This window comes from Contarinia nasturtii, unplaced genomic scaffold (assembly GCF_009176525.2).
Source record: "Contarinia nasturtii isolate CC-2019 unplaced genomic scaffold, AAFC_CNas_1.1 Cnas_scaffold_1371, whole genome shotgun sequence".
In the NCBI taxonomy this organism is placed as follows: domain Eukaryota; kingdom Metazoa; phylum Arthropoda; class Insecta; order Diptera; family Cecidomyiidae; genus Contarinia; species Contarinia nasturtii.
In genome coordinates this window covers 2,890,529-3,003,587 of record NW_022198708.1, presented here as the reverse complement: position 1 = coordinate 3,003,587, position 113,059 = coordinate 2,890,529, and the positions used below count along the sequence as shown (strand labels likewise).

The 113,059-nt window shown below is 32.0% G+C and overlaps 7 protein-coding genes across 27 annotated transcripts in view; 2 read left to right on the top strand and 5 right to left on the bottom strand.

Annotated features, from left to right (window-relative positions):
• Positions 1-8,666: 8,666 nt before the first annotated feature.
• Positions 8,667-39,484, bottom strand: LOC116345699 (cubilin). Of its 4 annotated transcripts, none has more exons than XM_031775308.1 (20): positions 39,259-39,483; positions 36,764-36,862; positions 35,089-36,690; positions 14,180-14,357; positions 13,992-14,018; positions 13,657-13,868; positions 13,254-13,461; positions 12,942-13,159; positions 12,726-12,852; positions 12,497-12,607; positions 12,218-12,395; positions 11,984-12,122; positions 11,775-11,886; positions 11,445-11,659; positions 11,284-11,346; positions 11,068-11,190; positions 10,826-10,998; positions 10,568-10,757; positions 9,963-10,145; positions 8,667-9,816 (listed from the first exon to the last, which is right to left on the bottom strand). In XM_031775308.1, the coding sequence occupies exons 3-20, from the start codon at positions 36,164-36,166 to the stop codon at positions 9,521-9,523; spliced, it is 3,831 nt and encodes a 1,276-aa protein (XP_031631168.1). In that variant the 5' UTR covers positions 36,167-36,690; positions 36,764-36,862; positions 39,259-39,483; the 3' UTR covers positions 8,667-9,520. The 4 variants fall into 4 exon arrangements, with proteins under 4 accessions (XP_031631168.1, XP_031631169.1, XP_031631170.1 ...); XM_031775309.1 differs by having other exon boundaries at positions 8,668-9,798; positions 39,259-39,481; XM_031775310.1 differs by having other exon boundaries at positions 9,682-9,798; positions 10,561-10,757.
• Positions 16,489-32,919, bottom strand: LOC116345700. Its single transcript, XM_031775313.1, has 2 exons — positions 32,502-32,919; positions 16,489-20,763 (listed from the first exon to the last, which is right to left on the bottom strand). Exon 2 carries the CDS (start codon positions 20,152-20,154, stop codon positions 20,044-20,046), a length of 111 nt encoding a protein of 36 aa, XP_031631173.1. The 5' UTR covers positions 20,155-20,763; positions 32,502-32,919; the 3' UTR covers positions 16,489-20,043.
• Positions 39,485-39,950: 466 nt separating the features above from the next.
• Positions 39,951-49,156, bottom strand: LOC116345684. Of its 2 annotated transcripts, none has more exons than XM_031775285.1 (10): positions 49,033-49,156; positions 46,780-47,477; positions 46,541-46,666; positions 44,280-46,311; positions 44,009-44,201; positions 42,700-43,933; positions 41,897-42,619; positions 40,874-41,832; positions 40,626-40,787; positions 39,951-40,542 (listed from the first exon to the last, which is right to left on the bottom strand). In XM_031775285.1, exons 2-10 carry the CDS (start codon positions 47,426-47,428, stop codon positions 40,402-40,404), a joined length of 6,219 nt encoding a protein of 2,072 aa, XP_031631145.1. In that variant the 5' UTR covers positions 47,429-47,477; positions 49,033-49,156; the 3' UTR covers positions 39,951-40,401. The 2 variants fall into 2 exon arrangements, with proteins under 2 accessions (XP_031631145.1, XP_031631144.1); XM_031775284.1 differs by lacking the exon at positions 49,033-49,156 and adding an exon at positions 47,809-47,983.
• An 11,780-nt stretch (positions 49,157-60,936) lies between these two features.
• On the bottom strand, positions 60,937-97,132 carry LOC116345680 (heterogeneous nuclear ribonucleoprotein R). Of its 12 annotated transcripts, XM_031775266.1 has the most exons (14): positions 96,654-97,132; positions 95,161-96,527; positions 82,367-82,491; positions 81,890-82,211; positions 81,536-81,777; positions 78,340-78,475; positions 74,177-74,310; positions 73,826-74,095; positions 73,633-73,739; positions 73,442-73,506; positions 73,281-73,340; positions 69,361-69,527; positions 66,314-66,497; positions 60,937-61,554 (listed from the first exon to the last, which is right to left on the bottom strand). In XM_031775266.1, the coding sequence occupies exons 3-14, from the start codon at positions 82,487-82,489 to the stop codon at positions 61,373-61,375; spliced, it is 1,992 nt and encodes a 663-aa protein (XP_031631126.1). In that variant the 5' UTR covers positions 82,490-82,491; positions 95,161-96,527; positions 96,654-97,132; the 3' UTR covers positions 60,937-61,372. The 12 variants fall into 12 exon arrangements, with proteins under 12 accessions (XP_031631126.1, XP_031631135.1, XP_031631127.1 ...); XM_031775275.1 differs by lacking the exons at positions 78,340-78,475; positions 96,654-97,132 and adding an exon at positions 76,548-76,683 and having other exon boundaries at positions 95,161-96,639; XM_031775267.1 differs by lacking the exons at positions 95,161-96,527; positions 96,654-97,132 and adding an exon at positions 88,784-89,124.
• A 9,775-nt stretch (positions 97,133-106,907) lies between these two features.
• Positions 106,908-110,713, top strand: LOC116345838. The gene is made up of 5 exons (XM_031775547.1): positions 106,908-108,132; positions 108,291-108,586; positions 108,662-109,490; positions 109,573-109,690; positions 109,765-110,713. Exons 1-5 carry the CDS (start codon positions 107,219-107,221, stop codon positions 110,041-110,043), a joined length of 2,436 nt encoding a protein of 811 aa, XP_031631407.1. The 5' UTR covers positions 106,908-107,218; the 3' UTR covers positions 110,044-110,713.
• Positions 110,714-110,947: 234 nt separating this feature from the next.
• On the bottom strand, positions 110,948-111,813 carry LOC116345705 (mitochondrial pyruvate carrier 1). Its single transcript, XM_031775323.1, has 3 exons — positions 111,533-111,813; positions 111,327-111,427; positions 110,948-111,225 (listed from the first exon to the last, which is right to left on the bottom strand). Exons 1-3 carry the CDS (start codon positions 111,622-111,624, stop codon positions 111,059-111,061), a joined length of 360 nt encoding a protein of 119 aa, XP_031631183.1. The 5' UTR covers positions 111,625-111,813; the 3' UTR covers positions 110,948-111,058.
• Positions 111,814-112,623: 810 nt separating this feature from the next.
• Positions 112,624-113,059, top strand: part of LOC116345703 (putative thiamine transporter SLC35F3) — a 14,209-nt gene continuing 13,773 nt past the window's right edge. For 2 of the 6 annotated variants that reach the window (XM_031775319.1, XM_031775320.1), the window contains exon 1: positions 112,842-113,059. This exon is cut by the window's right edge and continues 1,123 nt beyond it. The gene's annotated coding sequence lies outside the window, so the exon portion shown is untranslated. Of the gene's footprint in view, positions 112,754-112,841 lie in introns of those variants that run through there. The other 4 variants (XM_031775321.1, XM_031775322.1, XM_031775317.1 and 1 more) reach the window with 3 other exon arrangements.

The window sequence follows — 113,059 nt, the reverse complement described above, 5'->3', positions numbered from 1 at the left end:
ATGTGTGTGTGTATATGTGAGTGCGCGCTTTTTTTCATTCTTCATGTTCGCTCATCGTCTCGCTACTTTATTTATTGTGTGCGCTGCATGGTACTGCCATGGTACAGTGTTAGCATTGACATTTTTACTCCGTCTCTTTGTTTTGTCTGTCTCGCATTCCCTTGCCTAAGTGAGAATATTCAATGCAGCAAAAGCACCATATTTTGAATACAGTTTTGATATAAAACTTATGGGTTATTTCACAATTTCCATGTATAATTTTTCCGTGCCTCGTTTCTTTTATTTATTCGCATTTTATTTCTATTTTCTTTTTCGTTTGCGTTTTTGTTCGGCAACACATCAGATGCAAATTAAATCTTTAGCAAATTTTCATGCATTCACATAAAGGGCTGATTCACGTTACGATTACTTTGAATAAAACATATAAGGAAATGTGTTCGCATTACAAACCAAATGAAATCGGATGTACAGATACCCTCATTGCATTTTGGTTCATTTTTTTTCTTCTTTAGATTTGTATTGCGCGGTCATATTTTACATATGGCGCATGAGGGCTAGGCTTATTTGCCCTTTTTTTAAATGCAATATCACGTCAATTCATATGGTCTCTTTTGTACAAATATACCTATAGAAATTGTCAGCAAATGCATTTAGTGTGCTACATGTTTAACTGGCCAAAACTAGACGAAATAATTTACCATACTTTCAATTGTGTTTCTATGGCGTGCAATAAAATGACGATGAATCCGTTTGCAATCCGGAAGAAGAAAAAATTCACTTTTATTCATGTGCTCCATTGTATGACCGTAATTGATTTTTTTTTTATCTTAATCGATAAAAATCTATTACAGTTTGAAGTGGAAAAAATTGTTGAACAACTCGACCTGGATGTGTTTCTTTTTTGTTGCTTTCAAATTTAAAAAAGAGGATATTAGTAGAAGCAAAATGAAATAAAAATTATAATAGTACAGAACCAATTCAATCATAGTAACTTATTGATTTGATTGATATCTATGTTTTACGCCGTGGCAATTCATTTTACCACAGAAAATAAACGTTCATTTTTTCAACTATGCGTGTGAATGCATTCAATGGAATCGTCATGATTTTCTTAAGGATCTTTGCAAAATATTTCGAATGTTTTCTTTGCTTAAACGGAAAAAATCATCATTTTCATGCAACTCAAGCGGGATGTGAAATTAGTAGAGATATAACAACATAAGCTGTGACTATTATTCTGTGTGTAATAGTCACTGTATACAGCATTAGCACAAGCACAAACTATAAATCATAATAAATTTGAGTTACCATTCCTATAACGTAATCAGGTAAGGTGAGAGCGTGATAGTGTTCGACATTTCTTTCTTATTTTGAGTGTGCATGCTTCATTGCATTCTCGATACACTTTAAGAAGCAACTAAGAAATGTGTCAGTTTTTTGAATTGTGACGAACACGCTTGTACACGTTCATTTTCTTTTCGAAAAACACTCATATGTGATTCGTTGACATTTTATTTTATTGAATTCGATGAAAAAAAAAAAACATATAAGCAGTAAATTTTCCATTCTTTCTATTATCCACGGTTTTCTCTCTCGCTTTCTATGTGTTCATTTATTCACCATTAACTTTTTTTTTTCAACATGTTTCTGCGTCGTTGTTAAGAAAATCGCATGGGACATTTGTCGATTAGAAATTGAATTTTCTTGTTTTGATATTGTGTGTTCTTTGTTTCCCCCCCCGCTCCTCCTCCAACTGTCCGTATGCTGTAGAACAGCACATTCATTTCAACCAATTCACAAAGTTATGTGTAGAAAATTCAATTTTATTTTCATTAATAGTTGCATTCATGTCCCAATGGAATGAAGTGGTGAAAAGGTGATGAAAAATATGATAATTCCATCATGGCATAAGCCTTGAAATCAAGGGGGAAAGTACTAAATACGTCTAATACCAGTAATACGATCTAGTACAATAAAAATACCGAAAAATACCAAGTAATACGATTTTGTAATGAGGAATTTTTAAAGCACTGACAAAGAGAAACGAGACACATGCAAACCGAAATAATTAAAATTCAATGCACACATTTTTGTTGATTTTGTTACATATTTTTTACATTTTTGAGAAGTGTTCTAAGAAGCTGACACAATTTCATATTTAATCAAAATCTCTACACAAATCAGAAGATGAAAAAATATTTTGGACCGTAGTTAGGTTAGATTTTTACATGTCAAAACTAACAAATTTTGTGTGTTGAAGAAATACATATAAAATCTTGTGCGTTGGCATATTTTTATGACATTGATTCAGTTATTTTGTTCAATTAATATTTTGTAATATTTAAATTGTAAGCAAGAGTGATACAAAAAATATTGTTTTCAAATTATTTTTCTTTCACACAGATGAATATCAGATCGCTTGTGAATGCTCTAAAAAATGGTATTTTTATTGTACTAGATCGTATTACTGGTATTTGATGTATTTACTTTTCCCCTTGCTTGAAATATTTCGATAGCATCATTCAACAGAAGTACACTCTAATTGGATTACAAACGATTTAATGAAATGATAAACAAATGCAATTGACAATGTGTTTTTTCGCGACTTCAGCCTGTAGGTATTTTGATTGCCATCATATGTATTTAGAAGTTATGTTATTCAACACTTGACACATATTGCCATTTTTGCACACCATAAACCCAATTTCAATAAGTCCTGTGGCTCTCGCTCTCCTTTTTTCTAGTTATCTTTTGTTCTCCAAACATTAGTTGTCGTTGGGCGTAACATAGCATAATATTTCCGACATCTATCGTTTGCGCTCGCTCTTGTCAATGACAACGAGTGTGAAAAAGTAAGCAAAACGATACAACATAAAGTAAATGTTATGCGCTCATGTGTGATGTCTATTTGTGTGACGATGTGCGTGTTGGGAACATTTTTTTTTTGTCATTTAATCATTTTAGTATCGTCATTTTTCTATTTTATATCTCTCAAATGAAAGCGTCCAAAAGGAGACAAAAATTAAATGAGCAAGTATGTTATGCAGCATCAACGGCGACACACATATTATGCTGGGGCGGATATAATACACAAAAAATTTTGTATGTAGGGCAAATACACGCAAACACTTACACATATACTTGATGAGTTCATCGGTGTGTATTAATATCAAAATTGAAAATAAAAATAAAGCACATCACACACATATAAATAATCGTTCATGGATTGTTTCGAATTTTATGATGAAAGCAATGTAAACTCATACATAATTTAGGCGATAAGATTTAACATTTCGAATATTTTTCCGCATTTATTTCACTTTTCCGAAACCCGTTATGCTTCGTTCGTTACCCCATTCAACATACTTGTTCAACAGCAATTACAGCAGCGGTATCAGTGGCAACAACAACTTTATTTCATTATACCATTATAATCAATCGTTGTGAACTATAGCCGTTTCAAAGCAATTAACATCTAACATCTATTAGATTTGTAAAATTCAACCCTTTTTTTCAAATGACGTCTCTATGTATAGCTTTTGCACAAATTGTATGTTATTTCACATTTTCATCTCTATTAAAATGCCATTAATAATGGCGCACATTTTTTTAGTTTGGAATAAATGGTTTATGGAATCGAATATGATTCATCGAAAATCTCAATGTGCGTATAGACTATAGAACAATATGAATGAACTTTAGTGCCATGTATAAAGTCGCGATTCTGAGAACACTGTACTCAGAACAATGGTGGTGCACCAAGGCGAGAAGCGATTAGAATTACAGAAAACATTTGGTCTAACTGTATAAAAATGATAATTTTATTTCCTTTAATCTTTATTGACTTCAACACATTAAGTTATGAGCCTAGTACAACTAGAAAGATGATGAAAATTAAAACGAAATAAGGCCAAAAAAGGAAAACAAAAAATCCAAAATTTCGTTTTTTAGAGGATGTATAGTTGGCGTAGAGGTGTCAACGGACACGGACGGACAATAAAAAATCTTATCTTTTCTAGTTTGTGTCTACCCTAGTAATCGATTTTAGATTTTTATGGAAACATTTTTCATTCACATATTGACCTATATATGAGCAATTTTATTTTTGGTATTTGAGACTTACCTTGCACCGACTCACCACTTTTAGTCACCAAACAATAAGAATATGTTAAGTAAGAGAAACTTGAACTGCTCTTCTTTAATGATTTCGGTGCGCACGGCACTTGCGATGCCTTTCATGTGTTGGCATTGGACTCTGTTGACTTTGGTTTCATCAAACTCTTTCAAATTAACGGAGTTTTTATCTGTAATAAAAATAATTCACTTTGGTAATCTCAGTTTGAACAACTTTAGTACTCGTTTGAACAAGTTCTTATAATCGTTGTCCCACTATATTTAAAATATTGGTCAAAATGACTGGATGACTCATCGATAGCTCGCAACTGTGTACATGTAAAAAATGACAAAAAATTACTCATATATTTCTATTTATTTCTATGGTATTCATTTTTATAATTTTTATTGTTTCTTGTTTTATAAACTCACATTCTCTGTTTTTTTTTTTTTTTGTTAACAAACAATCATCTAATGCTACGATTTATATGTAATATGTGTATTATTTATACCACATACATTGTTTATTTTAACTACATCATGTGTAATGTTTTTCATTTGATGTTTTTTTTTGTGTTTGTGTTGGTTTCCTATGAATTTTCCATGCGCTTAGGGTTTGTTACATTTTCGAAATGTACTGAAACTAAAATATGGTCATCCCATTCGTCGTTCTCTCGTGTACAGAAATAAATATCTTGATACATTCCTTATTTGTTGTTAAATTGTATCTGTACCGTCTCTCATTCGTTATTATCAAAAGAAAAAGATGCCGAGTAAATTCTAATCCTTATTAATATTATTATATTGAGTATATGTTTCTCTTTTGAGTCTGCAGTATGAGAACTCAGACGATATTCGTTTGTGTGTATTTGTGTATGCGTGTGGATTTGTGGAGTTTGTGTAATTAATCCTTTTTACGATGTGTACTCATCCGAAGTAATGATGACATTTTCAATTATATGGATTTCATTTCATATTCCATCCCATTTGTCATATGTATGTGTTGGGGTGTTTGTCGCTTTGTTTATCATTAATAATTTTACGTTTATAAATATTTGAAGATTTTCTCTTAATAACGTTAAATGTCAAGTATCCGTTGTCTCGTTTTATTTGTTGTTGTTGTTGTTATTCTTTAAATTAACACGAATATTGCAAATTCATTACTGACAATGTCAGCCTGACATAGATGATATTTTTTGAAATTCAATCTTGTCAATTTACTATTGTTTAAACTGAATGATTTACATATAATTCTTCTTTTTTCAAAGTAATTTTTTGATGTCTTCAATGTTCTAGTTTTTGTTCGTCATAGTTCTATGGGTCTGTGAGAGTTTTGATAAAAATTAAATGTCATTTTGAATACGGTTTATTTTTCTTCGTTACGCTTTTGTTCAAAACTTATAAAGTGCATGTTTCGATAGGCATATTGTATATATGTATATAATCTATAATGTTGTAATTAAATTTTGTTTCATTCAGTTTTATGTTCAAACGACAAACACAATTGAATTCGATTTATTTATTTTTAACTGCTTTACTTCGTTTATCTGCTTTAATCAAAATGCAATTTTATAAATTGTCTCTTTTTATTTTGTTTTTTTAATAAAAAAATAGTCTGTGAATTGGATATTTATGATATTTTGATACATTTTTGTTGTTTGCTATTGTTTTTGGTGTTTTTTCTATCTGTTTTATTCGTTTTTATATGTATTAAATTAAACATATTGCATTTATTGGCGTTTTCTTAATCGAAAGTGGGATTGAGAGATAGATAGTTAGAGAGAGAGAGCGAGAGAGTTTGAAAACACGAGAATTGATATCATTTCAATATTTTATCATATCGTAATTTGAAAATTTGATTTTTCGTGTATAAAATACATATGAGTGGTTTTGTTTCTGGTTTCATTAAAAAGACGAGCCGCGAGGGATATACACAAATTCGGTGGCACGATTGGGCACAAAAAGGAAGATCGATTTAGATGGAGCTTTTTGCATCGCTATAAAATCATACTCTATTTGTATTCTAAGAAAATTTTACATATGTGTGAAAAGAGCAACGGAATTTAAAATGCATTTTGCATAAAGCCGTGGACAAATGAAAAGTCAACGCGTCAACTGTACTTTTAAAATCTACATGTATATTTATATCGAATTTCGAAATACAAAGCAAACAAAAAATTAGACTGAGTGTAGCACATACATAATATTTTTGTGTTTTGTTTTTCTAATTGTAAGTTTTCATTTGGTAAAAATTGACCATATTAGCAACTACGTAATGAAGAAATTCTAAATTCATTTCTCGTGTATTTATAAAAATATCTGATCAAATAGACTGTGGTTTTTTTCTTATTAAAATGGGTATGGATTTTTTGTTGTTGCAGAAACGGTGCTCTCATTCGTTTTCTTCATTAAAACAGAATGTTTTAAAATGTAAATTCTATCGTTTTTTTTTTGTTGTTTGTGCACTGCATACCAAATTAATGCCTGTTCATAAATGAGAGATAATTATTCGAGGGACAGGGGAGTGAGAAATTGATTTACAATAGTAGTTGATCCTCCTGAATTTGTTTTCAACGTTTGCCCTGTTTTGTTTTTCATCACGATGTGCGCAATTCCACGTTAAAACACCAAATGATCGAAATAGTCTTAGTTGAAATCTAATTTGGCCTAGTCACAAGAACCACCAGGTTTTTGCTTATAAACTGTGTTGTTGGTATAGTTTCATTCTTATTCGTTTGAAAATAGCTTATAAACAAATAATCTTTAAGAGACATCTAATCTTAGTACGGGGGGAAGGGGTTCTAATTTTTTTTTTGTAATTTTCATTGTTTATTGACAAGTACATAATTAGATTCAGTTGTGAATAAAAACAACTTTTATTATGTAGTTGTGTATGTTGATGAAATCGAGTGATCAAATGAGTGTAATTTTCAAACGCTTTGTTGCAGATGATGAATATCTTCGAAATAAATTCCATTTAATTTTTTAAAGTTTCCGATTTTCTAGAAGTAGAATGATATAGTCGAGCGCTTCATATATGATTTGAAAAAAAAAGTTAGCTTTTGTATGTGTGAACCGTTGTTTTATTATTGCAAAGAGTGTCGAAAATACCATCCAATTTTGATTTGCTTTTCCCATGAGAAATTGGCGGAAAGACTCTCTAGAGTATATGATACGGTTACCTATGAGTCTAATAGTGAATTTTCACTTCCAGAACTCTTTGGGTCTGGTAAAATTAACCTATTGAACAAGATTCGCACTCGGAAAGACGATGTTAGTTGTGTCAAACGATGTCAAACATTACAAAAATAATATTCAGATTAAACATGATTATCGTCTATTTACGCACAAAATGAACACGTTTACTCGATTGTATAATTATCTGTTTAGTGAATAAACGTATGCGGATCGGAGTGGTGTACAAATCTCGGTGCATGAAAATATCCATTAATTTATTGATGCACAAATGTCAAAGTAAATATATGTAATGGAAGTTCATTTTTTTCTAGCATTTGCTATCATTCATTTCTGTTTGTTAACGGGTTTGTTTAGGTTTTTCAGTTTGTCCTTAGTTTCTGTTCCAATATATCTGTTATAAGTCAATCCTATATTACTTTATACGCGTAATTACTTTAACAACTATATTTATTCACTTTTTTTTGTTCGATATTTAAAAAAAATTCATCGCTATTTATTTAAATTTTCTTTTTCTTCGCTTTGTTATAATGCCAACTAATTTAATAATCAACAACAAAAATTGGTACGTAACTTTAATAACGTTAAAAGGGATTTCTTCTTTTATTTATTTTTTTTTTTCACTTTTTTTCTCTATACATATATATTAAATCTCGGTTTTAGTGGAAAAAAGGGAAACAAACTGGGCTTTTTTCATTTTCTAACACCGATCCATTACTGGTTCTCTTTTCATTGTTCACAATATCACTACTTTACTTTAAACTAAAGGTTGTTTTCAGCATTTCAATTACCTCATTATCTACGTAGTAAAATGCAATTTATAGGAATTTTATCCTCATTACACTGATGACGTTCATTCTGGGTGTTTTGTGAATTTCTTGTTTTAATTCTTTCTCTATATTTATCTATTCATATTTTTTTTGATGTGTATTCGAAGGTTGTTTTCATTCTCTTCGTTTTAATTTTCTGCACTGCAATGTTTATAGAAAACATGTTCTAATAAACGCAGTCGGTTATAGCATAGAAAACCATTTGATGGAATTAGCTTAATATCAGAACACTATTCCCATATTATAATAAATATTTTTTTATACAGAAATTCTATGTCAAATATCTATCTGTCTTTCATTTTTTTTATTTTAAATTTTCCTATAAATATCTTGCTACGATACTCATTACGATAAAATGCACTCTTATGATATATGTTTTTTTTTATTTATTTAAATTGTTAACTTTTTTCAATAATCCCATTCAACAGTGGCTTTTTGTTAAATTTTTCTTACAGAATCAAAATCAACACACGAAAAATTTAATTTATTTACAAATTATATGGAAGAGAAAGAAAAAAAAAGACGATTTAAAACCAAAATGCCAACTATTTAGAATGGGAAATTATTCTAAGCATAAATTATCAAGCGTATCAAGTTTAATTGTTTTTTCAAATGTCTGTTTTCAAACTGAGGATAATAATTCGTATTTTTGCAATACAAATCAATGTAGTATGGATTTTCATTTAAAAAATATGTTTGTTTTATTTTTCTGTGTTCAACATCGACCGAACATTACGAAGATTTGAAGGAGCTCCGATTCTGTTTCGGTGATTCGTCATTCTCAGTTTGAATATATTTTTTTCGAATAAAAATCTAATTATGAGCGGTAAAATCATCATGTAAAAACGTCGTTCATTATATTACATGGTATTTTTTGTGTGCAAATATAATAACTGGTTCCACTTCACTCCATCTCCATGTATGTTTTGAGTCAAAATTTATTAATTTCTTTTTCCATTTGTTTTCTTCTTTTTCGTCCGAATCATGAACAATCATTTAATAAATGCGTCAATTTTGCGATTTCAAAATGTTTTTGGTGCGCACAATATTTTGATTTTTATAAATTTGAAATGTATTCTATTTAAAAAAAAATGCGCAATTCTTTGTCGCCAAATAAAAATGGTATTCGTTCAAACAGCCAGATCATTGTTTATAATTAAGTAATTTATATTTAGTATTTGATTTGACGAAAATGGGTAAAGAAACGCATACATTCGTTTGTTTAACTTATTGTATTTGATTTCATTCACTATATTCGTGTCTGTGTGTCTACATGAGACTGCTTCAATTTTGACTGATAAATTCTATGCAAAAAATTCCGAACCAGACTGTTCAATAATTTTTACTGTATCAGCTAAATTAAATTTGGGATTGGTTTCGTCTCAAAGAACCGCATGATGTTGATGATGATGTTGATGTATTGTTGTTTGTTGTTCGCTGTCCAAATCAATTTCTTCTTCATCATCGTCGTCGTCAGCATCTTGATCGATATCATCTTCGGTACAATTAATTATCAAATGATTTAAATGTGGTGGTATTGAACTGGGCGGTAATGGTGGTTGGGGAATGGGAAGAATGTCATCGTCACTATTAATACCATAATGCAAACTACCAGATAAACTGTTGCCACTTTGTAAATGACGTCGGCTCGAACCTAAACCTGAAAATGAATTTAGTACTATTTGCGATATTGTCTTACTTTTTTGCGTAAATAATTGGCCAATTGGTATGTGAGTTTAACTTAAAAATTATTATTTGAATTTTGATTATCGATTTTTGACGATCGATTTAATAGAAAAAAAATTCAATCGTTGATAAACTAACCTGTGGCACTAGTTGTTGAATCATAATGGCCACCACTTCTATGCAAACCGAGCTGACGATGATGATGCTTGCGTCTTTTTCTCCGATGGTAAATCGTACATACGAGACAAATTAGGAAGGAGCACGCGGCCAGGCTTGATATTATAAGGATTTCGGACTCGTCCTTTGTCACGTCCGCTGAACCTACACCAAATAATATTTACATTCGGTCATCGTTTGTATTTAATAACTATTTATTCAATTCTCATGCTAGTCATATAGTGTTTGAAGGTAAAGATTTCGAGATTTATCGAACAGTTTAATCCATATATTGGAGGAAATGATTTCAAAAAAAAAAAAAAGATGTGCCAGAAAATATCACAATTATCAAAGTAAAAAAAAAAAAAAAAAAAAATAAAAACAACAATACGGTATATCAACTCTCTGACCGAGAAATGTGTGAAAAAAGGCTGCATATAGAAAAATTAAAAAGCAAAGTAAGCCATTAAAAATTATATAAAGTATAAAACAGATATAACAAAAGAAATTGAATTAAATAAGAAAAAAAATAAGTAAATTAAATAAATAAAAATTGAACTAAACCGTTCGACTCACTCACGACTCACAGTTCATTTCATCCGAATCGTCGCCGGGTCCACAGTTTTTGAGGCCATCACAATGTAGTTTATTTGAAATGCAGTAGCCCGATACAGTACAATGGAAAAGATAGGTTGGTTCACAGTGATGTAAAATGCTTGTTGTAGGCCCACTTATTTTTGCGCTATCCTGAACTTCGGTCCAAACAATTCGGAAGCCCTAATGAAAATTTTGACAATTACGCGATATTCATTTATTGAATTTTTTCACCGAAATGTTTACTATACCTGGGCACCAATTGTTTTGTCCGTTGTTATAAAGCTTATGCGTGCATTTTGACCGTTTGAAATATAATGCCATATATCACCCGTGGTTTTTTCACCGCACAATTCAATGGGTGCCAATTCGGGTTGGTCCGGTGTTAACCAAATTCGCAATGCAGCTGCTGGGCAACCTCGAGCTTTTCGATGGAAAAATGAAAAGTTTTCAGTAGAAATTCAATGGTTATTTATAGCTCGAGTGATCTTACTTGGTGGATCTCCTTCAACCGAGAAAAATTCAATTCTCATCAATACACGGAAGCCATATCTGGCGGTTATATACCAGTTACATGCTCTTGAAGCCAAACCTTTACCCGGCCCATCGTATTTCGCTACAGATAATAAAATTTACCATCAAATGTATTAGTACCCGACCGAAAAAAAAGGTCGACATAACGAATATCATCGTTTAAAGAAATGAATACCTGGATAATTTGGTGATGTAATAATATCGTAATCTTGATTGGTGAAATTTCCACCACAATCACCTTCAAAATGAAATGTGTTAATGAAAAACAGTTACATTAATGAATTTCTCATTTTTTTTTTGTTTCAAAGTTTACAGTGTTTATGGTTGGATACAAACCCGTTACAGATTTGGCTACTTCAAATACATAACGACCCTTGAAACCACTTGACACATTTTCGGCGTCGGTGTGAAGAAGCAAACGAATCCCAGTTGCACCTCTTGGACTTTCCATTGGTCCGGGCGATGTGTTGCCACAATATCGACCGATGAATCGTTCTTGGCCATCGCGAAATAATACATAAATTTCCAACCAATCCTCTATACATGCAGCACTAAAATGTGACAATAATAATTTAAAAAATAAAACGAAATTGAACATCGTTGAATTCTTGAAATAAATTTAATTTATATTTAAATGATATGCATGACGTGAAAAATGTAACTCACCCATAACCGCCGCCAGTAATATTGGAATTGACTGCTTTAATTTTGAAATGATCGAATAAGATGGTGACTTGTTCGTTTGGTGTTGCCAAGAACTTGTATGAACAGTTTGAATCTAAAATTCACGAAATATATCGCGTGTTAAATGATTTCATAAATAAAATTAAAATTACCGTATTGATAGAATATTTATGAAAATAATATAAACAAACCTGATATATATTTTGAAGGAAACCTTGGGCTGTTAAAATCGCCTTTCTTGCGTGATGTACTTCTGTATACGAATGAACAAGATCCATCCGGTGCGGCCGTGCCTGGTACTTTATATTCCGTTTCAAACGAATACTTGGCCTAAAAATGGTTATTGGTGATGATTTGTTTTTGTTTTCATCAATTTATGTTCCGGATTTTTTTCATATTATTTATGTTAAAATGTTAATATTTACCTTAAAACCTCTGGCCTGTAGTTCACCTGAACTGAATACCATCACAACTCTTGGCCCATCACTCATAACTAAATGAGGAATATCATGACCACAAAATTCATAATCAAATTTATCGTAGGCATCTTGTGTTTCTTGACCCTTCAAAAATATCTTTAAGTAGCCTTCTGTACAATTCGATCTGTGAAAACGAAAACAAAACAACACGATAATAAAACATATTGCATAATTTATCAATTGAAAATGGTAAGTTGGTTGCATTGACGTATACAATATACATACTCTTTATCTTTATCCTTATCCTTATGTTCTTTATGTTGAATTTCAAACATTTGAAATTCTAAGCGTACTCGTTCCAAGTTTTGTGCATCTTGTAGACCGTAAATAAAATACCTACAATTCAACAAAGCATTTTTTTTAAAATATTGTTTTCAAATAATTGCTATCCGGCAATCGAACATAGAGCAAAATCATTTTGCCCAATGACCGTTATAATGGTTATGTTGCGTACCTGCAAACCGTTTTTGGTAAATATGGAAATGGATAGTTTGGCGAATAAACAAATCCCGTTGATTCTCTTTTTGATAAAATTTTTTGATCGCATTCGGAACCACGAATATGAACACCATTACTTAAACCTAAATGAGAGAAAGAGAAATTCACCAAGAAAAGAAACAAACATGACACTGCCATTCGTTTAAATATCAATTGATGTTCAGACACTTACGTATAAAGTCTAATTTAACGAAACTTTCACTAAATTCATAAATTCCTTTAAAACCGCGATTTTGTGTAGACGCAGTTCGGCGTAATGTAAAAAATTGCACTAGCAAACTTGACTCGCTCGAGTATAATACTAAATTTCTTTGTTGGCCACAGTATGTACCAATTAATTCTGACGAATTATCAGGACCATCGTACACTTTTACGTAATCGAATGGGCAACTATTTTGAAATGAATCAAATAAAAAGCGATAAATTAAACGTTTCTTCTAAAGTCTTCACATAAAAAAAAATTGCATTTTTGTCATATACTTACTGAGGTCCTCCAAAGAACAAATCAAAGTCCCGAAATTCAAGACGAACACGTTGATTCGATTCGCCGATAAAGTGATACGTGCAAGATAAATCTTTTGGATAAGATCCTGGATACGTTGGTGAAATAAACGTATCGGATTTATTTTTTTGCGGAGTGATTGTATACGAACATGGTGACCCAGTTATTGGCGTTCCGATTTCAAAAATTGCTGTTACACAGAGAAAAAAAAAGGAGAACCAATGATAGAAAAAGTGATGTCAATGAACATTGACATGCAAAATGTGTCGATATTCGCACAAAATGTCATGATATCAATTTGAAAGAAATCAAAATAAAAACAAAAATCAGCAGAGAAATTTACTTTGAAATAAAAATGAATGGAAATATTACGAATGGCACTTACAAGCATTTATAAATGAATATCGACCGGTGAACAATTGGGCGGTTGTCGCATTTTTGCCAGTGAAAAACGATAAAGCGATAGCTCGATATAATGATATGCGCCGTCGTGGTAGATTTGGACCGCAATATCGTCCGCCAAATGGTGAATTGATCAAATCAGCTGGATCTGAAGATTGCACTTCTGAGTAAATGTCCATATATTCAGATCCGCATCTAATAACGAAAACATAATAAATCAATAAAATTGGTTGATGTTAACACCAGCACCGAACGACAATCAACAAACATTATGCATAAGTACACAAATATCTAATGATAATTTAATTAAATACTCACGATGGTATTTCACCGACAGCCGCTCCACTACAGTAATCAAGTGAATTGAAATCAATTCGAACGATGATATTAATGTAAGCGTAACCGAACAAGAAAAAAAAAACAAATGCATTAAAATCAAATTATTATAAGTGAAAGAGGAGTTTGGGTGTTCAAATGAAATTAATAAGAATAAAGGTGTCACATACTCTGGTGGTGATCCTCGTAAATTAAATGATGTAAAAACGATTTCGACTCGTTGGCCAGGTCCGGCCAAAAATATGTACAAACATTGTCGAGAATGATTCGACACATTGTTAATTACAGGAGCAGCAAATGTGCCATTCTGTGGGCCACCGGGACGAGACACAAAGGTTTGGTCACACTCTGTCATTTGGAAAATTAAAAAAAAAGAGAGAGAGAAAACAATAACAATCACATTTAGAATGAATGGAAAATTGATTAGATGTGTGAGAAATCGAACAAAAATAATGTGGTAATAAACAGTATTCTACATAGAGTTCCTGGAAATCAGTTCAGTTTACCTCATAGTATTATTTGTGTCATTGGTTTTAACATTCTTTCGATTATGGTATGAGTCGCCTCTCGTCTCCACACATGTTGTATGAAAACAAGGTTTTTGGCACCAAAATTTTAGTATGTGCAGTTTTTGAGAGAAAAAGAGACGTAAGCTATCGATTCTTCATCAGCATAAAGATGGTAATCTCGGCCATAATTGACATTTGACCGGAATTTGGCAATCAGAGGCAGTGGCTCTGTTTCAACCACTTGTATTATTTCCATTAAATATTGTCTGCGAACGCAGCAACTATCCAAAAGATGTTTTCAAACTTGTGGATAATACCATCGAAAAAAATCAAATAACAACGGAAACAATTAATTAGCAAATGGGTTTTTGATATTTACGCCATTTAGTCCATCGTCATTGATTACTGTTGAAGTGACGCGCGCGCTTTTCTCTCTTGCTCTCACTCTTTTTCTCTCTTGCTTTCGATCTCTTTCTTTCTCAAAACGTTTTCTTCGTACCAAAATTTTTTTGGCCCGTTCCATCGTATTTCCCTTTTTTTCGCCTCTGTTTTTGTTTCTTGTTCAGCCATTCATATCAGTATTTATACACACAAATCTCCGCAGTAAAAACAGAACAGAGTAAAATGCAAACAAAAACTTTTATTTTCTGCTTTCGATTCAGATAGAAAATGCCACTATTGATACGAGTATAACATACACATAAAACTTTGATTTCACGAATTTCGCGATTTTATAGACAAACACTATTTCACTTAATTTCAAATTCTCAGTTGTGATATACGTATATATAAAATATGATTCTCATACGTCGCCATTCGCGTAAAATCTGTACTATTTTGTTTCTACAACTATATAAACGATTTTTTTGTTGTTGTTGTTGGCTTACAGCTTTTTATCATGCATCGTTTGTTTGTTGTTTTTTCGTGGTGGATTTTTTTTAAAAGTGGTTTTAATAAAATTTGTCGATTACGTCATTTGTGTTAGCCTTTTTGCTTATTTTTCGTTTGTTTTCAAAAAAAAATAAACATTTGTAGAGAACGTTAACTTGTATTTATGTGTGTTTCTTTTGTTTTATTACATAACGCATTTAATTCGCGATACCCTTAAATTAAACTGATTTTTGAAGTTTAAATTCATCATTTAAATGAAAGGACGTTTAGCTACTTGATGTATAAAAACACGTTTTTTTAATCTAAATCTAAGACTTCCCCCCTCACTTAAGTTTTATATGCACCTTTTTTTTTTAAATATTGAAATGATTTTCATTATGAAATCATCATACATAAATTTTATATATTTATTTGTGTGTGAGTTACATTTTGTTTAAACATCTTTTATGTAATGTATGCTATTTTCTCTTTTGTCAATTGAATATAAAAAAGTTCAGTCTATGTTTTTTGCAATTGTATGTGCTTGCCCTTTTGTCTTCAATATAGAGCTAGTATTTTACAACATTTACTAATTAATATTCAACATTAAAAACTTAACAATTTTTGGTTTACCTTGTGTGTGTTAGTATTTGTGTAACACAAATTGTGTTCGTGTCCCGTATTGATTTTTGTGGTTTATTTTTTTGAATTTTGTTGTTTTGAACTTAGAAAATATTCTCTACATGAAATTTGGCTATTTCATTACATGATGCATGCGTGAATTACTGTTTATTTTGTGTGTGAGTTTTTTAGTTTGTTTTTTTTTTTTCTCGTTATAGACCTCCATTTTCTTGATTTTTGTCTCTACTTAGTTTATATATATATTTATATTATAATTAAGTATATGCATTTTATGTAAAACACTCTTTTTTTAACACGGTTTTGTAAATATGAACAATGAACATCACTAACAGCCAACAGTTATAATTTATAGGTGATTCATTTATAAGGGATATAAGTATAAATACCATCAAAATACACACATTTATTTAATTTTTTTTTTGTATTTTTTTTCTGTTAAATGTAACTTTTTTGGCGTTTTTTTAATATCCCGGATTTTATTTGTTTTGTTTTATTGTTTGGAGATTGCTTTGAGAGTAATGTTAAGGATAACATTTATATATAAGCTAATTACATTCTGTTTTGTTGTTTTGCTGGCGTTTTGTACGTTTATTGGTTATTGGACATTCATTAATCGTAGTTCATTTAAGAGTTTGTTTATTTGTTTCTCTCCATAATTCCATTCTCTCTTTCTCTCTTCATTTCTTTCTGTCCGTTTTTATGAATACCGCCGTTTTATGTTGAATTATATTTGAGCTTTTGCGTAAGCAATGTATGCGTGATGATTTCAAATGTAAATTTTATGGTGATTATGTTCGCAGCTTGATTTTTTGGGCAATTTTTCTGTTATTCACGTCGTTGGACAACATCACTTTCGCTTCTTCCATCACTATCTCTGTCACCCTCCATTTTCTTTCTCTTTTCTCTTCTCTGCTTGATTATCATTCTGTAAACGATTCAGCATTCGTATAAATCATGATGGTTTTTATTAGTCCCGTGTCTTTTACACACACACACACACACATTTTCGTGTCATATGTATTGATTTTTCTCGAATTGCCTCGACGTTTTCGTTTCATTAGTCGAAAGCTGTCGTTTTATATCAGCCTCCACTTTCAGTTTCTCTCTGTCACGTCATTACGTCCGATTTTCTGCTCATCGTTGATTCCGTTTATATTTTTTTTTTTAGTATTTGCACGCATTTGGCATTTATCTCAATTTTCCATTTTCTATGTCAGGCATTTTTTGTGTATTTGCATCTCTCTCATTTTATCTCCCTTTTGTATCAGTATTTTTGCAAATATTTTCACCTTTGTGTGTTGAGTCATTTGTTTGAATGTATTTGAATATGGTTGAAAACGTTTCGGATTGAATGCATACAGGTGAATTGTAAATAAACTAAGATCGAAAATGCCAGTTTGCTTTCGTTTACTTCATTCGTTTGTGTGATTTTTGTTTATCTACTCGCGTTTGGTATTTTTCGTTTGCAGGTTTCAATAGCAGCAGCAACAACAACACAAATCTCTGTACACAGAGAATATCATCATCTTGGTGTAAATAATGTCTATCCGTTTAGTTCACGTGTTGCCAATAATAAATACGTTGAACAAGAAGCCCAAAATATTTCCAATCTCAGATAGAAAGAGAGATGGAGTGATTGAGTAAGAAGAAATACAATCCATATTTTGAGGCTATAATAATGGTTGTTTATTCGTTATTCAAAATGATGAACAATTTGTGTCAGATTTTATACAGGTATATCCATTTCTACTTTCCGTTCGCTTAACACGTCCGCAGGCACCATTTTTCTGTTTACCACATGCTTGACAGTCTGCTGGTATATCAATCAAAACAAATACATCGTACATCGTTCAGCGTAATGATTGTATACATGTACTATTTTGTGTGCATCACCCACATTTATGTGTGTGATCCTTTTGTTTTCTGTTTCTTCATATTCGTCGTCTTCGCTATTATTGTCTATCCTCTTCGCAAGAAAAAAAAACTATTTTGGCTGAACTTTCATTCAAATTGGTTGATGTATCTTTTCCTAGCATCATCAAATCTCATATAGAATGTCATGCTTTTCCGTTTCCATCATGCTATACATTAACTTCGTGTATAAAGCACGATTTTATTTCCGATTCGCTTTGATTTTAGTTCAAATTACCATTATTAAATTTCATTTTTCTGTATTTTACTTTACTGATTCGTTTGGATGTACGCAAGTGTAGCCGTGGACGGGATGAGAGAATACGATGTTCTATTTCCGATTTTTCTACAATTCAGAGAGAGAGAGAGAGAGTTTCAGTCTTCAGTTCGACCATTTGTCATTCTTTGATTTTCATCGTAGTTGTATGAATTAATCTGGAAATTACGAGCCAAATGCGATGTTTGCTAGTTACCAAGCGGAAAGAACCGAGAACAATCAATCCTTATTTCACATTCATGATATTTACTCATGTGTATGTATGACAAATGAAAACTCTATTATGTTGATATTTAGCAATGAAATGCATGTTGCGATTAGATGTTCAATTGTAAATGCTTCCATTGAGAGTAAAACTTTGCTTAAGAATGAAATCTCCATCGATTTTAACCCCATATACCAATGTATACGTATTTATAGCACATTATTTTGTGAGAAAGATGAATAGTTTATCAGAGTTGTGTTCGGATGCGATGCGCAGCAATTATTCTTAACTATGTTTGTATGCATCAATTCGAACATTCCTCAAACCCGACTGATATAGACGTTAAATAATGTTTCATTGTTTTTGTAGATGATGTGTTGCATCTTTTTTTTTCTCCTCTTCATTGTTACTCTGTTGTTATTGTTGTCCGTCAAAACTTACAACACTTCAAAGATTGACGCATCAAAGTAACATATTCGAAAATGAGTCAAACTTTTTCCTTTGTTTGTTTGTTGTTCGTTATATTTATGTTCTATCCATGATCGAAAAACTTCATGCGAATATTTTCCCGATGTGTGTGTGTGTGTGTAGGTATCATTTGTAAAATGTGTCATAAGTTGGATGGTTGGCTGTTGTCGAATATGGTTCCTATTGATTTGTGGCCCATTTTTGACGCCTTCTTTGCTATTATTATGATGTATGAGCACGAGTTGGTTATTGTTGATTGTATTTTTTGGCTTGATGACTATTGTAAGAACCGTGATGTTAAAGCGATCACCGAAGACAAATGTGGCACTTGGATATGGGCATTATAATTCGAAAAATGTTGTTGTTGTTGTTTTATTGTGGCTGTTCCATATATAATATCGACAATATAAATGTAAACAAATATGAATCGAATAACAATTTGAATAATGTATGTGCTGGTACTGTATCTGTGAGGCTCAACATTAATCATTTGCATATTGATTATTTTGTGCATATTTTATTACATCATCGGTACACATATTTTGTGTTTTGCGTCGCTGAATGAGAAAGACACACAGAGAGAAAGAGAAAGAATGGAGCACAATTTTATTGTCATCGAATCACTTTTTGGCATTTGTTCAACGTTTGCAAACTAATTGAGATCGATTAAATGCGTACACCTTTTGATGAATACATTTCGTGGAAAATGTTAAACAAAACATTCGATCCGTAGATTTCATCGCATTTCATGCGCATTTCACAAGGCTTTCATGTGAAAAATGACAAAATAAGACCCAAATAATTCTATGATGCTGTGCTAATCGCATCCAGTATGTTGAGCGATTTGATGAACGGATTCCAAAAATCCAACCGTCACACAAATGTGATGATGGAATGTAAATTTCAATTTGGATGCGTGTACGGAAGCCATCATCATCTTTATCACTACCATCATCTACCTTTTCTTCATCACCATTAAAATACGTTTGATAAATTTTCCTCTTCTTTTTCTTCTTCTTCTTCGTCTTGATTTTCTTTTTAAAAAAACGCATGTTATCACGTTTGACACACGTAAACGGTGCATTAGCAACGTTTTGGAGGCCGGTGTTATCCATCGGTTGGATAATATCCGGGCCCCAGCTGAAGCTTATCTCACTTGGGCTCTTCAATCGTTTGTCCAACCACTATGATTATGATGATGAACACGGCCAATAAAACCAGTATACAACAAATAGCCACGGCAACCATTGCACTATTACTCATATATGTGACTTGATGTGATGACAACGTTGTGGATTATCGTATTTATGTTGATGTTCAACGAATTGGCGCGTTTCTTTTGTAATCACTTTTATTTGCAATCTTTTTTTTACTTTGTGGCTCTCGCTTTATCGCAAATTAACCGAATTATTTTGGTTTAGTTCGTGTTTTTTTTTCACTCTATATCGCAATTTAATCACTTTTTATTTTATTTTATCTGATGTTTTATTCTATACGTATTACTGTAATTTTTGGATTAGTACAGGCCTTTCATTCCCTATGATTTCGTTAAATAGTATGATTTATCTATCTTAAGCTTAAAATTCAGGGCAATAATACAAGCTCTTCGATTTTTCAAGTATTTTTTATTGTTGTTGTTCTTGTTTAGTTTTAAATGCTTCAAAAAGTCAACAAAACAATGCACTAAAATTATTAATCACTTTGATTGTTCCGTTTATTATTGTGTATGTGTTGTTTTTTCCTAGTTAAAATTTACTCGGTTTAAATACGCCACAAAAACCAATTTTCTATCTCTTTTTAAAAAAAATACTTTTTGTTTGTTTGTATTTTGGTTCTTAAAATTCAGAAATTGTTTTTGATTTTCCGTATGAACTGTAAATTAAAGGGAGAATTAAATATAATCAGTCATTGTGTGCGTGTGAAATTAAATTTTTCGGCATTTCATGGATTCAAACATATCAAAGTTGGTTTTGGCAATCAGTCGAGCGTACGCATCCCAACATTTATGTGATACCACATAAATTTGAAATGTTCGCTTTTATACCCGTTAAATTACAATAAAATCCAACACACAAAAGTGGGTAGGTGTGTATATATCTATAAACTGTGATGGGTTGCATATATATAAACGAAAGGATTTATTATGAATTACATACATTAGAAGTGAATGGAAGCTGTTGCGAGGATTTAATTTGTAGCGTCTGCTTTTGGTTTCGGTGAGCTTTCACATGCCATTCGCTGTTGTCAATGGTGTGTTCGTGTGAGCGTATGTAAAAAGACATTTTCAAATTGTATACTACAATGCATATCACATTTATATGGTACATGGAAATTTCAACTGATTTGAATGGCACTTTTTTTCCAACGAAATTGACATCACGGTTGGTTGAAATTTAACAGAGGAAAATATCGTTAAAGTAAATTTGTCACTCCCTGTCCCAAATCCCTTTCTCTCTCTCTCTCTCTCTTCCGTTTCCTTCTTACGCGTATTCTCTCATTTTTCGATTAATTGTAATCGTTGCAGAAGGAGAAAAAATTTGGTATTAAATATTCAAATAAGAGAGTATGTGCAGCTTAAATTCAAATATAATACACATCTGGAGAGCGATGCTCACACATAACATACAATTCTCTTCCACTTTTGTGATTCTTTACATACGTCAAGTGAAATAAACGGATCAACGAGAGAATGATAATTCTAAATTGAATTGACTGGCTACACTAGAAAACTATTATACATTTTTGACTTTCATGTTCCATTGGATGCAGCATGAATTGAAAAAAAAAACGAGAAAGGGATAAAGAAATGGATTTATTGTAAACGTGTGTTCTGATTTTTCTCTCTGTACTTTAAACCTATCGAGATTCAAGAAACGTACAAAACATAACGGTACACATAGTATATCATGGTCATTTTGTATTGAACGATTGTTTGTTCATTTTTTTTTGTTAGTTTCTTGTTGATATTATTCCTCTTATTCTTATTTATAAGAGTAAAACATATAGAACATTGGAAATGAATCGATTATGATCCTGATTATGATGCTCTAAATATGTATTTATATAATAAATAAAAGTAAAACCGATATGTTCATCATTTCGATGTAGGGCAGTAAAAATATTCAGTCTGGTCTCGATGGGAGTGGTAAAGTTTTAAATATTCAAGTTAAAACTGTGTCACTGTGATATAAAATATAAACTGTGAAATTACACATCATATTTTTCAAATGATGTCAAAGCCAGAAAAACACAAGTACATTTAATTTAAAGAGCAAATACACAACGCCCTCATCAATTTCGTTAAAAGTTCTTTTTTTGCGTACTAAATAAGTGTAGTCGTAAAGGATCCGTTTGGAAAAATATGAATATTCGCACCTGTCATCGTATAATTTAATTCATTCTGTGAAACCGTGACAGATAGAGCACAATTATCTCGCATTTGCTCACTATTCTCCACATAAAAATGATGACTGTATCATGAATAAAAATAAATCGAACAAACATTTGTATATAATATATATTTAATATCGATTTAAATTCGTCCATTCAATGAAATCCATTCTTGATTGGCTTAGTATCGATTTGTTTCCAAAAATTAAGCTCTTTTTCTTTCTTTCGTTTAAACATTACGTAAAAATGCAAAGAAAATGCAACTATTTTGTTGGATTTGTTCAAAGTATCTCTCAATTGCGAAGAAGAATATGCATTTATATCAATCGGAATAGTTGTGAAAGTAGCATTCAATCAATCAAATCGTCTTATTCAGAACATTTATATAGAGCAATATTTAGATTGCCAACGACATACAAGAAATGACGACAGAGAAGAGAAGGAAAAAATGAAAATGATCTCATCTCTTGTTGTAACATTAATACACACACATATATGTATAGATATAGATATAGAAGATGAAAACAATGAGAATACAAAGGGGACGAAAACAGATATTCAATCCAAACATGAAACATTATGTTGAATCTTTTCCTTTTTCGTGTCTTATTCGACGATAACAAATTTTATTTAATTCGATATTCAATCGGGATAATGCAATGAAATTCCTTTTTCACCCTCATGTGTGCTACATTTGAGCAAGCATTCACACTGTAATCGTAACAAGTTGTGGCCAACATCATTCAACTAATTTCAAAGCTTTTACACAACATTTTGAGTGTGCGTTGTAGAAAATATGCGCCTATTTTGAAAAGCACACACACACACAATGGCATCATTTATGCCTGACAAAACGCATGATGGTTTGCTGTTAGCTTGCAATTTTCAAATGGCCGTAACACATAGGCAAAAGCTACCAAATTTATTTCGTTTGAATGGGCTAGTCGGAATGGCCCAATTCTCGGATATACTGAGATATATATATATATGGAGAACGTTTGCTATCTCGAATATTTTGTTGCATTGTTTCGTGATTCCCTTTTTCGTCACTGGAAAAGTAAAAATTGAAGTCAACGGATGTTAGAATACAAATTGGTCAAAGTAATAGATTTATTTCAATTGCTGTGAGTAGCCAAAACTCTAAGCGCTTTATAATCTTGCCACAATGGGGGTGAGTTTCATTGATGACCGTACGCACGTTATTCAATTTCTCAATCGCTTCGACGATTTCCATTCACTCCGTATTTTGGATCATAATCGGTTAGTTAACTTTTATTTTTCTTTTGTGCTTTTCATCGTGGTAGGTCATCAAGCAGTACGTTTTTTCCTCACACATTGTGCGGCCAAAACAAAATTACCCGAATAAAAATATATTGTCGCGATCGATAAACGTAATCGATGTGAATTATACCCAAAAAATTAAGAAACAAAAGCTTTCCATACATATTGATCGGGTAAAGGCATGAAAATGAAGGCAGGATGAAGAGAAACAGAGAAAAGTAAGAATAAAAAATTCGTATGGGGTTGAACTTTTGATATTAACTTTACTGGAACGGTTACGCCGATAATATTCTTGGAATTGAAATTATTTTTTTTTACTATCAAACTGACTAATGCTCAATATATTTCATATGCTTATTTTCGTGCGTGCGTGCGTGTGTATATTCACACGCCTATAGTTGGTCCCACACTCAAAATGGCATTTTGACATGCGAATGGTATGGATTAGTTATTGAGATGTATGAAACGAGCACAAACAAAAATTTGGCTATAAAGTTTTTTTTTTCGACTGGCAACGGTAAGTGGTTGCGTGCCAAAGAAAAAGAAAACAGATATGATTCATTAATAATTATGTGAATATTTCAGAGAAAAACAATTCATTCACTGGGCTCGTGTTTTTTATACATCGTGATTTTTCTTTTCATCCTCCCCGTATATATTCCGTCGAAATGTGTTTGTGTCGGAATATGCATGTCGATGTTTGTGTAAAAAAAGCATTAAGGAGTGTGGGTGTTTCGATTTTTTTTTGGCTTAATAACATTTAAGAAGAAAAAACAACTTGTGACTAAGAGGATCAAGAAGAGGAACGGAATGTCGCAAAACTGGAAAAACGCGACAACCTCAACGAAAACTTGAAAATGAATAATATTATTGATCGACACTTTTTTGTTAGTTCCACCCCTCCATTCTGAGTATAGCGTAAATGTTCGATGTGATTTTGTTGTTGTTGTTGCTTCTCTCGTCACGGTATATTAACTTATGAGGGCTTTGGGCATTCCATTTGGAATAACAATGATTGCTCTTGTAAAATCCGTATATTTGAATGATTCAAATGTTTTGTGCTCATTTCAGAAATTACAAGAGTGCGCACACAATTTCATTCTTTCCACAAATGTTGCTCTTATATACGGCTTCAAAATGCTATATTATCGTTTAATGTTTCGTATTAACGAACTCTTATGACTTTCATTTTTTTTTTCTACCTTGACGCTTCCTGAACTGAACGATTACATACATTTCTTATTTAGATATCATGGCATTTATAACAATGAAAAATAAAGAGCAAGCGAGCGAAAATCGCTTGTACATCGTTAGGAGAGTGACATAATGACCAGCATAATACAATAAAATGTCTCTTCATGGCTTACAAAGATGTTGTACAAAATTCGGTAAAGGTTTGGAAAGCGGAAAGTTGCGAACTGATTTTCTTTGAGCCGTTGATAAATTATTTTACAAAATGAAACATCTTTTGACTGATGAATTTAGATTTTGGCGAAAATCTACACAAAATCAGAAGCCGAGAGTTTCGTTTAAGGAAATTGCTTCTGAAATGCGGAAAATGTAAACACATTATATTTGGGTAACATTTCAATGCAAATATAAAATTTTTTGTGTGGTAAATTCACAAAATTATTTCGGTAAACCCCATACATATTGAATATTCTACATCGCTAACCTACTTTACATCATTTATATCTTGATGTATTGTTATCTGTTTGAGGAAAAACGTACCTCTCCGTTTCATATGAATAACATATACAGTATTTATTTACACTAGCATTACGACACCTTTCCGTATGATTTTTTTCTCGTACTGTTCAAGTTAGATTCTGAAAATAGACCCGAAGCTTTTCACATTTGGTTACATTTCATTTAATGCATCATTTTAAATATTTCGATCAAATGTCATTGGTATCATTGTGATGACAGGTGCAAAAGAGACATATCCATGTGTATTACTTACACGAGGCGAAAAGATACTTCAACATTCAAATACGGGGAAAAAAACTCGTTTAGATCGAAAGCTTATAGAATTTCAACGTATGTTAGTACACACAAAAAAAAATGAAATCTGTTAGCATTTTACAACGACGCGACATTTCATTTGAGGTATTGAAGGTGCCAAAAAAGGAGCTCATGTGCACGTCATTCTATAAATCTGATTTCTTGAATTCATAAATCTATTTTCACCGAATTCCCATCCATTTGCAGCAATTTGATTTTGTGACGTTTTTGGCATGGAGATTTACTTTTTTTTACCATTTTGACAAATGAATTTTTCATGAGAAATTGTGTACAATTTATGAAATAAAATATTTTTTATGCGTACCTTTAACACAAATTTGACAATATTTTTAGTTTTTACTCTTCTCACCATTTTGTGCGGTAAACACAATTCAATTTTGTACGTAGACATCAATAACGAAGTAAAACGAAAATCACAACATGCAACGTGCGATTTCAATACTTAATTGTAATCGCATCAAGAAACGTCTAACGAAGTTGCATCATACTTCTTTAATAATGTATCACGTTTAAATTTCATTAATGCATTGGTCGAATTCACACTTAACTTAAGTTCTCTGTCGTCGACCGTATTTTTTGCTAATGGTTATTATATCAGAGCGTTTGTTCTTTCTCTCTCACACTCACACACGCACACACATTTTCTCGGCTCTGCCATTTTCCCAGTCCGCTTTCTCTGTTTCAGTCTTCTTCAATTGCATTGCACAAACCGTATTGTCAATTTAAACTTTATGAGTTGAGATCGGAGAGTCAAAACTTTGTGCTGTCAAAACTTCTAATTTTTCAATTAAATTGTTAGATATGTTCGGTGTGTGTGCAAGCGAACTATGCACATAATTGTCTTATATTGTTCATTATGTGTGTGCATTAAGCAGATTGCTTCGCTCTTCGAATAACAATAGCTCGATGAATATTTTCAACGAAATAATAAAAAAGGCAAACAATCACGAGAGAATATAAATAAGACACGATTTTGCCACAACGAGAAAGAGAAAAATTGTACAGAGAGAGAGAGAGAGAGAGAGAGAGAGAGAAAAGAAAAGACACCCATTATATTTTATATTCATTTACCTGAGCAATACACAATGCACATTAATGAGGACCATTGTATGAAAGTTTGCAAAGTCCTTCGCGCAACTGAAAACTATACGATGCATAAAAGTGCAAGCACATGGTAGTTATCCTCAAGCAAAATCACGATAAAATGTCGGTATACATACACTTCGAATAGAATACAAGACAAGATTTTCTTGGCGAGATAAAGGGCAATGATAAAATACAAATGCAAGTTGTAATAATATCAGTCTAACCCAATTCAAGTACTCCACTTGTATGTTTTTATTTTCTAGCTCACTGTCTTTCTCTTTATCTGTTGCTATTTGGTTCCAATTTAAACATTTACTTCGCCAAACCAAATGCAATCATTTATTTAGCAATCAAATCTTGGTGTAACAAAATGGCACAGCTTAAACTTTAACCAGTGATGCGCCTCAAGCATATTCTGATTACGAGAGAGAGAAAGAGAGAGAAGAATAAAGACCAAGGTATAAATTGGCCTTACAATTGTAAAGGCGAAACGAATTCTTTGGTGAATTTAAAAAGTTTTGCACTTACGGCTACATTTTTTCTTCGTCGTTTGTTTGTGTTGTCTTGTTTTAGAGTAAAAATAGTTGGAACATTTGAGTTTAATGCTCAAATTAAAATCGATATAACTTTTATGAATGAATCAATAGACATTTATTTACGAAAACGATTTCGACTTATTTTATGATCTGTGATTATGCCTGTTGCACAACCGGCGCTATGCACATTTTAGCTACAAACAGTCAAACGATGTATTTATTGTGTGGCTTTTTTGTGCATTTAACGTTTCAATCGATCTTGTGTGAATCTTGAGTGCCTTTCCACTCTCTCTCTCTCTCTCTCTCTCTCTCTCTCTCTCTCTCTCTCTCTCTAGCGCAATGAAATCCTTATCAATCGAGAGAATGTTTGCATAAAAAATGTATGGTAGTAAAATGCAATTCTTGCAAAAGAGCATTGAAATGGATATTTTACAGTTTTCAACATGAGAGATCATGAAGTATGGATATGGCATTCGTGATTGAATCAACACAATCTAGATTAGAATGTATGTCGTATATACAAATTCAAATGAGCTCTTTACATGCTGACAGTTAAATTGTATTATTTTGGTAATACACTTCAAATTAACCCCTTTTTCTTGATGTTGCTCTCTTTTTGTTTAACTGTAAATTCCGGTGCATTACCATTTACCATGAGTGAGAACAAAAAATAAACAGACACACATACACACGAATTGAATGAAAAAGATTGTCCCTTGCAAATAAGTTCACAAAATCAAATGAGAACTAAATGTCTTGAACTTCATTTTGTTTATATTTTCTACTTCACCTTCAACGGTTGCGGTGTGTGACATTCATACAGTTTTATTTATGTGGCAAAGGTGTAATAGCAATATTTTCATAATACCAATGTTAAACATTTGAAAAATGGCTTCATTTGTCATGTGCTGCTGCATTGTTTCAATAATAGCAATTTCATGCAATCCTTCAATTTGTCACTCGAAATGTAGAAGTGTCATAACGAAAGCAAAAAAAAACATACACACACATACAAAATAAAGAACATAGTAAATTCTATTCCTTTGCCATAACACAGAGAAGAGAAAAAAGATGATAGAGAATGTCACATAAATCTGTGGCAATGAAATATAAGTGAGAATTAGTTCACGATCGTTCAATTTCTTTGTACAATGCCAATTCAATATAAATGAATCTCTTCTGTCTCTTTCTATATTTTTTCCCGTCTTGTGATGGGCACTCAAAAGAAAATTGAAGTTGAGCTGAAATTGCTCTTATCATCTCATGCATTGCAGTACTCTAATTTTTTTCGCCGTCGTCGTCTTCTTCTGCTGTACTGCCTCTGCAACGTTTTGTGACAGATGTTTGTTCTGTATCACTGTATACAGCAGGAAAAATCACGAAGTAACTGCAAACAAAACCATAGCATCTACCACCAACAACAGTTGCAGTAGTTAAAATTCAAAATACAATAAAGGCAAAGAGTGAACAACTTTTTTTTTCTATCTCAATCTACATAACCGTTTTGAAAATATTGAAAGCCCAAACATTATATCGAGATATTTTTCAGCTCAGGAAACTAACGTCGGGCGCTGAAATGAAGCAACAACAATTGAAGTGATTGTTACAGTTATCGTGGTTACAATCACGGATGTATAGTCGAATGTCCGTACATGTGAAAGTCGAAACTTGGGACTAGGTTTAAATAATTGTACCAAAAATGTACTTAATTGTACCGCAATTTATTTTTAATTGTACCTTAGTCGTTTGGATAATATCCGATCGTCTTGAAAATTTCAGAAAGTTATTTTCTATCGGAAAAAATAAGGCATATCAAATTTCAAGACATTCCGACTATAACTAAAAATTATTTTACTCCAGATATTGGAACTTTTGTATGGGAGTTATACATATTTTCTATCCCATCGTCTTGAACCTTTCAGGAAGTAAGGTACATTTTAGGTACAATTATTAACAGCCATAAAAATTTGAAAAATATTTTTGAATTTTCTTTTCGTCATTCTATCACAATATTGAGTTAGCCGGAAATGTGAGCTCCAAATATTATCCAAACGAGTAAGGTACAATTAAAAATAAATTGCGGTACAATTAAGTACATTTTTGGTACAATTATTTAAATCTAGTCCCAAGTTTCGACTTTCACATGTGCGGACATTCGACTACACATCCACAATCACATCCATTGTTTTCACTCCCTTTGAGCGCCTGGCGTTACTGCACGAGCTGATTCAGTTGGCTGAAAATATCTCAATATAATGTCAGTGAAAGCCACCAGCGTCTAAACTGCTGAGCGAAGAAGAGGCACTACCCATCCGATCTACTAATACAAGAAAACGAAAGGCAGTTCAACAAGACAAGCGATTGAGAAAAAGAGAGAGAGAGAGAGAGAGAGAGAGAGAGAGAGAGAGAGGGTGACAAGAGAAAGGTTACGTTGTGAAAAGTATTTTGTATTACAACCAAACAGTCCGCTGCTACTGTTGCCGTTATTCACCTATTTATAGAAACATCAATGTCATGAAAACAACAAAAACATAAATACTGCAACTTTTAGAGGAAATGTGCCTTTTTCAGCTCGATATGTGATATCGAGATAGAAAGCGAGGGCAAGAGTTAGTGAGAATGCGAATAAAAATGGTGGAAGAAATGATATCAAGTTTTTTTTTAAATATAAATATATATGCCTAGTGCACGTATCGTACACGTGTGTATGGGTGTACTTGTGCGCTTTTCGCTCTCGGCTTTGTAGCCATCAAGTCTGAGCTAGAGCAATGCTGCTCAATAAGTTAAAACAGCTAACGTTCATGTTACGCCCTAGTGCTAGCGATTGTATTTATCATATTCAAATTACACTACACTCAAAATTTGAGCGCATTTTTCTCGCATCATTATCTCATTTTGACGTTTTATTAACCTACGTGACACGGATAATGGAGTTTCATCTCTTTCACAGCATTTTTTTTTTTGTGTTTTAGATTTTGTGGTAAATGGGCTTAAGCCTTGGCAAATTTTCCAAGTAAATCACATGTTTATCGCAATTACTTTTTTTTCTATATATACACGAAATGTGTACGTACGTCTTTTGTTGAGATGGAAAAGAGTGTCGGTTTTAAAGAAGTTCTTCTATACAACACGCGACAAACGATATATGGTGCATGTATAATGGTTCGTTGAATTTTGCAAAGAAACAGCCAGGCAGCCATACAATATGTACACGATAATATATCAATCTTAGCTGATGATGCGAAGAAATATATAAACGTTAGTTTTCAGGCGTACTTATAAAATTGTGTGCACTGCGTTTATCATTTTAAAAACAGCAAACCATACATTTACATACAATCCGTTTTTATCTATCCGATAGACATTTGAGACCAGAAACATCATAGGTGGCTGTATTTGATTACGTTTACATTACAATTTATGATTGGATTTCATCTACAAAAATGATGTGGGAGCATGATAGAAAATTACAGCTGAATAGTCTGTGTTTTTTTGGCAAAATGGAAAAAATACAATTTTCTCAATTTAATTAAATTCTTGGAAATTTAAATGAGGTATTCTTCAACAATTAAAAATGCTTTTTATTACATTATCGAATTATAATGATTCAGTTTTTTTATGTTTGCTTTTCTTTCCAATTAATGGTTTTAAATTTTCTGGTTTTTTTTTTGTACGCGATTGAGATGAACAAAAAGCTTTGGCTATATTTGAAGAAAAGAATAAATAAAAAATGTTTGCTGAAAATGAGCTCGATTTCCACGAAGCCATTATAATTTTCAAGTTGAACGCTTCAACTCAAAATGAATGGGGAATGGTTTTTTTTTGCTATTGAACAATATTCCATTGTTTGTTTCATCTGAATTGAAAATTAGAATGGAAAAAAATCTTGAAATTTTTCATTATTTTCATAACACCCGCTGTCAAGTCAACGAGTGTTGTCATTGGAAATGTGTGGTAAATATAAATTAATTGTGTTTTCAATAAAGATTGGATAGGTATTCTCAGGTTCAGTTCAACACACATCATAATTTGATTGATGATTCATCTGAATCTGTACACCAAAATGCATATTCAATGTGTGCAAGTGTATTGAAAAAAAAAGCGTTGACCAAACTCACACAGTAACATCAATGTAATTTAGATTAATTCTTTTTTCACGTGTTTACAATGACACAAATATCCAAATTGGGAATTGTACGTACCCCAATACACATGAGCAGAACAAAATTATCTTTCATAACTTGCTATCAATTTTGTGGAATAAGCCAGATAAGACATTTTATTGTCACAGTCAATCCTTCGAAATTTACTCATGTAGAAAAGTCACAATTTTGTTGTCACAGTCCAATCCCCAAGCATGCCAACAAACTCGCACCCAAGAATACACATATTTCTACCTTTTCATTGTGTTTTTGCGTATTGCCAAACAAAATGGCCAATTCACGTGGTTTTCACGATGCTTAACGTGTCTATGAATAAAGTTGTTTTTATTTTGGGAAAAGAGAGTTAGAGGAAGAAGGAGAGAGAGAGAGAGAGAGAGAGAGAGAGAGAGAGAGAGAGAGAAACAAATGGAGAAGGGGAAGAATGACGAGAGTTACAGGTTAGAGATCATTTGTGGATGATGTGTTTATGTTATAAATTAATACGCTCTTGTGTGTTTGTGTGTGTTGTTTCCAGAGCATTTCACATGATGCGACCAAGGCAAAATTAATATAGATTGTTATATTTCATAAATTCAATGCGTTGTGTATTAAATGAACATACACATCCTTTTGTGCAATTCCAATGGATCTGATATACTGTTCTCGATCTATGGTAAATACATAGATTTGACCTGAAAGCACAGGTATTGACAGGTACGTACATATATCATTGAGCACATATTCCACTCTGTCTCTCTTTTCCCTCATTTAAATGCGACGAGTTTTTTTTTTGCTTCTCTACATAGATATGGCGGATATTAAAATATCATATTCAGTTTGGCGGTGTGAAGAAGAAAAAAAGAACTATCAGATCTATTATATTTTAGCACATCAATTTGTGATGCTATATCCTCTGGCTGCATTTGATAGATATGTAGGTGAAATTTTTTTAGCTTCATTTTTTATATATTCAATTCATCGTTGGTATATTGATATTTGTTTTTCTGTTGTTTTCTTATACCAATCAAACCATTGAAATGCCGAAAATTTTAATAATTCAATAAATAAATGTTGTGTTGAAATATTTTTGCTCGTCTCATCACAAATTAAATGTTTTCTCGTTCGTAGACTGTATGTCACATTAAATTACACTGTTCAGATGTTATGATGCTCAATTTCAACTATCATCGTTCAATTGATAGTTTATTCGAATAATTTATGATCCGGACGATGCTTTTATTGTTACACTCACTCTAACACATTCACTGTACGATGCTGTCAGGACTCAATAATACGTGGATTATATTCACATCAAATTGACCGATAATAGACGTAATATTTATTTCATAATCTACACGAAAGAGAGGAAAAAAACGTGTGTATCATCCCGTTTATCAAAAGTGCTCTTAAACTTTTATCGCTTTTCAATTTGATTCTCAAGCGAGCGCGTTGTCAATTAATTTCAATTATAGTTGTATACAAAATGGCTATTTCATTTAAACTGAATTCGAAAGGAAAATAATTTAGCCACAGTGATTCACGAAGCAAACAATGTGTTTTCAGCACGGCCGATGATAATCGACTGAATATTTCTAGTATGCCATTGTGTTTTTCCCGAGAAAATCCGTGAGAGTGGATCGTGTGCTGGATATATATACATAAATATATGGGAAGGAAGGAAAAAAACGGTTCTTCGTAGCTCTAATGTGTGTATACATCTCGCACAGTCGGAGATGGAAAATGTTGAGTCAAGGTTTGAAAATGCGAAAATGCGATAGCGCGCGCGAGTAAAAAGGCACACATACTTGTATGCATATATGTGACTGGAGGAAAGGGAGCTATATACATAGACAATCATAAAATGTGTCTACACTGTTATACGTAAATACATTCAGCCACTATATTTTCGGGTTGATACGTTTTGTAACAGGGTGATAAGTTAAGAGAGTTATGAATGTGATGCAAATTGCAAGCGACAAAAGTTAATGCGAACATGTGCTTAATTAGAACAATACATATATGTGTATAATGCGTCTTTTTTCCTTGCTTGAACATTTTCGGTGAAAAAAATACTTTAGATTTTCGAATTCATCGAAAGCGTTGGAAAATTGGAAAAAGTTTGATCGCCCTGTATAAGATACAGACGCACGCATCCGTAAAGATATTCTTTTTTGGGCACAAATACATACGCAACACAAAACAACCCAGCAATCACAGACCAAAAACAACAACAATGTGGCATATAAACAAGAGACAGAGAAGCACACAACAACTAATTGGAACTTGTGTGTTGAAAACTCGTATATTAAATGTCTTTTGTGAAAGTAAAGGAAGGAATAAAGTCAATTGCTTGGTCTCTTTTACGCATTATACACATATAAGCATGGTAGGATTTTTATATCATCATCCAGATGGATGCTCAACAGCAAAATTAAAAGAATGCGTGTTCGTACTGGGAAATTTATGACAAAGAATATTTTCGAATATTCATCGAATTAATGATTTATACTCTATAACATATTGTCATATATACTTCAGGCGTACTCGAGCTTTTTTCATTACTTTTTGGTTACAGAAAAACCAAAGCGTAAAAACCACCAACGTTAAGCACAAATTATCGAGATTTTAAATGTCAAATTTGGTGAGAGTGAAATGAAAAGGGCACGGAGAAAATGAGAAAAATATGAAGAAGGCACCACAAATTCGTTCATCAATTTATTAATTTTAAATTTTGTCTGTGATGGCGCAAACGTTTTACACATTCCATAAATGTAAAAACCACTATAATGCAATTTCCGAAAATGTAACATTTTTTTTATTTGATAACATTATTGTATTAATATCAAAATTTCTGTTTTTTTATGTTTGGAATGAACGAAAAGGTGAGGAAATCTATGGGCTTTTATTTAAAACTCAATTTCAGGCTTTTATTTGGTTTCTATAAGTTCATGTTCCAGTCTCTACTCAACAACACACTTCAAATGGTCCAACAATGTTTCGACTGGAAGTGTGCATTACAATGTAAAAATAGTCACAATTTAATGAATTTCTATGGCATAAACATCACAATTTCTTTCTGATATATATGCAATTTTTTTTAAATGGAAAACAGAACAATTTCAATGCCTTTTCTTGAGTATATCTTTGCTTCACTATCATGTCAAGTCTTTAAAAAATAAACAGTATTGCGAGTGAGGGAAAGAGAAAATCTAGAAAAAGAGCATATTTTGTACATATAAATTGCTTTTGGCACAAATTCGATGTATCGTTGTCGTTTTTTTTCATCGTCTTTACATTTATAAAATTGAAGTGAGAGAAACATCACTTTACAAAGATTGTGTTTTGAAATTAGATATGGGAATTTAAATGATTGTTGATAGACTTTTGGCAAGAGTCATGAAGTTTTTTTTATCACCTTTTCTAGTAACTACATCAATTTATTTTACACTAATCACAAACGACTATGAGTCTAAACTACATAGATCGACATAGATGAGCGATTGTGGTCGTTTCAAAGTTGTCTTCTTTTTATCAGATCACTAATGACCATACAAATTTGAAATAACAACACAAAATATCCATCTTTCTTTCATTTTCAAAAACCAAACAAAAAATTTATTTGGACACTTATAATTTTGCGATAACTGATTTCGTGAACTCCATTTGAATACTATAGAATTGAATTGGTTAAAACAAACAAACAAAAAATTGAAAATGTAAATGGTGTATTTACTCACCGGCACAGGACATTGGCAGCATTTTGAAAAGTAGTATTAATGGAAGCAGAAAAGTGATAAACATCTTTCTTAAATCGATGGATAGCAAAGTTGGAGATGCGAAACCTGTTTTCGACTGGAAACGTTGTCGCGCAAAATGTTTGCGTACGTTATTTGATGCGGTGCGCTTTTCCAAATCGTCATCTCGTTTAACGTTTAGATTGTTGTTTATTTTATTGTTATTATTATAATAATTAGTAATTTTTGTTTGATTCATAACGGATTGTTTCGATGAGTGTTGTGTTACTACGGAATCGCATGAACATAAAGACAACGGCGACATAGACGATTCGATTGGTTGTGAAGTTGGATTTTGTGTTGGTGGCAGTGGTAATTGTCGTTTCATATGTTGAGCAAATGTCGTTTGAGTTTTTATTTCTTTAATATAAGTTGCACATCCACTTTCAATTTGACACATCAATTGAGGTTGTTGTTTCGAATGCAAGTATGTTTCTACATTTATTTGGCCACTGCGTACACAATCCTTAATTTGTTTATTATTATTTAACGGGGCGTATTTGTTGCGCAAAATCATTTTATTGTTGCATCTTATAATGATGACGCTTCTGTTGTTGTAGATGCTTATATTTAATCGAGACATTGAATCCGATGAGAGTGACGTATCAATGTCGTTCAAAACACAGGCAATATTGAGATTTGTTTTCAGCACGTTATAAATTACTTGATTTGATAATGAAAACAGCAATGGTGATGACAACAATACATTCTGAATGTCAACCGATGTTATTTTCGTTGAATTTGTTTGCAAACAACAGTCGAATGGTGTTTGCAAAAAAAATTCCTTTCTTCTGGTATAATAAAAATACAGTAGCCAAATTTGAAACCGCTTGCACCTCCCAACGTTTTTCCAATTTTCATTTAATACAATATTCACGATGTGGCTGGAAGTATTCTTTGTTATAATAGTTGTAGAAGTAGTAGTAATAGTAGTAGTAGTAGTTGTTGTAGTCGATTGAAATTTCTCGTGATCATAGTCGTCGACATCGATCAATATGATGGGCGATTTGCTTGAATGCATTGCGTTTTATCAATAACAAAACAACGATAATTAGCATTCAATTCATTATTGCAAAAGCCCATACACACGCACACACCACTCTCTGTTTTACGCATATACACACATCTAGTTCCGTACGATGTCAGTACATGTTGATTGAATTAAACGAATGAACAACGGCATATTAATAATACGATAATGCAGCTATTTGAATGGCAGTGTTTGAGCTATGACTGTTGTAAGGAGACAGCTAACGTGTGCTTTCGGACCAAATAATCGTGATAATTTTTGTTGTTGTTTCTTTCTTTCTTTTTTATTTGCTTAGATGTGATTATTAAAAAGCAACAACGATGATTTTCTTGATCGATTCAGCGTTGGTGGTTTCGATTAGGCACCCATATTCCTTGAGATACACAACGAATTTAAAATGGATAATACGTGTTTCTGCGTTGCCAATCTACGTTGCTTGTTTCGATGCTTATTACAACACAAAATTTTATCGGATTTTTCTTCAGTTAATTTACGGGATGCATACATAGTCCTTGCTGTAATTCAGAAAGAAATTGTGAGTGAGCATTTTTATGAGACTTTTGTGAAGGTAAATGTACGAAAAATTACCATACTATCCGCTTCATCTGATTTTATTATTATCGCTAATATTTCGATTTATGCGCAGATAAGTTACAACCTATTCGATGAAGCGTTTTGTACGTATACCTGTAAATAAATAATTTGAAATCGTCAATTCTTTTTCACATCGGCTTTTTATTCACAATTTGCAGTGACATGAAATTGTATTTTTCTTTTGGAGAGGGACGTTTTCACTACCTATTGGCAATAAAGCAAAATAAAAAATTCAAGAACATGTTATTGTTATCTAGATTCTTATTGATTTCATTTAATCACAGACATGACTTTCAGTTCAATTAATAAAAGCTCAGTCAGATGGTTTAATGGGCAGCGGTGTTTGCATATGAAGCAAAATCATTTCTCTGATCGATGTCAACCATTGTTTAAATTAGATAAATGGCTCACATTATGTATAATTGACCCATTAAACTAAATTCAATAAAACGGCTATTCCGTTCGTATTTTTGTTTGTTTCTTTGCTTATTTCACTCACACTCCCAATATCTTTCTCTCTCTCTCTCTCTCCATACAACTCAACAAATGTCCATGTCATCTAATTCGAATCATATCAATTTTTCAATTTCCTATTTAAGCAACTAAAAAATACTCATCCATCACACATCATATGATTTTCAAATGGCCGCATCAAATCACGCGCGATATAAATGACGCACGCAAGAAATGTGCCAATTATTTGGTGCACTTGGTCACACACGAAAAAAACAGCAACTATATGTAAACCGCAGTTGTACCATGTATGTCGGACCTCATAACCATTTGTTTACTGGTCTTCGGTGTGCACATACACGAAAAAAAAAACAAATGAAGAAGCTTCAATCGGCGGCCAGTGACATGCGGTGATACATTAACCAGCAACAAATTGCTAGTGATGAGTATGCGAAAAGAGAATCTAAATACACATAATTTCCATTATGTAATCGACAAATGAAATCAATTTTATATGTATTTGTATAGCCATCTATACAACACTCTATTGCTGCAACTTTTCAAATTGCAAGCATATAAAATATAGAATGGTTCAATGTGGAACTATAAAGCATTGACTGTCTATATACAAGATTTGGCAAAATTGAATGCAGTTAAAATGTCGATGAGAGTGTTTGGTGTGTTGATATAAAACTTAAATCAATTTCTTTATTCTATAGGTATCATTGTGTCTTTTCTATGTGCTTGAACTTTTGTTTTTCGGTCATTCACTCAACTGGAAAGATTTTATTGGCAATAGAGTGTCAGGAAATAGGACGTTTTTCCAATGTAAATGGCATTCCAATTCGATGCACACTTCTAATATAGGAACACTACTAATATTTGGTTATTTATGAAAAAAGACTCATTTTCTCAATATTGGCCACGATAATGTTGGGCACATTGACTCTGGTCGGCCACAGGTCACACAGGCTATCGACAAATAAACACAATCAGCCGTTGAAAGCGTAAAAATAGCCAATATTAATAATCAACTCCATGGAACAACTCTGTGGGCTGCAGTCTTCTTTGTATGAATTTTGGGGGAAAAACGGCAATAGTGTATAAGCGTCTATCATGCCACTCCGTCTTTGTTCTCTTTATTAGGTTAACTGAACAGACGCGTTCATTCAACCAAAAACATGTCGAACACTGAATGTCAACAATGTAGAACTTACTTAGCTCTTCACCAATTTTTCTTCAATGTATAGTTATTCAAACTAATAAAATGCAACATCTCGTAATAAAAAGAATAGATTTTTTATTACATTTTGTTCTCATTTTACTTTCATCACAGGTATTTTTAGTAGAGGTCTCGGGTGTCTTAGTTCTGTTTTCCCTCTGGCATTCTTCTTTGTTAAGACTAACGCCCAAGTTGAATTCACGCCAAACAACTTGTTTTCAACACACATCACATTGTTATAAAGAGTTTACGCCAAAAAATGTTATCCTCATTTTTAAATTACAAATTAATTTGTTTTGTTTTGTTTAATCAGAATGGGTCATGAGAAAAAAAACATAAATTCAGTGTAACGCTATTATGATGCGAATCTCTGATGTAAGCATCCTTTTTTCATCTCTTTTTTTCAAATTATGACCGTCAATATTGGTATATCTACGAAGCACTCAAGATAAAAAGCTTCGAAATTTTTCTTTCATTCGATTTCACATTGTATTAATTTCCTTTGCTATTTTTTAACTTTAATATCAAATATGCTGTACATTTTTGATTATATTTTTTCTTCACACATAAAATTGGTATTTAAAAAAGACGAAAATTGCTTTTTTTTTGGTTTTCGTCGTTCTCCTTTTTCCTTCTATTGATATACAATTTTTCGATTCCAACACGCACAAACACACGCTTCTCATACATGCGAAAGAAAGAGAGGACGAAATAGAAGTCAACAAGAATCCAGTTGGACTATCGACTATGTGAGACTAAAATAAAACAATAACTTGCTCTTTCGCGATTATTCAGACAAATATTGAATACAAACTCAGTGAAATGTTCATGGTATTAATTTGGTTGTATGTTTATTTGTGGTATTCTTTTTCGTCACTTAAATCACTATTTCAATTTGACAAACAAATAAAAAAACGTTTAAAACGGGGTGAAAACGCAAAAAACGTATCGTAAGACGAAAAATGAGTCAGTTTTTTCTAAGTTTTTAATATTTTATGCCGTGAAACGTCACATGAATCGAGAGCACGTTAAATGAAAAAATTATAGGGAGCGGCTCTAAAGCGCACACTTTCTCCAATGAAATTGTGTACATAGTGATGTGTATCTGTATATCATTTAGCTCCCTTATTCCACTCTCTTTCGTTCTCTCGCTTTCATATCAACCACATAAATTGCATATTTTGGCAATGTAAAATGGTACATAGCCAGCATTTGGAGAGAAGCTTTTTCATGTGCAAGGATGGCGAGCGTACGTGTGCTTGTATGTGCGCCTGTGTGTGTACATTGAAACATTTGGTTTCGGATATATATGTTTGTTTGCGTTAGCGCAAAAGCTGACACAATTCTTTGTGTTCATGGTTGAAATCAAAGTGGCGCGCAGGTCGCCATCTGCAGGCACACATTTGTGCTACAATCGAAATTGCGCTAAAACCTGAAAAGACAACATGGGCACATAAATTATGCCAATAAAAACACAATATTTATAATATATTTGCAATGCTTTTTTTATTATTCATAACTAAGGGTACATGATGGCTGAGTTTTAGTAAAATCGTGATACAGTTATTTCAAATTTAAGAGAAAAAAACCACTAAATCTGTATTCATTGAAAAAATTTGATTTTCTCTAACTTATTGCTAATCTTTTTGCCAGTATTTAACGTACCAAAACAAGACAAATAATACAATTTTTTTTTTAATATTTCAAAACAAATCTACCATACCGTAAAAATTCACAAACTTTTATCTTCATACAAGCAAGATATTTAATACATGCATTCATATCGACTGATTATAACACTCGCCAATCGAGTGAATTTCTTTTTAAACATCATCATACCATGATAAGTTGCCTGCGATTATAAAACCTAAACATATTTTCATTAATTTTACTTTTCAAATCCGCAATTTGTTGATATAATGAACACTGTTAAGTATATATTTGTATGTGCCCATTTTTAAGCTGTACCACTTTGTGGTTGTTTATCAACTTGTTTAGTAAAAATGGTAGTGAAACGGTCAACTGTTTTTTTGTAATGGGCTTGATATTTTTTCAATTTAATTTGTTGTTCATCTAATTGAGCATCGATGAGTTGACTCTAAAATATTGGCACAAACAGAAATTATTATTATTTTTTAATCATATGATGAGTGAATGAAAATAATGAATTGTTTAACTTACCCGTTTAATGATGTCTGTGATTTTCATTGTTTTAACTTCATCTTGTTTGAATAATTGACTAGCTAAATAGTAAATGTCTAATACATATTTGTCCTTTGTTGATAACTTTGGATCGTCCCGATAATTTGAATTGATTTCAACGATTTTGTCTTTAAACACAACCTGTTTGGTAAAAATAATTGGAAAAAAGGCATTAATTAAACGGAGAATAGCACAAAAATATTTGTTCATTGAAAAAATGTTCGTACCGAAAATGCTTCAGTTTGATTTAAATCACATAGGGGACTTGTACATTGTTCGTCATCATTTAATTTGATGAAGATCCATTCTAGACGTAAATGTGCTGGATAAACTGCATAAAAACGGTCACGAATATACGTACTCATGTAATTTGAAACGGTGGCCAAATTCTCTTGGTACGTCTCCGTTTCAATGCAATCAATTTCAATTGGATCGGTCAAATGTAATTTAATGCGACCTGGTGCTGTCCATTCAATATTCACTTTTCCCAAATGATTATTCGTCATACAGTACATGTAGCCTTTAAGAAGACCAAATTCATTCGGTGATATCGCTTTGGTAGGAATCGAATTCATGTCTTTTTCCAGACGGTTAATCATATCGGATGGCTGCTCATCGTCGCTGATATCAATGGATTCGGGTTTGGATCCACATTCGCTTGGTACTTTTTCTAGAAGGTCATCATCTAAATTCTCCAAATCATCTTGTTTTGCCAATGATTTAACGGAACTAATTTTTGGTTGCATATTTAAGTCATCAATGTCGGAGAATCCATTTGTCATCAGTGTAACCTCTTCACCAGACGCAACCGATGAAATTTTCAATTGTAACGGTTCTTGTTTCGAATTATTTTCCAAACGCGTTGAAGTCAATTCCACAACTTTCGTTGGAACAAACACCTTCGATGATACTCGAGTGGCCACTATCGTGTCACTTGTACTGGCTGGAACCACTTTTACACCATTGGACGTTGTCGCCAATGTGAAATATCCACTACGAACTGATTGATTACTACTAGTTGATGCATTTTCATCATCATCATTTCGTTTCGAATCGGAAATTAGTTCAGGTGGCATGTCATTCTTTGAAAATACTTGATCAATTTTCAAGTGACTTTTCTTCGAATAATCATACTTTTTTGGCACTACATTTCCATTTTCGTGGGTTGTCGGATAGATCCATGATGCTAAACAGAACATATAAAATAGATGAGAAAAATGACATTTCCTTGAATTATATTGGATACCAACCTTTTGTTTTCTTTGTGTAGTTTTCGGGGTAACGTTTATAGTAATTTTCATGAAGCACCATATGATTTTCATGCTTTATAAATAGTGCAACATTTTGTCGATCGTTGTGCTCGTACGGTCCAATGAAAATGCGACTTTCATGCGTATTCACAACAAAAACTCTCGGTAAATTCTTCTTTGACGATAGTTCAATTGGTATCTTTAATCGTTTCGATTCTTGTAAACAATGTTGAATTTTTTTCATGCTTAAGAAGTCATGCCAATTATGAAACCAAAGATGTGTAAAATCATCACCAAGATTTATCATTAACAATCGTTGCGTTAATCGGCATGGCAATGGCAGTGTCAAACCCATTGATGTATTTTCGAAATATCGTTTGACCTTACTTCTGGGCGTTTCTAACGATTCAGTTTGTTCACCGGCAACATTTTGCGGTTCACTACTCGATAATGGACTCGATGTACTATCACATTGATTTGACGACTCTTGTAAATCAATCGATTCATTTGAAGAATTTCCGACCACTTTATCATCAGTTAATGGTCGAGCATTTTGAATTTCACGAGTTGTTAGCAGCCGATAAAGGTTGTTAATCTTTTGGCTTAGTTTTGGATTTTGATCAGGTGTTGGTTTCGATCGAATTTCATCATCCATATACTTAAGATCGCTATGCAGAACGCCACATATTCGCCAAAAATGTGTTAGCCGTAACAGAAGCATTGCTGTTTTAATAGAAAATACAATGTTATTTAAACGTAACATTAAGTGGGAAAGTGCACAAATTCGAAGTTAAAGCACTTACATAAATATTTGGTTCTATCCGATTGGTATTCATTCCTCAGCATTTTGGCAACCATTGGCAAACTATTCACATCTTCAGTGTAACTAATATTGGTGACACGAATCAGTTTTTCATCTTTTGGTGTAACATGTGTGGTGGTCAATGCCAATAAACGTAGATTATTCTTCAGTTCAATGTCCCAAATGAAGATTTGATGCGATTTGAATGCTAATAATATTTGATTCCATGGAACTATCGACAGTTTATTTGGATTGTGATTCAATGACAAACGATTACGTTCTTGTAATGAAGTTAAACGATGCATTGTTTCTGTGATTACTTGATTCATATGCTGAAGTGATTTATTTGTTGTTGTTGAATGTCCGTTTGTTAATTTAGCTGCTAATCGTCCATGCTCCATTGATTTTGCAAGCATATTTTGAGCTTGATTATATTTTCGGCACCTCATTATCCTTTGATGCAATAAACTGACGACATCTGTATTTTCGGCAAAATTACATTCATTTCGTAGTTTAATCAGTTCTTGTTGCGTTCTTCGTGGACGTTTTCTCCAATCGAACACCCGTGTTCGAGCAGCTAATGGTATCGTTGAAATGACGGGTTGAGATTCTGGTGTGATAATCTTCGGAACAACATCTGGTGTAACAATTTTTGAAATCTTTTGCAATGGTTCATCGCCACTGCCAACACCATTTTCACGTTCAAATGTGTATTGTCTTTTGCGTGGCGTTATCATTTCCCAACCGCCTGGACCAATCAAATCGTTCTTTTTATTTGCAAAATTAAATATACGACCTTTTTGTGCTCGTCCTTTGCAATGACACTTATAAAGGCAATGCACTAAGCACCATGGTTCCACCCCAAGTTCGGGCAATGATTTTAATTCGACACGCACATGTTGAAGCGATTTTATTAAATTGTAACGATGTTTATTTGGTGTTGGACGGGGTTCAATTACTGTTACTTTCTCCTCTGGTCGTCGTCGTTTTGATTTGAAAATCGTTTCGGTTTCAGTGTCTTCGAGATAGGTTTCATCATTTGTGAAACGTTTTGGTTTTTTCGAGCTACGTTTTGTGGCGGTCGAAGTGTTTGGCAACACAAACATATCGTTTTCCGAAACAATAATCGTTGATTTAAACTCTTTTTCCTCTTTGGCTAGGCAAGCATTTGCTCGCGCTTGCAATGCATCAAAACTGTTGTTCAAATAAAATGGATTGCCCTCCTTAAATGGTGACTGTCAAGAAAGAAAGAAAGAAATAAGTATGGTAAATTCATTTGAAATGAATATGCATTGAATTAAATCACTTACATTGACACAAACACATTCAAACATGCATTCTGGCCGTTGACAATGTATTTGAATGTATTTGGCCGTATCAATGCTTCCGCAAACGCATCCCAATTTACAGAATGATTTCTGACACAGTTCATCGGTCTTTTTACTCGTTGACATTTCGTTGGCCGTATCAATGACGGTGACATTCAATCGCCTCAGTTCCTTTCTGTAATGAGAAAACAAATCATTACACAATATGTAGAATGTAGATAACTACAGAAATCAGAAATGATTTCAATCTTACATCAGTTTATTTTTCGATGTTTTTTCCGATTTAGTATTTTTGTCTTTTTCTGTTTTAAAAGTAGTTTTGGTAGATTCTTTTGACGCACAAACCGGTTCAACTCTGCCAACATAATCAATATCCGGATCTTGTTTTATAAAATTCGTATCATTTACTGCTATCGCAATCGAATCAATCATGTTTGTTAAAATGTCGGCGCATTCAACGGAAAGTTTATCATTCGGATCGACATGTTTTTTAAACGATAAATAATCGTCGTCATCATTTTCCCGATAGAATGATTCGATATGCTCGTTAACTGTATCATTTTTATTAAACACAATTGACGATCGCCTTCGTCGTCTAATCAATATCTTTCTTTCATTATTTTCATATGGAATATTAAAAACAATTGATTCGGGAGGTTCGGTGTCTGGTTTTTTGTACTTTCGTCGATGTTTTTTTTGCTTTGGTGGTTCCCTGACAACTGATGCGGCAAATTTGGCCCATTCCGGTGTGATAACATTCGAATTTGTTGGAATTGTTTTAAGAAGAGGTTTGATATGATCAGAAAGTGATAAACCAACTTGCGGCCAAACTTCTAATTGAACCATCGGCAATTGAACTAATTCCAATGGTCCATACTCCAAATCAAATGAAGTCTTTCGATTTGATTTACATTTGACTTTCTTACATTTCGGCCCGGGTGTCAAATATTCACGTGAAAACATGCACAGTCTTGATTTTTTTAATAATGCCAATTTTTCTTTTGTCTGTGATGCATCTTCTGTATTTCCATTGGCATTTTCTTTATCATTAACAATGACTTCGATGTTATTGATTTTAATATCATCGATGGCCGGACATTTCTTTGGACATTCATTCCAAATGTATGATAATCGTCGATTTGTAGACGACAACTCATTCGGTTTTATGTCAATTGCGAGTTTATTTGGATTATCACCTCGGCTACCGGCCAATTTGATTTCTTCACCATCGAACAATACTGTACGATAGAAAAAGCGATTGTTTGACGTTGATATCCAGCAAGCTGCTCGCCAACAATCACGCGTAAATGGTATACTTGTATTTTGAATGCTACGTATCATAGTACTATCATATGAAGGACCCTGTCTGACACGTTTCTTTAGCTCATGATACACCGTCGATTCATTTTCAATGATTAAAATACTAATGTCATTCTGTTGTTGTAAAATCATTCGTTTTTCGGCCAATGTACGCGGACGCTGCATATCATTCGGCCGTTCTGGTACTGATAAACTCGGTGGTTGTGCATCAAATGTCATGAGCGCTTCATCGCGACTACATCTTATCGGTGCAAATGGTAATTGATCGTTGCTTTTTTCCAATAAATTCTCTTTCATAAACGTGTCCAATGATTCACTGAAAAAAGCCGCCGAATGATTATTCGATGAGGATGGTACCTTTGGTGTGGGCAAAAGTGCAGAAACGTCAACGTTTTTATTCGAAATATCAAATCCAAGAAATTCCATCGACATCGATGTTTCCGATTGATTTGAATCATCTAAATTTGAATCAAGTGATGCATATAAAAGACTCTCAACAGTGTCGTCGCGTTTCATTCGTTTAGCTGGTACGGCTGAACTCATTGTTGGCGATTGTGTTGATCTCAATTTCGACGAACGTTTCGGCAATATCGATTGAAATTTATTAAATAATGAATCTATCATACCACCAATTGCTTTTGGTGACTTGTTCGCCTCATTGTTCTCTTCATGGCTTGTGCTTTTGGCATTTTTATTAGTATCATCATCAGCAGCTGATTTCGGACTGCACTCCAATGAATTATTGGTCGATTTTGACGTACCAACATCATTAACGCTTCTTCTTGAATTTGTGTTTGTATTTGTGCCAGATTCAATCGATAAATTCGAATTGGAACGTCGAAATGATGAATTTTTACTTCGTATATTTAAAGGACGACTCTCTTTTGGTGCGAATAAAGAATTATCACTTTTGCCCATTTTTAAGAGTTTTAGCTGCTGTCGCAGTTTCTCATTGATGTCACCACCTATGCCATAAATTGATTTTTTTTTTTAAATAACATTGTTTCCCATTTGTTTCATCATATTATGTGATTGATTTGTAAAATAATAAATTCATAAAATAATTATGTCATACGCAAATTAAGCATACTCTTATATATTTTTTAAAACAACATAACAATAAATCTTCAACAAATATGGACCGTAATCTCTTCTTCTGTATTACGAGACTAATTAAGCTACATTGTGTATCACCTGAAGATTTTGATGATTGTCCTTGTGATTCTTCATCAACACAATTAATTTGCTCGCTATCATGAACAATTTTATCAACTGTACTCTGTTTAACTTCATTCGGTTCATCTTCATTGTCGTTTGTACCTAATAAAAGAAATTACAGCAAAAAAAAATTGAGATAAGAGGATGATTATTTTTCAAGTTCATTATTGGACAAAATTAAATTTGATTGCATCGCGTTTCTAAAATGCACTTACTTTCAATAATTTCATTTTCGTCCGTAAAATGATTGGAAATTTTCTGAAGGCCCAAACCCCAGATTTTGGTTGCATCGCTTGAGTTTGTTGTTGCTTTTGTTTTATCATTGGAATCGTTTTCGGTTATCGTGCAATTTGTTTGTGCTTTTGGTGGCGTTGAGATAATTTCAATCACATCGCTGTCATTACTATCATTATCCTCATCACTTTTATTTGTTTGATTAGAATTGGTGCCGGTACTTTCGCCGCCATTTGCATGCATTTCGGTTGATCGAACATTTTTTGATGTGGTTTTTTTCTTTTGACGTCGAACCTTTTTTCGTTTCTTTTTCAGCTCTTTGTGTTGTTCTTTTCGGCCATATTTCGTTAATAGAGTATTACCATAAAATCGCCATGTGTGCGGATGACGTTTTTTTGCAAATCCACCTTTTTGCACATATGCATTGAACAACACAGTTAAAATATAATTGTATTTGCTATTTTTATACGCTGGCAAATGGTGTACGATTGAAAATCGACGTTTGGTAAAGTATTTTGTATAATATTTTATTAAATTTTGTAAGCCGGGTCCCAAGTAGTTAGACGTTATTTTGAGTGGTTTCACAGCCGAATTGATTATAGCACGTTGTTTATTCGAAATTCGCATCATTTCGATTCCGTTCTATATGCAGTCACAAAATGGAATTGATCGACACAACCTTTTCGAGATTTTGTTGAAACCATGAAATAGAGAAAAAGAAAAATTACAAATAGAAACACAAACTGTCATATGGCATAATTAAACAGGTTAGAATGTGAAAAAAGCATAGAGAAGATAAAAAAAATAAATCCTAAATGAAACGCACAATCATGAAAAATAAACGTTATACACACATTAAAATGGCTTTGAATTCTTGCTGCGTTTCATTTCACACATTTTAATTCGTCTTTTCTCATTCGCTTCTATTATAATCAAGCATGTACACACACGCAAATGATAATAGCCAAACTGTTTTTATTATAAAACAATTTCTCAATAAAAATACTCACATTAACATTACCGAACATTTATTGAATTCATTTTATTAAAAAACAATCGAAATTTGTTTCGTTTTACTTTCTAATTTTAATTTCACTTAAATATGATTCAATAATAATTTCTTAAACAATACGATGTGATGAATGAAAACATCACTTGAACCTTTTCCTATATTCAACTCTACAGTATGTATACAATATAGACTTATAGTGTATGACAGTTCAACGCGCAAAACCAATGTGAACGCCATATTGAAAAAACAAAGATGGCAATAATAATGTCACGGAACTTGACAGTTTCGATCAGTTTTCGGTATTATCGCTCTCTTTCTCTTTTTCGCCATTTTACTTTTAATGAATGAATGACTCAATACGAATACTCGATTTGAACATGAGACATCACAGGATTTCAAAAAAAAACAATGAAATTTTTTTTATACGTAATTTGATACAAATAAATGAATGTTAGCCATAACACATTGAGAAATTTGAGAACGCATTCAATTGTTTTATGCTTACTTTTTAATTAGAAATATAATATTTTGTGCGATTATTTTGGATTTTTTTAACAAATATTTCTTGAGTTGATAGGGCAGGGCTATTTAATCAAACTGATAATTTTTTTTCTGTAAATCCGACTTTTTTTTAATGTATATGAAAATCGAGTTAAAATAGACTTTGGATTCGATTGGTTACGAAAGACTCACGGTTTTAATGTCTATTTTGATAAAACAAATACTTTTTCAAAACAAATATTCCATTTTTGAAATGATTTTTGTTCACGATCTCGAATCGATGAAACGTGATTCTTTGCTTACAAAGTGATTCTTTACCATGGAAAGTCCTAGTTCCAAAGTGAAATTTAATCTGAAATAAAATATAGGTTCCGGTATAACTCCACAAATCTGGGAATTTTGAAGAAAAATTATACATCCTAGAAGAGGTTGTCATGAATTCTAATCGAATAGCACATGCGGAAGTGTTCCAAATTTTTGAAAGAAAGAAAAAATTCTTTTTGTTTTTGCTCGATAAAGAATATTTTTCTAAAAAACCTTGAGAAAATCTGAAATGCGTTTTCGTTTTAGATTCAGATTATTATGCTAAAAATGGAAATTCTTAAAAAAAATCTCCATTTCCAAAATGTCGTGCTTGGGGCTAACATAAGATGGCGACCAAAAATAGGTACTGAAACAAAATGAACATATAATAAATTTTAAGATTTAACTAAATACTTACTTTTCACCAATTCGCCGTTAATTAAACTTTATGATCACTTTCTACAATAAACTGGCCAATTTGAAAAAAGAAGATCGAATTCAAGCAATATTGTTTCTTCGCATTAAAATTTTGTAGAATTTTAACTTGTGTGCCAACTCATGAATAGACCTTATAACAATATGAAATTTAAATGACCTCACCAATCCGACGGCATCCTATTTAAGTTCCGTAAGTGCGCATAAGCATATACAATAATTTAAGCGACTATAGCGTTGGTAACACTGTTGATTTCGTGTATTATATTAATGTCTGACATTTTGTTTTGTGTGAGCTCTTTTATATTTGCATATGTGCAGCACATGTGCGCATTATATTCACGATACCCATACACATATTTGATATTATTTCTTTTTCGAAAACGTATTTCGTAAAGAAACTGATCTGAAAACGGATTTATCATCAGTAATAGTGATGTCATATCAAATTTCGATTAACACACACACGCTTCCTTTTTGTGTGTTAGACAAACGATTAGATCAAGCTTTGAACTATCAATATGATGACACAAAATATTTCTGTACCGATTCGTCATTGTTTTCGGAGATATATTTTGTATTTTTTTCCCAATGCCTTTTCATAAGACACTCTTAACAAAATCAATTTTTCTTTAAAAATGCCGATATTTTTTGTGGAATTGTTGATTAGAATCGCAAATGTATTATTTCAAATAGAAGTTTAAACTCGGAATTGGTTTTGGAATACAAATTTCATAAGAGATTAAAATGAAAAAGAAACTGCCAAATCATTTGATTCTAACTACAAAATGACAAAATTTAAGTATGTTACTTACTTACACAGGGTAATGACACTCATATGATTTTTACAATTTTACAATCAACAGGTAGCGGTTGAGCTCAAGGTGAAGAAATAAACATTTTTGTTGGCTCGAAAATCGGTTGAGTTGCTTTTGTTTCGTGAAATATATAATTTACTGAACACAATCAACATCCAAATTCGAGGAAGTATTCAAGAATGTTTTGAAGCCGCTCAATCTATTGCATCGAATTTTACAGAGGAAGAAATTGAATTATAAATCATAAGTATGAAAATGTACTTTTTAGAAAATGTGTACCCCATGTAATTCGAAGCCATTTCTACAGTTAAATCGAAAGTGTCTTCGAATACCAACGGACAAACTTGTACTTCGTGTACTTTTTTCGGTTTCTCACCGAAAGGCAATAACAGTGCCAACGAAAATGAATGATGTTTTCTTTTTTTTTCACCTTTTTCGCTTATAATTTAAATTTTATTATGAGATATATGCATATACTGCAAAAATGGCGCCATTTAGGTAGTCTTGATTACAAATATATTAGCTCTATCAATATTTCACGCGGTAGAGAATCGAATATTTGAAACAACGTTTCGAACATTTGTTCATGGAGAGATTGAGTTAAATGAGCTCTACTTACCAAGCTATTTGACGAACAAATGCTGTGTTCTATGGATTGTAAAAGGTCGAACTTCATATGGAAAATCGTTGCATTTTAAACAGACAATATATTTAGCTGTCACCATCTGGATATTACAGCTCATCTGGATATCGTCAGCAGATGATACGAAGTGAAAACAATAGAAGTGATTGTTATAGGTATATAAGCTTGTTATATACTGGTATTACTATAACAATCACTTCTATTGTTTTCACTTCGCATCATCTGCTGACGGCATCCAGATGAGCTGAAATATCCAGATGACGGCAGCTAAATATATTGTCTGGTTGATTTTCTTCATAACCAAAATTGAAGGCTGCGTACTCATATTTATGCTACAATTTTTTTTTTTCAAAATTATTTGTTTTCATTGAGTTTAGGTAAGTTTACAGCATTTTGTTTTAAGCCTACAAAAAAATTTCAAAAATGGACCCCTTTTTTGGCTATACTTATAATCTTGCCTGACTCCGAGATTTAGTAAATCCAACATTTTATGTAACGTATCTTGGCATGAGGCAAATCACGCTAGTGAATACTAGAAAAACTGATAAATCTAGTGCGAAGAATGACGTCACAAACGAAGCCAACTTCACACCAAAGGCCATATAATTTATATGAAAAACTACTGAGAGGCTCTCAGTGAGAGCCAACTTCACGCACTAGCACTAGAATTTTCTAGTTTTCTAGTGAAATCTTATCAAAAACTAGATGCACTAGAATTTCGTGATTGACCCCATGTATCTTGGTCTTAAAAAAGTGTACATTAAGTGTAGGTTACAATTTCGTCTGCTATGAAATTGATTGATTCGGCCATACTAGTCTTATTACCGAAAAATTCTAAATCAAACGTAGGATCATTTTTTCATCATTACTTCCATTGCTCCACAATTCCTGATTCATTTTCCGATTTTCCATTCTGTTCCATTACTTATTGATTAATTTTCATTTTTTCCATTGTTCTGATCAACGTAGGGTTGTTTAAGTGAGATGTATTAAAACAAAACGAATAAATTTATTCCGATCAGTTAAATACTTCGAGATGAGATGAATTATTTTGATTAGCAGCATTCAACTAATCATTCAAATTATCATTCATTAAAAAAATCACATAAACCACATTCCGTGTGCATGAACGTCTATCAAAAAAATTTTCACTTCAAAGATTTAAAACCAGACTGAACCAATAAGTGCTTATCAGGGGTAAAAGAGCTCAATTTATATTAGAGGTGTTGGTTCGAGTTCATTTGGTTGAGCATACTAACCGATTTCTGAATCTAAAGTAATAATGTTAAAATCACGTTGGAGACTATTATCTAGATGGTATTGCTATAACTGAAAATAATCTCGAGTTTTGACATAGTAAATAAAACATAAACTTTCTAAGTGCAAAGAAGTCGTTTCGAAGTATCTACTAAGTTAAATTCTCGAGTATATAAAGCGTTTTTGAACTAAAAACGATGTTGACGTGATACTAACCATATCTTTCAACTGGATCCGGACATATTTCTGGTGAAATAAAAATTTACACAAATGAAAACGCATAAATTGTGTTCATTTTATTTTTATTACAATTTTCTTATTACTTTATTTAAAAATTAAAAAAAAATCAATAATAAATGATTGGTTAATGCATAGTGAGATTTATTAATAAGAATGTCGATCTTTTTTACTTCTTTTTATATATGAATTTGTTTTCCATCTGTCTTCTCTATCGAATGCGAATGCATATGGAAAACAAAATAAATAAATCAGCTTGGTTTTTTTTGTTTTAAATATTAGATGATGCTATAACAGAACAGAGAAATATTGTCTCGCAAACAGAACTAAACTAAATGCTCGGTTCATCATAATGCTTTTCTAATTTGCATATTATGTTGTTTATGTGTGTCTCTTGTGTCTTGGCTATGTGCATGATGTTTGATGGATTTTAGTGCCGTCTTTTTTTTCTTCTCTAATTTCAGTTGCATTGTTTGTTTCAATATTATAGGTTTGGTTTTTCACTTTAAATTTCATCATTCATGTATGAGTTTCGAGCAGGATGTTAAATGGTTTCATATTTTTTGTCTTTGTCGTCAACACAGTCTTCTTACAATTTAAGCGATTTAATTAATTATTTATATGTGTTGTTATGAAATTGTTTTCATAAGAAATCCATTGAAATAAATTTGTGAAAACAAAAAAACAAAACAAAATTAAACCTTGTCTTGTTCGCCATCGTTAGTTGATCTGATTAATTTATACATACGAACTTGTTCATTTTCTTTTATCGTCATATGGTTTGTTTTTTTTTTATTTTGTTTTTTTTTTTGTCAAATGAAATTCTCTCGTTTTGATATAATTGAGCTATACAAAACAAGAAAAACAAAAATCGACCGTCAGTTTAAATTGTTTGTTTCATACGAAATGAAATCGCCATTGCGCATACATTCATTGACATGTGCTACCAGAACAGATATAAAATATATGTATAAATATAAATACATTTGCATGGTAGATTGTGATATCGTTTTGTATTTTCAAACAAACAAACAAAAACACACCGTTTTTGTTTAAAAGTTAACAAAACGTTCTCTATGGATCACGCATTTGTGCAATTTGTCAATATATTCGAATATCATCATGAAATAATGTGAATAATGTTGGGCTTAATCAATTCATCATCACATATGCAAAATGCTCTTTTTGGTTTCTTATTTTCATTAAATCTGTCTAGCGTCTACTCGTCGGCTTATATCCTCCATATACCGCTATACTTACTCCGCACAACAAACAAAAAAAAATCTATCAATTTTATCACTCACTTCTACGCATCTACTAATGTTACTTAAACGCTATTCCCATTCGTAAATCTAATTATTTCAATTTTATTTAGGTTTTTTGCTTTTTTCATCATTCAATTTCTGAATCCGTTGCGGTTTTCTGAAATGTATTTAACATGTCTACATGCACAATTGTATTTGAAAAATAATTCAAATATTATTATTACAATCGTTCGAATTAGTCGTAGTCGAAATTCAATGTAATTTCATCTTCTTGATAGCATTTAAAATATGTCAACTTGCATTTTATATAGTTTTATGGATTTTTGTTTTCTGTATAAAAGAGTTTCTTGGCTAATTTACACATCTCCAACAAGTTTTTGTCTTCGTCATTTTCTTCGCGTTCTTTTTTTTTTTGTCACGGAAAACCTTCGAAATAAGTGAATAGATTTTGGTGATGCAAACAAAATGCATGTACTTTGTCGTTCGTGTCCATATTCATCAACCAAAAACAGTTTGGCTTGCACCACAAAAATGCATGCACATCATTCGAAGCAACCATCATCAGCAATGAGATGTAAATTAGTATGTTTTGTTAGAATACGTTTAGTTGAATTGTTCTTCTTTTTTTTGTTATATAGTTTTTCACGTCAGTTTAATTATTAAATGTATATGGATCGCTTAAAAATTCAAAACTACGTTATTTAAAACTACGAAAATTATTTTTATGTACACATTTTGAAGTCGATGTGACAGTATTCAGTATTAAAAAGGAAAACTAACAAATAACGTTGTGTGAGCATGTTTTGTTGGACATTTTTGGACTGTTTTAAATCTAAATTTCTTAAAATTCCACTTTTTAGTCTTGTCTTCGTTTTTAATTCGATTGCCAATTTTCCCTATCGTTGCCGGTTTCAATGTACTGCATCATAAATGAAAGAACATTTTAAATGAAATGATGCATCGCCACAAATTGTGATTCAAACAGTTCAAATGTTTTACATTCATCCTCAAAAGTTCATATTTCATATTTCTTTTTTCATCGATCAATCGTTCAATTTATGCCAATATATGAAGTTCATTACTCTTATGCACTTTGACTTTTCGCATAGCACACATTAATTTAAGATAGAGCGCACGCTATAAAGCGCATGCATTTCGATGATTATTTTGCACATTTATACAACGAAAAAAAAAAAACAAACAAACAAATAAACAAAAGAAACTGTTTGAAATCACATATTATTTTGTGGTATAAATATCGTTTACACATAATATGTCAACGCAAAATTAATTCCCGGCTTCAGAAACTTATTTATTTTTTCCGTTAGAACCGTATTCATTTGATTAAGTTGAACTTAAATCTTTCTGTGCGTTAAATGACCTGTTCATTTTTCCAATATATTTTTCATCCCACTGAATTTTAGTAACACTTGTATGCTTTTTCAAACAATAAAACCGCAGCCGGAAAAAGTGAAATTTACAACCGGCCTCTTTTACTTTAATTGTCGCGAATCACTCACTTCAAAGCAATGCACAATCTTTTTGTTTTTAAATGAAAATGAAAAGACGAAGAATGTTCTTTTTACGGTTGAATTTTATGACAAAAAAAGAAGAAAAAATATTTCAAAAAATGAAACTGGTATAAACCTAATCAAATCATTTCAATATATCATAAATATTTATATAAAAAAATCTCAACCAGAATATTGTTGATAGTAACAGTTATTGAATGATCCTTAGAAGTTAAACAAAGTAAGTGAAAAAAATAATAATAATAAAGAGAGTTTTGCTTGCAGTAAGCAACGAAAAAAAAAATGTGTTTGAAATGAAAGCGCCTCGTTTTTCGTTCTAGTCTATGCGAACAGTTAAATTAAATGTACATTTTACATATAAAATCCTCATAATATAGTTAGTCTTATGAACATAGGCCCTGGCAAGAATCGTGTCTTATTTTCTCTCATTCTCATTGTGGCTCCCTTTCGACAACATTTTCAATCAAACAGAGTGTCACATACGATTTATTACCTCTGCCACCATTGTTTGAGTGGTTTTGTTTTGTGTTGGACTGTTTCTTTTTTTGGTTTTTCACCTTTGGGTCAACGAGTTCCGACAAACAAAATTCAAACTTAATGAACTTCACATGGTTCGTTCTGATATATGTACATAAAAGCGATCATAGTATAGGAGCAGTTGACAAAAATGTGACAATATAATACTATAAAATCGGGATCCGCGTTATGTTCGTTCGACCCCATTTTGTGTAACTTATACGTTGACTGATTCGACACTATTAGCAGTTGAAAAATTACAAACGAACATCTAAGCCTAAAAATAAATGTTTAATGCATCGTGCATTTGATCGCCACTTGCAGCGACTAATATATTACATTTGATTCTTCAATATTCTAATCATCATTTTTGAAAGAAAGTGTATAACATTCAAATGCCAAATTTGACAATTAGTGCAGATAAGAAACAAAAGTTTTGGAAAATGTTTAATTGAAACGAAAAGAGGAAAGAAAATTTAGAATTGATGCACACATTTGGATCATCAAACCCATTGAGTTGGAATCGAATGAAATTATTTTTGCTCGTTTTAATTGAAGACATTCTAATAAATTGAATGTTTAAAGGGGTGAATGTGAAATGACATGACAAATTTTTCAACAAAATTCTGCGCTCAAGTGTGCGAATACTTTTTTATACGTTGTATATATAGATAAATGTTAAATAATTACTCTTATAGTTACATTTAATATTTTTTGTTTTGTTTTGTCAGTCTTTTCTCCCACTTGCTTTTATAAGGCAGCTTTTTATGGGCACCATTAAACCAATATGTTTGATGGAACGGGGGATTTGCGTGTGTAATTTGTGTATGAATTGTGTGGGTGTCTATATTTGCGTGTGTCTGATACCATTTGATTGTGTTGTTCAAGGGATTTTCATTCAATAATATTTTTTGTTGTTGTCTATCAGATATTTGGGACCATCTTGAGGCCCACTGCAATTCTGATCGTATGCTTTTTTTGTTAAATGTCTAGGATTCGGTTTTTTCTTTTGTTTCTATCTCATTGCATATGTGTATTGATGTCGATGTGAATGTAAAAGTGTTGTAAGAAATAAGTGGTCTTTTTTAAGCTTAATTCTCGTTTTTTTTTCGGCGCTTTGTGTGCAAATTTCGGTTTGGGGCTTAATAAAAAGTTTGCCTTTTTTTAAATGGTAAATTCGAACAAATAGATAGAAAAATGATGAATTTTTTTTTCTCCTGGTTTTTTATTGGATATGCGCTATCAAGTGGCTGAGAGGCTAAAGCAGCACCAATAAAATAATTTTACATTACACATTTGAATATATGTGTTCGTTTAATTTTCATATTTTTAGTTCATCTTTCTTAAGATTTGCATCGTCGCATTCGAAGTCAGATTGTGTTTTTCGTAAAAATTGGATTTTTGACATTGATTTCATTTCTTGGTTTTTTTTTTTGCGCAAATATATGCTCATCACCTGCCTATGAATAATACAATAGAAAACTCAAAAAAGAGTAGAAAAAAAGTAACGATAAAAAATGTTTTGAAAACCGGTTTGATTTTTATTACTTCTTAGAATTAAAACATCTCCTTGAATTATTTTGTAATAAAAAGTTAAACGTTTTATTGCTCACATTAAACATTTTTTGTTTGTTTGTTTGTTTAAAAAAAACATAAGCTTTTGCACGAACATATCTATTTTGAAAATTCATCAGCGTTCTCGCATTTTACTTTCTATCAATGAACAAGTGTGTGTATGTGTATCGAAATGTTTGATTTTTACTTTTTTTATTCATATAGAACAAAAAATTATTTTTGAATGACTGAAATTTTATGCGCATAAAATTTTCATTTTGTGAAGCAACTTAGATAATCTGATTTGAAATTAATGCATATTATTATGTTAATTTACTTGATTTTTTTTTCTTGTCTTTGTTCAAATGTTTTCTTATTATTCCGCATCGATTTATTTTCATATTTTTAATCGACCTAAACATACGCTCATACAAATATCGTAAGCCATCAACTGAGATATGTGCAATGTGCATAATCAATCTTATGTCATAAATAATTAATCGAAAAATTGTACGAAAATTCGTTTATCAATTTTCCAGTCGTTTTTTTTTATAAAGAAATAATACACGTTGCGTATGTGCTCGTGAATGTATGCTTTTTTTTGTTTCAAAGTAAATTTGCTGATGTTTTTTTTTTCTTAATTCATTTCATTTAAGTAGGCTTCTTCGAAGTCGTGTACACATTTCATTTTGGGAATCTTATTCGTTCGTTTCTTTTTTTTATTTCTTAATCATTCGATTGAAATCGATTTGTTTTCTATACGCATTTAGAACTAAAATTGGTTTTATATCTCGATGCTAGGGGTTTTGTATGTCTCTTTCTCTCTCTAGTCATAGTTAAATTCTAACTAGTCAAAAACCTAAAATTTAAGCATGAGCGTCACACATAGCGGGTTGTGAGTGTGTATGTGTGTGTGTGTATGGGTTGAGTGTGTAGCGCACGATCGTTTACTGTTTCATTTTGTGTATTGTTTACTAACATAACTGGTTGATTTGACACCATTGTGGATCTTTGAAAGCGACGCTACTATAATATTCATTTAATTTTTTTTAATTTTTATTTTGTTCTTCTTCAATATCATCATTTCCATCTCTTTTTATTCGTTATCCTCCCTTTGCTCAACGTGTACAATATTGCTTACACAAAAAAACTGTTCATCTAGTGATTTTGTAAGACTAAAATTTTCTTTGTTTCATAATATGATTTGTGTGTGAGTGAGTGTTAAATTAATTCATTTTTGGAAAAACTTGAAACTGAACGAAAACAAAACAATGATATTGTAGAAAAGTGAGTGTGACGATATAACATTTAAATGTGATTCCAAATAGAGCAAATCGGACAATTGTTTGACAAGAAAATGAATGGAAAAATTGAAAAAAAACAACAAAATGATCCACGTGAAAAAATTGATTAAATTAGTGCGCAGTAAAAGTTGTGATTTTTTTGTATCTTTTTATTGTAAATGCGGGGAGAGGGGCGAAAAATCTAAATGTAGGCTTAATTTTCAAACTAATTCATTCCATATTTTTTTTTCTTTCGCTTTTTAACTGTTTCTGAATCTCTAAAAATCTTTACCGTAATTAATATGTTTATTATTACTCTTATTAGTTCTTTCCTGTTGGATGTATCGATTATACGAGTGTATTTATGCTGAAAGGACCCAGAAATGCATGCATAATACATATGTGGGTTTGACGTGCTTGTGTGAATTATAATGATCGCGTTTCTATGCGATCATTATCAAATGAATGCGTTTCCGAGTCCCTGTTTCGTTTTTTCCGTTTTTCGATCGCTTTTTTTCTCTCTCAAAAAAATTGTAATGTTTCAAATGTATGTTTCAAATTTTCTTTCATTTCGAAATTGTTTGTTTTATTTTTATGTTTTTTTTTTTTTTCATAGAATAGTTCATCTCGAATAAATTTTAAATACAATCTAAAGAAATCCTAGAAAAATATGTGTTTATCTGCTTTAAATTTTTTGTCATTTTTTATTATCTTTTATTTGCGACAAAAAAAAAAAAACGATACAAATCTTAGAAATTAAGAATGATATAAATTCGAATATTATGTAATATGTATAGAAATATTCACTTGTTTTGTTTTTTTATTCACTAAGACTTAATGAACACTGAGCGCCAATGATAGAGAAAAAAATTATTGTGCGATGCATTCGGATCGCACAAATTACTAGCGAATCAAAGTTTCGATGCGGATTCTCTTTCACAATTTGCTGTTTATTTTCCAGAAAATGTGTTGTATGTTTTTTTTGTTTTATTTTCTTAATTTTTTTTAGTAAACGCCTATGTATATAGTTTTTTTTTTTGATACTACTATCGAATTAATTTCGTTTTGGAAAAGAGCTTTTTCCAAATGTTTACATAATTTCTATAAAAAAAAGAGTTGGACTACAATGAGTCGTGCTCCGATGGATTTGAAAATGTCTCCTTCGATTGATTCGTGTTTCGTAAGTTTATTTAAACGTGCTTTTTTTCATTTCCGTTTTAACTCATTTTTTCTGCCATTATATCGGGGTTTCGAACGCACTTTCTATTTCTAAACAATTTATTGATTACATCAGTAGTATTTGTTTCATTTTGCATAAAAACATATATTGTCCTTATATCATATCATTTTTCTTCCTATAAAGAAACAATAAAATCATTGGATTCAAACACGAACGTAACATAATAACAAACATTTCTCTCTTTCTCTCTCTCTCTCTCTCTCTCTTTTGAGGATTTGACGTAAAAGAAAATAGAAATAATATAAAGTAAACAACACATGAGATAAAAAGAAGAAAAAAATAATGGGTTAAGTCACTGCCAATAGATATATGGCTGCAGCTTAACATTATTACGGTTCTATGAATTTTTTTTTTCCATTAAGGAGCATTGTGTATTTCGGTTCGTTTTATTTATTTATTTTTTTATTTGTTGGTTTTTTGTGGAGGGGTGGAAGTATTTTGGAATATGTGTATCATTGCCCAACAAATTGAAGCAAAATGAAAAAAAAATCGGATGTGAAATGAAAATTGTGTGCACCGAATCGTGGGAACTGAAGGGCACATAACATACGCGCATTCTGGTCGAAATAATCATGTGTGTAACATTTCTTCTTTTCACACACACCAAAATAATAATAAAAAAACGCTGTTTAGAATGTCTCAAAGAAAAAATAAACTGTGAATTTTCCTAATCTTTGGAAAAACTAGCAAAGAAAATTCAAAGAAAACCTCAATATATAAAACTAAAATCAGTCCGCTGATGGAAAATGAGTGATGAACTCAGTGATTTCTTCTTTTTTTTATCATACAAATGAATTAATAGCAATTGATGCCAATAGCTTTCTCTATTATTATGATTGAATTTCATTTTTCGCTTTTGTTTCGGTTACATTTGGGATTTCTTGTTTGTCTTGATTTGCCTTAGACTTTGTTTTTAAACAAAATGCAGTTCAATAATTGATATTTGTTTTTTTTTTTGTAGTTTTCGTTGATGAATCTATCAGTGTGTACGTATTTTTTTAGGACAAATCAGCTTTTCATTTTATTTCTATACTTGATTTTTTTTATAAATGTCAAAAAGATTTTTTTTTAGTTGCTTAATCGATTGGGTTTTTTTCATGTTTTTTTGCCAATATAAATAGAAGTTAGTTAACATTAAATTCTAAATTATTTTTAAGGAGAAAAGAAAAGAGTGTGTTAAAAAAAGAGAAAAAGAAAAGTACATGCATAAAAATTAAATAAAAGAAAAACATAAAAATTGAAATATTAATCGTATGAATCCCAAAGTCGTGTAATCTGATGGTTTTTCCGCAATTGTATGTATGGGTTCTGTTTGTTATTTTTTTTTTTGTTGATCAGTTTCTATTGTTTAAGCTGATTCTTTTTTTTTTCTTGTTTCTATGTAACTATGTAATTAAAAAAAAGTAAACGTATTTGAGATTGAAAAATCAAATAACATAAACAAAATGGAAATGGTGGACATAAGTTTTTGTTTGTTTGTTGTTGAATTGAGTTCGTATGTGTTTGTGTTGTTGTTGTTGTTGTTTTTTATCTTTTATCACCTATGGATCTATTGAAAACTTTTAAAAACTATCATGTGTGTGTAATTTTAAAATTATTAAAAGTAAAAAAAAATAAGAAGAAGAAATAGAGAAAAAGGATTATGTGTAATATTAAAGTGAGACACGAAAAATCACATAGACGCTATTTCTGTTCAAAACAAATAAACTACATCAAAAAACGAAATTAGGCGAATTTTCCGCAGTCTATCGGTTTTTCTTTTTCAATGAATTTTCATTAATTTCAAATTTTTTTTTTCTTCTTTTCGCATTTTTGTCTTGATTTTGCATGCTTAGTTTTCTTCGTACAGCTCTACACAAACAACATGTGTATTTTTTTATCTCTTTTACTTCACCAATTGTGAAAAAACGTGTTATTGTGATTTTTTATTATTATTATTATTATTTTTATCTTCTTTTTTCATTAAATTATTTTCCTTTTAACTCCAAGCTGCATATGTATCCGTGTACCATTGTTCGCCATTTGCACCCAATGGTTGTTGAGGCAACGGTTGACTTCCCCAATTATTTCCACCATTTCCTAAAATTAAGCCACTTGCGTAACGTCGCTTCGGATCCCCTGGATTTTGGTGACCGCCATCAAATTTACGTTTACCGACTACTACAGGTTTCATTTTTTTTTTGGTGGATGAAAAATGAAAGAAAAAAGAACAGAAACAAAAATGAAAACGAAAAAAAAAACGAAAATTGATTAAAGTAAGAAAATAAGCAGACAATTTATTTTTTAAATTTTGTGAATTGATTTTTGTTTGTTTGTAAAAAAACATAATCTAAAAATTTAACGCTCAAACAGTATATTTGTATGTAATTTGTATCGTGATTACTGTTTAATTTCATTTCGTTTTCACACATACACATGATACAATTACAATAATACTGTTTGATGAATTTCAGTTTTACTTGATCATTTATCCAAAGGTACGTTATGTTTGGGATATTCTTTTCTCTTAAAAATTAAGAAAATTATACAAATAAAACTATGGACCTTATGTGAATAGAACAAATCAAATTAAATTGAATGAATAAATTAATAGTTTAAGGAAATTGGTTTTGTGTATGTGACCGAAAATTAAAAAACACGAATAAAAACAATTGGATGGAGGATACAAATTTTTGAATATCGGAAACAGTGTTTGACAAAGATAAAAAAGCACACACTTCTATTCAGATATAGATAATTATCTATAAAAAATGCAAGAAAAATATTTAAGATATATTATGTATTCATTGAAATGATCAAAGAAAACTCATCGCTATATGGATAGAAGTTGCATTTTTAGAAAATATCTAGAATGTCTTTGCCAAACTCTGTATTGGAATGTTTCTATTATTATTCAAAAAAACAGCTTTAACGCTATAAATATTTTTGCGCAAAATCAAATCATCAAATTAATGTTATATATAATAAAGAAGATGATAATAAAAAAAATAATGTCAAGAAAGTGGAGTCGAAACAAATATATGCATTTGAAACAAAAAACCAAAAAAAAAAGTGTTGAATATGCAAAACGGGCTTGAGATTAGAGCATTAAGATAGTATGATTATTGATATAATTTAAAGAATAAAAAAATCAAATGTATGTGTATTAGGTGTATGAGCGTGTTTGCGTGTGTGTGTTTGAGTGGAGCATGTATTGTGTGAGATGAGAAAACTTATTAAGCTGTGTAACTAAATGTGCATTGGCTATGTGAACAGTGATCGAACGTGTTTGTTTGCGATATTTATGAACAAAATCTCATTTCATATAGAGCGAACTGTATAAAAATACAATTAGCTCGATATATCATTAAAAATGCTTTGTGACACACATTTGGATGTATGAAATCTTCACATGTGTTGGCATTTAAAATGTGAACGCAATGTTATGTCCAAACATTAAGAATATAAAAGAAATTGACTGGAAAACTGAAAGATGCCATTTTACGCAATATTTTTTATTTTGTGTATATTATTTATCGATCTCACAAGAGGCAAATCCGACAAATTATTTTCGAATTCCGACCATAATATGAATTTAAAAGGTTTCTCTCAATATATACTCATATTAGAATCGGTTCAAATTATATCGAGTTTGTCTTTTGTGTGTAATTTAGCGCTTTAAAAATCGAATTATCTGTCATACCGAAATTACATATAGAACCATTAGTAGCATAATATGTACAACTATGTTTTGATATGTCAGTGTCATCGAAAGTGGGAAAAGTTTTAAAAGCACAGTTTGATAGAAGATGATATGCGTAGCGTAAAATAAACTTTTATTACACGGAAAATTTTCGTTGCTCACTTCTCAATAAAATTCTAGTTAAACCAAAAAAAAAAAAAAAAACAGAACAAGCGGTAATGAAGGTAGAATTGAGGTAAAGTGATTTGGCAGAGAAAATTGCATGGATTTTAAATTATGAATCAAAAATGTTATGCGAGTAATGTATATGAATTGTTATGTATTATGTTAAGGTGTGTGGGTGTGTGTATGTGTGTGAATGTGTGTAAGAGAGTGAAATGCGTATGTGTTGTGTTTGTGATATATGGTTTGATGCAAGAAATATATATATTCAATAAATCAGGAACATTAGGTGACAAACTATGTGTATTCAAAATAATGAAAAAAACACATATGTAAATAGTATGAGAAAGAAAAATCGGAATGATGACTACAATGTTTTTATATAATTTTCTATTCCATATTTGAAGCGTCAATAAATTGTTTAAAGAAAATAGAAACAAAAATGATAGAAAGTACAAAATGAAACACTTATTTGCCGGCTGTTTAAATAAATTCAGCATTCAATTGAGGTGCAATTCGTAAAATGTTTCGTACAAAAGCTACAAATATTCTGTTTTTGTTTTTAAGTCACTATACGTGTTTTTTTCTTATTATTTGACACCATATTTAACAGTTATTTCATATGCTTTTTTTATCTTCTCAAATTCAATGTATTTACTTTTGGTTGCTTGAAAATGAAACAAGTGGAAAATCTTTTTGCAGCTTACAAGCTCAATGTTTTGTTAATTGATTTCTCATTTGTGTTTCGAGCTTTTTTTTTTTGAAGAATAATTTGTTAATTGTTGCTGAAGCCATTTTTATGAAATCAATAACGACAAATGTATATGTAAACAATCCAAATATATCAACAAAATGCCAACAGCAAGTACAAAAAAAAACAATTAATTAATTGCATAGTTTTAAAAAAGCACATACATATCGGCTTTTTGCACGAAAAATGAGTGGTCGTCATTTTTACATGCCATGTTTGTGCAGATTGTTTTCGATTCATTCACACCATTTAGAGCATATTGTTTTATTTGGATTGTTTGCCAAGATTTTCAAATCAAATTAATGTGTTAATACAGCGCACAACAACACTGCTGCCATTATCCGATACATATAAATTGGTTTTTATTGGAAATAAATTTAAAACAATAACAAAAAAAGAGAATAGTATATGAAATGTGAATAAAATGATTTTTAAAAGAGAACAATATTATGCATAGATTATTTTTGAATGTTTGAATTTAAGCTAGTTTTAAATCCCAGTTCCTTGTGTTTTTGTCGCAAAATTGACAAAAATAGGCCAATCATATTCAAAAAAACATGTATTTTTTTGTTTGTTTTGCATTTATCGTGAACTTTCAAACTATTTCCAGCATCAAAACATTTGCATGTACGAAAATAGTTAACCCCATCAGCTGAACTTTACATATTTGGACTCTTTTGAAAAAAAAAAAAAAAAAAAAAAAATTGTATCACACGACATGTACAACGGTTGCACTCAATCATATCTCTCTCAAACTACACACCCCATTACACACATTGATCAATTCGGTTCACAGGTTTTTTTCTTCTCTCTTTTGGTTGTAGGGAGGATGATATTTTCACTCGCTCAATCGCTTAAAACTGAAATCTGAAATTTTATTAATGCCGAGATTTCAAAATCGATTGACAATCAAATTTTGCCGATATTAAAGCAAGTATAGAAATCTGTTCACAAATAAAATCGATTTTTTAAGCAAGCGTGTGAGGGAGAATGATCAAATGGTTCACAGGGAAATAACGAATTGAATAAAGCCCCCAATCGATTATAAATGATATTGCATGCTTAAGTTTAAATCAATGAAATGCCATTTTTTTGCGTTGGACTTTGATTTGGAAAGAAAAAAGTTCACATGCAAATAAAAACGATCCTAACCGAGATGCCTGATATCCGAAAAAACCACGTGTTTCTTCCATCTAATGCCATTCACCCGTTTATTTGTTTGTTTTTTTTTTTCGTCGTAAATACGATTTGGTATGGAGCTCATATTTTCGAGCGAAATTAACACTATCTAATCAATTTCATTCGGCCATTTTTTTCGACACTTGTAATTTTTAACTGCGTTGCATAGAGTTACAACGAACGGGTGATGAGAAGCTAAGAGAAAAGTGAGACATACGGGCAAACATAAAATTATGTGTTTGTATATGTGTGCATGTGGAAACAATGTAATGGAATATAAGCGGTTCAGTAAAAAAACATTAAACAAAATAAAAAACACCTCGCATTTAGCAAACGAAACAAAAATTAAATTAATTGAGCTTAAAGTTAATGTCGTCAATTTTTATGTTAAATACATAATCCTGTAACAATTTGAGCTCATTTCTATTCGATTTTCATTTGGCTGTCTGAGTTAGATTTTGAAGTGACTTAAAAAGTATGTTCGATTGAAATAAAGATAGATTTTTCCTATGTTAATAAAAGTGGTTTATGGTTTGGAATCTAATTTTATATAGAATATTGTCTGTATTGGAACCCTAATGGCTCTCAAGTCGCCGTTTTGTACATATACTTTGTTTTTTTTCTGTTTTTGTTTAACAAAAAAAAAGGGTTTTGGTTTTTATGAATAATTTGAAATTGCTGTGCGCGTTCATCACAATTATCGAATGTGTGAATCAACAAGTTCGGCCATGCGTTTTGTTCCGACTAGAATCTCGATTCGATTTGTGTATTGTATAGAACAGCAAACAAAAAAATTAGAACAAATCATGATCAAACATGTGTGCAGACCTTTTCATTGAAAAAGTTTTGGCTTATTGACAAATGTGCACTGATTGAGAAGAAACGAAATCATTTGATTCAATATCCAATTTGTCTAAATGAAACTCACTGTCAATACGCCATTTTGCACGCTGATTTTTATTTTTGAATTTTAAATTGGTTTTGTCTGTTTGTTTGTTTTTTTTTTATCTGTAATATATTTTGGTTTTGGTTTGGTTTGGTATGTTTTATACTCATTGTTTTGGTTTTTTTTTTTTCAAATTTTGGATTGTTTTTGATTGTCTATATATGTTTTTTGTTCGTTATCGGTCTGGATGTACTCTCACCTGTTGTATTTGGCAGTGGCTTGCCTCGCTGAGTGCCACGAACGTTGAGATGTGCTTGTATTCCACGGTAAGCCGCGGTTATTGGAGCTACCACGTTGAGACGTTGAGGTAATTCCTCCAGATTGATGCCACGGAGCCCAACGGCTCGGGAAGGCACTATGATTCCACGACAATGACCAACTCCCTACACAGTAGCACATTCGATTAGGATTTTTTAATTAAGTTTTGATTGTTGATTTGGATTTTTTTTTTTTTTTTTTTTTTCAAAAAAGTTTTTTCCTCGAATTGTTTGTTCGTAAATGACTGTTTAAGTTGGACATTGGTTCAATTGCTTTTCAATTCCCTATCTATTATTTTAAATAATTTTTTTTCTCAAAATTTTCAATTTGAAGTAATTATATTAAGCTTTATTTTCGAAAAAAAAAAATATATTGTTTATGTAGTTGTCATTCGCATCATTGCTTTGTTTACTTTTTGATAAAAGATAAAACTTTAACGAATGAAATACTGAATTGAACAAAGAGAATAGAGGAGAAGGAAGCAAATCGAAGACATAAAGCGGGTTGTTCACTGTTCGTTTAAATTATTTTTTTTTTTGCTGGAAATTTTGATTTGAGCACAGAAAATTCGCACACATCTGCAACCATATTTTTTTGTTTCGTAATTTCGAATGAGATATGATAAATTTGTAACGAATTGAATAATGTGAATATTGTTTTTAATCTCAAGAATTTACTTGTTGTTTTTCAGATTTTGAGTTTCGAAATGAAAATAAAATAAAATTCAAAACATTCGAGAAACATTTGGATTACGATTAAAATGAATGCCTTGTTACGAAAATGCCATCGAAAAATGAAAATGTCAATAATTGCGGGCGTCACATAATTTGAAATTGAATTGAAACTAAATAACAAAGCATATCAAATTCATAAGACAATTAGTGTGCTGGTAAGTGGATCACTGTGCATAGATTTTATTTGTTTGGGGTTTTCATTAAATGAACAACGAAATAATTTGTTTTTGTCATCGGAACAAAAAAAAACTCAATTTTGAAGAAAATAAAATTGGAGTTATTTTTGCTGTGCCTCTACGTTATTGTTTTTGAAATCATTTTCCATTTTTTTTGCTCTTGCCAAAATATATGACAAATCAGAAATTTACAAAAAAAAAAAAGAGTCAATTAATGAATTTTGGATTTTTTTTTTCATTCAGTTGTTTTAGTTTTTCATTCGTTTTGTTTTCCATTTGGTGATGCATCGAATCGTTAAGCTACTTTGGAAAGTGGAATTTATATGTTACGCTTTGATTAGTTTACATGAAGCAGTTTTCAAAACACTATGTATTATGTTTGTGGTTAAATGTTAGAATATATATAAATATATACTGTCAATGGACTCAGTTTAACGGGAAGTAAGTGTCTATATGCAGAGAAATTGTTAAGTTATTTGTTTTGATTTTTTGGGTGTTGGAGGTTTTTGGGGGTTGGGGGGTAACGCAAACAGAAAAATTAATTTTTGTTAAGATAAGAAATTTGAAAATTAACACAAATATTATTAATCAAATGAACTGCGACGTATCTAACAGAAGCTGCTTTTATATTGCTCACAATAGCACCTCAGTAGAAATGAACATTGATCATTCAATACATCAACATTTTAATAAATTAAAAAAGAAGAAAAAAGGTTTTTTTTAAATTAATGAAGGACAAAGCAATATCATATAAAAACGAGAAAGCATTAGATTTGTTTAAAATAAAGCGTAAAAATAAGCAGTATGAATAGATAAAATGAAAATAGACAGAAAAATATAAAAATGTAAAAAAGCGGTTGAAGCAGATTAAATAAAAGATGATCAAATAAATTGGGATAAAGCTAAATTTTGGAAAAGAAAATATATAAACACCAACCAATCTCGTAGATTTTCAAGAGATTTGTGACATTTATATCGAAATTTATTTGATAAAAAGTGTAAACAAAATTTGAAGCTTAAATAAAATTAAATTATAAAGAGAACAGGTAAATAGACTGGAGTTATACAAAAACAGAGACTGTTCCTCAGAGCAATAAATGAAAAGAGTAGAAGTTCTGTGGAGCCAACGGGGCGCTGAGGAACAAAGCTCCTCTACAGCGAAATTTTTGTTGAAAAAATATATTTTAAATATTTTTGAAACTTTTAATATTTCGCTCCTTACTTAAAAGCTCTTCTCCTATGTACATCGCCAGCTCCTCAGAGCGCTACTCCAAACATTTATTACTCTGTGAAACAGTTTCTGTACAAAAGGAACGGGCTTGAAACGAGAACAAAATTAATGACAAATTTATATCTATTTAATGCACTTGTTGATACCAAACTATCGAAAAATTGCGAAAAACGCAAATTAACTGCAAACAAATTTGAATCGGGTCTGTGAGCAATGGCAACTCTGAAAAAAATATATATGAAAAATGGCAATTATTTTGCATCGTTTTTATATTCAGAGTTTCCATTGATCGTTGCCGTTCAATTCGCATATTTCTTGCGGTTAATTGTTCACATATTTTTAGTAATTCAACATCAAAACACGAATTAAATTGATACAAAAGTGATATCAATTGCATTCTCACTTAGAACCGGCTTCTTCATTCTGACTGACTGGGGAATTTGTAAAACGGGAAAACGGCCGTCACAATTAAAGTTGTGCTTTTTATTGATCCCTAACCCTGATCGTTCGAGTATTCCTTAGCACTTTCCTACGCGCTGAGTACTATGTGTGTGTATTTATGTGCTATTTGTGTATATGTATGAGAGAACGCGAAACTCGGAACCAATTTTGATAAAATATGTGTTTTGTGTGAGTGTTCGTGTGTGTATGTTTGTGTGTGTTTATGTGTGTCACATATGTCATAGAAAATGATTTTTTTTTCTGTATTTTCGATAATTCCCTCAAAACTCAATTTTGTGTAAGTGTTTCGTGTATGTATTTTTTTATGTTTTTATTCATGTTTATTCAGTTTTTGTTTTCGTATACGAAATTTTGTTTTGTTGTGTGTAGTATTATGTACACCCACCGATATGTTTCTGTTGTTTCTTTGATTTGTGTTTTGTGGCCCTGTACCACTATTCGCCGTATATTCGAAAAACTGTTCTCCATCGTATGAACGAAAATAATCATCATAATAAGAATCATTGTATCCGCCCCGATAATCAGTATAACCATAAAGGTCGTAATCATAATCTACAAAATTGTTAGACATATGTATTATAGAATAGAACAGCAGAAGTAGCATTAGGAACAGTTAATAACTATAGCATTAACAATTAATTATTTGTTTTTTTTTTTTTTTTTTTTTTTGATAAATTTATTTATAAATCTTGACAAACTAAACGATTTTGATAAATCGATTTATTTTTGTTCAGAAAATAAAGAAAGTAGAAGAGTTTTGTTGAAGTTTTAGAAGATGTACCATAGATGATAGAAATAGAGATAGAGACAGAAAAAGAGATAGAGAGATAATAGATATATATGTATATACTTAAACAGAGATACGTTAAATGGCAAAAAATCATATAGTTGAAGTTGCGAATTAAAACTATAATTCCAAAGAAAAAATCATAATTTGAAAGAAAATATACTCAAGCAAACTCAAGAATCAAAACAATTAAACAGTAAAGGTTTCATTATTTTTTTTTTGTTTCGAAAAGAAATGAATAGATAATTGGTTTTCTTTTGTTCGAATTAGAGAATTTCGAGTCGGGAAAGAGAGTCAATAATATATACCAGCACTACATTTATAAATATATTTCGATTGACAACATTATGGTCACTGATTCATATCAAATTTCGTAATCGAATTTCAATTTGGATTGGTCCTATATGTATAGTATATATTTTGTAGATAGATTTTTATTTTATTTGTTTTGTTTACTTCTAAGTATCCAATTAATGCATAATATATTTACTTTGCGATCAAAAAAGTACTTCTACATTTTGTTTTTGTACTTGTTTCGATTCAATTCGGATTTTGATGCTTCGAATGTTTTCATTTCCGTTTGATTTTGAAATGTTTTGCACATGTTTGTCCTAATACACACTCGCAAATGTACAATTTTCTCAATGTTTTTGTTTTTGTTTTTGTTTTGCTGCTGTTGTTTTGCTGTAGGTAGTTGTTTTTGCTTTATATTTTTGTTGGTCTGGGATGAGGGAATCAAGCAAAGAATTTAAGACCGCATCCATATCAATATGTTTCAGTGCGGTAAAAACGCCATTTCTAGCATATGCATTAATTCGTACGCACACTGAACCAATGCGATAAGAAATTTTGGTCAATAGATTCATTGCTGTATGTGCGCTGCCATGTTTTAGCGCTTCAATTATTATTCAAATGATTATCATATCAATTTAAAAAAAAAAATGAATTAACAGAATATACTCATGTGAGCCAAACAAAACGAAAAATTGATCGAATCCAAATATCAGGTCTACATTCGCAATGTGCCGAACTGCGGAAAATCAAACAATCACAACAAAAATCTGAAAACTCCATTTTTTTGTCTATATTATCCAATTAAATGTATGTGTGTGATTTATTCATCTTTATATTATTATATTTTTTTTTTTGTTAAATTTTACCGAAACAAAACCAATATGTGTATATATAATTCAATAGCAAACGCAGTACAATACAGTACATTCAAAATACTAAAAACTCTCTGATTAGATCATGTTTATTATATAAATGTTTTTGGGTCAAAATTTCGGCTGAATTCCATTTTTTTTTTGCTTCAAATATTTTCCTTTGTGTTCACCAAAATATATTTTTTGTTTTGCATTTTTGATAACTTTTTAGCATTTGAAAATATTGTGTTTTCATATATGTATATATTTTTTTGTCAATCTCTTTTTGAGTATGTGATCATTGGCCTATTTTTGTTTTTTATTTAAAAAAAAAATTGTTTTTGATTGATTGATTCGGTATGGTATGCAAATACATGACAGATTTTTTTTTATTGAGGACATGCAATACGGTATAGTGAGTTCCTTCACTACGGAGAAAGGGATAAACATAATTTCTTTCGGTTTGTTTGAAAGGGATTATGCCACATTTTGTGAGCTACATTTATACTGCATTTTAATGGGTTATTTGATTTACTCCTATACATACATACAAAGATTCTATGGAAAAAAATAAATTAAGTATATATATAGATAAAATAAAAATAAAATGGTGTGTATGTGCCATGTTGTTGAAAAAGGAAAACAATTGAACAAAAATAGACATCAGAAGCAGCCAGTTTGATACAAAAATTAGTTTTTCAATAGCACTTAATTGAAGATTACAATAGAACAGAACTGAATATTGGTACATATAATTAAAATGTGTCATGCTCATGGACAGACCCATATTATTATTTCCTATTTATAATGTTTTATAAGGGGTCGATCGATCGATTTCAAGTGGTCGTATCGATTATCATTTCAACCAAACAAAAAAATTAGAGAGAGAGAGAAAGAGAAGAGTAAAGAGATATGTACAGGATTGTCTACAGTGCATCACCATAGTTAAACAAAATCTTCGTCTTTGTCATTCAAGCAAATCTTAGGTCAGATCATTTCGATCGTCGTCGTTGAACCAACAAGATTTTCACATTCAAATAACTTTTGGCACATGTAGAATACCCCACAATTACAAAAAAAATATATTTGCAAGCATTTTTTCGTTTCATTAATAATTCAAATAATAATTAAATTAACAAAAAAAAAATAGTAAAAAAATGTGATGTGTATGTGTGTGTGGAAGAAAGAGACAATGTGAAATTGCTCAATAATTTGGTTACTTTAAACGAATTTGATTGGATTTTGATATCTTTCATTATGGTTTTATTTACTTTTATTCGTTTTCTATTGCAAAATCAAATTTAGGCTTTGAAAAACTACATTTTGACTCTAGTTTTCTTTAATCAGAATAGAAAAACAAATACAGAAAAAAATTGTAGATAAAAAAACGCATGCGAGATATCCTTCGATTTATTAGCGTAGCTACAGGGATCTAATTTGTTTCTTGCAAATCAAAAGAAATAAAACCAAAGCTACCGAATGAGCGAAATTACGTTTGAAACAAATATTTAAGAAAAACAAAAATAATCAAACTAAGGCGATTTCAAACAACAATTTTTGACTAAAAAAATTTTAATATTGGTTTTTCAATACGATGCATATGTACTTTTAATGCTTTTTTGCTTGCATTGACCGCAAAACTGAATTGAAATGCGTATGTTTCATCTCGCCTAACAAGATAATTAGCAATAACAATTAGATTAATGTGAATAGAATTGAAAAAGCGTTTTGGCGACGCTCACATTTAAAAGAAAATACAACATATACTTATATGCAAATAGAGATATTTATTTGTAACTTTCTATCAAACATTTTTTTTGTTTCCAATGCACTTCAATAGAGCTTCGGTCAATAAAGCGTAATCAAAAGTAATTAGTTTTGTATCAGATTTGTTTATTTTATCTCCAGAAAAAAAAGAATAATAAGATAATAATAGAATCAAAAATTGATACCACAAGAACATAAATGAACACAAAAAAAAGATTAGGACGAAAATAATTATGAACAATGTCGGAACTAAAACATTTGTCGAATTAATTTAATAGTAATTTAATGAACAAATTAAAAAAAAACAGGTCGACTAGCCTATGATTTAAAGTGGATCATTTCGTATAAATTTGTTTTCTTTAAGGGTAATTTACGTAAGCCAACGAACAAATTTGAACCGGAAATCGCATATTCTATTGTTTTGAATTGTATCAATTCAACATTTATATCTTAAACGGCATTAAAACTGATCATAGTAGTTATATCGAAAATTATTCAATTCGAAGCGATTTCGTGGCGCAAATGTTGATCTTCTCTTTGACTTTGTAAAATAATTACGACAATGGAATTGGTCGAATTCGTAAAATTGAATCATAGATAACTCACCATAATCACCTCGTGTCATTGGTCCCCGCAATGGCACTCGTGCTCCAGCTGGTGCTACACCTATAAGACATGATGTAAAAACAGATGTTTGGTATTTAGTTCACTCAATGTGAAAAACGAAAAGCACATGAAAACAAAATTGGCAGTTTTAATCGACTTACCTACGCCTCTCATTGGCGGCAAACCCGGTGGTGGTATCATGCCAGGATGTGTAGGTGACAAGCTGCTGTAAATTCAAAATGAAAAAAAAAAAAACGTAAACATCAATAAACACGACAAAAGTGGTTCAAGAAAATCAACAATTCAGAAAATAATGTGAAAATTCTTATGGAAATTCAGCTTTTGAACTAACCCTACGACGCCAGTTCGACCTTGCATCATAAGTAGCATACGTCGTTCGCGCGCTCTCAATACTTCTTCCTTCTTCTTTTTATCAGACGGTGGCTTTGCCAGTGAAACCTGAACCAAGTTAAAAATGAATTAAAACGATGCAATAATATGTAAATGAAACTAATGAATTGATAATGAACATCGGATCCACATACTTCGATATTCGAACATCCTAGTTCTTTGCCATCAAGACCACGCATAGCTAAAACGGCATTATCTCTATCCTCAAAATGCACAAATGCATAATCTTTAATTTTCTTAACACGTTCCACTTTTCCATATTGTTCAAAGCTTTCTTTCAGCTTTTCTTCGCTTATATCTTGTGTCAAATTGCGTACGTATAATACTTTCACTTTGCTCATTGTTGATTCATCTGGTTCTTCTTGAGGATCGGCCCAATCGACAATAATATCACAACCCCAGACCTATAATCGATGAACGTAAATAAACGGGATAATTAAGTTGCTGCTTGATCACCATTTTGCGACATTCATTCACAAACAAACCTTAATGCGTCCAGTTCCGAGTCTTCGTTTGGCCAACGATGCTGCCTTATGTGATTCATACTCCAAGAAACAAAATCCACGATTTTTCTTCTTATCGTCAGGTGAACTGTAAATGATCACCTCAACAAGACCGGCTGAAAGCAACAGAATAGCGATTAGCACATTTTAGTATGCATATTATTTATCAATAACTTTACCCCCTCTCATTTTTTTTTTCTCTTCATTATTTGCTATTCTTTTTTTCTTTGTTCAAAAATTTTTCCAAATCAAATAAAGTTCATGAAAATACATATTTAATGAGCCGTGTTTTGTTTTCCAAGTTTAAAAAAAAATTAACAAAATTTTTTTTTTGTTTTTGAAATAGCTCTTTGGTTATGTGTATATGTGGCTTTTTTCAATGGATTCAATAATTTTTGCTCCCAATAAACCAATGCCAAAACCGCGTTCTATTCGAAAGCTTTTCACAAGTTTAATCAACTTAAATGGTTCTCAATCATTTCGATTTGTATAGCAGTAATTTTTTGTGTTTATTTTTCACCGGTTTGGTAGCTTTTTTTGTAAGTATTGGAGTTTTGGTTGGTGCGGGTTGTTTTTATGGTTTTTTTTTTTGTTTTTTATTCGATCGATTAGTCATTTAATGGTTTCACATAGTGATAATTATGTACAACAACCTTTTAATTACATAGTGACAGTGAATCGAATGTGCAACTAACAAATTATTTCATGCGTTGAATTTGATATGTATTTTTTTTTTTTTTTTGATCTCTTCACTTTGGACGGTCTGATTATATTTTTGGCTCTGATTTAATCGGTTTTATTTGAAAGAATTAGCGCTTTGCGCACTGTGTCGTTAGGCCAAAAACAACAACAACAGTTACAGATTTTTATCCGATTTGCATTTGTTGGTTACACCTCAAAATAGCGGTACAACGTTATCAATATGGTTTACAGAGTTAGCCGGAATATTTGAATAGACACTGATATATTTCGAAAGAATGACAAAGAACAGAGTGTTTTATATACATAAACTTAACTAAGAAAAACTTAAAATTTGGGGAAGAGGGAAAACAGCATACATACTTCTAAATGTTAAACGTGATTACGTACTTATCTATGCAAAAACAAAATTTGATTGTTTCTCTTTCGTTGAAAAAGAATCGTTTTTTTGTTGCCGTTAATTTCATTTGATTGTTTTTGATCTGATGAATTTGTCCGGTTAAATAATTGCTTTGGATCCAATATGTGCAAATTTTCAGTCTCCAGTCATTAATTTTTATTTAGTTTTTGTTTTAATTGTCAAAACAAATATTGAATTTTTGTGTATGGCAGTGTTTGGAAAACAATTTATCTAGATAAAAGATAAGATTTTATCTTATTTAAAGAAAATCATCTTATCTCAATAAAAAAATATCGATAGAAAAAAAGCGAGTTCCGAACATTTTCTTGTCTAAGATGACAAGAAAAGTGATAAAAATTGTGTGGATAAGACAATAGATATTATTTTATCTCATCTAATCTTAAATTTTTACGATAGATAAGATTATCTTCGACAACACTGTGTATATATATAAGTGTGTGTTTGTGTGTGTGTGTGAGTGTATTTGTATTGCATAGCAAATGCAATTGAATTGATTTCGTTTGGAGATAAGTGAAACAGCAAATTGGAAATCCAAATAAAAAAATTGCACCAAAAAAGGTGTCCATTTCATAAGAGAACTGAAAGTGACCAATAAGGCCAAAAAACGGTGGTAGCATTAAGCGATTTTGCCTGCTGATCAAATAAAATTTGTTATTTATTGCAATGAGCTAAAACCGTGTATGTTTGTATTGTAACTGTTACCGGTACTCCTTTTGTTTAATCCTCGATTGTATCGTTGAGGATTTAAATAAATTTGAAATGGAATGCATGTTAAATCATACAAAACAAAACTTAACAGATGCGAATTTGGCAATGATTTAAATGAAATTGGTAAGCAAAACTAAACACCCAATGACGAAATTTCGATTCTATGTGTTTAAATAATTGATTGATCTGGTTTTTTATTTTTATTTTTCAATGGTCAAAATTTTGTTAATTCATTTCAGTGACGAACATAATAACCAATTGGCTTAATTGTGTATGTGTATTTCATTTATTTTTTGGTAATTTTTGATGTTCAAATCAACCTTTTTCAACAGCGACTGATTACGGCCATATATTCAGATTTGTGCCAAACCTCCAATCAAATGGACATGGATCTTTTTGTTCGTTTTAGTTTTCGAATGTTTGTTTTTGATTATTTTGGATGAAAATGGGATTTTTTTTCTTTCTTTTGATTTGTTTATTGCTTGGATTGTTTTTGGTTTATAATTTGTTTTGTTCATAACTTACGTGCATGTTTTGCAAATTCCTCTAATAATTCGTCGCGATCCCTATTCTTTGGTATATTTCCGACAAATAACCGATGATTATTAAACGATATCGTTACACCAATCTTTTTGCCTTTGCGAATTTCATAATCATTTAGCTGTAAGCGAATTTGTGGTTCGATTTTGATAACTTTTAGATGATTTTTTTTTAAATTTCTTCTTTACAGTAAATTTTTGTTTAAAATTGGTTTTTTTTTATTTTTGGTTTGATTGAAATAAAAAGGAAATTTGTAACAACAAACATATCACAAGTGTACAATAATTTCATTTGTCTTTGGTTTTTTTTATATGATAAAAAAGATAAAAGAAAATGGGAATAACGAAAATGGAAAACGAAAATAATAAGGAAATATTTTGTTGTAATGCATTCCCTAATTTTTATCAAAAGAAACAAAAACAACGGTAACGAAAATTATATACAAATGCATATTATGCGTTTTATCATACATGGATAGAGAGGCATTATTGGTATATCATCGAGAGAAAATAAAAGAGTCAAAAATAAAAGAATGTAAAACAGAAAAACGAAAAACGAAACAATCAAAACAATGACGGGTTAAAACAAAATATTCTTTTTTTTTAGTTCCAAATAAAGAAATGGATACCCGTGGTTCGGTTTGTGCTATTTCATACTTATATGCAGTTAATGACTGGAGATAATATTAATTTCTATTTTTAAAAAAATATATGTTGGTCGACGGAAGAGGAAAGCTTTTCTGGCGTATGGGTTTAATTTTATTGAATTTTTGGTATCATTTACCGTACCAAACGATCTATCCACAATTCATAGACTGATTAGGCATAACTATATCATTTCAAACCAATCGTGTTATATTAGATGTTTGAATATTCAATTTGGTTTCAAATAATTTCGATTTTCGGATTTAAAAATATGATACTTTTGAATAAATGCTAATTAAATTTAGCTTATTGGAGAATGGAAAATGGCATGGAAATTTGGATTTTTTTTAGTTTGGGCATAATTTTAATTAGATCGCCTCTAAATTGTAGATATGGATTTGAACGGTTGGTGGGAAAACGTTTCTCAAATATATATAAATATATAGATATTCTTAAAATTTATTTCACAAATCACAAGATGTACTAATATTTTTTTTTCTTTTTTTTTTCGTTTCGAATCTGATTATGAACAAAATATTCGTTTAAATTTTACATGACCATTATTTTTCACATTTGCAAATTGCTGAATCGAGCTGTTGATGATGCTTCCGCTGTACAAAATCATTGATATTACGATTAATGCATTCTGATGTCGCTGTATCGTGTATCAAATCAGTTTATCATGCAAAATTCATTCAATACAGAAATGATGTCTTTACAGTTCATTCGAGAGCGCAGTATACATTCAAATATTAAACTTTTATTATAAAATGGCGCGAAAGGCATTTCAAGTTTTTCGTTCAATATTTTACGCTGTTGATAGACAACATTCAATATAAATTGGAATGTATGACAGTATTTCTGTATGATTTTGGAATGATGAATTTTATTAAGATGTCTTAATTTTTTTTTTAAGTAAGACATATCTATTGAATGTTCAATGGAATCCAATTATGTTTTTTTTATGTTCACATGCATTCTCCTTATTTGATTTTGGAATTTCATTTAAAAATAAAAAAATAATTGCAAAAATAACAAAATGAAAAATTTCATTTGAAACTCGATGTACTTGATTTTGTTTCTTGATTTTAGATTGAGTGTTGTTGTTTTTTGTTTTTGTAAATTCCAATTACCTGTTAGTTTACCAAATTCGTCTAAAATCTCCTCTTTGCCTTTTGATTTGGGTATATTTCCTACGAAAAGGCGTAGATTCGGTACGCTTATGTTAATTTTCAAACTTTTGCCGGGTTTAATTTCATGGTTATCGAGCTGCGGGTTTAAAATCAAAATAATAATAGTAATAATAATAAAAATTGAAATAAAAACCATAATGACGGAGAAGTAAAAGAAAATAAACAAAAAAATTGATGGAAAATTTTGTTTTTTAATGATGTTTTTGTTGTCAAAAATGAAAATTAAAACAAAATTAGAAAATAAAAACGAAAAAGCACAATGAAACAGAAAACGGGAAACAAATCGGAATTTTATGGTTAGTTAAATTTTGTTTCGATTATGAATTTAGACATTTAACTAATGTTTTGACCAAATGTTTTATTAAGCCTGCCAAATATCGTTTTTTTCTTTTTCACTTTTTAAAAATAAAATTATAACCGACGAAACAGATGAAATCATTAAAGTGATTCACATAGCATATTCAATGTGTGTGAACGTGGTTCGAATCAAATATTAATGATTCCATCAAATAAACGTTAAAGTTTTGCTATTTATATCGTTTGTCCCAATTGTTAAGCCAAAAATCGATTAAATTCACTTGAACGTTTATCCGTTATGTTTCGCTATAAAATCGATTTTGAAACATATTATTTCTAAATTAATCTCAAAAGATCGTACAAATTCAAAGCAAAAAAAAAAAGAAGACGTTCATTCGAAATTTTGGATACATATCAAAAACAATAAATGTTCACGATTAGAAAACTGAAAACATTAACCAAAAAAAAAATATAGAAAATAAAATCATAAAAAGTGGCAAGAAGTTTTTGGAAAAGCAAATGGTCCATTTTCAATACGAAAAAAATTGAAATCTTTTAGTCAAATTTTCACCTACAAAACCAAAATAAAACAAAAAAGAATACGAGTTGATTTTGGCTTTCAACCCCAAAAAAACCCAGCATAAATATTACTCCGTTAGCTGAATTCACATAGAATTCAGTCAGCATCAATAAACATGTACAAATATCTCAACCATAAATACACCACAATGCACAATTTCATTTGCATTTTGTATCGCATTCAATTTAGATTATTGTGTGACCAAAATACATATTCAAAATACCCACAATGCAATCGCAAAATATTAATAAAGTCAATGTTCGATGTGACAAAGAAAGTTTGAAACAAAAAAAAATCGAAATATAAATTGAAATATTTGTACTATATATTCGATGTTGTTTTTTTAGACTCATAAGATTTAGTGCAAAGAGGAGAACTGCAGGAAAATTTAGTTTTTTTTTTGTAGTCACTTGTATTTTTGTTTTCTCGTTTATGTTTTCAATTAACGATGAAACATTGATCCCAAATGTCCAACCGATATATCGAAAAAATTGATTTAAATGTAAAAACAACGTTAATTTCTCAGCAAAACATTAAAGCAATGAACGTTTCATATCAAAGTAGCTTGATCATTATCAACACACTCTCTCGCTCTCAATCTCTGTGTCTTTCACTTTTTCGCTCTCGCTCTTTTACCAATTTACGCGCGCGTTCGTATCGAATAAAAATTGTCTCCAAATCAACCGAGATGTAAATTTTGAATTTGGTTAAAGACAAAAAAAAACACAGTTGTTTAAAATATTATTTACATCTTGGATTGAAGGCGTACAAAGATCAATTGCAAAACATAAAATATGTGTGGTTTTTAGTTGAGCATCTTCGGGCAATATGATGGATGATCGTATCGTTATTGTTCCTGTTTTAAGCATTCTGAAGCAAAATTCGATTCAATTTTATGTATCACATCTAAATAGCTACTTTAAATTCCGACACGACTTTAAGACATAAAACCAAATCTACATAATATAAGGAAACATTTTCTTCTGGAAATAACAAATTATTGATGAAGATTTCTTGAGAATCAAAATGAAACCATTGAATTGTATCCTTTTTATGGCAAAGCGTAAAATAAGCCGCGGAAAACCGGTAGATTTCATGTCAGTCAAGAAATCTGATTTTCTGCTTTCGGTAGTGAAGAGTGGCGAAAACTGACAAAATTCATTGGTTTCTATATGTAATTGTATTAGAATTGCGGTAGTCAAAAAAGTTTAAGTAATCAAGTTAAATACTTATTTTACGCTCTGTTTTATAGGCAAAGACGATTTCAAAATGATCTTTAATAATTTCCTTCTGATTTTCATGTCCATCTTTTAATTTCACAAAAAAATTGATTTCCAAATGTTAACAAAATGAAAACACATGAACTCTATTCTAATCGAGTGTGCTGTGATAAATTTAACCCAGAAACATTTAAATCGAATGTCGGAATATAAAAAGCTGTTTGAATGACATCCTTAAAATATGATAAATGCCCTTCACCATAAATATATTTTATGATAGAGAAAAAAAAGAAGAATTTGAATGAAAGTAAATAACACAAGCGAATTGTTATCGCTACAATTGACATGCAATTACATAGACAAATGAAACTTAAAATATTTTCTATAGCTTTCCGCAGTTTATAAATAATTTGAATGGTAACTAAACTAAGGCTGATCGCTTTCATTTTCATTTGATCCAGTATTTACGATAATATTTCTTTGTTCGAATATTTGCGTTTTATGATATTACCAAAGCGTGTGACTATGATATACTTGCTTTTTTTCCAGCAGAAGGGAAGCAACGTGCAGAACCAAAAGAAAAGAAACACAATCGAACAACTCAATTAAAATCAATCATTTGAATGTGCTATCTCAATGAATTCACACTCTTCACAGTGCTTCGTGCGTTCCAAAATAAATGTAACATTCATTTCGCATTTCAATTCATTAGTTCATGCAAAGCAATACACGAACATGTTGTTTTTTGCTTTAGTTTTCTTTTTAATTTCTACAAGTGGCATCATAGCAAATACATAAAAATAGATTCATATTCTAAAGCGCGTAACGTCAAATATTCGAAGAAAAATTATGTTATATCGAAAATACTGTTATTTTGTTTCACAATTAGCAAAATGTAGTTTGCGGTTTGTGTACATTAAAATTTAATTTCCAAATAAAAAAAAATAAGTAAAAAAGAGCACTATTAATCAAGTATTCAAATTTGAAATTTAAAAAAAATATATGAAGAAAGTAGTTTCAGATAAAAACAAATATGTACCTCCTTTACAGCATTTTGTGCAGCTTCTCGATTGGTAAATGTAACAAATGCATATCCACGATTAGTTCCAGTCATTGGATCCATCATCAAACGCAGATCCCATATTGTACCACATTTTTCGAATAATGGAATCAATTCATCTTCGAACATGTCTTTTGGTATCTTTCCACAGAACACCTCACAACCATTGCCAGGCGTAGGTCCGTCCCAATTCGGTGGAGGGCCACCATATTTTCTTTGACCTACACAGACGCATACGTACAAAGCACAGAAGTGGTCATTTATTTTTGTTCATTTTTGGAATGTGATTTGTTTGCAGAAAACAAACGATCATATGAATTATGTTTTAATTACCTGTTGTAACATCGAGTGTGTATCCAGTTCGTTCTAGGATTTTTTTTATTTTTTCTTCGTCTGGTCCTTTTGTATTTACTGTGGCGGTTGGTGTCGGAATACCCTGTTGACTGGCTCGACTCTTCTGTCGATATGTTTTCATAACACCACATAAATATGCCGATTTGTTTGATACATGTTCCAAATTCGATTCGAGAAATTGGCTCAATACGTTTAAGGCACCATCAACAGGAAATTCGCGAAGCGCATCCAAAGCACGTTCATCTAATTCTACATGGGCTAATTTTCCAGTTTTATATATATCGTCTAATTTGGCTGCCACCTAGAATATTCGAATTGAACATATTTTTTTGCCGATTTATTAACCCTGTCGATGTCTTTTGCGGTTTTTTTCTTATTTTGAATCGTTTGTTTTGAATTTAATTTAAGTGTAAATTTTAATTATTCATATGAATGTATAAAAGATAGGAAATTTACTCGTTTGTCTAGTCCATATTCAACTAGTTTTGGGTAATCTGCTGTCCGCTCGGGTTCACCGTTGCCATCGGTTTTTTGGGTTGTTGCCATTTCTTCAATAATTTCTCCGTTTCCTTCAGCCATTTCTGTTTCGATTCACAAAAGAATAGAAAAAAAAAATTAAACATACAAATAATTCAATTCAAAATGATAATAATAATATGTATATATTTTGTGTTGTTTTTTTCTCACATTCTTTCTGTATCTAAATGCATTATTTTTAATTTGTACAAAACAATCTGACAATGATAGAGATACAGACACGCTCAAGAGGCGTTTTATTGTCCCCGAGCCATATCATATAAGTTATAGCATATCGAATATTCAGTATTCAATTCGAGTATGCTATGAAAAAGAAGAAGAAGCAGCAGCAGCAGCAGCACCATTTAAATTAAATGTGAATAGTCAAAAAGATACAACTATATACTACAGAGCATACACTATTCGGAAAGTGTATTTTTTCGCGCGCGCGGGTCTGTGTTATGACATCATCAACGTCGTTGTCGTAGTTTCGTAGCGGAATACGCATATATACCCGACGTAATTCAGTCAAAAAAGCTGATGCAAAAAAATATATCCAACTAAAGTATTGTCTTAGGTTATGGTTTTCGGTCGTTCAGTATAACGTTGGTTGGCGCGTCTCAGTGTACAGAGCGGGCAACATTCGGCGCTCTATTTGCAAGTGTCTATCGTGCCTTCGAAAAAAAAAACACACCGTATAAATGATCACCGGTGCCGTTGTAACTTGTAAAAGGCACATCTTTTTTTCACTCTCTCTCCATTGCAGACACGTACACACACACAAACACCAATGCATGGTCATAAAAAAAGAGTACACAAAACAACGAGTTCAAAGTATTCCCCATAAAATGAGACGCAGATGTACGCTATTATAACGTATGTAGCGTACAACATTTGCGCACTTTTTTTTCACTCTCTTGATACACAACGCTTTTTTGTTATGTTCTCTTTTTTTGTGGTGTTGTTGTTGTGTCTCATTTTATTCATAAATTCATGGTCTCTTTTGTGTACGCACAAGAAACTTCCCTTATTGTGCTCACGCGTATTTCAATAGCCAAACACACAACTAAAAAAAACTTGTTGGTATGAAATGACAATTTCGAGTGTTTCTTTTAGGGAGTTCGTGCACACTTCAATTTTACGCACATTCCTCACACTCAATTCGTGGACGGTGTTCCGAATAAGAGTGTGGCACATAAGTTTTTGATTTTACCGGCCTTTTACCCTAGAACATGTTAATGCAACATTTTCGTATTTAAAATGAATATATATTTAAAAAATAAGAACGAAGCACGCATACATACACAAATAAAAAAACATATACACTGTAAAAAAGCGCAAACATCCAAACGACCAATCAGCCAAACAATGAAAAAAAGGGAGACCGACGCTGCTAGCAAATTGATTGCAAATTGCAAGAAACAGGACAAGATTTTTGTAAACTACCGCATAAAATCAAATATGATTATTCAAATATATGTGAGAATGGGCCTTGCGTCTCGAAGCTTCGCACGTTCATTCGGGGGGAGGTCAATAAACTTTACAACTTGTACACGTTACACCACATATTATCCGAATTAGTTAGATGTTTAAAGCACTAATCCTGACACTATGAATTTTTTCGTCGTTGTGGTTTTGTGTTTCGTTTTCTACTAAAATTACACAATATTTAAACAATAGAATTATGCATACTTTTCTGTTTTGAAAATGCTCTTGTTATATTTGGACACGATTATTAAGTATTTTATCTCTTTCTCGCGTACACACATACACACATACACTATTTTTGTGTTCAGTGCCACCAAAACAAAACGATTAAGATTAAAATTTGAGCAAAATCATTGCAATTTGTACAAATGAATCGCACTATTCCCATCGACGATGGAGTAGCGTCAGTCAATGTTTATTCAATTTCAATTTCGATTTTATGCTATGCGTGTAAGGATGTGTATAATGCCCAAAAAAATGAAAGGTTTTTGAACTAGGAAGTAAGCGCATGGTGCAATGAACACATAAATGTTAATGTCTAGCTCCTCACTTTTTGGGACCGACGACAATAATAATAACAACAACAACAAAGTGGGAATGTAATCGAATGCGTGTAATCCTTTTGCCTTTCTTGTATATAGAGAAATTCACAAACACCAAGCAACACAATGCTCCGGCGCTGTGGTGTGTTTATGGTATTTTGGAACACACGCTGCATTGCATGGAAAAGATGGATGATGCGCTTTTCCCTCATCACATTACTATATACATGGAGAAAAAAAGGAAGAAAAATAGACGTCGTGCTATGTTGGAGCTGCTGGTTCTCAATCGTCTCTGTTATGCGCAATTCATTTCGCATTGAGAGTTGGTGTTCTGTCTCGGTGTCATGTTTATGTTTACGTGTCTGCGTTTGCAATTTGTATTGCCGCGGATTTTTACATGCCAAATTATGTAAATAAATGTGCTACAAACGTGTTATATTTTATCAAAATGCACCAACACACAAATGTCGAACGACCGATACGCTATGATTTTTCTTTCTCTTCTCCTCCTCCTCCTTCTTCTTCTTTTTCTCCGCTATATTCTCTCTATCTCTGTCTATTTGTATTGAATTCTTTTTTTCGTTCGTCTCGTTTACTTTAACGCTATCACTTTATCCATGAAGTTCGGCCATGTTTTCCACTGTCGCTAAATACATTTACAAAATGTTGAATGTGTGCATAACACTGAAAGTATATAATAAAGATTGTAGCACTCCAGAATTTGGTTCCGGTAGATATATTGCAACTACCAATATACTATTTCTGTTTCCTTTTTCCCGTCTGGCATGCTTGCCGACTGACGGAGTGCAATCGCTCTTTTTTTGTCTATTTGCACGGTGTGTAGTATGTGAGCAAGTGAGTGAATGAATATGTTTGCCTGGATGTTTGTTTCTTTCTTTCGCACTGTGTTTACATTGAAGAATAATGACAAAAGAATTTGAACTACGAAAAAAATCTTAGATAGTAAAAGAGAATACCTATCCACAAAATGTATGATTTGAAGGAAAAAAACTCGTGCACGAAAATCGATCGTCAACACACCGTTGAATCTTATTTCTTAATGCCGTATGCTTCGGGTTGTTTTCGTTAGTGTTTTTGTTGTTGTGGTTGCCGATTGAAGATTCTTCGGGGCAATAATAGAGCTGAATAAGCGCGCGCGACACCAATAATTGACACAGGAGAGAGAGAAAAAAAACACAGCCATGCATGAGAACAATGACCACGGCAATGACGGAGACAAGTAGTGCAGTTGCGCGAAAACTGCTCAACTGCTGATATTACACTATGAAATGTCTGCTGCATTTTCAAACAAACGTACAAAAAATGTATATATGTACGTAGTACTTAAAGCTTTGTATAATTTGTGGCTTCTATTATGTGCATACAAGGATTCAACATTTTGTTACCTAAACGTAACTTCCTTGTGACGGGACTCTCTCTCTCTCTTTATTTATTTCCCATTTCCTTTGTCTCGAAGAATGAGTGACTATCACTAGTATTTATTTAATATGTATGTTAGATGATTTCATCAAATTGGTTTTTGAAACGACTTCACATGGCTGCATACAATATATGGTAAAGTAAGCGACGAACAAAGACGCCGCTACAAGTTGTGAGCAATAGAGAAGAGACCGGACTGAATTTTAGATTTCGAATCAAAATCGATACTATTTGAAAGAGGTATAGTTTTTCGGGTTTTTGTTCTATCTCTTGGCAAGTTTTGCAATGTACTCACAGAAAGGTGTGAGTGTCTGTATTCATGCTTTTTATTACAACTTTAATGTACTTGGCATTAATTTCTTTTTACCGCAGTAATAAATTCTTATTTGTTTCAGCGTTTTCTCAGTTTTTCTAATTTAGTTTTATAATAATTTAATTTTTGTGCAATTAGATTTTAGCAAACGGCAATATGATTCATTGTACTATTTTTTTATTATCTTTCTTTCTTTCTTTTTCTACTATTGAAATAATGATAATTATATAAAATCATCGGTATACTATACATAAAAGCGTGGCCCAAATAAATATTTGATGTTGGATTCATTTTGATGCTCTAATAAAATCGATGAGGACACATTTTCTTTTGAACGTTTGCATGACTTAGGCGAATTACATTACAAAGTGATGATGTTCTTAGAATGCCTGATATGGAATGCGGCCAAATGTTAAAGAAACTGCACATTTGTACGTATACACGCAAACCGACATACACACAGCCAAATAGACATATGCACAAAATACACACGGCCAGTTAGTCAACCAGCCTAGTGTTCGATTTATCCAATTTTGCGCTGCTTTTTTTAAAACGAAATATGTTCGGCAGCTTTTGCACGACGAACAAGATAGTTTGAAATATGCACAGACACATATAAAATTGCATATATGTTGTTCAATGCAATGAGTGTGTATGAACGCACTATGCACAAATACTGCACATGTGTATGGATGCGTTATTGCGGTTGCTACAATGCATTCGTCTGGCGCGCTTTGGGAAGCACAGAAAAAAAGCGAGCGAGAAAAAAAATTAAATGAAAAAAGAAGAGAACAAAAAATACGACAATAAAGTTGTATGTATTAGAAAACAAAATGGTGGATCACATTTTAAATAAAAAAAACAGTACACATTTTAAATGCACCAAGAAATTGTAGAAGAGCTTCAATAAAATAAAAACCTGTGAGGTTATGATTTCATTTTTCATCTTTTTTCTTGGTTGTTTTATTACAGAGATATGCTATGAACATTTTTCTTTTAAGTTTCTGATGTGCACCCATTCGAAAGTGGAGTTGATTCGAGAGATGCATGCATGCGAACATTGAGGCGGTGTTCAAATATAGTTTTAAAAAAAATTGTAAATATGAAAGGTCAAATCAACATAAAAACTGTAGAAAAAATTATTGTATATCAAAGCGCGCCAAGATCGCTAAGAATATTTGTAAGTGTGAAGCTTTTTTGTGCAATCGTTTGAAGAAGCCACGTGTAAATTATTCAATCCCTTTCGAAAAGCAAATTATTGACATAAAAACTACGGTTTTGGTGAAAATGCGATTTCCCTATGCGCAAACATACGTCCCCTTTTTATCTGTTTCAGTTTACTTCATTTTATATTGAAAATGCGTTCACTCAACAAACTCAAACAATTGCGGCTGCTGCACAAATCTTAACCGGTGTTTCATGGGAACACAATGAAACAGTCACTTTTCTTAAATTGTTCGTACGATTTTAATCGGATACAAAAGATTGTTGGAAACTCAGTCTTATTAACAATTGCGAATAAAATTCTCTCTCTTTTTTTGCATACATTTTTCTTTACCTCTGTCTCTCAATCTGATCAATATAGGTGTGTGTATATATATATCGTGCAGCACAGATCACCGATCACAGATCGTGGCTTATTTAATATTGAATTTGCAACAACAAAATGCTTCTTTCACTCGTCACAACTTTAATGCCGAAATATACACAGATATTAAACTCAAAAAAATATACATAAAACAGAGAAAAATAATAATAATATGTATAATGGGACATAGAAGCGTTATCACCGCAAGTATTTTTATTTTAGGAATCACTCTTTGTGATTTTCATTTACGAAAGTCAGTCATACACACAACGCACCGTTCTTTTTTTGCTTGATTTTATTGCATTCTTTGCCTGCGCGAAAGAGGAAGAACAGAACACAGAAAAAAAATAACGCAAACTGAAATAAATATATTCCGATCGACCGATATGCACCAAAAGCGCGCTTCCACCACGTATATTGCATACAAGCGCAGTCACACATACCAGCTAAAACGCAGATGCCGCGGCGTATGTATATATCTCAACTATATTATATATAATGAAATTGTCCAAAGTGGCAGCAGCACATGAAACTGTGCAATGCGATTGAGTGTGCACTCACAAATCTCAATTAAAATATCATATAGAATTGTATATGAAATGTAAAAACTCAGTCTAATCTCAAGCACCAACAAACATTATTTATTTCGCATTTTTTTCTGCATATTGATAATAATTAACGAACTTTATGTTTTTTGACAAGTTGCAGCGTGAATTCATTTCTGGCACCGAGACACTTTGGATCACAACGTACACACATCACATACACATATGTCGAACGCAATATATTCAAAACTAAACACTTTCAAGATATACTGACAAAACAGAGGCATCACATACACATGCGTTTAATTTTTTGTTCTTTTGCTTGATATCTACCGACCAATTCGCAAACTCTTATAATTCAACCGATGAAAAATTTATTCAAAATTACAAAACAAAAAAAAAATATGTGTGAGTTTTGTTTTGTCGGGTAAAGATTCGTACCGTTTTTTGTTAGTTGAAGCAACAGCGACAGCAACAACGACAGCGATTAACGGCGGCGGCAAAAATAACGCGAAATGCACAAGGCGAATTCCGTGATTCTTGTTCAAATGGTATCGCTTGTCAAAAGATATTCCGTAGAATTTTCTGTTGTTGTTCTATGTTTGGTCGTTTTTTTTACGCGACAATAGAAAACCTCTTACATATTTTAAATAATATTATTTTTGTTGTTGTTGCTAATATATATAAAAAAAGAAAAATAATTGCAATAATTTCCTAGCCTATAGCACAGCACACTGAAAACTTCGCCGATGTAATGGCGGCTGTCGTCTAATATACACAATACAATAATAAATATATTGTGTGTAGCAAGAGAGCGTCAACGGATAGCAATGGCAAAATAACCGAAACCGAAGCACAAACACCACTGCAACAAACTGAAACAGAAAATATAACAGGCATGGCCACGGACACATACTCGACGTCGTCGCCGTTGTCGTCGTCGTCTCCAATGTGAATTAAAACCGCATATAGCAGAGAGAGTGCCAGCCAAAAATGTATGTATATTTGCACACGGACTGAATCAATGGGTTCAAATATTCGCACTCGCATTCGCATTCTCGCATACATCGTACACGCCATTGCCGCAAAATACAAAACACACATAAATTTTACATTCGCTGCTGTCGCTGCCGTTGCTGTTCTGCTCTGCTATATGCCGTGTGTGTGTTTGTTTTTTTTTCCTCTCTTCTTCATAATTTTGCTGTATTCTTGTTGTTGTTCAGTCGCTTTATTTCTTTTCCTTTCTTCCAGTGCCTTTCTTAATCGTCATCTCCTATCTGTATTCGCGATTCGCGTCCACCTCATCTCTCTATCCCTCTCTTTCATTCTTCCATTCACTCACTCTCACTATTTCTCTCTTTCTCACTCTGTGTGTGACACGTTCTGTTTGTATGTCCGTGTGCGCTTTATGAAGTCTACGTCTCTTTCATATATATATAGTCAGTGCTATAAAGCTATAGCTATAGCGAATAATTATAACTATACCTATCTATAGCAAATGCGAACTTCACGCTGCCACTCGGCCAAGTATAGCGCGCGAGCGTTCTTATGTATTTTATTCATATAGTGCTATGCATATGTATGCATATTGTCTCAGTCGTTTTTTTTGCTGTATTTTCTTCTTTTTGTATCATTCATCCTACAGTATTTGTCGCATACCGTTTAAGCTTGTCCGTTGGCAATGCTTCCATTTCGCATTTCGCACTCATATTTTATGAATTTTTATTAAAAAGGATTTACGACCTAACCGAACGTTGGAACCAACTTTTTTTTCGTTCATTTTTATTCTGCTCGTATTTGTTCACTGTTCTCAATTCGCAAAATTTAAAAAAAAAAACGAACATTTTCAAATTCAAATGAAAGCAACTCATCGGAACTTATGCTATACTTTAACAAATGTAATCCGTTCACGATTTTTATGGAGACTTTTTGTTGGATCGATTAAATTGTAATGTTCTTTTATTTTTGTTCGCATCTTGAGCCAAAATTTTGTTGTAATCATCATATATTCATAACAATCCGTTAAATTTAAAAAGTCATCGATAAGTGTATACTTATTAAAGCGTGGACAGCGTGGTGTGTGCGCTTCAAAAAAGTTCAAGATGGACAAGGAGAGAAAGGCGTCAAAGTGTGAATTAGATATGCGGATGCATTTACTGAATTTACCATTTCTTTTCATTCGAATGCTCATTTTAGATGGTGCTTTAATTAGCCCAAACGTTGTAACACCAACTCAAATGCACAATTCGCCAGACATCTTGGACCGAATTAATATTGGGACTTCCTTCACATCATACTTTATGGCCTGTATTTTGTTGTTGTTGCATTTTATTTTTTATAATTTTTTTTTTCGTAACTCAAGACACGCAGCAATAAGATGATGTACTGTCGTGCCACATTCTTTGAACAATAAATACAACGAAGAGATGATAGCATATTCTCCAATATATTGCAATTGTACGCAAAGACGGAATTGCAGTACGAAAGCCGGAGCAAAGAAATTAATATAAACCGAATCGAAGAGAAGAAGAAAAAAACCACACAGCAGCAGCAGTAGCAGCAACATCAAACTTATAAAGAATATGTAACACATACAAATGCATACATTTAGCCGCAATACTTTAACTTGATGGAAACAATCATGTCATTTAGCCCAACAACATAAAGAAATAAACAGGGGAATGCGTTTGTTTCTACCAAGCAACGCGCTCCATAAGCCATTCGATCGGAGATTAAACGCATCACATGCGAAACGACGAAACGCCCGTGTTTCAGAATGAAAGAACATACTTTTTTTCTTCTTCAAAAATATAAAGAATATAGTGGATGGTTGTCGAACCGGCGTATATGCTGTTTTTTCGCTCTCTTCCTCTATTTTTATTCCTTATTATTTTACTCTTTCATGGCTTGGCTCTTTGTTGTTTGGACTTTTTGCTTGCTGTTATACATATATGATATATGTGTATGTTTTTCTTCTCCAAAAAAATAACTCTCTCATTCTGCACATGCTGATTTTCTGTTTCTCGCCAAGAGCCCTGAATACACAGAGAACGAGAGAGAGAAAGATTTCATACGAATAAATAGCGCTTTTGAATACATTCGATGCACATTGACTATGCGTGCATATAACTTCAAAATTCGTTCCCGATTTGTCAGAACTCGTTTCCGATTTGCCCATACTCGTAAGCGTAGCCAAGACCATACATGTGTATGCAGATGTGTGTTTATTTCTCTCGCCAAAAGAAATATACACGGTGTTCAAATAACAACAGAGTGCTATAGAACAGTATAGCGGGCAAAAATACACAACAATGTGCAAATAAAAACGACAGAAAGCGCAAAAAAAAGTTGTCATGCAAAGAAATGATGATGCGAATTTCATTTTAACGTTCAACGCCATTTACCTATTTTGTTCACATCATTATAAACGGGTAGTGAGTTGTTGGTCTAGAGCAAAATCTCTTAATATCGAGTTCTTATTCTGATTTTGATGATCGGTTTTTTTATTGTCTTCTTTTTTGCATTTTAATTTGCAACTATCTTAATCGGAGATAGTGTTTTGAATAGTGGCTTGTTCGGATCCATAATCATAATAATGCATTTTATAATTCAATTTCAACGATTCTATTGACGAGAAAAACGAGATTGAAACCAAATTATAAAAGATGCGTCGGTAATAAAATGTGTAATGAAAAACAATTGTCATGAAATTTTGAGAGCATTTGCTTAATGAAAATGTCGCGTAGTCATTTAAATGAACTGGTAAATTTTTCTTCGCTTACCTTTCTTGCTTAATCTCTTTTTTTTGTCTGTGTCAATAATTTGCATTTGTTTACACCTTTTAACTGAAATTTTTGTTTATGCACGTCAATTTTGGCTTGTAGCAAATATCTTTTGTCTCTTTTTCTTTGCATTGTTTTGACTGACGACTGACCTATTCACGATTAGACAGGGAGCACATTGAATTCGAAAACAGAATTCAAGCTTAATTAAGCAACAATATGCACAATCAAAATAAATACAACATTTAAACAAATAAAATGCGCTACAGTTGCGTCAACAGAATCCACAATTGATTTGAACACAGAGAATTGTTAGAACAAAACAGATAATCTTGCGATTAAGATGAACAAGTACAAAAACAAACATCCAGTTGACAAATAGAGAAAACGCCATATATATGGCATCACCAAGATGCATGTGAATGACTTTCTTCGATGACTAAGAATCTTTTTGTTTAATTGTGCCAAGAATGAATAAAAAATTTCAACAAAAAAATTCAAATAGGTAAGCAAACCATCAATGAATGTAAACATCTTATCTGTGACTGAACATATCGCAATCAAAATGTTGCATTTTGGCAATCATCGAACGCTATCAAACAATGAGCATTTTCTATTGAAAACCCACAACCAAGTAACGACAGCAACACCACCAATGCTATCAACAATCATAGCAACAACAACAACAACAATGGCAAACGTTCAAAAAACAAAAATGCGAAGCGACACATACACAACAGGTATGTGTCAATCAATGCAAATTACAGCGATATCAAAACATATTTTGTGTGCAGTTAATGTCGATGATATGATGTCAGCCATAATAGGTCAACAAATCTAAAATTAAATTTCATTCTTTATTTTTTCTTATTCTCTCTTTCTCTCTCTCTCTCTCATTCTTTCTTTATCTCTTCCTTTGTCTAAACATTTCTTGGCGAGCGAATGTCTCGCTCTCCGTGTGACTGTATTATGTTTGCATGTATGTTAAAGATCTTGTCTTTAAATCGCTAAATATTTGCCAGACAAGAGCCAGCGTCAAAATTGTTTCAAAGTAGAATAGATAGAGAAAAATCGACTGTAATATAATGCCAAAAATAGAAAGAGCGAAAAATATAACTCATCGTTTAAATTTGGAGTCGATCGAGTTGCTCGGTCTTAATAACAAATTTTTTACCCTATCCTCATTAAGTTGTAGATCTTCTGTTTTATTATCTGAGTAATACAAGCACAGCTTTAGAGGGAAGACATCGGCAGCAGAAGCCGTCAAATAAAACGCAGTCAATGCGACCGAAGTTTTGAAGTCGACTTGAAATCCAAACGAAAAATCTATAAGTGGCTGATTATTTTCAACTAATATTGCTGCGTGTGCTTGACGCAACCGACCATGTAATTTCTTTGTTTGAGAAATTATATTAATTGTGATTGACCATTAAAGATTGCAGAAATTATATTAACACGAATTAATTTTTGATGGTTGTGTTGTGCTGTACCACATATTCATGTCCTGTTTCCATGTACCTCAACGCAAAAAAGAGATGAATAAATCCAACTCAAGTATGACATCGCTTGAGACATTTCACAACCGTTGACGCTATACTCGATTCGGTTTTATTTATCGGATTGCATGGTTGTCTTTGTTGCCACAACCATCAGCATCATCAGCATCCGACATTTGTTCGAAGTTTAGACAAATTGTTGTGGAATAGTTGAACTTTTCGGGATGACCAAAGCCTTTGTTTTCGGTGCTGTGTATGTGCTGCATATTTACATTCAGTATCCGACTGTACCGCATACACCGTTATTGAATACGATGTGAACGCTCATACATATAAAAAGATTTATTCATGCGACGATGAAGACGGCTTTCATACAAACATAAGCCCCGATGAATGCTATAAAATGCGCAAAGTATGGTTATACATTTCTTTGTTGCTTTATATTCATCGCGATCGTTCGCGAAAGAGAGAACGAATGCGATTGTGTAAATGTCTGAATGTATGTATGCATTGTGTATATGTTTCCATTTTAATGGATTGAAATTGAATTTCGATACAGACAATTCATGAATTTTAAGATTTACTTGCAATATAAAGCATCTTCGCTTATTTACCCATCACAGCAGCAAATACACGCATAAAACAACAACAGCAATTGCCAACATACAACAATGCAACTCAAATAAATTCATATGCATCGAATGAAATGTGATTACTGACTAGTAAAGGTTAATTGTGTCGCTTGAAGTACACTTCGATAATACCGGACAAAAATGTATTTTTTTTTCTATCGTTTTTTAGAATAACATTTCTTATGATACAATGTTTTTATTTCTGACTTTATCTCTGATTTACTATCACAACGAATAATAACAAAAAATGCACACCAATTCAGACAGTATGAGAGAGCGTATCCGTGCAAAGAATCATCATGCACATAAAAACGTATGTATATAGATAAATGCATATACATCAACAGCGACAGCAACACATTCACACTCAGCTCCCCTCGAATGAATTGCAAGCGGCTGGATCGAAAGATCGAAAAGCTGTACGTTTCACTGCTTCTGCTTGCCAGAATACAGAGAGTGTAAGAGAGAGAGACAGAGAGAGAGAGAGAGAGAGAGAGAGAGAGAGAAAGAGGAAAAAATGCAAGACAGTTTCTGTGGATTCAAATCGAGTGCCGGAACAAAAATTACTTTGAAATTAAGCAACCGTCTGGTTGCCATGGTAGAAGTCCAGACATGATGCGCTCACCAAAAACCATTTACTCATTTATTAATACTATTTCATTATATCTTTCCATTATTATTCTTTTTTCTTTCCTTCAATTATTTACTTATATATAGATGTATTATTATTATTTTTTGTTGGATTCTTTTGTTCTATTATTATGCGTGTATTTTAATGATAATTCGGTATGATGCAGTATTGGGAAGTCTCAAATGTGGTTCCACACATCATGGCCATTTCGAATCGATGTGATTTCAAATAAATAGACAAAATATATAATGTAATTGCAATGTATTCAATGACCTACCTAATGTTATATTGCTTTCAGCTTGAGCCTAAATGTATTAATTTTGACGATCCGACGATGTTGCCTTATTTTCACGTTGTGAAGCGTGTGTGAGTTTGTTCACTTGTCTATTTATGTGTTGTATTCACTCCACGGTTGTATCGTTTTTATAGCGATACATAAGCGCTAACGAAACTGTAGTTTTCGGTAGTGGCGCGAATAGTTGTGCTTTTCCAATGATTTCAGACTGCGCAACTGAATTGAAGGTTTACGAGAAGGAGAGATGAAATAAAAAAAAGACCAACCAGAATGAATGACTCTTCACAACAGTCTCTATATGAATGGTTTCCGTTTGTACTAGTTTCACTATGCTGCAGTCATTAAATTCAAAGTACAACCAAATAATAACAAAAAAAAAAGCTTCGGCGCGAGACTTTTTAAGTTTCGTACGGTTTATAAAATTTCGCGTGTTTGTTTGTTTTATCTGTAATTTAACGATAATACTATTTCCCCATTCGTTGATCCCGAACGTAATGTTATGTTTTCTGTAATTTCGGATGGCATTTGGCGGTTGTAGCTTTGTAGTAGGACGGATTTTCGACTTGTATGCAGTTCTCGCGACCCTTAACAACTCTTTTCCTTTTTTTTAATTTTAATTTTTCCTCTATTATCCACTGACCGCTTTTTTGGTCTCATCTCTCAATTTCCATCGAATATCTTCTTTTTTTTTTGACGTTTTTATTCATTCATTATTTTTGCACCATAATTTCATTGTCCGATGCGGTAACTGAGTTTTTTTTCTTTTTCTTCTTTCATATATATTATATGTGTGTTCAGTTCGTATGATCTTTTTTTGTTCTTGTTGTTATTTCCGTCTGTCTGCCGGATCTATCTTTCACACTTTTCAGTTCCGATTTCTCTTTCTCTACGATTGTATAGATACTATATGCACATATTTCCGAACGAAGAATATTTCATTTGCTTCGTACACCAAAACGTAAAAAATACCGAACCGAAACACAAATGCAATTACGTATGTAAGCGGTAAAGATTAGTAACACGGATTAGGAAAGCACTTAAATCGGTAAAGTATATTTTATTCCACCAGATCACAATGTTTTATTATAGTTTCACGGTAAGCATTTGTCCTTTGTTTTATTATATGTCTTTCGTTCTGTCTTCTTCTTATTATTTTTTTTACCTCTCTTTCAATTCGATCGCACTTAAGATGCAGTAAAATAATTATATAATTTGTTAATGATTCACATAAAAATTGTCCGCGAATTGAAATAAAGATATGAACAACATTAGATTGGCGGCCTGGTTTTTTACGTTTGAACTCTAAGCGATTTCTTAGCCTCAGTCTACTTATTGTATACAATTGTAAACTAAAAAAAACTTGATTCAAATCAAACTCGAATATTTAAAATAAAAAAAAATTGTAATTTAAACTTAGGAACGAAAAAAAGAAATTGAACTATTCCATTTGAACTTTTAAGTATTAAAAATATTACGTTTCGTGTTTGCATCATTCACAAGACTGTTTTGCACAATTGAATTCATTTAGAAATGAACAAAATAATAATTATAATAATGTCACTAAAATATGTTTGGTGTTCACACGCTTTGTTAATCCTTTTTTTCTCTTAAATTCTTCTCGTTTGTGGACTCTTGTATTTTTTTCTTTTTTAAATCTGGATCTCTCTTGTTGAAAATATATTTGCAATATAATATAAATTATGATGATCGTCGTCGTGTCGAATATATATTTAGTTTATTTTTTTTCCGTTTTATTATAATATCGATTCTTGTGGAAATACAAATTTGTGTGTATATATTGTAGTATCGTTTTTCGATCAAAACTTGGTGTTGCTTGTAAAAAAATTTTGTGTGTGCTAAAAAGATTCTAAAATTATACTGCTTATTTTTTGAAGACGGCGGCGATTTGCAGTAGCTCTTAATCGTCCGCGCTCAACTTTACTAGTGCAACAATATTGCTTCAACGAAATAGACCGCGACCCATACCCGTTGACTGCTCTGTGCAAAATACATTCTCACAGACACATATTCCGCCTAAGTATTGCGATATGTGCATGACAAAGAAAAACACAACAAGACTGTCGCTTTTCCTCTCCTTCTTATCCCAACAACGAGCGCTATATTCGAATCGTTCTCATCATCATCATCACAACACCATTTGCCGCATATATATGTACATTCTATACATACACGTTTGCATTTCATCAAAACTGAATCATGGAACATTTACAGCCGATGCGTTTGTATACGTGGATCGAGTCTAATAGGCGCGTATGCGGTTAAAAAAGAACAACAAAGCCAGAGCGAGAGAAGACTTTTGCACAATTCTTTTTTCGCCTTTTTTAATATTCAACAATTTTTCCCCAAAAATGAAAATCCAAAAGCCACAAAATTGATAAAATATCATTTGATTTCAGTTTTCTTGAAATGGCGATTTCAAATATAAATAGAAAAAATACGATTTAAAAGCTCATTTTCAAAATAAATAAGATTTTTTTTGGCAGATTTCTTTGACAATTCCATGCGATAACACAGTCTATTTTTAATGTGTAGAAAAACATGTTCGCTTATCGAGTGCATTCACACGAATTTGACGATCGTTGTAATTAAATGTGTGAGCGGCAAATGTTTATGGAGCCGCCGATAAATTTCTATCCGCTGGATAAATGTATTCTAAATTGTTTTGTTTCTGATTTTGTTTTTTTTTTTTCGCCATCGATCATTAATGAGAATGGAGCTTACAAAAGTGTGGAGGCGTTGTTTTTGAGACGATTATTATCATTTACAATGGGTCAATTAATACTGGCTGTTGAAAGGAGATCGGGTTTCTATTTATGCTCCATTATCGGATAATCATCGATCCGATATGATTTTTCCAACAACTTTTTCTCGATTCTTCAATTGAAAAATTAAGTATCATAGTAGTTAGCATTTATTTGTTTAAAATGAATAACTTTTCAAATGTGACGGAGAGCATTGTCTCATTCTTTAACAAACATAAGCACACACAAACCTTATCTCTATCTCTCTCGCTTATTCGATGCAATTTATTTAGCCGATTCGTTTATTAAGTGCATACAAATATATATATACATATATGTGTGTCTTGCATGTCTCATTATGATAACTTTTCACATATTTGATTCGAGTATTATGAGTGCACAATCGCAACTCGATAGAGAGAAGACCTATAAAATTTTATTCGTCGGCAGCCAAATGTTCAGCAATGTGTATGTTATGTTTGTTTGTGTGCATGCCACTCACATGTATATTTTTGCAACGAGAAATGGATGATGGATTTGGTACTACAATATATTTTGTTGTTGTTGTTTGAGTCGAGAACCCCATTGTATTCACTAAATTATGTGCTACCACTTTTCTCGTCTCATCATGCAAATCGCACCAATGTTCATATACGAATTCTTACACCTATAGCATTTTTGCATGCTTTCAGCTTGTCTCATGATAGCAAACGTGTCTTTCGTAAGACTTCTCTTGAAATGTTCTTCATCTCTCTTTCTTTCGTTCTAATTCAAAATGCACGCATTCATGATATATCATACAAGGGGCTTTTTATTATACATATTAAGATATACGTAAATACAATTTGTCTTCTTGTTGGCTCGCATTTTATTTGCCATATGCGCTTAAATGCTTCTCAGACACATTTTTCGTGGACAACTATAAATGGATAAAAAAAAATTCGTTTTTTTACCGCTGATCTTAGTCCTTTCAATCGTGTCTCTATCACTTCTTGGTCTCTCTCTCTATCTATCGATTCATGTATCTTTTTTGACCGTAACCGTTTGAATCGCAAAATTAAAAGAATCATACGGAAATTGCAATCACTGAAAATGAAAAAAAAAAAACGATTATGCTTTCTGAAGCAGAAATACATTTTATTTACAAATTTTCTAGCAAATTAATCCGCTAATCATAGTTTGATTGCTGTATTGCAGCAAATATAAGATTTATAATAACTGATTTCTTTTCCCCAATGTAATATATTATATCAAACATGTGTTTTAATCTAAAAATTAATGAGTTCTCTATATAATTGAATCGGATCATAATCGACCAAAAGAAGAGCCGAAATATTTCTAGAGCATGTATTCGTGTTCGAGTTTGTTATTTTTTCGTTTTTTGAATCATTTAATGTTTTTTTTTTCTTCTTCCCTAAATCAAAATCCAACAAACCAGATTTAGAGAGACAAACAATGACCGAAGAAAGATGCAGAGAACAGATGAGGAAAATAGTCTCGGACTAAGATAGTAAAGTACCCCATAGTCCATTGCATTGCATCACAAAGGGGTGAATAAAATGATTACTTTTTTTTTGCTTCATAATTTTGAGTTGTAAAATGTTAAAAAACATAAAAAGGTGGATGCTCGTTTTGACCGAATGAAACCGGCAAAATTATGGTATAATACGCAATTGTATCGAATAGTATTTGCTTGACAGCTTTAGACAGGTTTCCACATTTGTGTTAGTAACTCTTTTTTTCACAATAGTTAAAATAGTTAAAGTTTTAAAGCACATTTTTTTTCTCTTCTCTCACGTTTTTTTTCTTGTTCCACCGTATTCAGAGAGTCATTTTCATTTAAATACGGTCATTTTAAATCAACTCTTTTCATCCCTTTAAATCGCCGCCACAGGAATCTTACCGTCGTTTTTTTTTAAAAATTTCTAAAAAAATATCGTTTTTAAGCTACTTTGTGACGGTGACGATCACATGTCTGAACGTCAATATTAGAATATTATTATTACAGTGATTTATTTTTTTCTTTGCTTTAATTTTTTTTCTTCTTTGGACTGAATGAATTTGTGCATGTGAAGCAAATGGAACGTGTTATTTTAGCAAGAGTCTCATCGTTTGAACATTTTAACACTGTTGTGACGATGTGGCTTCAAGTCGGTCGATATTTTGGCGCTTCATTTTTACAATATCCTTTCTTTTGTGAAGCGGAACTTCCTAATCAAGTTTCATGTTATTTAAAGTTCATATGAAAGAGGCAAAAGAAATAATGATAGTCTTTGCTTGCTGAAGCAGCCAAGAATAGAATTTCTATCAAGCGACAAGTTTGACAAGCAAATAATTTCGGTGAGACTTTTTTTTTGTATCTACAACTACATCGCTGCCTGAACATTAATATTATTCCATATTTTATTATGCATCAGTATCACCATAGCCAACGAAGCTGAACCGACCGAATCAAATGCATTGCATTGTTAATAAAAATCGACAATTTATTGAATATAAACATTATTGCTCTCTAAATATTTACAAATGACAAACATTGTATGCATTCAAAAATCATGTTTATTGGTCTGTAACATTAAAACCCGTTCAAATTTCACAATCGATAAATAAAGCGCAGAAATGACCGTTAGCAAAATCAATAAACATTTCAATGTGTATTATAAAGCCAGTAATAATACACTCGGTACGCCAGATGATTCCAAAAAAACATTCGAATCGGATGATGATCTTTATTCATGCATATTCCGAATTTTGTCATGCAACCAGATGAACAAATGCAAAAAAAAAATCCATCCAAGATGCGCACAACTATTGCTGTGGTCCAAGATAGACCAAACAATAGGACGCGCACCCTTTTCGTGTGCAACAGTGAAAATCGAAAAACTTAACTTACAAGAAATGTGTATGTGCGTGCGCGCGCAGTTTGAGCCAACTTACAAAGTTACTTACAAAGTGTTTGGTTTGTTTCCTTTCTCTTGAATCCTTCATCATATGTGGATTTGTGTGTGTGTATTTTTTTTGTTCATTTCATTTCTGCTCTTCTCCATTTTACGAGCCGTCCATTGCCATTTTCACATGTATTTTTTTGTCCGTTGATCCCTTCGTCTCTATCTTTTGCACGATTCGGCCATTTAACTCTTTGCTGGCTTTTTGCGAATATTCACTGCGCTAAATATGTTGAATGGCCGAACCCGATGTGTTTATGTAGATCTATGTATATTATATTGTCGATATATATGATGATGAATAAATGTACCTTTCGTCTTGTTTTGTTTTCTTTTTGTCTTTGAACTTTTCTCTCATCTTTTTATTTTCGTTCTTTGGCCGTAGAATTCATCTTTCGGTGTTTTTTTTTATTCGTTGTATTTCATCCTCATGTCAATGCAAAATGTGCAAGGAATTCAGAGTCGACAACAACGCGTATACGGGAAAATCGCTTTAATCAAAATATCCAGTTTTAATTCCCACAGATTCGATGTACAATGTCGTACAATGCAGAACGAAAAGAAGAAAAAAAAACATCCTTTTTTAATGCAGGCATTTTTGGTGAGCTGTATCATCATCTGTTATTTCATTATTTTTATACAGATTTTTACACATTTGCAAGGGTTGATGTTGTTTGGTTTTGGGGATTTTTTTCCATGTCCACCTCAAAATTGTAGGAATACATTGAACATCTAACTGAACGAAGCAGGGCATATCAAGGCATACATAACATTTTAGAATATACCTATGAACACATTTTTCATAAAAATGCTGTAGATTGAATGATTCGTTTCCAACCAAAAAATCGTCGAACAAAGTCAAATTTTGAATCAAAATTACAATATGGTTTTCGTTCAATTGCAATTGGATAAATATAGACGGACAATATATTTTCAGCAAAAACCAGTTGCATTTTATTACGGTGACGATAAAAAAAAACATTGACTAAACAAAAACGCAGGAAAAAAAACAGGAGCAAGAAAAGAAACGGTGGTGAGTAAAAGGTTCACAAGTTGAAGCACATTGTGAGACTCACAATGTGAGTGTTAGTTTTTTTTTGTTGCTTTTCGTCGGGTGAGCTTACATCTGTTAAAATGAATTTTTTTTTCGGGTTTGGCAAGTGAATACTTGCGCATTTATTCGATCCTCCTGAATTGGTTGAATGTTTAAAGATTTAAATTAGAATAAGCTAATTGAAGAAAACTTATCCGAAATATTCGAATGGAATGATGTCATATTCGTGATGAAAATGTCGAATTTGCCAATTGAAATATAAATACCAAAATCAATTAACAATAGCATGTAAAAAACCGTGTAAAATATAACGGCCAAATTGTGCGAAATGCACCATCGTTCGACATAATACCAAAGTAAACTTCAATGGAAAATTTTGTTTGCTGTTACTGCAATTGGCGAGTGCAAGAGAACTTTCAAATGATGGAAGAGCTAGAGAGAGAGAGAGAAAGAGAGAGAGAGATAGAGCGCCGTAAATGCAATTTTCAAATTGACATCTTCAAAAGATATTCAACGAATTTCTTTTTCCCTTCAACAATAGATATTCATATTATATGTATTTCCGATGTCAATGACCAAAACAAGTTGCGTGCATAAGATTAGCTAAATGAATGCACTTTTGTGTTCAGTGATTTACTCTATGTAGGCATTTTTTTTTTTATAAATTCAAAATGCAGACGCGACTGCGAACGAAAGTTGGTCGAGGAACTGATTAATGGAACAAACAACAATTGTGCATTGTTCCGTCATGCAGCGCTTAACTCTCAATTATAATTCATTTCATTCTTTTTTCTCTTATTGCTGGATTTTCTCTTCATTTTTGCGTGTAAGTTCTGTTTTTTTTTTTCCTTTATAGATCTGCAACCGATGGCAGACTAGCCATAGTGCATCGACGCATGTTGAAGTGTAACAACGGCACAAGGAAATAAAAAAGCGACTGAGATACAGAGAGAGAGAGAGAGAGCGACAGAGCAAAAAAAATATATGCCATACGGTATAGATTATAATGTATGATGCAACCAAAACCGTCGTACGATGTAAACTAAGTAATAAGCGCATTGGAACTAAGAAAAATATTCCGTAGTCGTCAAGCCGTGTGCATAATACTTCTTGGACAGCAAACGGCTGTATATGCAATACGCGTTTTACGTTTTAAATTCGATTTATTATATTATATTTTTTTCGTTCGTTCGTTCGTCCGTTGGGTTTTTTTTTCGTTTAAGTTACCCTTCCTATTTTCTGCAAAAGCAAAATATATGTGCGTTCAGTGATGGATAAAATAAAAACAATCTGCAGCAACTAGCGATCGAAACAAAGGCGAACGCGGCACATTTTAGTTCATCCATCAACATGCGAGAGAGAATGTTAGCATTCATAATTATGAATACAATGAGAAGGAAGGCTGCATTTCTATTTTGCAGTAAAGCAACAACAGCAGCAGTTCACTTTGGTTCGGTGTTGCGAGGCTCGTTGTTCACGCTCTCCTTAAAAGAAAATGCATTTTACAATTTAATTCATTCGATGCAGAAGCAGAATTCTTTCTGCACATGCCGTTTGGCCATTGTTGCCGCGCACATTGAACGCAATACGAATGAAAACGAAAACAACAACCGCGATAAGGGTTGAGATAGAGAATAAAGACTAAATATCATGACACTAGTTATGCGGATTTTTACCCTTATTTTTCAATCTTTTTTTTTCTCTCACTCGAATCACATGCATTGCAATGCATTCAATTGCATTTGCATTTGCATTAGATTTTCCGTAAAAAATGCGTTTTGTTGTCATACACATATGTAGAGAATTTTCCCGCTTTTTTGCGTAGAATAACACAATTTTTTTTACAACAACGTGTTCATTTTCTATGCATTCAATCGATCCCTTACTGCAGCTCAACATATAACCACTCATTTTAACATCTTGCACATTTTAATGCGTTTTTTTTTCTACTTTCATATGCACACGAAATGCATCAGAATTATATAAAATGTAATATTTAAAAAAGAAATAGTAATGCTCAACAGACATGTCCATCCGTTGAAAGCGTCTTATTTTCTAGATTAACAACGCAAGATACTATCATCATGCAATACTATACACATTGTTGTCGAACACGTCTTACATTAGATGCAATTCTAACCCGATTTTTTGTGTGTGAAAAATTAAATTGGAGGGCTGCTATTTTCTTCATCGCAGATCAACGGCCGTTTGGCCGAATAAATCCACATGTGTTTGTGTTGTTTTTTTTTTCTAATGTTTTCCATAATCAAGCAGACATCCGATGAGTGATTCATGACTTTGTATTTAGTACTTTTATGTGATTTTGTCGGTTGGTTGGCTTACATTTTTTCTTTTTTCCAACGCTCAATATTTGCTTGTTTCCATGCTTTTGTTTTGAGCCATATTTATTTCGCTATTGACCGTTGCGTATGCGTTAATAAACCTTTGGTCTTTCTTGAATGCAATTTCTAGTGTATGCAATTGCAATTTCATTTTCCCACAATTTTAAAAGTAATTGTTGTTTTTATTCGGTACAGCTCTCTGCTTTATTTATTTCTCTTTTCTGTGTAAAACATGCTGAAATGAGCACAAAAAAAATCCTTGCACACCGGAATCGCCGCAGAATTTAGCAGATGCTAGACACCGGTTGAATCGTTGAATGTTTCTGTCGCGGAAATCGATTTCTTTTGTTGAATGAGTTGCTCTTCTGTTTCATGACAAACAGATGAAACGAGAGAAGAAAAAAAAACTAAAAAATATATATAGCGTCCAACACAAAAACACACCACTCTCCCTGCAATGCGTAAAAGGATGAGTATCATCAAAACTGCAATGCGAGGTGTCACAATCTGCATCACATTCAAGTCCCGTCCTTTTCATATATTTCCTATACAATCTTAAGATTTTATTCATAACAAAAGTGTGTGATTTTTTTTATGTTGTTGTTGTTATTTCTTTTCGTTTTTCGCTGAAAAGCAAATGAATAAAATAACATTGCAAACGATTGAGTAATTTTTTGTTTTGTTCATATCAAATTGGTTTGTATTTTGAGCGAATCTCATAAATTCAAGTGGCCGCTGCAATATTCCTTCTTCCATTTTGATGAGGAACACAACGGCACACAGAATGCCCCCCCCTCAAAAAAAAATATTTTCCATTCGTTATACATCGATCAAAAAGACACGACACAGTGAAAGCAAATGATGTTGATGCCGAGTACCATGGTTCCTAGAGACGAAAACGTGAAAAAGAAAACATGTCATCATCAAAGGTATATCTGTTTTAATCAAATTTCGCTTGTTGCAAATATACATATACGATGCCACATCAATGTGGATTTAACTTTCAATTCGTATATTGACGCAATGGAAACCGAACAACAAGACTTGTTGTTCACACAACGTACACACACACACACACGAGATATATTCAGAACACAACAATGGACAAAGGATAAACATTGAAGTTTAAATACATACGGCAGATCACCGGATGTGCATTTTAATACGCGTTCTATTTATTGTATCTCAGTGCGTCGTCCATTCAATGCATAGACATATTCGGCTTTTGTGTGTATAAAAAAATTAATGCTCTTGCAACAACTCAAACCAAAGATGAAGAGAAAAAAATTAATTCGTACGATCGTTGCTTTGCGTTCTCTTTTTTCGTTGCATTCAAATTTTTGAGCAATAATAATAATTGTTCGATCACAAAAAAAAGGACAGAGAGAATTGTGTTATACGAATCAACTAAATTCGATCGAAAAATGTTGTCATTTCCATTCTTGATTTTCTTTTTTATTTTGCCATAACGTCATTGTGACGAAATATCAACATCTCACACATTTTCCCGCCGTTAGTACATGTTATATTTAAAAAAAAAAAGGTGAAATATCTAGTACAAAATCCAGTACACAATCTAATTTAATCATACCAATCGACAGTACATCATTACGAACGAGAAGCAAATAATGTAATGTGAAGTTATTGATGCAGACCAAATGGCAGTTAAACCACTTGTTGCTGCTATTGTATTCAATAAGTCAATAAGTGCAGGTAGTAAAAATTTCAAATGGTTGAACCTTTTTCTCGTTCACCTTCTTCCTTATACTTTTCACATTTATTGTCTATGAAGACTGAAGAGTGCTATAAAATCATTTAGCAATTGTTAAAAATGACATAGACATAGATTTTATTTTTGGGCCAACAAACAGAATGCAATCAAAGTCCAATGACAGTTAATATGGTGTATCAAATGTGCATTTTGAAATGCTTTAGCAAACCCAAACCCAAACCCAAACAATCTAAAGCAACAAATGTTGCTTACAATCACAAAATGCAGTCAATTGTTAGAAATCGAATCAATATCAAAACGAAGATACCAATTCGATTCGGGCATACTAAAGTATAACATATTAACGTCTATTCTATCGTTACTCTTTATCAAATTCATTCGCGTCGATGAGTGTTGACTCACATTCACACATACATTGTGCTCCATGCATGAGAGGCACACAAAAAAATGTGAATAGCATATATATGCTGTTGTACATTGTTCATCGCAATGCGTATCGCTTGGGTTCATTTTCATTTCATGTCGGTATAGTTGTGGCGTCTGACCAATGTCGGTGTGTGTATACGATTAAATATCATGCACATGTGAAATGTTTTAATACATAAACACCGTGCATTCGTGTATACAAACACACTCAATCCATTCGTTTTATAAAAAAACCGAATAAAACACGTCGTCCATACGCGAATCATACGTACGAGTAAACGAAACACCGACACCCGAATGAAAGAGAAAACGAATAAGAAGCGTATGCGTGTGTTTTTCGGCGTTATTAAAATAAATATTGCTTACGTTCGTGTCAGCGTGTGGTTTTTTTTTTATTCATTTACTTGTACATATATGTTCTGTCGCTTTCTGTGTGTCTGTTTATTGTTGTTGCGTTGTTAATATATTGGAAGACAAACACAAAAGTCAAAACGTTAATCAACGAACATGGTTGCCATGTTATAGAAGGGCGTTGTTGATCAAAATTGAAATTTTTTCGTTGTTTTTGTTCAATTTGTTTCGATTTTACATTTTATTCCAATTCAAAATTCAATTGATATCCAAGATATGTGCTTTTAATTTATTTTATTTGACATAAATTGTGAATAAGTGTGTTTAAAATATAAATAAAAAAAACCATCATTCGACCATCTGAATGTGTGACTGAGTCATTTGCGGTTGTTGATCGTGTTTCACAAAACAAATCCAGTGTGTGAATTATGGGTGTGACAGCGATTATTTGGCGCAGCTATTTTGGATTTGGCCTGTTGCTGTGTGCCACAGTTTTGGGACAATATGAATGGCAAGCACGAGATGCATTTGATGAAATTCGACTTAAAATGGATAAGGTAACGGGGGATAATTGCCAAATTCAACATTTGGGCGATCTTTATTTACCTGATGACGCTGTATCGCATCTTATTGATATCAAAGAAATCAACATCAATCCCGTATTTCCGAATCGAACTGCATTATTACACTTACACAATATGGCTTTGAGTCGATCATTCTTTTGGAGTTATATTCTACAGAGTCGTTTCATTCGACCAGCAATCAATGATACATACGATCCTGGAATGATGTATTACTTTTTGTCAACGGTTGCCGATGTTTCAGCAAATCCATTTATTAACGCATCGGCCATTTATTTTTCACCAAACAGTTCGTTCTCATCATCTTATCGTGGTTTTTTCAATAAAACATTCCCATGGTTTGCACCGCGTACATTCCGAATGGATGATTTCAATGATCCCATTCATTTGCAAAAGATTTCCACAATGAATACATTTGATGTTCGAGATTTGGGCGCCATTCCAAGCGGTTCATTGTCCAAAGATTATACAACCGATTTTTATAAAATAAACGAATGGTATCGTCTGTGGTTGCCAGACGATGTTGAGAATCGTCATGATACTAAAACCACCTATCAAGTTGAGATTCGATACGCAAACAATACAAACGAAACGTTTACATTCCATGGACCGCGAGGTGCTGATGAAAATCCGGGCCCAGTTAAATTTACGCGACCCTATTTTGATTGTGGCAGATCGAATAAATGGTTGGTAGCAGCGGTTGTTCCTATAGCTGATATTTATCCACGGCATACGCAGTTCCGGCATATAGAATATCCAAAGTAAGTAACAACATCGATTTGTTTTTTTTTTTTTTTTTTTTTTTTTTTTCAATAAATATTTCATCAAAATTAAAGAAAGAGATAAGTAGCATAGAAAATGAAAGTGGTTTCTATTTTTAAATTCGATATGATGTGATTGATGCATTTTTTTTCTCCAGATATACAGCGGTTGCAGTACTTGAAATGGATTTCGAGCGTATCGATATAAATCAATGCCCTAAGGGCTCTGGTAATATTGGTCCAAATAAATTCGCCGACACAGCCAGGTGTAAGAAGGAAACGACCGAATGTGAACCGATGGATGGATGGGGATTCAGGCGTGGTGGTTATCAATGTCGTTGTAAACCTGGTTTTCGACTGCCAAGTCATGTGCGCCGACCATTTTTGGGTGAAATCATCGAACGAGCATCGGCCGAACAATACTACAATGGATTTGATTGCTCAAGAATTGGATGTAAGCATTTTCATATTTGCGCATGGAACTATTTCATTTCAAATATTAAATGAATTTATTTCGTCGTTATTTAAGGGGTACAAAAAGTGCCAATCGATTGGGAACGTGCACCGTATCATATACGTGAAAAATATTTGGACATGCACTCTGAATATCGGAATATTACCAAGGGAGCGGCTTCATTGCATCAAACCAAAATCAATGTTGATGCCGCTGTTAATTTTATTAACAGTGTAAATCCATCGTCGTGCCGAAATTTCCATCCACAAGATTTAATTCTTCATGGCGATGTTAGCTTTGGTGCTAAAGAGTTTTTCGAAAATGAAGCGAAAATGGCATTGCGTTTGGCCAATTTTATAAGCGCATTCTTGCAAATATCCGATCCAAATGAGGTGTATTCGGGCAAACGTGTTGCCGATCGGCCATTGACTGAAGATCAAATGATTGCCGAAACAATCGCATTGATTATGGGAAATACTCGAATTTGGGCATCTGGCGTCTACTGGGAACGAAATAAATTCACAAATCGTACACTTTTTGCGCCATTTGCTTACAAACAAGAGTTAAACGTTCGCAAATTTAAAGTCGAAGATTTGGCCCGTTTGAATAAAAGCAGTGAAATTTATACGGAAAAACCGTGGTATCGATTCTTAAAACAACGTTGGTCCACCAATTTTGATTCGCTGGAAAAACATTATATGAAAATTAAAATTCGACACAATGAAACCGGCGAATTCAATCAGAAATACGAACACTATCCCAACTTCTATCGGGCTGGCGATTTGAATTCTGGCTACTGGACAACACCCAGTTTCGATTGTCATGGTTATGTGAAAAAATGGTTGATCACATACGCCGCACCATTCTTCGGGTGGGACAGTCTTCGAGTCAATTTGGAATTTAAGTACGTAACTAAAACTATGGACATTTTCTTTAGCTTTTCACACATTAAATTGAACATTTAAATTTCACTTTCATTTATTCAGAGGTGTGGTTGCTGTATCAGTTGATATGCTTCAAATGGACATTAATCAATGCGATGATAATTATTATGTGCCTAATGCATTCAAAGGTACACATAAATGTGATCGAAAGACATCATACGTAAGTGTTGCTAAAACCAAATTCGAACATATCTCTTTGAAATCTTAATTTGCTTATATTTTGCGGTCAATTAGTGTGTGCCAATTTTGGGACGTCTATTCACAACTGGCGGATACAAATGTGAATGCTTGCAAGGCTATGAATATCCATTTGAAGATCTGATTACGTATTATGATGGTCAATTGGTCGAAGCTGAATTCGAGAATATTGTCAACGATGAGAAGACACGCTTTGATCTATACCAGTGTCGTTTGGCTGGAGCAAACAGTTTACAAGCAACATTACTTACTGTTGTCGTTAGTGCCTTAATAATTTACACATTATCACTATTCCGAACGAATCGTCGGGCGTAGAGTGGATTCATTCGAAGAAAAATCACGCCAAAAAACATTTATTTGCAAAAGAAAAATATTCAAAAATACTGAAATAATTTCGAATATTAAAAACGAAAAGAAAATTTTTACATTCCGTCCTCAAAAAAAAAATGACAATTAGTTAGTAAGTGAGAACTTAATTGAGTCACTCGTACAAAAACAAAGCATATATATGTATATGTACATGGAAGAATATATTTTGCCAATTATTAATTGGTTGCTCTAATCGTATAGTTAGGTCTCGACATTAGGATATACATTTTTTTTTAACCGATACACAGGATGTATTCAATTCTATTTGACAGAAATCGACTCTTTTTTTATAAAATTTCTAGATTTTTCTTTGACAAGATAAATAGCACAAATTGTATTTTAACAACGAAAGAGAGAAATAATGTTTATGAATCTCATACTATAGTATTTCATAAAATCTCATTCATCTCGGTCAATTTTTTCATGCATTGAAATCGACATTTTTTTTTAAAACGCCGAGCTATTTTACACAAGCACAAAATAAGCATATGAGAATTACCGATTTTTGTTTTAAAAGCAATATTATGTACACACTCCGTCCACTTCGATATTTTGTATATAAGATTTGAAATCTGTGAACAAATTTAATAAAGAGATACATTCTTCTACCAATGAATGCAGTATTACCGAAGTATTTTAACAAACAAAAAAAAAGACAAAGAAGAAAAAAACCAATTTCATTTTATTTGTACTGACTTATGGAAGAATTTATTTTTATAAAATTGACACATGTTTTTGTTTAAATTTTTTAAAGAATTCAATACAAATTCGATGTTTTTAATTTAAAATAGGTATATAATCAGAATTTCGATGAGAAAATAAAAAGGTACCGCACCAATTTTATAATATATGTGAATGTTTAACATGTGGAAAAAAGAAATAGAAACAAATTGAAAAATCTCTCCATAACAACAAATAAATATATTCTAAAATCGAATTTTAAATCGATGAATTGATCTTATTACTGAGATTGTTTCGATTTATCACTTAAATAATTGTAATTAATAAATCTAGCACCTTGAGTTCCTTGTGCGGAAAAATTTGTAAAATGGCATGCAAATAGAAGTAAATTGCGTGGTTGCACTTTCCAGGCGAATCGCATAAATACGGCTGAATACAGTGTTAACGCTATATGGCGAAAAGAGAAGAGACGATACAAAATGAATACAGGTTTTTAACTGCAAATCAACTAACTGATAACAGCTAAATAAACAATTCGATTTAATTACCAAGTGTCATTTTTCCACTGATGAATTTTGGATCTTTCCGAATATCAGCCAATGCAGCTATTGGTATACCCCAATTTGCAATTGGACCCCAGAAATGTGTGCTGGATGTGTTTAATTTTGTGCGAAAAAATCACCAAACATTTGAATATTAATATGATTTACAAATCACAATCTAACTTACATAATATTTAAATTGATCAACTCACCTCATCAAATAGTCACGGAATTCTTTACTTTTTAAATTATTGAAAAACTTTTGTGCAAAGTTTTGAGCTACTTTTGGTGCTTGTTGTGCCATTTTGCAGTTTTAAATAATTCTTCGTTTGTGTCGAATTGAAAATGAATATCGTAAGTTTTAAACAACTTTTATGTGAATATTAAAAAAAAATATATACGAGAATCTGAATTATAATACACTCGACACATTCGTCAAATGTCAATGTTATAATGTACACACTGCTTTTAGAGGTTATGTCACTTTGAATCGAGTTGACAGTTCAGCCGTTATGCATTCGCCTTTCTTCCAAAAATGATAACAACCATCTGCGGTTATACAATATGCTTTAATTTTTTTTCCATTTGACTTCATGAGCTCAATGGCACGGCAATTCATGCGATTAAGCGTAGAGATTACATTTGCATAAGCGAATCAAACCATTTTTGATGTATTTTTTGCCATGTAATTTTCGAAAATGTTGATAAGAACATGATGAACACGCGCGTGCCCTTTCAAATTTCGTCCTACCACAATGTGAGAAAGGAATGAAATGAAAATTGGTAATATTTTGCAATGGTCATGCACGAGTCCACCATTATGTGCGTGATTACTTCTTCAGAGCTCGATTTATGGTGAATTCTTTTCTCCCTCGCAATGGGCTCAACAATAGCTAAACCAATAATTATCGCTTTGCCAATTATGTTGAATAACGGTAATTTTCTATAGTTTGAATGCGTAAAATGGTTTTTTTTTTTTGTTGTTTCAAAATCAAATCTTAGTGATATCAACTACTTCAATGCAATTTAAATGACTGTATTTGCGTGCAATCAAAAACTTTTTATAAATTCATACAAGAAAAAAAGAAAACTTTTTTATGCTTAGTTCGAATGTTTAATGTACGTGCAAATACAAGATAGTTTCTGAAACACTTAAATAAGGCCATTACATTACCATAGACCACAACAGAGAGCTGTCGCTCAAAACAACTGTTCAGTTGAAAAATGTCGATTTTGCGCATTGGTCGCTTTCATCACCCATTTTCCATCAAAAGCCAACCATAGTCTGTTATCAATGTTCGCAATCAAGCTCAATGTGTTGTTCAGTTTAAATTTGTTCCTATCTCAAATCTATATTTAGCTGATTTGCAGCGAATTTCATTCGAAATATACATAACATTTTTTTTTTGTAATAAATTAAATTTTAAATAAAGGTGAATATTTTAATGTTAATTTTATAAATGGAATACACTTTTTTTACATCTAAGTCTATAAAATAGATTCATTGGTGTCTTGTGCTGTTGATTTGTTTGTAGCTTGTTGTTCTTTTGATGAAAACGTCGCTTCCAACTTACGTCACGATAATAATCAAAAGGAATTATAGATATTTTAAAATTTATTTGAATCATAAAAGTGTATAACAAACATAAACAGTCGCATTCGATATACAGTAAGAGAGGCCCAAAAACTGTCCCAATTGTACAAAACGAAATGTATTGCTCTTGTAAAGGTTGCGCTCA

Excerpts from the sequence above, each read along its gene's own strand:
- LOC116345700 (XM_031775313.1), bottom strand. The coding sequence starts at position 20,154 with ATGAGTAATAGTGCAATGGTTGCCGTGGCTATTTGTTGTATACTGGTT.
- LOC116345699 (XM_031775308.1), bottom strand. The coding sequence starts at position 36,166 with ATGCATTCAAGCAAATCGCCCATCATATTGATCGATGTCGACGACTAT. Across the intron at positions 12,608-12,725 it reads TTACCAAAAACGGTTTGCAG|GTATTTTATTTACGGTCTAC; the intron begins GTACGCAACATA and ends GTTGAATTGTAG. Across the intron at positions 10,758-10,825 it reads ACAAAACAATTGGTGCCCAG|GGCTTCCGAATTGTTTGGAC; the intron begins GTATAGTAAACA and ends AATTTTCATTAG.
- LOC116345684 (XM_031775285.1), bottom strand. The coding sequence starts at position 47,428 with ATGATGCGAATTTCGAATAAACAACGTGCTATAATCAATTCGGCTGTG. Across the intron at positions 44,202-44,279 it reads ACATCGAAAAATAAACTGAT|AAAGGAACTGAGGCGATTGA; the intron begins GTAAGATTGAAA and ends TTCTCATTACAG. Across the intron at positions 43,934-44,008 it reads TTGAATGTGTTTGTGTCAAT|TCACCATTTAAGGAGGGCAA; the intron begins GTAAGTGATTTA and ends CTTTCTTGACAG.
- LOC116345680 (XM_031775266.1), bottom strand. The coding sequence starts at position 82,489 with ATGGCTGAAGGAAACGGAGAAATTATTGAAGAAATGGCAACAACCCAA. Across the intron at positions 73,507-73,632 it reads GGTCGAACTGGCGTCGTAGG|CAGCTTGTCACCTACACATC; the intron begins GTTAGTTCAAAA and ends TTGAATTTACAG. Across the intron at positions 69,528-73,280 it reads AATGACACGAGGTGATTATG|ATTATGATTACGACCTTTAT; the intron begins GTGAGTTATCTA and ends ACAATTTTGTAG.
- LOC116345838 (XM_031775547.1), top strand. The coding sequence starts at position 107,219 with ATGGGTGTGACAGCGATTATTTGGCGCAGCTATTTTGGATTTGGCCTG. Across the intron at positions 109,491-109,572 it reads CGAGTCAATTTGGAATTTAA|AGGTGTGGTTGCTGTATCAG; the intron begins GTACGTAACTAA and ends TCATTTATTCAG. Across the intron at positions 109,691-109,764 it reads GTGATCGAAAGACATCATAC|TGTGTGCCAATTTTGGGACG; the intron begins GTAAGTGTTGCT and ends GCGGTCAATTAG.
- LOC116345705 (XM_031775323.1), bottom strand. The coding sequence starts at position 111,624 with ATGGCACAACAAGCACCAAAAGTAGCTCAAAACTTTGCACAAAAGTTT. Across the intron at positions 111,428-111,532 it reads TTCCGTGACTATTTGATGAG|CACACATTTCTGGGGTCCAA; the intron begins GTGAGTTGATCA and ends AAACACATCCAG. Across the intron at positions 111,226-111,326 it reads CAGTGGAAAAATGACACTTG|CGTTAACACTGTATTCAGCC; the intron begins GTAATTAAATCG and ends TTCGCCATATAG.